General features: G+C 34.9%; 10 protein-coding genes across 14 annotated transcripts; all 10 read right to left on the bottom strand.

The window, feature by feature from the left end:
• Positions 1 to 45,488: 45,488 nt before the first annotated feature.
• On the bottom strand, positions 45,489 to 48,906 carry LOC132916799 (odorant receptor 13a-like). Its single transcript, XM_060977136.1, has 9 exons — positions 48,532 to 48,906; positions 48,182 to 48,298; positions 47,996 to 48,113; positions 47,188 to 47,452; positions 47,005 to 47,124; positions 46,478 to 46,568; positions 46,272 to 46,405; positions 45,802 to 45,934; positions 45,489 to 45,733 (listed from the first exon to the last, which is right to left on the bottom strand). The coding sequence occupies exons 1-9, from the start codon at positions 48,676 to 48,678 to the stop codon at positions 45,686 to 45,688; spliced, it is 1,173 nt and encodes a 390-aa protein (XP_060833119.1). The 5' UTR covers positions 48,679 to 48,906; the 3' UTR covers positions 45,489 to 45,685.
• A 5,125-nt stretch (positions 48,907 to 54,031) lies between these two features.
• LOC132914648 (uncharacterized) lies at positions 54,032 to 58,764 on the bottom strand. Its single transcript, XM_060973948.1, has 10 exons — positions 58,615 to 58,764; positions 58,365 to 58,481; positions 57,697 to 57,814; positions 57,339 to 57,600; positions 56,945 to 57,064; positions 56,623 to 56,713; positions 56,421 to 56,551; positions 54,858 to 54,948; positions 54,652 to 54,785; positions 54,032 to 54,179 (listed from the first exon to the last, which is right to left on the bottom strand). The coding sequence occupies exons 1-10, from the start codon at positions 58,762 to 58,764 to the stop codon at positions 54,032 to 54,034; spliced, it is 1,362 nt and encodes a 453-aa protein (XP_060829931.1).
• A 1,399-nt stretch (positions 58,765 to 60,163) lies between these two features.
• Positions 60,164 to 61,066, bottom strand: LOC132916784 (uncharacterized). Its single transcript, XM_060977110.1, has 3 exons — positions 60,990 to 61,066; positions 60,784 to 60,917; positions 60,164 to 60,339 (listed from the first exon to the last, which is right to left on the bottom strand). The coding sequence occupies exons 1-3, from the start codon at positions 61,035 to 61,037 to the stop codon at positions 60,192 to 60,194; spliced, it is 330 nt and encodes a 109-aa protein (XP_060833093.1). The 5' UTR covers positions 61,038 to 61,066; the 3' UTR covers positions 60,164 to 60,191.
• A 944-nt stretch (positions 61,067 to 62,010) lies between these two features.
• On the bottom strand, positions 62,011 to 63,481 carry LOC132914708 (uncharacterized). Its single transcript, XM_060974046.1, has 3 exons — positions 63,298 to 63,481; positions 62,765 to 62,881; positions 62,011 to 62,696 (listed from the first exon to the last, which is right to left on the bottom strand). Exons 1-3 carry the CDS (start codon positions 63,442 to 63,444, stop codon positions 62,538 to 62,540), a joined length of 423 nt encoding a protein of 140 aa, XP_060830029.1. The 5' UTR covers positions 63,445 to 63,481; the 3' UTR covers positions 62,011 to 62,537.
• Positions 63,482 to 64,363: 882 nt separating this feature from the next.
• LOC132916792 (uncharacterized) lies at positions 64,364 to 97,462 on the bottom strand. Its single transcript, XM_060977123.1, has 10 exons — positions 97,283 to 97,462; positions 69,300 to 69,480; positions 68,744 to 68,860; positions 68,564 to 68,681; positions 67,908 to 68,169; positions 65,709 to 65,831; positions 65,532 to 65,622; positions 64,849 to 64,982; positions 64,556 to 64,688; positions 64,364 to 64,470 (listed from the first exon to the last, which is right to left on the bottom strand). Exons 2-10 carry the CDS (start codon positions 69,447 to 69,449, stop codon positions 64,423 to 64,425), a joined length of 1,176 nt encoding a protein of 391 aa, XP_060833106.1. The 5' UTR covers positions 69,450 to 69,480; positions 97,283 to 97,462; the 3' UTR covers positions 64,364 to 64,422.
• On the bottom strand, positions 77,106 to 78,028 carry LOC132914644 (uncharacterized). The gene is made up of 4 exons (XM_060973934.1): positions 77,873 to 78,028; positions 77,672 to 77,808; positions 77,245 to 77,377; positions 77,106 to 77,153 (listed from the first exon to the last, which is right to left on the bottom strand). Exons 1-4 carry the CDS (start codon positions 78,026 to 78,028, stop codon positions 77,106 to 77,108), a joined length of 474 nt encoding a protein of 157 aa, XP_060829917.1.
• On the bottom strand, positions 82,365 to 83,287 carry LOC132914639 (odorant receptor 46a-like). The gene is made up of 4 exons (XM_060973922.1): positions 83,132 to 83,287; positions 82,931 to 83,067; positions 82,504 to 82,636; positions 82,365 to 82,412 (listed from the first exon to the last, which is right to left on the bottom strand). Exons 1-4 carry the CDS (start codon positions 83,285 to 83,287, stop codon positions 82,365 to 82,367), a joined length of 474 nt encoding a protein of 157 aa, XP_060829905.1.
• Positions 83,021 to 84,315, bottom strand: LOC132916778 (uncharacterized). The gene is made up of 3 exons (XM_060977098.1): positions 84,204 to 84,315; positions 83,867 to 84,128; positions 83,021 to 83,791 (listed from the first exon to the last, which is right to left on the bottom strand). Exons 1-3 carry the CDS (start codon positions 84,313 to 84,315, stop codon positions 83,647 to 83,649), a joined length of 519 nt encoding a protein of 172 aa, XP_060833081.1. The 3' UTR covers positions 83,021 to 83,646.
• LOC132916751 (uncharacterized) lies at positions 87,089 to 90,964 on the bottom strand. Of its 3 annotated transcripts, none has more exons than XM_060977052.1 (7): positions 90,713 to 90,964; positions 90,206 to 90,323; positions 89,869 to 90,130; positions 89,681 to 89,797; positions 88,301 to 88,594; positions 87,936 to 88,068; positions 87,089 to 87,844 (listed from the first exon to the last, which is right to left on the bottom strand). In XM_060977052.1, exons 1-7 carry the CDS (start codon positions 90,800 to 90,802, stop codon positions 87,797 to 87,799), a joined length of 1,062 nt encoding a protein of 353 aa, XP_060833035.1. In that variant the 5' UTR covers positions 90,803 to 90,964; the 3' UTR covers positions 87,089 to 87,796. The 3 variants fall into 3 exon arrangements, with proteins under 3 accessions (XP_060833035.1, XP_060833044.1, XP_060833024.1); XM_060977061.1 differs by lacking the exon at positions 90,713 to 90,964 and having other exon boundaries at positions 88,301 to 88,437; positions 88,504 to 88,594; positions 90,206 to 90,521; XM_060977041.1 differs by lacking the exon at positions 90,713 to 90,964 and having other exon boundaries at positions 90,206 to 90,521.
• On the bottom strand, positions 93,359 to 96,982 carry LOC132916759 (uncharacterized). 3 transcript variants are annotated; one of them, XM_060977075.1, is made up of 6 exons: positions 96,829 to 96,982; positions 96,317 to 96,501; positions 95,751 to 95,867; positions 95,571 to 95,688; positions 95,050 to 95,311; positions 93,359 to 94,872 (listed from the first exon to the last, which is right to left on the bottom strand). In XM_060977075.1, the coding sequence occupies exons 2-6, from the start codon at positions 96,464 to 96,466 to the stop codon at positions 94,734 to 94,736; spliced, it is 786 nt and encodes a 261-aa protein (XP_060833058.1). In that variant the 5' UTR covers positions 96,467 to 96,501; positions 96,829 to 96,982; the 3' UTR covers positions 93,359 to 94,733. The 3 variants fall into 3 exon arrangements, with proteins under 3 accessions (XP_060833058.1, XP_060833070.1, XP_060833066.1); XM_060977087.1 differs by lacking the exon at positions 96,829 to 96,982 and having other exon boundaries at positions 94,712 to 94,971; positions 96,317 to 96,812; XM_060977083.1 differs by lacking the exon at positions 96,829 to 96,982 and having other exon boundaries at positions 94,712 to 94,958; positions 96,317 to 96,808.
• Positions 97,463 to 110,356: the final 12,894 nt, after the last annotated feature.

The raw sequence follows: 110,356 nt of genomic DNA, 5'->3' as shown, positions 1-110,356 counted from the left end.
ATGCCATGGAACGCACCTTTCCGCCGCTGTAAATATAAATCAAACGTATCGCGGGATTTTACAACACACCTCGGTCCGAGTTCGATCCAAGGCACGTTTAATAATTGTCCACAGAATTGCTACATCTCGAATTCGATCGAGTAAATAAATAAATTTTTCGTACGATAGCGCGATTCCACTCTCGCAAACGAGAATCCAGCGATATTTTATCGTTCAATTACGCCGGATATATTAGCCAGAACGATCATTACGTTTTTGGTATGATACAGTGAAACGTGGCACAGAGGTCCCATTTTCAAAATGCGATTACGAAAATCGCGTGTTCGCGTAAAAGTGAGAGTTCGAGTAGTGATATAATCCGACCTTATCGTTTCGTCGTTTCGTCGTTACGAAAAGTCGTTACGTTTACATTGTGAAAAAAAGAAAGAAAAAGAAAAAGAGAAAAAGAGAAGACATAAAACGAACACCTAAGATTACGTGTTTCCTGGCCAACGCAGTGCTCGCGAGTTACGTCTTAATTACGCGCGAGAGAGTTTCGTTGTTAATCGCCGAGGGACCAGCGACAGACGAATGTGTATTTTATCGTCAGAGGGCATCGCACTCCGGCGACAGGAACCTCTTCTGGCTATCCTGCGTGACCTGGGGCTGAGTCGCGCGGTTTCCTCTTGTCTGTCTTCTTCGTTCGCTCTGTATTGTTGGAGGAATCACGTATTTTCACGGTGAAGAAACCCGCGTTATGTCACGCTGAATATTTCTAAAGGCGCATTTAGATCAAGCAAGCGAATGCTCGCTCTTCCCTCACTTTAGTAAAATTGAAGTGTAAGCGAACATTCTTTTGACTTTTGACGATTGCTTGTCGAATCAAAAATCTAATGCTCTAAGAATTCTCTGGAAATGATGCAAAAAGGTTCGATTATTGTAAAAGGTAACGAGTGCACAAACAGATGATCCATTTAAGCGAAAGGGGCACAAGTTTACAATAAACCTCGTATTTCTTTTTTTTTTTTTTTCTTAATGTGAAACCTATATTTTCCCAATAAATAAGATATAGATACAAGGGCCGTCTTCTTACCACTGCAAACTTTGTAACTAAAAAATTTATGAAGATAAGTAACATATATCTTCTGAGACATTGAGTTATCAGGTAGTTATGAACCTGAATTGAATGGAACCTAGAACTTTATAAAAGGTGCCACGTGACCAATTTATCTTCTAAGAAGTCCATATTACTCAGACACCCGACAGTGCTATCGACTCGTGCAAAGATTCTCATGGAAACTCCAAGATGCAAGTACGCTTTCATAAACATCTCATGGTACGAAGCTGAGACAAAAGCAGCGAATATTCCCACAGTCAAACCAGTCTACCAGCAGTCGCGTCTCGATCGTTCCTTACCGAAAGCAGGCAAGTTCGGTTTGAACGGATAGTTGGAAGGTTTGCCAAGCATTCGCTCGTTCTTCCCACCCAGGCTAGGGTCCCTAGGCCGATCTAACGGACGTCGTTGGCACGGTGACAGTGTAGCCGACGGTGAACACACGGGTCACGCCTGCAAGGGCCACGGGATAATGTCAAACGGCCGTAAATTACGGCCGAGGCGAATCCTCACCGCTACATAACGTGGGAGTCAGAACGTAAGTCAGGACATAATCGTGCGAGGGATAACTTGCCCGGACTTTCCCCTCGTTTATTATTTTCTCAGTTAAACGGGCCGTGCTCCGCGAACCGCTGCTGTCACCTGGACGAAAGGTCGACGCTTCTACCTTTATCGATTGGTCGATATCGTTAGCGCGCGATCCTCTGTCATTCTTTGTCGCTTTCGTGATAGTCAGTCGCATATCTTGGTGATTAGCGTTGAATAAAATCGTCGATGATACGTGAATCTTTTATTGTATTTGGAGAGTAAGGAGGAAGAAGGGGAGGAGCCACGTCTTGCACTTTTTACGGAGCAGTTTTTAAATTCGATAGGTTGTCAGTTATAGTAACACGAGTTATGAAAATCCCTGTTATAATTCCAAGAGTCCTGTTATTTCATTTCCTCTACTTTCCTTATAACTAAAAATATCGCTCGGCGAAAGAGAAAAATATCGAAACATTGATATTAGATTAGATATTAAAATATTATTTCTTCTAATTTCATGATCATTCCAGTTTAATTCTTTAGGATAGATCAGAAAACTTGAAACGTCAGAGAAAAGCATAGTACGCTATGAAAAAGAACCACGAATACATCATCCAGTAAACATCGTGAAAGTTCAAAATTTAAAATTTTCCATAGCGTTTGAGATTTCTGTTCCGAGGTTCGAACATATAAGTATTAGGTTGTCCGAAAAGTTTCTTTCGTTTTATCAGGAAATAATAGACGCACAACGTTTTTTGTTTTATACTATTTTGTCAAATTACGTAAGATCCATTTTGTTCTGTTGAGATAAATATTTCATACACTTAGTTTCACGTTTGTATGAAGGTGTATTGTTGTAAAAAACACGTTTGCGAAAGAAAGACACTTTCCGGGCAATCTAATATCAACATGTATGTTCTCGGCTGGCATTTAAATGGTCAATGAAATCAACTGTATGAATGGCCGTTGTGCACATGCCGGACTATGACTTAACCGTAGTTACTGGCTAAAAGTACAGAGAGGAGGCTAAGAAAACGAGATTCTATCTCAATTGCCGCAAAGACGCTGGCAAAGAAATGCCCAACTGTTAGACCCCGATTGACCGATCTACGCGAGCCAACGAGCCGTACGCTATTACATCCGGGCAAAAAGAGCTACCTTACGGAACTTGCAGTCGCTTCGACACCTCGAAGAAACGGCTGCACCGCCGTTGGATTGTGCAAACCAAATTGCGAACCAAGCTGTTTAATTTATAAGCGGATTTCTTCCTTGTTAAATGTTTCACGCGGCAAAAACCATGAAAGATTTTATGCAACTTCTTCTTTATTTCTTCCTTTCTTTTTCTATTTTGACGTGACTTATTGGTTAGCTTCAAGACTCTCTTTTCCTGATGCGAGGTCGCCGCTTTGAAATTCCTCCCGTTTCAGCGAGCTCATTTATTTGCCAGCGGGATTCCGATTGTTATACGTGAGCCGACTGAACGTCAATCGAGACAGCATCGTTATGTATCAGTTAATCGAGATTCCTGTGTACATCATAAGAAGTAGGTACAGCCGCCTGTTAATTCAGATCGGTAGCCGGTACCTGCAGGCGTGTTTTACCGTGGTTCCATTACGATTCCCGCTTTGACAAAAGGGTAATTAGTAGAAAACCTTGGATACTTGAAAAAGTTTAGGTTCAATGGAATTGGTGTCATTTAAATGACTAGCCTATTGTGTAATTAGATTAATATTGTTAGAGGCATTTTACAAGTCACAGGTTGTTAGATCGGTGCATACAAAATGTCGTTTCTCGAACAACTGACTACTTATTAATGGGGTTAACACTACTCATTAAGTGGGCGATATTAAAAGACAAGTTATTTGCTATGAATTACATACATCCAACCTTATACGTTAAAAATATTTATAAATATTTGTATATATAAGAATATGAAAAACTCTTATTATATACATTACAGAAAAAGACATTAATAAAGTTTTAATATCTTCATTTTAGAAATAAAGTAACAATACAGTTATTTCAAGTTATGATCAAACATTTCCCTATTTATACACTCTTTGCTCTATATTTCAATTCCCATCAATGTTCTCAAAAAGAAATCAAAATTTACACTGAAGAAAGCAAGATTCAACGATCGAACTACGTTCTATCGTTTATCTCTTGCCCAGTAAGAAGAAGTAATCGGATAAAAATCTGGAAAGAAGTCCATCGAGCCACCAACGCATCGTTTGATCTCGGAGAAGATTCCAGCGAGCGTGAAACGGCGTGCAAAGAGGAGGGAGATGAGTTCACGGTTTGCAGGTTCGACGTTAGCGTCGACCAGCAGCGAAACTGGAGATCCGCCTGTGTGGAAACGGGCAACCGGGCACGTATGCCATTTCGTATCTGGATGCACGATCTGCGTAGCGGCCGAAGAGCCTGGCGACGGCGGCGCGGCGATGAAGTTACACACGTGTGGGATGCCACGGGGGCCTATACGAGCAGGCATGTACTGTTCGTCGTTCAGAAGAAGGCACTTGCAAGGAATGTTGATCTGATTGGTTATTTCTCATAGGTCCAACGCAATCGTAAAAATAGACACGTGTATTGCTCAAAAGATTCGCATCTACAGCCAATCACACGACCAGCAATGAAGGCAAAGAAAAGACAAATAATTAAATTACCTTCTTGTAGAAATAATCGCCTTAGTGATTAATAAAGTGGGTTATTACAATTTGCACGGGTTCCTCAATTTTATCAGAAGAATAATATTGAAAATTTTGAATAATGTTAATTCGGTGATTAGGAACTATACAAATAAGATCGTATAGCATCGTGTATTATCGTAATGGATGAAGGAGAAAAGTATTCCTCTCGACTCTATGTCATCGACTCAGATACCATCTTCTAAACGAGGAATAGTACTTGTCTGGTGGAAAATATGCTAGAGCATAATCGCAAAACGACATTAGCCAGCGCCGCATTCCACGGAGGGCGACGGGCCCAATTCTTGGTACAACGCCGCTGGTACCTGAAATGCATTCCACCGAGGACGTCGGGTTCCAGCCGCGTATACGTCAGCGGAGAGTCGGAAAAAATACGGGAAGGGCGTGTGCACAGGATCGAGGAACGCGGTCGTGCCAGTGCTCGTGCTTCGTAAAACTATCTATCTCGCATGGAACATCGATCGATAGTATATTTTGAAAAAGAAATCTAGTCAAAAATTTGTGCCTGGAGTTTAGGTTTCTTTGTGGATTTTAAAAACATTTAACAATGTCAGAATTGTCATATCTGTGATTCTTCTTATTTTAACATTTCTTTTTACATCTCTCTATCTTACGTTTAAGGATATTCTGTTATTAAAAAATTGAGGGTCTTGTCGTATCGCACGACGGATTTTTAGTTTTCTATTTGAAATTCTAGGCATCTTAAACTTCGTGGAATTTATCTTACATACGTATCATAGCGAAGGAGTATTGGTATTGAATATTTGTTATTCTTGGAATATCATTCTTGGATACAGTTTCCACGTGACAGAGACTCTTCCGGTTTTCCCCGGAGGACCATGGAATCTCTGCAATGAACAGCTTTCCGCTTTTATTCCATTTCTATTCGTCGTTATAAATTCCATATACGTCAATGCCATTCAATTTCATTTTAATCGTGGCGGTTTTAGAACTCAATCGTGTTGATCGACACTTCTATTTTTAACGTCGTCAGAAAATGGACAATTTGCACGTCGGATACACCGCACGCGTAACGAGCACCGATTTCCCGTAGAAGGAGACAGTTGGTTTAATTATCGTTCTCGTCACGTTGTTACCTGACGTAACACCTGACAATACTTCTTTGTATGCGCCGCTAATGCGATGCAAATTGAGAAATAGTTAGTTGTCGGCTATTAGAAGCAGCACATGATCGTGACGATCAACGAGACTACTAAATGACTGGAAAAAATTCCTCTGTCATTACTTTGTAACAACGTAGGAAATAACCAATAAGATTTAACTTATGTTTCATTCTATAATTCACGATTAACATTTTCGCTGTCACTGGAATATCTGTTGTATCGATTGAATTATTGTACATATTTGTTATATATTAAAAATTATTATACATATTAATATATTAGATCCTAATTTCAAGTGATATTGTTAGCGTATCTGTTGCGTTTTTAAATCTATGAATTTCGATATAAAGATATCAGTAGAGGAACAAGACAGTGAACACTATATTAAAATAACACTGTTGTTTCTTCGATCAGTCGCGGAGAGACGCGATTGCGAGGAAGCGCGTCAACGGAAGTCGTAAATTCCCGTTACGATTAGATAATCGACGCCACGAACTGATCGATCCCCTATTTCGATAGCATAATAGAGGTGGTTTAATTAGTATAACGCTTGATTAACAGTTCAAAGATAGTATATATTTCCAACAACTTTGTAGAAAAGATAGTTACGCTGGTGCGTAACGTATAAGTTAGGTAGGTGAATGATCTAAGCATGTAAAGCCGATAAAGAGATGTTGACTGTTCTGAAGATGATAAACCAGTCTAGAGATGTTGACTGATCTGTAGTCGTAGCATCCAATGAAGTCCGGTGACGATACTGTTGCAAAGGGAAACTCTTACTCGGTGGTAATCGCTTGCGGGTGGGATCCCGGGAAACATGGGAAAACCAACGTTTCCCCAATTTTCACCTGATGGAGCAATAAACATAAGGAATCTCTTGAATCGAAGATGTTTTATGTCACTTACCGGTCTTAACGGTAAATCAAAAAACCTCGTTTTATGACCATTCCTTAGGATTATTGCGACCCGTTTAATTCTATATGCGCAGCTGGTGGACACCTCAAACATAAAGCATCACCGGACGTAACAACTGTTATTTAAAATATTTTTCTGGCTCCAAAAATATGAGCGGTAGCCATATTTTAATAGCAGCGTATGCGTTAAATAAATCTAGACCACCTATTGTACAGATAATCATGATTATTTATCGTTTATGAATTACGAAGGCGAAGGGCGGTTAAGATTGGCAATTTAAGCGACGAGCATAAATTAAGGCAACTCGAACTCGCAGTTAGATTACGCACCTTAAGGGTAGGTTTAATTGCTCCGCGCTCTTCCACTACCTATTCATCTCGATAAAAAAAATCGTTCCTTTTTGTAAACTATCCAATACATTTCCGACGAGAATGGGACGACCGGGTTGAAGGTTTCGCTGAAGTTGTCCCTCGGCGTTGTTCGTGTTCACGCACCGCATTTATTGCAGTCATGCAAGCAATTCCGCTTCGACTTTTACGATGCGCTTCGGGTCATCCGATTTAATTTTCCCAGTAATCAACGGCCGTAATCTTCCCTGTCTTTTATCTTCTTGTTCCTTTTTTTTCTTTATATAACCCTTTCTGTTCGAGATACTAACGTGTTCTCAAAGAAGTTGGCATTTAAAAGTCTCTTGTTTCGTGGCACGAATCTTTTCGAATTTCCCCGCCGATTCCCTAATTCCACTTTCACCAGCAATGCAGGCAAAACGTCTCGTCGGCCTTCGTGTGTTCGCCAATCAAGAGACGAACAATACGAGCCGTTGAACCCCGTAGAAATCCCGGGAGTCGGTTGGCCTAATCGCTCGTCGAACGAGTCGCACGCGAACGATCGCCTCGTGCTAGAGAAGATCGAGACGAGCGTCGCCACCGCTGTTCGCGGGTTCAACGCGACGGAGAAACAGTACTCGACTTCCGTCTTCACGAGTTGAAAAAGCTGGCTTAATTGTACAAAGGTGAAAGCTAATTAGTAAAATCCAATTAGCCGCTGCATCGCTTTCGCGCGATCTCCAATCCTAAATACGTGGTTCGATTTTGGTTCAACCGTTGGTAATTAACGTGACGGGACCTCGTTGACGTTGCAGTTCCGGTTCACCGTGTCATGGTTCTCAAAGATATTTTATTGAGCAAAAATTCACAGGAGTCTGAAATCATTTATGAAACGCGAGAGACTAAGGAACGACAGATACAATGGAAAATCTGATGATAATACAAATATCAAAATTCATCATTGATGAATTTATAATAATAAGAAAAGCAATTTCATTGTATTATTTACAATTAATGGGATTTTTATATTATCACGTACAATATATAGATCTCTTATATTTCAAGATTTCAAATAAAATAATAACTCCAAAGATTTTAATAACCTCCTAATCATTTGTTAGATATATCTTACTTTCGTTAAGTGTTCCAATACATATTAAGAACGAGAAACGTATGTGTATTTACGTCATAATTTGCATTCATTTATCTCTTCCTCTAACAAAAACGAAACGATACTGATAACAAAAATACACGTGTAAACAAGTGAAAATTCGGTGTAAAACGCGTTTTAAGGTAGAAGCAATAGCTGCTTCGATCGTTTTCGTTAACATAGAAGTCTACTTCCGCTTTGTATAGCTGCCGATGGCGCGTATTTCGACGCACGATATCTTCTATGATCTATCGATCGTATCTGATAATTATACGCATGAAAAAAAGCTATCCCCAGCTCAACTTGTCTGTTAACGTAACGGCCAACTTTTTGCCTGTCTCCACCGATCTCTCTCCCAGCCGATGGACGCATCGCGACGATTTTCTTGCGACGCGGCGTGGCGCAATACCTTGACTCCTGGTGTCGTCGTGGAAAAACTGTTCGTACTCAAATTGTTTCTTCTTGTTGCATCGTCTTCGACCGTAATTTATGGACGCTATCCCTCCATAAGCTCGGTCATCGTTTGAGAAATCGTGTCGTTTCTCGAAACTGCTTCTGACGCTTTCTGCGAACGCCGCTTATGAGTTTACGTAAGATTGCTTGGTCCAGCAATGAGAAGTTTATGTATTTATATTTTAGAAATTTGAAGATGAAAAGTGCACGCACTAATATGCGGAAATGTACAGGATATCAATATGTTCTATGGATATAATTAAGAAGTTTGTTATATAAACAAATTTAGTATTAAAAATATTTATTATACAAACGATATTATATAAAAACATTAGGCTGTTTTAAGCTTTATTAAGAAAGTAATAATAAAAATATGATACAGAAGAAACTAGGAAACAATAACAAACTTATGGTATTATTGTTATTATTATTATGACTATAACTCTTTAATAAAGATTTAGACATCCTATATTGATATAATATTTCTTCGTTTGATTACAAAATATACAAAATGTAGCACATACTTGTTATAAAATTTAATGTCTGAAACAAATCTCTACTTAGAATTCATCTCTTTAATTGTATTCACAACGACATAAATTTGCATAAATACAACCTATTTGCACGACATACTTGTCCTTAGTTCCTCCTTCTTCTTCCTTTCCTGGATTGTCGAGTGCGTTTAAGTTATTCAAAGAGTATGCGGATCTATTAAATGATCATAAAGAGTATCCTTGTGCCTGTAATAGAATATTCAAACGTTTCTTACTGTCGATTGTGAGATCGAGCATTTGAATACCCGTCAATCCAGACAGGATCGATTTAGAAATGATTTTCTGTGAAATCATTTTTGTCTGACATAAAACTGCCCTTCATAATCGTCGTGTTGTCGTGTTCCATATTTTTCTCATTGCGTAACGTTATATTTTTCGAGTACAAGGTCTTCGCTCAAGGTTTCTGAATATCTTTGATACATGTTAGTAACTCGTACAACACGTAATCTACGAACCAACAAAATAAAGAATAGTCAGACTAGTCATTCATATTAAAACTTTACCACCAAACTTTCTATACGCACGTTTATACGATTTTATAATTTATAAATTGAAGAGCTTTTTGAAAAGAGAGCTTTGAAAGATAAATATAAGATGTATAAGTGATCAGTGTATTTTCTAATTGGATGGTTGAATTATTTTATGAAATTTTTCTTCATCTTGTAAATATGAAAAGAAAAAATTGATTATCAATTCAAATGTAGCTAACATTAAAAAAAAGTGGCTGTCATAATCGTCGTGTTCCATAATGAACACTAAGCATAAATTACTCGATTCATTATTTTGTTGTATAAACCTATTTATCACAAAGCACTACAGTTGTTTCTGTCAGAATAGAGACGACGATGTTCCCGAATTCCTCTGCGAATGCTTCTTGAATTGAATGCTTCTTGTGAATTTACCGTTTGCTTTTACATTCGCGCGTACTCTATTATCCTGTAAGTCGCGCTTTTACACTTTCTCAACGCGTGAAAAGGCGAACCGAATATTATGGCAATGACCGAGTATGTAAAATGGCACGACCTTCCTGCGTGCCAACGATAATTAGCTGTTTGAACGCGAAAAGAACAGGCACATTAGTCTATTATTCGACCAGACTAATTTGCCTGAATGGTGCCACTTATTGTTAGACGACCACTTTCTCTTTCGTATTGCATATCTATGAGCGTGTGCGTTCGTGACTGCTTTTTGCATCCGTTTCCTTGCACACGAGAATGCGCGACACCTTGAGAAATGGGATACATGGGATACATGAAGGTAAGTTGAATTTAATCATGCAATTCGTATCAGATAATATGGAACGACGCTGGGAAGGTATAACATCTTAATAATTTATAAACTCAGGATTTAATGCGACCTTCTTCTATATAAAATCGAATCAGGATCATTAAAATGGAAGAATTTGTGAAAGTTAATTACTAATTAAGTTTAATAGAGGAGTGATATATTTAAAAGATCGTCGATCTAGAAATAACTATGAAAAGCAATTTGAAAACTGTTTCAGTTCTTTTCTTTAATAGTAGGTTAATTACACTATGTCTCCTTTGTGAAAACATAAAAGATGCATGTTTCTATTATCAATAATTGATAAAATACAATCTACGAAAGATGACAAGCACGATCTAGAAAAGGATGGTCATTTCTCTTAAAAAAAAAAGTAAGAAAACAATGTTCTTTGGAGTTTTCATAAATTCGTCTGCGAAAAGGATAATAATTCATTCCCACTGTCTTTATTGTTATTGTTAAATAATTGGAAAATTTTCCTGTTCAATCAAATAGCTACCCTTTCCATGGCAGCAACTTTCTAAAACTGATCAAACGGTGGCATTCCATCAATATAGTTGTCAAGAAGCGACAGTTAACACTTACACACAATGAAACTAATTTTCCTAATAATTGAATGTCGAAGGCACGACCAACATCAATAGCCGTACAATAACATCGGCGCAACGTGGCATTATTTTCACACAGTCGAGTGGGCTTTCCAAACGATCGACCAACGACTTTCCGTTAATATAATCGCTACGGAGCCAGTGTTTCCTCGCAGTCGGAATCATTTTCTAAACAACGAAACGGCGAAGTTTCACCGTCACGAAACGCCTATATACTGTTCAGACATTTTTCTTAATAACCAGGATGAGAATGATCATGAAAGAAAGAGGGAAAAAGGCAATCGTCTTGCGGTACATTTACGCATTTCCCTTTCGAGAATTTTAAAACAATCGACGTAGTAAAAATCGAGACTTTCTTCTCGTCCGGAGGTATGATTATCGATGAAATATTAGCCTCATCGGCAACATGTGGAGTATAGACAACTGTAGCGTATCTACCTTCACTCGAAGTGAAAAAAAGCACGATAGCAGGAAGAAAGGAAAGAGTCAACGTCAAAGACGCGTTCGAATATCATAAGGATCAGAATAGAGTGAAACGTCAGCGGGAATATATCATTCAGTCATCGTGGATCGCAGACACCAGCGAGGATACGATTAATCATCAACAGCTTCGCTCGCAAAACGTAGTCACAGTTATTTGCAAATATAATCTTATTAACCTTTGAGCCGAACAATTCGAAGCGTTCCGTCAGATTCTGCGCGAATCTGCGTGTATCAATTAATCAGGCCCGAGTTTGAGAAACCATCGAACGAATATATCTCGTTTTTTTTTCTTTCTACAGTGCCCTTATGGATCAACGTTAGTTATATAATGAATCGTGGTGAATATCGTATCTCTGTCAAATAGTACATGGACATGGAACATTAAGTTAATAGTAGATGAATATATTCGATCGGATGGGACAAGTCGCAGGCGAATATAGTTGTGTAGAATGGATAGTCTGAAAGGTGAAATCGTGGTAAGAACAGATGCTCGTGAATGTAACACGATTTGTCATAAACTTGTTGCACTTTCGGTAATTTAATATCGTTACGAATAATTGATTGGACGTCTTTCTAATGAAATTGCGCGTAACATGTTACTCGGTGTATCTGGTATTTCCTTTTTATAACCATCTCTATGCCGTACATTAAAAATACATTTTTTGATAGATCACGAATGATTCTTATAATTCGCCCTCCAGAAATACGTTCTCCAATTTTTAAGGAAATGTTAACTCGTAGAAATTATACAGAGAAATTATCGCTAATAGAATTATCTTGATCGAGTTATACAACACACCATTACTTTCCACATTAACATTGATTCTTTTAACGTTAGAGCCAGTATAGCGCAGTGATCAAAATCAGTAATACGTAATTCACAGAAACTTGAAATCTAATATTAGATCAGAAATATTATAGGTTTATAACGATTTACTTTTTGGAGATTTCAACGACTTTTTATCTTTGTTAAACGTTTTTGTATATCATACATTTTACTATTGCTATTTATTCCTTGATAGTAAGTTTGAATAATATATAATACAAAGGAATAAAAAAGAAGAAATGGTTCAAACAAATTATTCAGTTTGATAAAAGCTATCCGAATAACGAACAATTAATACCCCCTCTCGTTTGAAAAATCTAGAAGGCCCCGCTGTTTCCCTCTAAAAATCCGTCAAGGTGGATTGGAAAAAAGAAAGCAAAAAAGAGATCGATATCTTCGTTAATTTCTAAGAAAACAGCTTGTAATATTTTATTTATGCTACCTTGTATAATATATATACTGCTGTGCTACGATCTATTACGACATCGATCCACGTTCGAAGCTCAAATCTGCGGAAATGAAAGCGAATTCAGACTCGGTACTCGAATTTTTTATTGAACGAAAACAAAGTCGTTCCGTCGAAACGATCACGATCGTTCCCACGCAATTGCGATCGCGTAACGAAAACGTCGGTGGTTGTTGAACGAGACGATCGTCGCGACGATACGAACGAGCCGGTTACCCCATGCAGGAAGTTCAAGGTGGAACTGGAAGTTGTCTCGAACGCGGAGGTCGCTAAAGCACATCGTAAAAGCGGTGCTCGTAAAGTGACTTTGTCAACCGTGCTCCCGGGGCATCGTCCCGTCGTCTCCGCCTTCCTCTTCCGTCCCCATGGAATCTCAGCGGCTGGTCTGGGATCTTTACGCGAGGTTTAACACGCGCTGCGGCGAACGTACGCCTTCGTAACGCTCGAGGAACGCCGGCCACGTAAATGAATGGAACCCGTTCACACAGAAGGAGGAAGAGAGGCCGGAGAACGAGGAGGAAAGATACCAATGCCAAGGTTGCTTGTAATTACGTTCACGCAACTGAAATCACGCGTCTCGAACCCTGATCACCGTGTTTTCCTTATCTTCGGGATCTTCGTTTACGCGAGATGTTGCCTCCGTGGATCGATTGATTGGTGGTTGCGAAGATTGAAACGATATGGAAACCAACGAGATGGAGATTTAGCTTAAAATGTTCTTTTTTGGATTTCCTTGATTTTTTAGCAAGGATACGTGTTTGTATGTTTACAGTTTTTCGTACTTTTTTCTCTGTCTCTTCTTTTTACAATGCAGATATATACGTATGTATTGTTATATACATCTTTTGTTCGTTATTGTACGATACGTGTGTGTATCTTATGTTCATAAGTTTCTGAACGTTTGATTCAGTACGAATAAAGTTATATTAGAATAAAGAATATTAATATAGATTATTGATATATATTAGAATAAAGAATATTGACGAAGTAATAATTGGAGACGGTACTTACTATGAACTAATATACATAGCATTAATACATTGTATATATATTACTAGATACATTTACTCTTGAAATATCATTGCTGGCATTAAAATCAGAATTAAATCAAATTGCATTAAAATCAGAAATTAAATTCTTCTATCTGATCGGTCGGTTAATCTGACTTTATAAGTCAAGAATAAAATAATCTGAAGATGAAGGACTTGTCTAGTAACATAAAACTTCCACGAGGTTCGCCAATTAAAAACGCCAGTTTTATTACTACATATCGATTTTTAAAAATCAATCAAATCGTCCCATGATATCCTGTAATATTATACGTAACTATGACGATTACGAAGAATAAAATCATTGCAATACGAATTTCGTAATTAAACACTCCTTCTCCAAACGACTATTTTAATCAGTATCACTTAAGAGAAGGTGCATTTAAATTTTATAATTATACCCTTTCACTTATACTAGAAAAAGGTGACGTTAGAAAATAGATTCACCGACACCACTTAACATTTTTTCACCTTCAACTAAACACGAGTTCCACTTAGACCTATCCTGTATTTACTGCTAATGGAAACGATGTACCGATGTAAAAAAATCATTAGGAAACATTCTGTACGTTAGGCAATAGACTCTCCCCGAGTTTGATATTCGCTAAAACGAATATCACCTGGAAGAATGTTGAAAAACGATTAATCAGTTCACGATCGCGCTACTAAAGATCGCGGAAGACATATATCTCGCAACACGCAATAAAAGTAATGGAAATATTCACGATAACATCTTAAGGAAAAAAGGAGAGACACCGGAGTTGGCTCGCTCGAGAAATTCCATTTCAGTGGTTCGCCACGGTTTTTAATCGGTAGTAGGTCAGAAATGTACTCTGTGGCAGAAATTAATAATCGTGTGTTTGTCGCGATATATCCGCGTTCCACGCCACTTTCTATGCATCCTTTTATCTAATTGCAAGATAGTTGAAAAGGCCGAGACTGGCGAAGGATTCTTTGGCTTCAGAATCCTTCGTACTGTTTAATAGGACGAAGGTGAATTCTAACTAGGTAGTAAAGCCGATTCCAATTATCGTCTGATAAATCAAGAGCCGCGTTTAGCGTCATTAACGGTTGCTTTTTCACGCTTGATATCATTAGCATACAGTCGTTGAACGGGAAGAGAGAAAGGCGATCAGCTTCGGAAGAGCGGGTTTTTTCTACCAGCTAGCCATAAATCAACATTATTTTCGCAATTACACGTTGCTTGTCAAATTAATTCGTCGTCACCGCTTTCTCTATACCACTGCACCGGAAGCAAGCTCACGTCGCAACCCGAACGACCTTGACTCCAACCGATTACTCGTAGGATAATTAATGGGTTACAGTATTCTGACGGTTTCAACAAACTGATTTTTTCTTTTAACTTTTTGAAATTCCGTAGAGACGAGGAGCGTACGATATCGTATTAAATGGATTTATCAAAATTCTAACCCATGATGAATTCGCGAGAAATTTATTAGAAATTCTTTCACATATTTCTCGAGACTAGTTCCGTCCTCAGGTTCAGCTTCGCAAAATGCATATATTTGCATGATCAATTGAAAAAATATTCTGTACAGTCTGTTCCATAATAGCTTAGGATTTTTCTTATTATTTGATCTGATAGAAATGTTTGAAATTGATCTTTTCAGACAGTGCAGTGTCGGTCTTCTTCTTAATCTTTAATCGAAAATTATAGATAATACCCTGTGTGAGAAATAGACGGGCCAGAAGTTGCGCATTCAACGTACCATGTATTAGGTTGTCCGAAAAGTTTCTTTCATTATATGAGGAAATAATAAACGCACAACGTTTTTTGTTTTATATTATTTTGTCGAATTACGTATGGTCCATTTTGTTCTGTTGAGATAAACACCGCAACATTTCACAGACTTGGTTTCACGTTCGTATAAACGTGCACTGTCGTAAAAAACAAGTTTGCGAAAGAAAGACACTTTCCGGACAACGTAATAGCTTAGGATTTTTCTTATTATTTGATTTGATAGAAATGTGTAATGGTCTTGTGTAGGATGGTTGATCGTGATTTTGATTAGACAATATTGCTCATTGTTGAAACCGTAAAGTATATTTAAAATGTTAAATAAATAAATACAGTTAATGTTCGCAAAGACGCTTGTACTAACGGATTCGCTAAGACAGTATATAAGTCGCAAAATAAGATCGCTAATTAGATCGCTGATAACTCGTAGATACTGTGATATTGATTAGCGCGATTAACTGATAAATGATAGATAACTGAACTCCTTATGATCACGTCCGTTTATTTATACTAGCCGAGGGAGAGCCGAAAAATTCAAATTCGGCTACGTTTGACGGTTGCACGTAACGGCGACATTGTTTTACCCGGAGTTTATTTATTATTACATTATGTGTATCCTAACGATATTGCTACTCCGAGGCAGAACATGATTTGAATTGTCCTCTACTCATGTGCCGCTACAAATGTTTAAAGTTGATCTTTTCAGACAGCGCAGTGTCGGTCTTCTTCTTAATCTTTAATCGCAAATTATGGATAATATTCTGTGTGAGAAATAGACGGGTCGGAAGTTGCGTATTCAACGTACCATGTATTATTACAACCCTTATTACGAAGGAATGACAGCGACTTGTCGTTGCCTTATCCGGTCTCTATGTTCTACAGGTGGTTCGTTTACCTGCTTTCTACGCAAATGCTCAGACTACGGATTACCTAAAACTTTACACCTCCGTCTGTGGCTTCATGCGGAACGTAGTTCATTAATTCGTCGCAGGAAATGGACGGCGAGCCGAAGTTCCGCCCTTGCGAACCGTGAAATCTTCCTCCCTCGCGTTGATGCGTGAAGAGATTAAAAGTTGTTCGAGCTATTCGTTGGCATGGATCTTGGATCTGGAATCCAAGGTGGTTTGAATATTTAGAACAGTGCGAAACTAGTTTTCCCATGGAAAATTAAGTGGAGCGAAGTCGATTGGAAATGAAGCCAGAGGCATGACGAAATAAGCTTCAAATGTCTAAACATTTGAAATCTTCGAACTAAAAGTAAAATGTTAATAATCTGAATTTTCAAGCTTTCAAAATTCCAATTTTCTAATTTTTCAACTTTCAAGTTCACAAATGCCTATGCTTTAATAGTTTCAATTCTTCGAATCTTGAGAATTTGAAATTTACAAATTTTGTATAATTTAAACATGTGAACTTCCAAAGACCTAAATTTTGAAATAAAAGATTGAAATATTCTCAAAATTTTAATTTTCAGATTCTCGATAATTTCAATCCCTGAGGGTTCAAAATTTCAATTTTCCAAACTTTCGAACTTTGAATTCTCATGTTCTCAAATTTAAATAAATTCTCAAAATATTTCTCTGCTTCTAAATTTCTAAATATCCAAATTTTCAAGCATTCGCATTTGCAAACGTTCAAACTTCCGATTCCTAAATCTTAATTGTACCTTTCGATTCGTCTCAAACTGGTGCATGAAACAAAAATAACAACGCTTTGCAGCTGTATATACCAACAGCAAGTACATTTATGTATCGTTTCCTTTAAAGTTTGTGTGATGTGCACGTATCGCGGGACAGGATTCTTGAACGACCCGGTACACGCGTACACGCGCTTGTGAATGTTCTTATCGAGGGAAATCGTGAATGGGGGATGATGGCGAGATTGCCGCAGTCGCACAGTGAGTGGTGCATTCTCCGGCACGTAGATAAATCTGTTCTTTCTCAGACTGAGTCACGAGTTCTTCGTTTAATTCAGAATGTAAGGGGGCATCTTCAAAACAATGTAGCATTCAAGCAGAGTCAGGATACGTTTAATGAAATTCTACTTGTATACGGGACAGGATATACGTACTAGATGCATGCGTTTCTACAGAACGATACAAAAGCAACCTGCTAATCCCAAGGAAGATTGCATCTGCAATTAAGTAAGCAGAAGGAGTTCATTGACGCTTATCTCATCTAAATCACACAGCTAATGCTCAAAGAAAGTATCAGAGGTCTCGCGTATATGTTCTTTATACAAATTTCCGACATAAAAATGAACAATACCAGAACATGTAATTTTTTTTTATTATTTAATATGTACTTTACAACTTGTCTAGCTGGACATTCGGTAATTTTTTCTAGCTTTATTGCTAAATAACACGTAGATGGCTATCCCCAGCGAGATACCATCTTCTAGTTTGTCTATTTTATTTTTTTAGTGAGGTCAGTGGGATGTTTTCTCTTTGGTCTTCTTTTTATGAGAGCTTTTCTCACTTTAGCAGGTTTGGATGTGTTGCCGTTCTTTTTTTTGTACTTTTTTGCGTACCTGCCGATTTCTTCTTTGACCGTTGGTATAGGACATGTGATGAATTCGTCTTTTGATGTTACATTTTTAGGATTATCATGAAAATTCTTGATAGTATTTGAGATGTATGAACATATAAGAAATAGTTATATAAACGTGGCTTATAATTATACCATTTAATGATAGAAACGTGGAACAATGGATTTGTATGTATTTAGTAAAGGAGTTGTTTGTTAGTATACGCATCCGATTTCAGACTTCTTTCATATGATGTAACAGAAATTGTTACAATCCAGTTCAGTTCTTTTCTTTAAGAAACTTTTTTAAATCAAATTGACATATTATATAACTCTGTCTCATTTATTAATTATGTAATACACATAAATATCATGGTCGCTAGTATCATAATGAATACTGGCTTTTAAATAAATACATAAATACATAGGAAAACAATTTTCCAATATCTTTCCAATTCTATACATTCAATAATGGAAGTAGGTAATACAATCCAAGAATCTTTCTTTCCAATAACTTTCTATAGTTTCTTCAAGAAATATCTTAATTTTTAAGACCATCATCGAAGCATTCAATCCACGTTGGCATTACCATTTTCATTAAGAAGTCTTCAATCTCGAAGAAAGCAATGTAAGAGCTCCTTAATATTCATTAGGAACGCTCTGTTCGTTCCAGCTTCGATCTGTTGCTCGTTCTGAAATCCCCACGAAGCTTCGAATCATACAAAATACATTTTTGAATCGGCCTGTAGGTTTCGCCGTACTATAGAACGCGCGACATGAAATTTCCACGGCGGTGTTCCCATGTGGCGCGAGGGTTCATCGGGATGTCACATCAAGAGACGTCCGAGACCGTGAGATTTCGTGTGGCCGAAGAATGGGCCGGATTTCATCGCGAGCCAAGAACCGTGGAAACGGTCGAAACGTCGTTTTGAGTAACGAGACGATACACCGCGAGTGCCGTACAGGCCGCGAAGTAAACGATGCACGTCCGATAAATCCCGCTAATGCCGGCGATTAATCTCGGACGCGACCTGGCCAGCCTGTCTTCCGGAATGGATACCAGTGTCACGAGAGTACGTTTCTTTTTTCATACCTAGGCCAACTGACTTTCCACACTTTGTCTTGTGTAATCCGCGATGTAATCGTTCAGCTATCTTCGCAACTTTAGGCTGCAGATATGTTTATGATGGTTTTATTCAAGATATAAATTTAGAATTTTCATAGAGCTTGGTTTTTCACTGGCTATTAGATGTTACTGTTAAATGATTATCAGATATTAGAAGCGTAAAAAATGCGTAGAATGCATGTAATATACAAAAATACATAAAATGTCCAAAATAAGACACTTGTTACCTTAACGAGCGAAACAAATCTCTATGTTGTCATCCGTGTGATCCGTGGCGCGAAAGTAAAATTGATAAATTCTCCTAAACCGAGGTAATTTAAAACATTTATTCGAAACCGTATTTACAGTATTTGAAGTGAAAGGCAGTTAAAGCCGCTAAAAGCTATATCTTGCGAAAACTCATCTAACTAACTTCTTATATTATGTTCTTATAGCGATATTAGGACAATTTAAATTGTAAACAAAGTCGGCAGTTGAACAAACGTTTCCCAAACATTTTTAAAAGAAAGGCCCCGACGTTTTTTCATCTCCGGCGGATATAAATGTAGCGACTCAGAGAAGTCAGTATCAGAATATTTACCGTTCGGTTATTGAGTAAATTAGTTATCATTTTGTCAACCGAAGAATCATCATTTTGTCAACCGAAGAATCATCATTTTGTCAACCGAAGAATTTCATATCCGTCAGTCAATTGTCAATATCGAAATCGAGTAAGATTTCAATAAATTATTTTATACTGTTAATCTACTTTCGAACAACTTTAATCCTCTCCCGTGCCAGTATTCCCGCACATAGCAGGTTAGCCGAAAGTGGTGCTTATTGCCAGTTGCATTAAACGTCAGCTGACGCTACCTCCTCGTCGGCGACTAATTAGAACGTAACAATATAAATTCTATTTCTTTAGTGTCACTTATAAAAATGTATGAAATTGCATAAACATCCGCAGTCTATTTATGTGAATTATTTCAAAAAGGAGCAAAATTTATTAAATAGATTAATGAATCAAGCTACAACGTTAGACTTCATATTATGTCCATATAGAGTGTATATTCCTGATTAATTTACAATTCTGTCCAGTTGTACAAACTAGATAATTTATTTCGCTGAAGTTAATGATTCAACTAATTTTACGATATCGATGAATCTTGCTCATCCCAAATTGCCACATTGGAAATGAACCACGATTCATAATGAAGCAATTCGCAAGATGTAATAACATTCGAGAACGTTGACTATAACTTTCTGAGGAATTATTCCGGAAGTGACGTTTAGTGGAACTTTCTTAGCAAGAATCGCGCTTCGTATTCAATGAACAGCGTGTTTCTGCTGCGCAGAAAGTCGCGAGTAGATGCTGGTCGATCCTTTCTCGCGATGCTTCGCCATTCCGACAGCGATGAATTAGTATCGTAAGGGCTACTCGAAAGCGACAAAGTGATATAACGACTAAATGGTGAAACGTATTCTCTATGTGAGGTCTAATACGAAAGTCATAACAGACCGAATATCCGCAGATAATATTCGAGAATGCATTCTAAGTCTGACCGTCGATTGATCGATCAATCCATTGACACCTTTAATGGTTAATACAAATCAGTTTTGACTGCTAGATTTTTCGCGTACTCCATATAAATGTATTACAGATGATTGGTAGATTTATGTTGTTGTGGGTGTATCTGCGTGGCTGAAAGTGTTACTTTCTCTTCCAAGAATTGTCCTGTGCTTCTTAGAAATCAACCTGCAACGATTAGCCAATGTAAAGAATCGCTCAAAAGCGAAATATATGATCAAAGGGGTTGGAAATACGAGATCTTTAATCGAAGAAGATTAATCTTTACTTGAACTTTCAAGAGAAAATCCTCAGAAAGTTATTCAAATCTTTATAAAGCATCAGAAATATTGTAGCATTTAAATTTCACATTAAAACAGACATGTTACTTTATTCTGTCAATTAGAGCACAACTTGATGCACACTATTACTCGTACTTAGCTATTCGAGTAAGTATAGGTAGTAATATAATCAAAACAACGTTCGTTCTTCTCATAAAGAACCATACGTATTTAAAATAGTAAGAAATCCCAATTTAAGTATTTAATTTGTATTAGGTTGTCCGGAAAGTGTCTTTCTTTCGCAAACGTGTTTTTTACAACAGTGCACCTTCATACAAACGTGAAACCAAGTCTGTGAAATGTCACGGTGTTTATCTCAACAGAACAAAATGGATCCTACGTAATTCGGCAAAATAATATAAAACAAAAAACGTTGTACGTCTATTTCCTCATAAAACGAAAGAAACTTTTCTGACAACCTAATATTCTAAAAATAAAATAAAATATAAAATATCAAAGGTGTATCATTTGAATAATTACGAGCTGTACTACGTGTAGTACCTTTCTACGAATCTTTACTACAGACTGAACCAAGAGCCTGAATTCATCTCTCCAGACGTTCGACATCTATTAATCGCTACGATGCGAGAATTTCTCAGCGCGGCGAACGAATAACCGTGAAATTCGCAGAAAGCAAACCGCGTGGTCTCTGCCGAGTGTAACTCTTCTACTGTCGAGCGCGAAAGTCGTCGACGAATTATTAACGTCCAGCTCACGCCGATCGGACGCGTTCCACGTTGAGAGCGGCGCTTTCTAAGCTCGAGTCGACTTTAAAATTCGTCTCGTTGCGAAAACTTCCCTTGATCGAGGCTATGTACAATTTCTCTCTCTTTCCCTTCTCTCTTTCTCCCTATGAACGAGCAATTACCACGGCTGTTTGGCTTATCGTGCAACGATGCGACCTTTCCAAGGCGGTGAAACCGGCAACCGCCTGAGACCCAGATAAACGACGCGATGTAACAATTTCATGCGAAAGAGAAAAACGATCGACCATGTGCTCGTACTCGTGCACGCGTCTGCGGTGAAAGGTCTGGCGTTGCTAATAGGGAACTCGCCACGAACTGGAAACAAGGTGAAGTCGGCTGATTTTCCGTCGAAAGCTCTTCGTGTTCATATTGTATTTGCAATACACGGATATATATATCGTTTGGTTTCGTCGATACTCAGTCAGTCGACAATGAATGTAGTTCGGCAAGTCGAGCGAACAAGGCTGACGTTGATTAACACGCATTTTTCGATTTCCGTGGTCGACAGCGAGGCTGCCCCCGCTGTATTTACGTAATTACTTTCACCACGTAGCGTCGTTTGCCTCTGCTTCTTCTAACGAATCGCGTACACTGGTCATTTTCCTTTTGTCGTAAGCTACTCAGATTTTGACCGAGTTTCGTTCAACGAATCGATTATCTTTCCCGATACAAAGTTTTTTTTTAACGATTCATACGATGATATAGCGATAACGGCTATATATGATAAAATATAATAGGTTCCATTATATATAATATAATTGGAATAAAATATACTTAATAAAGTATAGTATATTTCAAATCTGAAGAAATACGTGAAACATAAATTCTTAAAAGGAGATTCATAGTAGACCTGAATGGTGTCATCTCTATAGTGCTTCTAAACGTTATTTTAGAACATACAGAATGTCTTAGCTTTTCTGAAAAACGTTGTGGGTATATAGTATATCATAGATCAAGATAAGAAAAATGCCATATTAACGTCATTGTCATTGGGAGCATTGTTAAGGAGTTGTAACAAAAATTTCGACATACGAAATTGAGAGATAACGAACGTTACTATGGGGTACAAAGTATGAATAGATAAGGAAATTTACATCTAGTAGTAGTCAGAAGGTGTCATAATATTTCTACGACACCAACGATAACTCCATTTCAGAATGTTCAGCACTGCTGTCAAGACAAGAACAATTGAATTTATTACTCTTTGAAGTTCTCGTTTGTTACTTGTTGAAGTTCTCGTTTATTAGTCGTTGAAGTTGGAATGGTAAGTATTATGATACCTTTACTGACTACTACTGGATGCAAATATTCTTGATCTATTCATACCCGCTCATTTGTTATAACCATTTAACAATGCTTCCAATGACATATGTCTATATGACATTTTTTCCTTATCTTGGCCTATAGAATACATCGACAACGTTTGGATGGAAAGAACTGGGACAGCCTGCAACGTCTCAAGTGCTTTTGCAAGAGTTCATAATTATTAACTTGAATAACAAATATTCTGTGGCAAGTGTTTGAATGCTTTTATGGTCCGTCGTACCATTCAAAAGATCAATCCAATTTGAACCACCATAGATCAATCCACAAGTTGATTTCAATCGGTCAGACAGCACCCTATCTCCGTACCATTGGCTTGGTACCATTGGTTTCATCGAAACGCGACGAAACAATGGCTCACGCGTCTCCCACGCGGGAACACGTGTGATCGACGATGGAACGTGAAGTCTCTGGAGAAAAAAGTATGGCCGGTGGAAGGTCACCAGGGAACAGGAGGAAAGTATCGGTAAAGGAATCGCACCAATAAAGCATCGGATACGTCGGTTCTTGCCGTGTTATCGGTGTAATCGGCCGCGCCACTTTCACTAATGCACCGTTTACAACAGACGAGTTACGTTCACGTCGCGTTGTTACCCTGCTTTCGTCTTCTTTGCTTGCGAGCTACGCGTAAAACAGAAAAGATCGACGCTCGACCAGCTTTCCTAATACAAGGATTGCCGGTCATTGTAGAAATCGCGATAAGCCGTGTCCCGCGCTCGCGTAATTTAATCGCGTTGACCATGAATCCACATAAATAAATTTCGGATATTCAGATAGTGGAGCTTTGAAGACAGAAAGCTCTGGTGTATTAGGTTTGGTAAGTGAATTTGTCTTCGTGTCCGAAGGAAATAAATTCGACGTTACAGCGTATAGCGACACAATGATGAGTGTAAAAGTTAAAGCCAAGATTATCGTCTGTCAGTCTTCGATAGCACTAAATTACTATCTATTCTTGGTGTTGTTGGAATAATTAATAGACCTGGCTTCGAATCTGCCGAATGATTTGTCGTTTTCTCTACAAATTGCGCCTTTCAGCCGCCACCTGTTTCAATCTTTTCAGGGATCTTCAAACAGCTGAACGCTGAAAAGCGATTGGTGATGTAATCGAAGGAGTGAATGACTTCTCAAATGAAAGAATCTACTCAGATGCGAAACAAAAATTTTCTTAATAGCTTACCAACCACATCAGTTTCGCGATTTCCTTTTCCTCGTTTAATAAATTGTAGATAAATTTCACCTACTTGATATAATAGCGTGTTAACGATTAGATTCAATGATACTTCATTTCTACCTGTATTTTTCATTGATGAATTTGTCGAGTGATTTAACGTGGTATCATCGTGTACGAGGATAGTATTGCATAAATTTCTCTATCTTACCCGCCGGGACATCTTCCATTATTCTTGTCAAATGATTTAATGAGGCACGCTGGAATGTGTGCAATAAGTTTAGCGATCGGGCGCGAAACCTGTGTAGTAGACACACCTTTCAACTGGCATAGCTAGTCAAGGATAACGCCTACCGTGCTAAAATTAAATATCATTGCACCTGTGGTGAGCTACGCGTAACGCGGTTCAAATATAATTTCATCGTTGAATCACTTGACTGACCTTGAATCGATTATTGAAACGACTACGCGATTAACGACAAAAGAACGATCATTTCCATTTCTAAAAATTATCCGTATACCTTGCCTTAAATTGCACACTGGAAAAGTGATCAAATAATAAATATGTATCACTTTATGACTGTACTTAAACATCATTGATCAATAGGATCCAGCTGTAGCCATCTGAAACAAGATGATAAACTTTTCAGAACTGGCAGATCCAATATCGATTATTCGAAAACTTAGTAGATTCAAGAAATACTGCTTTTGATCCAAGCAACTCGATATGAATATTCTTATGTTCACGATTAGAAGATAGATGTATTTACATTAAGACGTCTCAATTATCAATCTTCAGTAGTGACTTCTTAGCGAATCTCCATGATCTTCATCATCACTCCAACAACCCTGAGATCTCAAGAACGCAGACTTTCCGTTCTATTAATTTCGCATCTTACCGATCTTAAGACTTTGACAATCTTAGAAACTAAGCGATTCACGAAACTAATCTGTCTTTGAATCTCGGTAATTTTAACGCTTTAATAACTCCTAGTGTCTTTAGCAATTTTTCAGTTTACAGTTTCTGACGCCTTGAGAATTTTAGTCGCCTGTCGATTGCAGCGAATTTCTCCACTAATAAATGTTCCAACGCTGCAACTTTAAAATGTAATCTTTATTTGTATATAGCATTTTTTATAGCTGCGAAGGCGGACGAAATTCCAAATAAAAATTCATGTAATTGCGTGTTTATCTGAATCGTAAAAGAATTACCACTGGATTAAGTTATGAAGCAGCGCCTTAAATTTCACAATTTTTCGCTCTGCACGTTTTCTTTAGCTACCCACCTACGGCATTCGTGCTAATTTTACGTAAGGCCAGTCCTGTCTTTATCGAAGTTCGCCGCGAAAAGCGTCATTAATTTTTCTTTGGTTTTTATGTCCTCCGGCAGGGGATATTTCATCTAAGCGGCTGTATGCAAATAAGCGACGTTCGCAATTCTCTTCGTGTAATCGTTTCGTCTCGCGTCGTAATTTTTCGACACGGTTAAGCGTCCCACTTTATTTAACATTTCGACATCATAATACGACGCATTGGTGCTTCAGTCATGAATATCGAAGACGAACTTTACAGCACTATACCGGAGACCTTGCAGTTTTTAGAATAAAATACCTACCGTCCTACTTCGATCCATAAATAGATGTCTGAGAATGTGCGTTAAATTGAACAAAAAAGCTAAACATTTGTTAGACATTTGAAAAAAGTTGAGGATGTTGTTAATGTTTCGCGTTATTTAACATATTGACGGCCACGGTGATTATCGCTAACCCATGTTACTAAATTTTTCAGAATGATTAAAATGAAACAAGTTTCATGGACTAAACATTTCTCAATAATTTGTAGAATTCAGATAATGTGCAAGAATATATAAATTATACAACGTATACTTGTTATAGTATTTATATACTGAAACATACCTCTAGTTAGGTTCTGTTTCTTTAATTATATTCATACGAATCCTAATTTGCATAGATGTTCATAGTTTAATTATAATTAATATACGAAACTCCTCAACATGATTAATATAGAAAATCTATACGAAATGTAAAAAATTAAAAAATACCCGACCCACTGGTTTCAAAAACTGAATCTCCACTCTTTCTCGTTTCATTCTTAGGGTATCGTGTAACGCATCTTCCCGTGAACCAGGTCGACGATGATCCACGCGGCGCGTAACGTGTTAGTAAACAATTTAACGGTGCGGTTAGGTATAACCGTGGAGTTATAAGACGTTCCTTTCCTGAAAAAAGCAACGGGCGAAGAGGCAAGCACCAGGAAACCAATATCGGCACCGTGTAATTGCATTTTGTTATCTGAGAAATCTTCTGGCGAATCAGAGACGAATCGGGCGAGGAAATCGAGCATTCACAATAATCTTTGTCGACCGATTACGTAAAGAACGAGTGCAGAAAAACAAAATTTATATGAAGCTATCAAGAGATAAGCAGGTCCGTATCATGAAAGTTCAATTACCTAATTCATTACCTTCATTACTTATAATTTGCGTTCGTTTAATGGCAGCTCGTATTCTCCAGTTTAAATACCACAAAAAATTTACGAATTAAGAATTTAATTTTATAAATTAAATTGACGAGTAAGAGAAACTGCAATAATACTTAAGGAAATGTTAAACCAAGTGAAAGGAGAATAGAATAACATTAATGCGAAATATTTAAAAAAATTATTCGCAATATGTTGTAATGATTAAAAAATTTAAGAAATGATCAATTACGCCATAGTATTTCTTTTTTTTTACGATGCATCGACGAGCAAGTAGAATTTTCTCGATGGCTTGGTGCGTACACGAGAAAACGCGAGAAGGAGAGAGCGTTATGTCATCGCAAACAGAACGATCAAGGAGGAAGTACGATTGGTATGCAAATATTGCGTGACGGGACGCACCATGGTTGCGTAACGTTACTTAATGTTTTTTGATTTTATATATGGTTATCGTAACACTCGAGATTCGCGCGTTGAAATTTACAATATGGTTGAAAGTTGGCGTCGTCTGATGATATCCTGCGTGTTCAGCAAACTTATATTTGATGTTACTCTGCGCTTAAGGTTGAATTGTCTTTGACACTGCATTTTTGTACATTCGATATTTAAGCCTCGGATTAAATTGTATTTAATACGGATAATTTGTAGAAACTTTTTATGAATTTTATGAGTATATTATATAATTGCTGAAAAAAGTGTTTACGTATATCCTTATTTTCCAATGAAGCATTTTTCTCATTGGGTACCAGAGCAATATATTGAATCTTTGTAGTCATACGCGGGTATTGCGAAATGATATGAAACTCAATACACTTGGACTTATTTAGTTAGTTTAATTAGTTCCTAAACGCTATTATAAATATGATGGTGTACATATATTCTTTGTAACCATTGTATCTCACATTCTTCTCCTGTAATTTTCGAATATGATCATTCACGCAGTTCATGACTGAAGCTACAAAAGTGTATATCTATTTGCCACGAATTGATTCCTCGACATATACTATCCTTTGCCATAATATGTCGGTGTAGAAGTTCTGTTCTAATTACAATGATCGATCGAACAAGCAAAAGTTCGCCGTTGAAAAACTATTCCATCGACAACAACACAATTTCGCGCCTTTCTCTCGTCAGTTTCATGGGAACCGGCCAGATCTCCAGCAGATATGTAATCGAGAGAGTAACCGGAGGTTCTCCTTGAACTTGACTCTCCGTGATAGTCTCTTCTCTCTCTTTCTCTCTCTCTGTTCCTCACGGTTCGTGGCCACGATCTATTCGGGACAGCGTCTACGACGTCCGCAAGTTTCGAGCTCGTATATAAGGTCACGATCGAGAGATCGAGGTGGGCGGACGTCGCGAGAGGAAGAATCGGTCGTTGCGAAAGCAGAAGAGGCTGCGGAGATCCTCTCTGGCAGACCTCGACCAGAATCCCCCACCAGTTTTTATACATCGTCGTGAATTGCAACGTTCTTTTAATGAAACAATACCGGTCTCTCATGCGACGACAACGACAGCGATGCGCGATGACATACAACGTCAGCCCGCGTCCCGTGAATTGTACTCGCCTTTTGCTGTTCACCGCGAAACGGAAATGCAACGACCGCATCTTCGGCGACCCCATTGTGCGGGGGATTGCATGTCCTACTTCACTGTTTTGCCCGAGGTTCGATTATGTTGGACGTATTTGACGTTGGTCGAGTCGCTCCATAGTTGTAGATGACGAATTTAGATGGTGTTTTTCTATTTAATTGCGTTTAATTGTATTTAATTGCATTTAATTGTGTTTAATTGGATTTGGTGAGGTAATTGACCCCTCTATGTCCTTCGAACTGTTTTTAACTCAATCATGGACTTTCTATTGTTAAAAAATTTCTCAGGTTTAGCGAAAAAGGAAACATAGGTGAGAGGTACATACGGTATATACATACACAAGTATACATATACATATTTATACATATATAGCAGCGAATGTCTTAACATGTGTGATTTCTTGTTTCAATTTCGTTACTGTTTTTCTTCGAATATTGAAAGTATTCTTATTTGAGATTGGATCGTGAACATTCGAGATTTTATACAGTTCCTAGTTCCTAGACACGAAGTTAGCATCACACGCAGGAATTTCACATTTATTTCTAGAATATATGCCTCGGAACTTTATTAAAAAGTAATGAAAAATATCGTACATTTGATCGTAACGCGATAGCCTGCGACTTCGTGTTTTACTCCAATATCAGACTTGGAATAATTTGAGTAAAAGTGGTGAAACGTAGTTTAACCTTGTACGTTTATTTATGAATATTACTTCAATTTTCCTTAATTACACTTTGGTACTTACAGATAAGTAAGCTGCTTAATTCAAATATTGAGTTACCCGAACGTTAATGACTTTGAAATGAAACCTAAATTCTTGCTCGTTTTTATTCCACTCCTCCCATCTTTCTCCGTTTCATCCGCCAAAGATCAATGGTCAAGTTATAAATAAGATATTAAAATGTTAATCGGGCGGAAGCGGCCGCGTTAAAGAGCCATCGCTGCGATGCACGTGTTGAAAGCGCTTTTGCAGACGAACGAACACTTCACACAAACGTACCTGTGTAATTACACGCGTGTACGCGATAGCGAGTACATAGAGACAGCAATTTACCAGTATAAATTACACCTGTTGCGGTTAATTTTACCGGTTTAGACGGTTGCCCCGACGCTATTTTCGCTTCGAAGGGCGACCACAACGTGACTGTACCTTCTAATTTCTCGAAATGCCGTTTTTGTACGTTTAACGCTGCTAGAATACCTTTAACATTAACGACGATCCTTAATTGAGAAATAATTTTAATTAGTCGGCCTCTTCTGCTTTTCCCTAACCATAGAAATAGCTATATATCATTTTAAGAAGAAATTTGTTTTATCATCTTCTCTGTTATTGGTGAATAGAAATAGATTATGACAAAGACCTTTTTTATTGCAATCTTCTGTTCTACTAAATGTTTGAATACAATATAATAATAAAAAGAGGGAGAGAAACGTAACTTTGTAATGTCAACGTAATCCTTTACTTTGAAAACTACGTAATTCGTTCTAAAATTTCTTTCTTTCGATGAAATTGTACCAACTATGATAAGAAACAAACTACTATGTACAACTATGATAACAAAATGATAAGAAATTTATAGAAATTTCTAATGCTTGACACAATCTACAAGTAAAGTAATCAATTTACGAAATGCCACAGGGAAGTATACTTTTCTAGTTTCCTGCCAAAACCCGTTTCTTTTAATTGAATCTAATTAAATTTTGTATTTTATTTAATTACATTTTATCGATTTATCGTGAAAAATCATCAGTTTATAACGATCTTTAGCGTTCGAAACGTACCATAGAAATATGAAAGTAATCAAAGTAGGAAATTTAATCGCTTCAATTAAATTTTATTGATTGTAAGAAATCATAAGTTTGCAGTGCTTGAATCATACCACGAAAACGTGAAAGTAATCAAAGTGAAAAGGGCCACAAGGGATCACTTTCAAACGATGCGTAGTCGTCAGAAAAATACGTGGGAATCGAGCGAGGTGCGACAAGAGGCACGCGGTCTTATAACAAAAGGAGCCTCACGATGTCTCGAGTGAAAGTCTGCGGGTCGCGAAAATGATATAGGCTACGACATCCAGGAACAGGGTGGGGCAAGCCATTAATTCTCTCGAGCCCGCGAAAACGAAGAGACTTCTCCAATGATCTGACGTTGGATTCCTGCGAGAAATTATCCGTGTAACGCACGGAAATTATTTAATTGCTGGCATCAGGCGACTGTGTAACCTCGATTTGAAGACTAAGCGATGACGGCAATTACCATGATGAGGGTTCGTTTCCCTCCTCGCTATGAAAATTGCAATCGTCGACAGCATTTCTCAATTTGAATTAGATGTTTGATGAATTTGAAAGTTGATAGAAAATAAGCAGAAAATTAAGTAAATAGCGTTATGCAATAGGTTACGATCGTGTAAAATGCAAGCAACGAAGAAAGTTTGTATATAATTATCCGGGACCCGGGTTTGTCTGATCTTTGTCGTTGATCTTTCCAACCTGTCAATTACTTAAAGCATAAATTAATCGTCAACCTTCAAATACGTCACAAACATTCCGAAATTGCCGATCGTATCGTAGGAAAATAGAATCATTTTTATTTGCGAGAAACAGTCAAGTGGTTACAAGATATAAAGAACATATAAATGGATGATAAATTAATTATTGTGAGAATAAGTTACACTTACTTTGTTGATTATAGATCACAGTCTTTCAAGTATTTTAGCTTAACATTGTGAATATAAAAAAAAAAGCAATAGAAAAAGGAAGAAACCCGAGAAAGAGCAGAAGAGCAGAAAATGTAACATCCCAGCCGCCTAAATCTAAAACGTCGGAGAAGCAGCGTTGTCGTTCCCGTTTCTCACGCTGTGGTCCCCGATCGCAATCCATCCGGAAGGTAAAGGAGAACAGGAGCCCGTTGAAATCACCTTGGTAGCACGTAGAAATCCGAGAAACAGCTTCAAGGTGAGATGCCAGCGCGTGTTCCCCATGCAGATCGACCAACACTTCGACTTTCGTCCATTTATCATCTATGAATTTTATTTTTTTAAGCTTCACACAAAACAGAAGAGACACATAACAGACGTCTATTACGTTTCTTTCGAAAAGAACATCCAACTGGTATTTCATAACCATCTTAACACGAAATCGCGTTTACAATAAACAACATTGGTTAGTCAGAACAAAAATAACTCAAAGAACGCAACAGGATTAACATACTCGTAAGAAATACCACGCATTTGATATAACGGTAGCCTAATATAAACGTTGTTTTACTCATCTGACCGTACCTGTGTCAACGTATCGTTTCATGTGGTGGAACGCGTGGGCTAACACTTGTTGCGTTGCAGGGTATCGTTGTACCAGCAGCCATTATGCCCCGGGGCCACCTTCACCCATTTTAATGCCACCTACATGATATTACGCACCGTGGCACGACGCGTTCGCGTACTCATAAGACTAGCGACACATTCACCGCTGAATTACGCTCGTGGACCTCACTCCTCCCGTGCTAATTCCCGCGATGACTCACACTGTGAACGAGCAACACCCTTTTCGAGTCGCTTCCCGAACATGCCAAGGACCATTTCTGAGCATCGAGTTCGGTGAACCCGGCCATGTCTGGACATCATTCGGTCGACTTGAGCGCCGTGCACAAATACAGAAAAATCCCTGTTTCTTATTTTATTTCATCGAGCTACATGTGCGGAATTGCGAATTATCGGAGTGTTCGCTGTCAATACCTGTGTCTGCTATTATTATCTGCATTGTTAGTATCTTTTCAGAGAGTTACTTGATTATGAAAGAACGAACATCGATATATCCCCGTGGAAAGAATAAATATACGATCACACGTGTCGTTCCGGAAACAGGAACAAATTGCACAATTAATTTCCCCACGTGCTATCTGCAATGTGACATCCGTTGAAAACGGGAGCAGGAGCTGAGACGTTTCAATTATTCGCGCTCATTTTAACCTTAGTCGGTGGCTAACAAGCCCGTAGAATGAAGAAGCTCTTGTACACGCGGTTACCAAGTAAATGGTGAGCGTGCTCGAAGCGGATTAACGCGGAACATCGTGGCACGTTCTTTCCAAAGAGCGTTTAGATAGCGATAAATCCACGCCGCGTCTGGACGTCACGCGGCGCGCCGTATAACGTAGGTAGTGAAATGAATTGCGGTTAACAATCACGCCATTATCTGGTAATGTCCACGCTTGTATTTATTCAACTTGTTCGAGAGAACGAGACAGTTTGGTGGAAGGCATAAGGGAACGCAACGATAGAGAAAAGAAAACGAAAGGAGAAAAGAAAAGATCAACCGGCGATCCCGTGGGCCGCTAGGTAGATAAACGACTGGACGAAAATAGAGTCGCCGAGGAAACACCTGGATTACCATTAGCAGCCAGACGCTCTATAAATATGTTGCTACGTTCTGCTGCGAAGCCGCGTGGCAAGCTAATTTGTCACTTGCCGCGAAATTCCGCGGCCCTCTTTTATCGGACCTCGTTCCCATGTTTTCGTGCATGGTATCGCGACAGCGAAAATAAAGAGTGTCGCCTCGCGGACCCGCCAGACACCGCCGCCATTCTGGCGAACAACTTTTGCGGCTGTGTCTCCTGACCATCGTGTAGCCGACTCGTGCGCGCGACTTTGCTCCGAGAGAGGTTTTGTTGCTGGCGATTTTTGGACAACAACGAAGTTTCTCGGCTTGTCCGCCGAGTAAGCGAGAAATGTTTCTTTAACGTTGTATAACGTGTTTAACGACCAGTGAAATATATATTGTGACAGAGTCGCGGTGAGTTAGTGTTTTTATTGCATGTAGTATCCGGCTTACCTAGCATTTTTCCATTTTTCTAATATATTTTTGCTAAAATATTTGAAGTCTCACTCCCTATTTACAGTGTTTGTTCTTAAATTGTTAGCTATTACACTTCCTGCTGGTGACATTTTACACGCCTCTTTTCAACTATCGTCACGAAATTCCTGTTTCCCTCCAGTTTCCATCGATTTATTTGAACAAATCGCCTGTCCTAACACCGTATACCACCGCCCACTCGAACGCCACGGCTGTCTTAGGTAGCCTCAATGCAAAATCCATATATAAAGTCAGGACAAAGTGCATTTTCACTTCGTTCTGTTCATACCGCAACATTTTATGCAAGAATAAAATATCACCTCTTACGTCAAATTCCTCCATAACTGAAAAGTTTTCTAAAAGGGAGTCTATATATCTGTGGTGAATTTATGTACATACATGTGCCGAGTGTAGTTACTCAATCGGTCGTCGAATAATTGAATTATTATGAAACGTTTCTTCATTTTCTGAATATAAAGAAAATACCGTTCTTTTCGTAGTTCGTTGTTCCAGAAAGCTCCTCGGTCGAAGAGCTGTGGATCATAGCATTGTAGGTCAGTCAGCTGCTATCTTTTATCAAGTAGCACTTTGCGTTTATTTATCATTATATAGAAAATTCCTTATATTTTTCACCGATTAAACTTATAATTTAGATATCTATGAACTTAAAAAAATGATACTTTCAAGAATTAAAATGTGTGATTAAATCCAAATTCTGGAACTCTTGAGTTATGTCATCATGATTTTCACTTCGTCTCTCTCGAATCACCATTTATGCATTCCACTTCTTTTTCTTCGGATGATTTGCTAAACCACAGATCCTCCACGACCACCTACGATCGACTTTCCTTCTCGAAGGAGGAGACGTCCACGCCGCTAACTTATTACTTATGTAAGATGCGTTAAATAATAACACGGCGGGTGGGATGGGGGCGGCGAAGCTGGCGTTCCTTCTTTTCGAGTCGGCGAGACGTCAAAGGGGGCAAGGTTGAACGATGGCGCGTTCTCTTCATGACGACGAGCTGTGGTGCAGAAGTTCACCACGTCGGCATACAAATACATAAGGCTCATACAAATATTCAAACGTTTATCGTAGAAAACATTTACAAATATATTTTGCGTGTCACGTAGAACGTTTAAAAATTTCACTAGCAATATAATAAAACACGATTATCATGATTACGTTGATAAAATTTGAAATCTTAGATCTGAAGATGTATATAAAAGTTGCAAGATATTCCCTGCAACCCTGATATTACCAAGGCATTTGAACTGTCAATTGTTCATTATATTGATAGATATTTAGTCATAATTATACTGGTGAAATTTGAAAATCTATAACAAGCTTACAGAATATTTAACGATATATTCATAAAAGGTATTTAGTGTTCAAATACTTTCGTTATCCTGCATCCACATTTTTGAAATTTGACTATAACTCCTTGAAACACCTTGTATATTCTTAAATGTTTTCTATATTAGATTCAAATAGTTTCTTCAAGTGCTGAATGTCGTACTATCGGCGGCTCGCGCGAACGAATAAGAAAAGATTGCGCGACACGTTGTCCGCATACCAGAGAACCGCAAACAACGCATCTAGCAGGGTCACAGGGAGAACTTTGTAGTTTCGTATTAATATATTCGGGGATTGAAATGTAGCTGGCGCCCCTTCCGGCGAACGCGTGTTTCGCGTTTAAAATGCACTCTTTTCACTTCGTCGAAAGCTTTGTTGAGTCGATTTCAAAACGTTGAGAAAAATATCTCGTATATCGTCGGCTACATATTTTCTATGAGACAATGATTTTCTATACTCTGTGAAAAGTTTCTGCTCGATGGTTGTTTTATTGTATTTACGAAATAATGATGAGTGAAGAATCTTTATAGATCACTGGAATCACAGATCTAGAGATGCTGTCCTTCAACTTGGATACAAGGTCTAGTTTATTCTGAATCCTTTGAGAATGTCTTGTTATTACGTGTTTCTATGATTTCATGGCATTATGTCACTTGGATGGTCTTGAATATCATTATCTAACTCAGATCATGCTGTTCATCTGATTTACAACCTTGTTAGAAAAGAAAAAGTCGTCGCTTGGAAAGCTTATGTTCAATGATTTGTTTTTATCAGTCCTTTTTATGGAAAAATGAGGAAGAATAATATGGAGAGTGAGGACTTTCATTAAAAGAAAAAATGTTAATAAATTGAACGATTTACACTAAAAGTAGCAGCCATTGATGAATCAGCAAAAATTATTATTTTGAGTAACAGGTATAATTATTCCCAAGTTCTTGACTCGTAAAGTCAATTTCGAAATAAGTATATTTTTCTGCATTTTGCTCAAAATAATTACAAATTATTTTTCAGTGACTGCTTTTAAAATATTAAGAGCTATAACAAGATAAAGAAAGTGTAGCGTTAAAAAGCTAACATTTCTTAAGCAATAACGCTATCGAAATATTTCAATTCTTAATTATTAGTACTTTGTTTATTCCAATGTACAAATATAACAAAAAATTAAAATAACTGTAATTTATTTGCTTAAATTATGCCTGAAAGTGGTTGCGCATTAGCAATGTAGTTTGTTAAAGCAAAGTTCGTTACACTTAGTCGAACGCAGGGAGTAAGTCGAGATTCGCCAGTGTGAATCAGTAACCGGCGCCAAATCATGCAAAAAGTCTCCGACAGGACGGCACAGGTTTGGTAAAGTATTTTTAAAACTTGTCTGACTACCCGAGACGCAACCGGCCCATCCTGGAACGCCGATTCGGCGAATACCTCGCTCCATGGATTCTTCGGCGAAGAAAAATCTCAACCTTGAACTTTCTTAAGTCAACAACTAATAGAAAATAAGACAAGTACTTTTCTTTTCCATTTAATTATTTTAATCGCGTTAATTTATATATATTATTCTTCGGTGATTATTCACTGTACCTCAACGTTGTTTAGATTTTTAGAAACTTTTTTTTCAACTGACAAATGTACGTATCGTAGCAGGTAACTTTATTATATTTTAGAATTTTTATGACCCTGATCACGCTACCGATTAGCCCTTGGCATGAAGGAAATAGTTAACGATAAAAAATTTAACAAACGCTTTCGTGCTAAAAACAAATTAATTAACGACTTCAAATGGTGGAAAGACGACTTTAGTTTGAACATAACAATGAAATTTAATATGCATATCGTACTTCGAAAAGAATGATTGCGAGGTAAATACCTAATTTTACTTTGTTCTTCAGTTTTTGTTCATATTAGCCAACATCCTTTTGGAAAATAGGTTCGTAGTAATAAAAAATTTAATTGATACGTTCATTTCAGAATCTTAATAAAGGCATTATTTTGAAACATATAAAAAAGTTTGGATATATTTGAGTTTTAATTAAAAACTCGCATTAAAGTATTACAAAGTATGGCTGAAAGTCAATGAAACTTATAAATTAATTCGTGTTTCAGATTATACGTATATCTGTATTACTTTATTGCTTCGGGATAATAATTTACAATTTTAAGCTAAAAAGAATCTTAGTATAAGTACGACACTTAATCATTACCGAAAATCGATTGTTACCGCTAACCTTTGACAGGACAGACGATTTTACGAGAATTCTTTCGCCCGAACGATCGTCGCGAAATTCTTTTATGAGTCTCGACAAAAATAAAGGCGAAATAAAAATGTTGCACGGCCGAAAACGATTTCAAAGACGACCTGTTCTACGAACTCCAGCATAGGAGTTAGTGTACCATAGGAAAATCCAGCAGAGCATAGGTGACGATTCTTGCGAAGAATTTATGCGAATGACACGTTCTGAGACTTTCAACGAAATCGTCGATTTCGAGTACGAAGCAGCCAAGAAAGGAATGTCACGCGTTGGCCGTCGTAAAGCGCCTTGCCTCGTAAAGAAACTTTTACGAACCAAATAAATATGGCCGCGTAAATATGGTTGCGCACTTGCCCTCGAACATTGCTTAACGAACGGTCGTCTCTTTATCACCCTTTACCGCCCTCGTGACTTCACCACGAATCGAACACGTTACATAAACTCAAACCTTCGTCTGAAAGGAGACAAGCTATTAAGAGACGAAGAGAAGAAATGTTTGAAATGTTCTTGCGGTGTAGATCATCGATTTTGCTTCACGGATTCATCGATTCTTTATCTTTGTGACATGTAGGATGTTTCTAGCTTTTTCGGGCAAGCTACAGAGGTATAATATCGACAAGAAGAGATAAGAAGAAAATGTTGTATGAAGTGTTACTTTATTTATGTTGGTCTTTTAACAAACCGTCGACGATATTTCGTTCCATTTTCTGGTTGAACGTTTCCGTATGAAGCACAAAGATTAAAAGTGTAATGTCATACGAAATAAATGTAAACGAATCATACATTTTAATAGAATGTTTCAATTCTCAAGAGGCTGTCACGTCACCGCGTATTACGATGTCCATATCTCCGACGAGAATCCTTTTCCAAACTCGCCGCCCTACGCTTTCCATTTGCGTATCATTATCATTCTCCGATCAAAAAGATCAACGCACATTGGAAACAAATCGTAACGCGAATATTCGAGCATATTTCGTTCGGATCTTTCTCCATCTTAAACCGAGGTTGATGTCTCAAGAGAAACTCTTCTCATCAACAGTATGAAACGAAGAGAACGTATACGTTTCTTAACTTTGATTCGTACAAGGAATATGACGATATACAGAGGACGTTTCTAATTTTCTCGACAAATTATAAAAGTATAATCTACAAGGGAATATAAACGAGATGTTATATGAATGTTGTTATGAATGATGTTATATGAAAATTTAAATAGCCACATATTGCATGTTTGGAGAAGTTTCATAGCACACCGGTTGAAGATCAAAGCTTTAAATTGAGTCAGCAGTCGGCTAAATGAAATTCACGCGTGCTCGCGAGAGTCGAGGAACCAATCTCAGCGAAGCGTTTCTGCTCGCGTATTGGCTTTCGAAGATTTAACCGAAGATCTCTATCTGAGACACGGGCCCCGATATCAACGGCGATCTAGTTTGTTCGAAGAAGCGCCTAACGCTGTCGCAATGCATCATTCCAAAGGGAGGAGACCACTTCCTCCTACGCAGAGACATCTTAGACGCAGACGTCGAGCCATTCACAGACTCGCCAGGATCAATATGAGAAAGTTCCAGGACCTCGAAATCCTCTACAGTTCCGCGGAACTGTCGACGTGCCTTTCCTATTTGCCCAGCCTCTGGCCACGTTTTTCCTCCCTTTTTTCTTTCGTCGATGGGGCGGCTCGAAGAAGAGAGAGTACGAGGCAAAAGATCGTCGTACACGAGGAGAAATTCTAAAAAGAGACCTCCTGATCTCGAGGCTCAATTTCAATGAGTTACGGTCTTCAAAGAAAAGACACAGAAAAAGCAGAAGAAGAAAACGATCCGAGTTAGAAGGAAAATTGTGGAATTTTGGTTGCATTATATTTGATGGACGAAAAAAAATTAACTTCAAGATACTTAAAATTCGCAGTTTTTATAGGTTCTTAAAGGTTATCGCGTTGATTAACGTTATTTTTACCATATTTATCATACCATTTTTTACCATACCATTTTTTGATATTCAGGAGAATACCAGAAGACGTTTTTCATCCTACAATCAAACGAAAAGAGTCTTTGCATGGAATTGGTTGACAACGTATTGGGTTTTAACCGTTCAAATGGATTTGCAAATTTTCTATTCTTATTATTACTTCCCCGTAATAATCTATCTTCTGTTTCCTTCTAATAGGCAAATAAATTTATGAAAATAAGATTTATTTTCTGGAACACGTGTCGCTGACACGATGGTGGATGTATAGAAGAAAGTTCATCGATACTTGTGTACATGAGTACAAGTAAAATTTGTGTTAAATCTTTCCTGCTCTAAATACTCTTCCATTATAGGACATACAATGTGTACATTCATTTTTCTTGTCGATAAGAATTCAGTCTTGTAGAAGAACTGCGTTTTTCCCGTGCAATTTAAACTGCCATTTTTACTTTTCTTCTGACCGTAACTTCGTGTGTATTAAGTAATCAAAGACGCTCATAAACCAAAGTCCGCCCCTAACGAACCATTGGTTCACGTGAGACACAATTTCATGGAACTCGCAGAATCGCCAGAAGATAAATGCGCATATAAGCGACCGGTCTGTCGCAAGATCGACGAGAAATTCCACGAGGTGGCTCGCGAAACGAGGCAGAAATTAGGCTAAACCGTATATGGCTCGAAACGAACTGCCACGCTTTTCCTTTATTGAACGAACACACCGTCGTTGTCGTCTTCCATGTTCGTTTGTCCGTGAAATTGAGCGGATCAGGGAGCAACAGCTAAGTACACACGGAAGCCATCGTCGTCGTGGAGGACACTTTTCGTTCGATCGTTCGTCATTCGAATTTTTTCACGGCGCGAGAAAGCGGAGTGAAAACCAACGGCAAATTGTATATTTCCAGAACGCGCGGCTCGATCGCGATAGGTTCCGATATTCAGGACAAAGATAGATCCGCGTTTTGCTGCGCGTAAATTATGGTCATACAGATTCGCGTAATTTCGCTTCATGGAACCGGATGCGCCTCGATGCAACCATGGGATTTCAGTGGTAGTGTTTCTTCCACGTAGATGCGGGTAGTAGGTGCACGAGATGCCTTATATTTTACTATTCTACTGGTAGTTGCTGTATAGCAAAGATTGGATCTTGATGAAAAGAATTGTCCGCGATTGAGTATAAACGATGGTTTCGTAATGTAGATTTTTATAAGTATTTATTTTATCTGTTGAGTGAATCGTCTTTTAGCTGAAGACTTACACAGTTTCGCATCTGAAAGTTAATAAAGGGAAATCAATTTCAATGAATGTCAAATTGGATTCAGTTCTTGTACGCATGAATATAACGCAATTTATTTTTGATAGAAATGAAGCAATCTAAATAAAACGATTATATCCAAGAGATTGGCAATTCGAGTGAAGGATTAACTGGTGTTCCCAAGTAAATGGATTAATTTAATGTAGAAACTAACGATGAAACTGCCTAGTTTATAACTAATCGCACATTCTCTTTTGTAATTTGTTGATTAAGTTGCTGTGTACAATAGAAAAATTTATTCATTCTATTGATCGACGCATTTTGTAACTCAAAGTACATTTTTAGATTCATTTAAAATTTTGTCGATGTAATTGTGATAGTCGTACCTCGTTAAAGTTCGAAAGAAATTTACAAATTTGTTATATAACATAGATATGATACAATATACATATACATAAAATTTTTCTATACCAGGTGTTCAAATATTTTTATGAACTACTGTGTTTTTGTAATATTTCTATCTATCAGTAATCTTATCAAGATGACGCAGCTACCCTGTTTGTCACCGGTACTTATCGATTGGAAGACACGTCGCATCGTCCTCAATTTGTCACATCGTACACCCCAATGACCCACCCCATCTGATTCTATGTATAATCTATCACATCGAATGAGTAGGATGCCCCTTTTTTGTTGACGACAGATGCAAAAGATATCGAATTTCGTGTAATCACTTTATAGAACATCAATGAATCGTATTTATAATCGTAAATTTATTAAAACTTCGTACGTATAGAAAAAAAATTATTTTTGTTTTTATAATATAGTTAGAGATTACTATTAGTTGAATAAAAATAACTTTATACCGTCACGATATCACATCATCTAAAGTTCTGTGTACATATTGTTATTTACCTACACATTGAGAATTTCGAATCACAAAAATAGCACAAAGTTTCGAATTTCCGAAACTTTTTCAGTTCATCAATCAAAATGAAAATCAAAGGATTTTTAGATTTTGAGGTTTCGAAGGTTCCAACCCTAATATAATGTAAGTGAACGATATTTTTCGTTCAGATATCAATCAGACATCATTTCGGAGATAACAAGAATAAACACCAGAATATATTTTTGTATTATTATTTAAATTGTACTTTACAAGTACTTTACGTCCAGCTGGACGTTCGGTAAATTTTTCTAGCTTCATTGCTAAATAACATGTAGATGGCTACCCCCAGCGGGATACCATCTTCGAGTTCCAGAATATTAGGTGCTAATTATCCTGAAAGGAATACACGAAAACGATAACATTGAAACGTGATAAAGCGTACTGACAAAAGAGAAATAGCGAAATTGCGTAACTATTCGACGTAACGACTGCAACTTCCAGGAGGAACGATGCAGTGGGTATCGTTGCAAGAGAATAACGGTGGTCGTAAATCGTGAAACCTCTAAATCCGTGAAATAGAAAATATCAGACGCTATTACGACCCGGTTATCGTTCGGTGCTGTTTCTTATTTGCTATCCATCTTGTTTATTACGTTTACTACACCGTAATCTTCCAGCAAACACACTTTCATTGATTTTGCATTGAGCAGATTGTTCAAGTATTTAAATTTCACTGATAATTTATAAAATTCACAATTCTTCGTAGCAAGTTCAAGATACACACCTTTCGGATAGCTGAATCGTATCGTCGGTTTAGGTTTCCCCAGCAACCAATGCGAAACGAGTTTCATTTAGCTTTGCGGTTGAGGAGTCGGGTCATTAGATTTGATGAACTGCGGTTACGTCAGCGAGATATTTCCTGCGTAAAGTACATTCCTTTTAGAGCCGAAGAATTTTCTAGGATTCTGACTTCTGATCAATTTAGTCTTCTATATTATCCTATTACATTTCAATTTTATATATAATATTTACTAAAAGTATTAATCGTTGTGATAGCGAATAAAATTGGTGAAAAGATCCTCCAGAACACATAATAGTTATTTCATAATAATTTTAAATTATAGCATTATAATGTATATATATTCACAATATAGACATAGAAGTTTTCTATGACCAGATCAAATACTTTCGTGAGCCAGTGTATGTGAAAACCTTATACTACAATGTTTTGTATATTACATCCAACGAAGAAACAATGTGGAGTCAGTTACGATTATTTTCAAAGGAAAAATTACTTAAAAGGAACATCTTCCGCGGAATAACGATTGCGAATTTTCAGCGAGCGTTTACCTACACAATTCCATTTTCCAACGCAATCCTATTTTCCAATGAACGTCCCTGAAGCAAGATTACAGGACGTGGAATGCTCGTCAAGTCGCCTATGGACATTCACCGATCGGAACGAATCGAAATTGCACAATTTTCAATCGACGATTCTCGTCGCGTTTCCCGTCGGATTTAACGAAACCACCAGGTTCGTTTACCACGCTCGTTGCCACCTATCCTGCAGCAATTTATTAACACCGTGATCCTTGAAAATTCCCGATGAGACGAGTCGTTAAGACCGATCGTTCCTCCAACGAGTTTGTCGATCACGAGTCACGACTTTTACCTTTAAGCGCTTCTCCTACGTTCGAATCGACGTACGTCGCGAAACCATCCTGCTGGATTTTATCCCACACCAGCCACGAAATCTATCTTTCTATTTTCTTCCTCCTCGTTCTTTCGAAATTTCAAATATCGAAGCTGATCGCATGGATGAATCGGTCCTCGATTTTTCGACGTGATTGTTCGATGATGGGCAATCATGCGATGGGAGAGAGATTCAATTGGCAGTCGGAATACCGCGGGATTGATTGTTTCGTAGAAATAGCCTGGCGCTGAATCAGCTTACGGGCAGGTGAAAACTAGCTGTTGACGTAGAAAGAAGAATTAAAATAGGCGATTATGTTAGGAGAATATGAGGCGTAAGAAGATGGCGTGCGAAATTCCTCTGTCAAATACTTCTCCTGATACGACATATTTCCGAAGGATTTTTCCAAGCAAATTTCTCCAGAATCAATGGGAATCTTTGTCCCAAGACTGGAAACTTGTATTAGGAAAATATGATGCGTAGTAGATGATAATAAATTTGAGAAATGGGGATTCAGCCCACTGAATACTGGGTTTTATCGATATAATAGAACATTGAGTGTTTAAATACTTTTGTGATCTCGACGGAGTATATACGCATTTGTAACTTAATATAAGTATCGTGTAACTTCTATAAAGTTTCAAGATGATTCAACACACATAGGAAGACCATCGTGTCCATCGTGGAAGGCACTCGAAGATGGTGTCTCTCTGGAGGTAGCCATCCACATGTTATTTAGCAATTAAGCTAGAAAAATTTATCGATTGTTCAGCTGGATAAATTGTAAAGTACAAATTAAATGATAAAAAAGAAAAAAAGTCACGAAAGGTATCTACAAGCATTTCGTGGGCCTGCTAATTACATTGTTCAATTATACCAATTGCTCTGAACGCAGGGAGGCTAAAGTAAGATAATTTTAAGCAGAAGGGACTCAACGCTATCGTTCCACAATTACTCATAGAACCGTTATTGTTCCGTAAGCGGGGGGATTAACGACGTCCACGGGCGATAGATATCCGCTGAAAGAAAGAAAAACTCGCTCTCCTTGTCCCGACGTGGCCAATTACTCTAGATTCTTTACTTTCGCGAGAAGCCTCGTGCCTCGAGTCATGAATAGCTCGTGCGCGTATATGCGCGAGATCGCGGCATAATTTTCAACGAATCCAGCAACGTTCGATTAACGTGGAATTGAAATTCATATACGTGACACCTGCGCCGATACCCGGCCTCTTTTTCCGTTTCTGAATCCAACAATGTCATTGAGAAACTAACTAACCATCGTTGTGTGCACTATAGTTTCGCCTTTCGACATCCACATGGATTTATATCCGAATGTAAAAGAAGTCGATACGCGCAAGTCATACGAAGCAAAAACATTTTGCTATGTTAGAAAGCAGTTAACGAATTAACTGTTATGAACAAATGTAGACAATATTGCGTTGCACGATAATAAGAATGGCATTTTAGAATGGTGTTCTAAGAGAATTACGTTTCTCTACGTGACGATGAAATAAAGGAAACGATTAGAACGTGCTTAAAACGAGGGATTTATGTACTTGCCTTCGGTAAATCCTTCAGCGGACGATCTTGCATTGAAACGATTAATTTCTTCAATTTCGATTGTTTAAACACCCTCTAATGTATATCCATGTGCCTAAAACAATATGCATTAGTAATTTACAGATGAACACACGTTATTTATATGATATATTTTAATATTATTATAATGGATCTCTTTAGAATTATTCTTCAAATATCAACCGTTTCCACGATGATTATGATTATCATGGAACAGTGCGTGGTTGCACGTAGAAAAGCTCACCTTTAACAAGATTTCTTTTTTCTTTATTTAATTTGCACTTTACAATTTGTCCAGCTGAATATTCGGTAAATTTTTCTAGCTTTATTGCTGAATATTATGTGAATGGCTACCCCCAGCTGGATACCATCTTCGAGTTTGTCTATTTTATTTCTTTAGTTAGATCAGTGAGTTGTTAAACCAGATTCTATCCCTCGGGCAAGACGGCCAGATGTTTAAGCCCCTTATTGCGGACTCTCAGTAATCTTAAAGACTCATCATAAATTTTAACATTTTCTATAATCAAGGTCCTTAAATCCACGTAAGTATATTTTAAGTTGAAGCATTCCTTTGAGCTGTCCATTCCGAGAAAACACGGGAAAGCGGATTTTTCCCATGTATAATGCCAGCGACGAGCGACCTTCGATTGGGCCAGCATCCATCCTTACCCACCAGCCTTTTTCTTATTCAGTTAGCAACAATGACCGTTGCCCTCACTTTCCTAACTAAAATTGACATCAACGAATCTGCTTGTTCCATGCTTTAGACACAGCCATCACTAGTTCTCCTCCACGACAGCACCACGGAACTACTAGTATAATAATTTTTCAATCTTCAATCAATCAGCCGACAATCACAAAAAAAGTTGAAATAATCGTATACGTCATACGAAAACGTATAAACACACGATACTTTCTGTCTTCGATATAACAATAAGCTAGATAAATGTATATCAAATCTGGCATTTCGTTCTTCGGTAAAATGTCCAAAATAAATGGCGTTAGTGATAGTTATATGTAACCTGTAGCACAGAAAACGTCCATTCCTGTAAATTGATTGCAGCGATATGTGAAATAAATTGTAGAATGAAACAACGTAGTTTTCTTATTATTTATCTCAGCAAGATATATCCGACAAAATGAAGCAGCTTTTTTGGCGTACTCTACCATAACGTCAAATTCATCTTTCAGTCTATTGATTGATTAATCTTTCCACATAACATTGAGCAACATCTCATACTGAAAATTTTTTGGGTCTCGTGAACCAAAAAATGTAGGAAAGATATACGAAACTTATAATATGTCTCGTTTGTTCCGGAATAGCAATTTTATAATCATTTTTCCGTGTGTAAAATTGAACATTACGATTCGAATTGAAAATTCGAAAATAAGGTCTTCGCGTCGATGAAAATGTTTTCCTTATTTTAGATGTTAATAATGTCAAATAAATACAACTAACTTCAAGTCCTGTTATAATCTACTATTACATGAAAAATATAAAAATTACTATTTGCAGTGGTCATAAATCACGTTGTAATAATAATATTAAAAGGTCAATAATGAAACAAAATTCACATAGTGAAAGTGCATCCATGATAGCACTTGAGGGTTAAAATCCAATTTCACAAAAACTAGTTTCAAAAGTTACTATAATTCAGTGTATATCGGTCCGTTTTTTATGTTGATCTCAACACTGTGTAATAGGAAACGCATAGTTTTATCACCTGAAATAGATCAATATTGTCCAGCAAATGTATTGTAATAATCGAAGATAACATTATTGATACATTACTTCTGAGAAGCTTCGCATGTTCAATTCTATTAAACCACCGGCAGTTAAATAGCGTGGAGTTAAACTTCGCCGCAATGCTAATACGTACAACGCTTGCGTCTTTGGATTTGCATTGTACCATGATGCCTCGTATCTACGAATTACATTATAGTCTATAAATCTCATACATTTAAGTCGTACAAACAACCACTCCAATGAGGTGAAAATAGATTAGAAATTTTTGGTTTACACAAGCTTATGGCAAACATAATTACTTTGTATTTAACTTAATTCCAAAACATGCTATACAGAAAAATTTAAAAGAGCATAAATAGATAAAGGTACTACCAAATTACCTAAAACGCTTTATACTATACAGGAATATAGAATCATAATTCTTCGTTCTTCCACATTATTAATAGCCCAAGCGAGTGGTTGATAAGACTACATAAGAAAATAAAATGTTCATAATACACATGTATTATACCCACATTGCATTGTAAATCATATCGGACGAATTTATGATGAACTGTCCCTGCATCGTTAGACAGAACAGATGCAAGAACTGAAGAATCAGAAAGCTGACAAACTTATAGAAATCCAGACATATTTCCATCGTAGTGATCTAATTTCAAACAATCAATAGTTCACTGATGAATCATGGTCAACGACACAAGGACGATTAGAAGAAGCTTACCTGTACCATCGTGATACTAAGACACAAGACTATTATACCCATACACAGAAGAAGGTATATAACATGTGCACTCTCGATTTTTGTCAGAAACCTGGTAGCGAAGTAAAATTAAGAAAACGTTTCTCGGCCGCAACAGAAACCCCGAAAGAGAAGCGTAAAAACATAATTAAAAGTGAGAACATAACAACAAACTCAAAAATAGGAATCAGTTTAAAAACTATGAGAATAATAATTTCTGTTTACGTTGAACACCACGATCGCTAAATATTTAAAAGATTTATCTGACACTGAACTTAAAAAATATTTATCTATTTCAATGTTGACAATAGTTGAAAGTAATTGAAGATTGAAAAAGTAACCAATAGCAACTTTTGACATCGATAATGGTTACCAGTAACCAAAAATAATTCAATCCTTTGTCATGATCACTCGTAAAAATATCATTGAAACTAAAATATGAATTCTTGTACCATATCTTTTTCACTTAAGCATTCAACAATTGTTTATAATCGCTGGTTAATACTGACATTATTGCCCGTTGGTGTCCCTGTATAGAAAAACGTAGTCTTCTATTTATCTCCTTTTCCTCCTTCTCGGGATTCCTCACACTGAAGGAAAGGTCACTGATGGCATTTTTGAAGCGATACCTAGAAATATTGCAATTTATTCAATAACATATGAAGAATGGAAGAAATTTTCGATTTGCTTACCCAGCCACAGTCAACAATCCGCATGCATGCTGCACAAGGACCATGTAACAAGTATCGCAACCGACGAACACAATGACCACGATATATATAGAGAGGCCCAGATACATTTGAATGTAGTAATAATATTTGCGATCATCCTCGACAAAATAATAAGCTGGTATAGCGTACACCATTGGCAGCGATGTATTGTGTGATCCCAGCATGTGCATTAGACGCACTGTCCACGGCAGTTGTAGGAAAAGGAATGCGCATATGCACGCGTTTACTAAAAGTAAATGGTTGTTATCTTAATTATTACATAACGGATATTTATGCAAATACATATTATTGCACATACATGCAAAAAGATGGAACCTAAGTAATGATTTTTCTCACTCACGACATTGTATAACGAATACTATATATCTTGGATATTTATTGTTTTTTGCATATTATGTGTATTTCGTCCATTTTCATACCTCCAAGTTTCCCATAAATGCACAAACATTTGCAGTCTATTAATTATATTACAAAATGTTAAATAATGAACCCTAAGGTGGACAACTGGTCCCCATTTCTAATTCTTTTATTTTCTAGTAAAAAATATCACAGAACCGCATCAGATTTCCATTCATTGTGTACTTTTACGTCACGAATGCAACAGTTTTCGATATTGACGTTTCAAATTTAGTTATGCATTTATTGAGTAATTTAAAATTAATTGTTGTATTTTGATTATCTACGTAAGTGTTAACTAGATCAGTTTATGTTGTGTACTAATGAAATTATCAACCAGAATTGCAACTGGCTTTTCTAGATATTGATTTACCAAGGTAAAACATCGCAAGAGTGGTTCCTCTATATGCGTATGTCGTCATAATGGCAACTTCTTCTTTCAATCGATCGATTGCCCAATCCTCGGACATGTCATTCAAAAGCGATTTAAGCTAGAATATTTAAAAGGTTACCATGAAAATTAAAAGTACCTTGTAATGATTAGCAAATATTTCCTTACCTTCTTTGCGTTCAGAATATAGTTGCCATGTTTTACGACCATGACAATTCCTGTGCCTATTATAGACGACTGCTCTATCACGACTTTCAAAGTGCCTATATGTACAATTCTCGCTACCTGGAATTGAAGATAATAGTCTATCCATAATTATTTAGAAATTTTACGTCTGTTCTTATCATTGAAATCCACAAGCAAAATTCTTTTCTAAATGGGATATTGATATTAAAACGAAATTCGCAAGGTGTGAAATTTTAGTAGCGATATTTAAAAGTTAATCATGTTTCCTTGAATTATCTAATGACTACGAGAATTATTTACATTGACAAGTAGATAAATTGGTAGACTCGTACCTGTACGAAGACAAATGATGCCATAGTAATATGCACCATAGCCCACAAACTAAACTTAACTTTATTTTGATCTGGCCAAATCCCACTCAGTTTCCCGAATATTTTCGTTATCCTTAAGAATCGCTTCTCGAATGTAGCTCTATTCATGGTAAGAAGCCTAATCTCAACAAACTGAACGTTTGACAATTCCGTACGGAAGTGTACGTCATTACTACTTCTGGATCTAGTTCTGTTAATGGAACCGTGAAGTACACATTAAAATTGTATTTACGATAAAGTGCATCAATTTCAAAATTACTGTTAATCATATGTCACTAATGTAACGTATATGCTGCATGCACATGAATATTTAATCATTGCACTTACAGGAGGAACCAATTGTCCTTATTCCGCATAGGTACTACTTTCTTACATTATGAATATGACAGATGTTGGAACCGAGTGATATTTGCAGAAGTATACATTGTCGACGTAGGGTTTTACATATAATGTGAAAAGCAAACTGTTATGATGTAGTAGATTCGCAACAGAACAGCGAAGTTAAGAAAATAAAGAAATAAGAATAAGATAAAGATTTTGAGTGTCTGATTATTTTTATAAAGTTAATAATCGTAATTACATTTCACGTTAAAAATTCGTAATGTAATAAATAAATTCGATAATGAACTCATGAATAACTAGAATTATGTATATTTTATTATTGTAATGTATAATGGATTATGTTTCGTCATGATATACGTTTTCTACAATTACATGTAAGAAATATTTTGATTAACTAACATGCGTATTGACATGATGATAACACATAATATATTGATATGAATCTCACACGAATTATGTAACTTGTTCTATTCCACATTATGTTTATTATACTCCATATTATTAAATACCATTATTAATTATTATAATTTTCACATTATGAACAGTATCACTTTGTTTTCATTACTGTGTAATAAGAAACGGCTGCTTTGATGATCTGGAAACGAAAATTCCGCTCAAAGAAAGTTGTGCGTTTGAAGTGAGTAAAGTGTTCAAAATCAATTTGGATGCAGATTGTTATACTACCTCTGCGAAAGATCGTAAATTTAATACTATTAAACCACCGGCTGTTAACAGAGGAGGAGATAGACAACTTCTTAACGCTAATATATATAACGCTCTAATTTTCGCTGGAAAAGTATACCATGGCGATTCATATCTATAAAGAACGATTTTATTCAATAAAAATATAGAGAATCGGAAGATTTAAAAAAATGGTTCAAAACGTCAAATATTTTCAGTGTATTGAAGAAAATTACAGCCGCGATATGAAGATTTTAGGTAACCTTTTGAGAGAAAATAGTATCGTACCCAAAAATTTCATTATGTTCAACATATTCGAGACAGATGTATTTGGATATGGGTATACAAATATGTATATGTTTATAGAATATTTATAGATTCAATTTTGCACACGTAATAACAGAAGTTGTTTAAAATATCAAACTACAGCGTACATTGTAATATTTGGTAAGTGGAATATATCTCTATTTGGGCTTCATTTTTTTAAGCACATTGATAAAGGTATGAATTTCCACAAACATCCAAGATTTAGTTATAACTTGTATGTATCTATAAATTGACAGTCCGGAAAAATTAAATTTTTTTAAATTTTAGAATAAATTGCTACTTTATGTTTTAGTAATGGGTTACTTATCATGACATATGTCAAAATAAATTCGTTTTACTTTTTTATTAATATTCATTCTTTACTCACATTGAGATAAAAACACCGTCTAGTCCGTTTATTACAAATTGTCCTTGACCAGTAAGAATAAGCGTGTGAAACAATTGAGCAAACAAAAATATATACTGTATTAGCCACGAGTCATTATTCCCACTTGCCACCTAAAGTCGAGAAATTGGTTAATTATTATGGAAAGTGTTTGTAAGATTAATGGTAACAAATGACCTCATACCTGTAACAACGACACACAGATACACATTATCAGCATTCCCACAGAAATGAATAAATAAGTGTGATGATTGGTTTCAATTAGCTTCAGATATCTACGTTAAAGTGTGTAAATTAGTCTGTCAAAAAAATTCATAAAACAATATCATTTTGTTCACTAAATGAGCCATTACAAGAAATGAGTAGTGAATTTTCCTATGATATTTTAAACGAAGCAGATCTAAATGAAAACTTGTAGAATTTTAACTTTAAAAACGCTTTATTGCAAAAGTATTTCTCGTCTCCTTATACGATATACATATTTACAGGTCTCTGAGTGGTGATACTGACCTTAGAACATGTTGATGTGCCTGAATCGATTTACGCACGTTGTTATAATTGAATTTTGATAACTTTGCATCATTTTTATATTGATCTAACACACCTTCGCTTACGTTTCTGAACCGATATCTATATAAATTGTTCATAATTATAATTTTTATTGTATAATTATATACTATTAGCCTAAGGATTAAAAGCAATGAAACATATTTAATCAGTAGTTCATATTATAAGGTACACACATATAATACATAAGAAGGAAGGTATCTATCACAAAATAATTAGAAAATGAAGTCAATGAAGATGGTTTGATTTGTATTTTAAATATGAGCATGTGTCCTAATTCTTATAGCCAACAACGTGCACCGTCACGGAAACAAACTAACTTTGCAAGAGTTTCTTACCTTGTGATGGCCAGCAGTCCACAAGCATGCTGCACTGCGTATACGTAATTCGCATCACATGCGCAGTATACAAAACCAATCATGCACATGACAATGACCATATGTATCGCTACAATGTTGTAGTATTTTTCGTGATCCACGAAATAATAAGCTGGGTATATAAACATGCGTTTTCGGGATTCGTTTAACGGCATAAGGATGTCTAAAATAGGTGGTACAAGGGGCCACGAAATCATCAATATGACAGTAATAAAAGCGTGTACTATAAATGAAAATCGTAAACGTTATCTATTGCAAATAATTATGAGCATCGATACAGGAATTACGAGAAATTTGAGCATTATATTCAAAAACTTACAAGTATAGCTTAGCGTGAGAAGAAGTCCTCTTTGCGAATATGCGATCATAATGTCATTTTCTTCTTTCGATTTTATCGTTGCCCAGTCTGTTAATATGTGGTTCAGCATTGATCTCAACTAAAATTTCCCGATAAAGCTCGAATGTATTGAGAATGAAGTATATGTATCTTTCATGAATCTTAAAACATTCGCGGCTTATAATTTTACGAAAATCCTAAAGTAGAAACCGAGTATTTGCAATTACGACAAGGACATGAGTTTGAAGAGTTCGTTGTCTATAGTCAAAAGTAACTGATTTACTCATCAACGCCTACACGTGAATTCAACACGTATAAGTCTGAAAAAGAGGTACATATATGCTACTTTCTCGAAGGATGATCGTATTTCTGTATTCAGTAAAGCTGGCAATTTGGCATTCAACAAACCAACTCCTCATTAAAAATAAATATACACTGAGCACCATCGAATTTTCGAAATTCAACTGCTAAAGAGCGTTGAAGCAAAGGTTAATTAACATCAATTCTATGTTATCTTAGATTCGTTGATATTACATATACTTCTGCCATGATAAAAGCCTAACATCATCCTGCCTGATCATCAATGTGTTAATATAATGGTAAAACAATTCGAATTTTAAATAGATCGAGTAATTTCGTAAAACACTCTTACCTTCGTTTCGTTTATAAAGTAATTACCCATTTTCACAAACGTCCCAAGCATTAGTATATAATAAGGCATACTAGTCACAATTCCACGTATACTGGGAAAAAATATAAGGTGCGCGGTCTATAATTACAAACAATGCTTATAACGTTTATCCCCTCTTCACTACTAATTTTTCTTTTTAAAATTATTCAATAAAAATTTAACTTTACAAGAATCAAATTGAAACTAACTAAACACCGATACCTGCGTAACGAAAGAAGTAAACAATATTGTAAGAGCAATGATTCCTTGTATTAATCTTGAGAAAGGTTTTTGATATGGCCAAACACTAGTTAGCACTCCAAACATTCTGTTGATTTTTAGAAATCTTTTCTCCATTGCTTCCACGTCCATTGAAATGATATAAAGGATACGCAGAAAGAACGACTTGTCGCAAGACAATATTCTACCTTCAATGATCTTATGACTTTTATTCCGTGCTCCATTGATTAATTTTTTAGACAGATACAAACCACTCTTATAGATTGCCATTGTCCCTATTAAGCGCTATCGATCTAATAGCTCTTCATGACTTATTCACGCATCGCTTAAGAACATTGCTCGAGAACGGCTTTATCACGCGTAATTCAATGCCAAGTAATTTCTTTCCATTTGAAGAACTACATATTTACGAGTTACTGAAAGCAACAGTCGTGCATAAAAGCTTATTGTTGTATTCAGTATTAATCGCTGCTAGAGTAGCTGTTGTTCTCGACATGTACAGAAAATTTACTTTCAATGTTAAAATTTGATTTGTCAAGTGATGTCTGTAATGAGGATGCTTGTATATTACTCTTTCGATCGCATTTTTATTAAATTATTTGCGTGTGAACAAATCTGCATTTTGGTTTCAGTGGAGTATTAGTCGTCTGAAACCTCATCTCCACTGAAGCAACAACATGTTACGTTTCCAACAAATAGCAATTTATAGAAACATACTTTGCACGCTGAAGTAACATTGGAGCAATTTTTTCAAGGGAAAAATGTTCCTTTTTTACTTTTTTACAATTACGTAAATATTTGGATCTTGAAGCAATTACTTGGAAAGATGTTTTAACTTTAATTTGGTAAAATTTATCACACGGGAGAGAAGAGCTGGGAATAGTCTTGTGTCTTATAATAAAAACGGTTTTTGTCGAATTTTTTAATTTTTCAGATAATAGTTCATTCTAGAAGCCAGGAGGAAAATTTACAACATGGTAAAATCGGAATTGTGAAAAATATTCTATGTATCGATTTATTATTGAATGAAATGTAAACGACTTGACAGGCACAAGTTTTATAAGCAACATTCATTTTATAAATGTTTAATAACTTCAGGTGCATTTCTGATGTATTTCTTCATAAGGAATCCATTCATGCTCATACGTGTATTAAATATCTTCTATACATACTTTCAGATTTGCTTCAAACTTTATCAACGCATTCATGACATGCGAGTTCCACTACACAGTCAATTTCACGACACATATAGTATATATTCATTAAAGGGGTTTTGAATCCAATCTGTGTGAGACGTTGTAAGTAAAAACAAAATCATGTATTTTTAAATATTTATTTCTGTAATATCAGTTTATCATTCGTATTGATAATACAATTACTATCAATAACATGTACACTGCGTACTTTATAGTATAGAGAATTATACTTAAAGAAGTTACGATGTTGTCCTCAACACTGTATAATACGAAACGCACAATTTCATCACCTGAAATACACCTGTTCTAGCGAATGTATCATAATTACACAAAATAACACTAGTGATACATTACTTCTGAAAAACTTTGCATGTTAAATTGTATTAAACCGCCGGCAGTTAAACAGGGTGGAGTTAGACTTCGGCGTAATGCTAGCACGCAAAATGTTTGCATTTCTGGATTCGTATTATACCATCGTGCTTCGTTTCTATGAATGTCATTACTATTTATAAATTTCATATACTTATATCGATCAAACAACCACTTGAATGCAGCGGAAATAAATTATCAAATAAATAAATTTTCTATTTACATTCACCAATGGTATACCAAAAGCATACTAGTTTCCCTTTAATCTTATTTCTTTCAAAAGTTAAAAGTTAAAGTTTCTTTCAAAATTCATTTATTGTTCTGGTTATTAATTAAATTTGATAATAAAGTATTCTTTTTACAAAGGACAATTCTAAAATCTACTGTGAGGGTCAAATTAAAGAAATATAAATAAGTGAAGGAACTACCAAACTACATGAAATGTTTTGACCTACGTAAGAATATATAATCATAATGTTTCATTCTCTTGCATTATTATTGCATTCTCATGCAAGTGGTTGATAAAATTACAATATATGGAAGAATGTAATGGAAGAAAATAAAATTTTCATAATGTGTATTGTACTCACATTGCATTGTAAATCTCATCGGACGAATTTATGACTAACTGTCCCTGCATCGTTAGACAGAACAGATGCAACAATTGTATAACCAGAAAGCCAATAAACTTGTAAAAATCCCAACAGTGATCTATCGTAGCGATCTAATCTCAAATAATTGATAGTGGATTGATCAGTCGCGTTCAAGTATATGAAGTTGATTACATGAAACTTACTTCTACCATAGTAATACTAACACACAGGAGTGTTATACCCATACACATAAAAAGGTAAGTAACATGTGTGCTCTCGATATTCCGCAGAAACCTATTTGAATAAAATCAAGGAAAATATTGCTCAGCCAGAACAGAAATCTGCGAAAAAAAAAGCGGAGAAATACATGACTAAATATCAAAATCTTATACCTCAGTCACGGATCAAGAATAACACTCATTTCAAGTATTTCCATCATTTCCATAGGGTTTTACAGATAATGTGAAAAGCAAAATGTTATGATGTAGTAGATTCGCAACAGAACAGCGAAGTTAAGAAAATAAAGAAATAAGAATAAGATAAAGATTTTGAGTGTCTGATTATTTTTATAAAGTTAATAATCGTAATTACATTTCACGTTAAAAATTCGTAATGTAATAAATAAATTCGATAATGAACTCATGAATAACTAGAATTATGTATATTTTATTATTGTAATGTATAATGGATTATGTTTCGTCATGATCTACGTTTTCTACAATTACATGTAACAAATATTTTGATTAACTAACATGCGTATTGACATGATGATAACATATAATATATTGATATGAATCTCACACGAATTACGAAACTTGTTCTATTCCACATTATGTTTATTATACTCCATATTATTAAATACCATTATTAATTATTATAATTTTCACATTATGAACAGTATCACTTTGTTTTCATTACTGTGTAATAAGAAACGGCTGCTTTGATGATCTGGAAACGAAAATTCCGCTCAAATAAAGTTGTGCGTTTGAAGTGAGTAAAGTGTTTAAAATCAATTTGGATGCAGATTGTTATACTACCTCTGCGAAAGATCGTAAATTTAATACTATTAAACCACCGGCTGTTAACAGAGGAGGAGATAGACAGCTTCTTAACGCTAATATATATAACGCTCGAATTTTCGCTGGAAAAGTATACCATGGCGATTCATATCTATAAAGAATGATTTTAATCAATAAAAAGATAGAGAATCGGAAGATTTTAAAAAATGGTTCAAAACGTCAAATATTTTCAGTGTATTGAAGGAAATCATAGCCTCGATATGAAGATCTTAGGTTATGTTTTGAGAGAAAATAGCACCGTTCCCAAAAATTTCATTATGTTCAACATATTCGAGACAGATATATTTGGATATGAGTATTTCCAGTGACCGAATAGTTTTTTGCATTTATAATCAGTATACAAATATGTATATGTTTATAGGATATTTATAGATACAATTTGCACACGTAATAACAGAAGTTATTCAAAATATCAAACTACAGCGTACATTGTAATATTTGGTACGTGAAATATATCTCTACTTAGATTTCATTTTTTTAATCACTTTGATAACGATATGAATTTGCACAAACATCCAAGATTAGTTATAATTTGTATGTATGTATAGATTGATAATCCAGAGAAATTAAATTTTTTTAAATTTTAGAATAGAATGCCATTTTATGTTTTAGGAATACGTTACTTATCATGACATATATCCAAATAAATTCGTTTTACTTTGTTATTAATATTCATTCTTTACTCACATTGAGATAAAAACACCGTCTAGTCCGTTTATTACAAATTGTCCTTGACCAGTAAGAATAAGCGTGTGAAACAATTGAGCAAACAAAAATATATACTGAACTAGCCACGAGTCAGTCTTTTCATTTGCCACCTAAATTCGAGTAATTGGTTAATCAATATGGAAAATATTTGTAAAATTAATGGTAACAAATGACCTCATACCTGTAACAACGACACACAGATACACATTATCAGCATTCCCACCGAAATGAATAAATAAGTGTGATGATTGGTTTCAATTAGCTTCAGATATCTACGTTAAAGTGTGTAAATTAGTCTGTCAAAAGAATTCATAAAACAATATCATTTTTTTCACTAAATAAGCCATTACATGAAATGAGAAGCGAATTTTCCTATGATACTTTAAACGAAACAGATCTAAATGAAAACTTGTAGAATTTTAACTTTATAAACGCTTTATTGCAAAAGTATTTCTCTTCTCCTTATATGATATATTTACAGGTCTCTGAGTGGTGATACTGACCTTAGAGCATGTTGATGTGCCTGAATCGATTTACGCACGTTGTTATAATTGAATTTTGATAACTTTGCATCATTTTTATATTGATCTAACACACCTTCGCTTACGTTTCTGAACCGATATCTATATAAATTGTTCATAATTATAATTTTTATTGTATAATTATATACTATTAGCCTAAGGATTAAAAGCAATGAAACATATTTAATCAGTAGTTCATATTATAAGGTACACACATATAATACATAAGAAGGAAGGTATCTATCACAAAATAATAAGAAAATAAAGTCAACGAAGATGGTTCCATTTGAATTTAAATGTGAGCATGTGTCCTAATTCTTATGGCCAATAACGTGCATCGTCACGGGAACAAACTAAATTTGCAAGAGTTTCTTACCTTGTGATGGCCAGCAGTCCACAAGCATGCTGCACTGCGTATACGTAATTCGCATCACATGCGCAGTATACAAAACCAGTCATGCACATGACAATGACCATATGTATCGCTAAAATGTCGTAGTATTTTTCGTGATCCACAAAATAATGTGCTGGGTATATGAACATGCGTTTTCGGGATTCGTTTAACGGCATAAGGATGTCTAAAATAGGTGGTACAAGGGGCCACGAAATCATCAATATGCCAGTAATCAAAGCGTGTACTATAAATGAAAAACGTAAATGTTATCTATTGCAAATAATGATCAGTATCGATACAGGAATTACTAGAAATTTGAGCATTATATTCAAAAACTTACAAGCATAGCTTAGCGTGAGAAGAAGTCCTCTTTGCGAATATGCGATCATAATGTCATTTTCTTCTTTCGATTTTATCGTTGCCCAGTCTGTGAATATGTGGTTCAGCATTGATCTCAACTAAAATTTCCCGATAAAGCTTGATTGAATTGAGAACGAAGTATATGTATCTTTCACAAATCTTAAAACACTCGCGGCTTATAATTTTACGAATATCCTAAAGTAGGAAATGAGTTTTTGCAATTACGACAAGGACATGAGTTTGAAGAGTTCGTTGTCTGTAGTCAAAAGTGACTGATTTACTGATCAACGCCTACACGTGAATTCAACACGTATAGGGCTGAAAAAGAGGTACATATATGTTTCTTTCTCGAAGGATGGTTGTTTTTCTGTATTCAGTAAAGCTGGCAATTTGCATTCAACAAACAAACTCCTCATTAAAATAAATATACACTGAGCACCATCGAATTTTCGAAATTCTGCTGCTAAATAGCGTTGAAGCAAAGGTTAATTAACATCAATTGTAGATTATCTTAGTTTCATTAATATTACGCAAACTTCTGCCATGATAAAAGCTTAACATCATGCTGTCTGACCATCAATGTGTTAATATAATGTTAAAACAATTCGAATTTTAAATAGATCGAGTAATTTCATAAAACACTCTTACCTTCGTTTCATTTATAAAGTAATTACCCATTTTTACAAACGTCCCAAGCACTAGTATATAATAAGGCATACTAGTCACAATTCCTCGTATACTGGGAAAAAGTATAAGGTACGCGGTCTATAATTACAAACAATGCCTATAACGTTTATCCCATTTTCATAAGTCTTTTTTACTAATTTTTCTTTTTAAAATTATTAAATAACAATTTAAGTTTACAAGAATCAAATTGAAACTAACTGAACACCAATACCTGCGTAACGAAAGAAGTAAACAATATCGTAAGAGCAATGATTCTTTGTATTAATCTTGGGAAAGGTTTTTGATATGGCCAAACACTAGTTAGCACTCCAAACATTCTGTTGATTTTTAGAAATCTTTTCTCCATTGCTTCCACGTCCATTGAAATGATATAAAGGATACGCAAAAAGAACGACTTGTCGCAAGACAATATTCTAGCTTCAATGATCTTATGACTTTTATTCCGTGCTCCATTGATAAATTTCTTAGACAGATACAAACCACTGTTATAGATTGTCATTGTCCTTATTAAGCGCTATCGATCTAATAGCTCTTCATGACAAGTAATTTCTTTCCATTTGGAGAACTACATATTTACGAGTGACTGAAAGCAACGGTCGTACATAAAAGCTTAATGTTTTATTCAGTATTAATCGCTGCTAGAGTAGCTGTCGTTTTCGACATGCACAGAAAATTTACTTTCAATGATAAAATTTGATTTGTCAAGTGATGTCTGTAATGAGGATGCTTGTACATTACTCTTTCGGTCGCGTTTTTATTAAATTATTTGCGTATGAACAAATCTGCATTTTGCTTTCAGTGAAGTGTCAGTCGTGAGAAACCTCATCCCCACTGAAGCAACTACATGTTACACTTCCAAAAAATAGCAACCTTCTTTGCATGCTGAAGTGACATTGGAGCAATTTTTTCAAAGGAAAAATGCTCCTTTTTTACTTTTTTACAATTACGTAAATATTTGGATCTTAAAACAATTACTTGGAATGATGTTTTTACTTTAATTTAGTAAAATTTATCACACGGGAGGGAAGAGCTGGGAATAGTCTTGTGTCTTATATTAAAAACAATCTTTGTCGAATTTTTTAATTCTTTAGATAATAATTCATTCTAGAAGCCAGAAGGGAAATTTACAACATCCTAAAATCGGTATTGTGAAAAATATTCTATGTATCGATTTATTATTGAATGAAATGTAAACGACTTGACAGGCACAAGTTTTATAAGCAACATTCATTTTATAAATATTTAATAACTTCAGGTGCAATCAGTCACGTCAATAGCATGGCCACGAATACAAGCAACTTTCAAATTTAATTTTCCTGAAAATGTTATTCGAAAAAATCTTTATCCTATATTTCTGATGTATTTTTTCATAAGGAATCCATTCATGCTCATGCGTGTATTAAATATCTTCTATACATTCTTTCAGATTTGCTTCAAACTTTATCAACGCATTCATGACATGCGAGTTCCACTACAGAGTCAATTTCACGACACACATAGTATATATTCATTAAAGGGGTCTTAAATCCAATCTGTGTGAAATGCTGTAAGTAAAAATAAAACCATATATTTTTAAATATTTATTTCTGTAATATCAGTTTACCATTCGTATTGATAAAACAATTACTCTCAATAACATGTATACTGCGTACTTTATAGTATAGAAAATTATACTTAAAGAAGTTACGATGTTGTCCTCAACACTGTATAATACGAAACGCACAGTTTCATCACCTGAAATACACCAATATTGTTCTAGTGAATGTGTCATAATTATACAAAATAACACTAGTGATACATTACTTCTGAAAAACTTTGCATGTTCAATTGTATTAAACCGCCGGCAGTTAAACGGGGTGGAGTTAGACATCGCCGTAATGCTAGTACGTAAAATGCTTGCATTTCTGGATTCGTATTATACCATCGTGCTTCGTATCTATGAATGTCATTATAATTTATAAATTTCATATACTTATATCGATCTAACAACCACTTGAATGCAGCGGAAATAAATTATCAAATAAATAAATTTTCTATTTACAAAAGCCAATGGCATATCAAAAGCATACTAATTTCACTTTAATCTTATTTCTTTCAAAAGTTAAAAGTTAAAGTTTCTTTCAAAATTCATTTATTGTTCTGGTTATTAATTAAATTTGATAATAAAGTATTCTTTTTACAAAGGACAATTCTAAAATCTACTGTGAGGGTCAAATTAAAGAAATATAAATAAGTGAAGGAACTACCAAATTATGTTATGTATAATGTTTCATTCTCTTGCATTATTATTGCATTCTCATGCAAGTGGTTGATAAAATTACAATATATGGAAGAATGTAATGGAAAAAAATAAAATTTTCATAATGTGTATTGTACTCACATTGCATCGTAAATGTCATCGGACGAATTTATGACGAACTGTCCCTGCATCGTTAGACAGAACAGATGCAACAATTGTATAATCAGAAAGCCAATAAACTTGTAAAAATCCCAACAGGGATCCATCGTAGCGATCTAATCTCAAATAATTGATAGTGGATTGATCAGTCGCGTTCAACGATATGAAGTTGATTACAAGAAACTTACCTCTACCATAGTAATACTAACACACAGGACTATTATACCCATACACATAAAAAGGTAAGTAACATGTGTGCTCTCGATATTCCGCAGAAACCTATTTGCATAAAATCAAGGAAAATATTGCTCAGCCAGAACAAAAATCTCCAAAAAAAGAAGCGGAGAAATACATGATTAAAAATCAAAATCTAATACTTCTGTCACGCATCAAGAATGACACTCATTTCAAGTATTGTGATAAGGTTAATTTTTTGATTAAATAAAGATAATGACTGGCGATTCAAAAGATTCTTTAAAAAGTACAATTACTTAAAAATATCTAATAAAATTAAAAAATGAAATCATTAAGAATATAACATACAATTTATTAATATAATTATTGAGAGAAGAAATGTTAGTGGAAAATATTACAATGTTGATGGTATTCGAAAGTAATCTAAAACAATTTCCATCATCGATAATGGTTACCACTATCCCAAAACAGTTAAATCCTTTGTTATGGTTACTCGTAAAAAGGATCATTGAAACTACGATATGAATTCTTATACCATAACTCTTTCACTTAAGCATTTAACGATTGTTTATAATCGCTGGTTAATACTGACATTATTGCCCGTTGGTGCCCCTGTATAGAGAAACGTAGGTTTTTATATATCTCCTTTGTCCCCTTTTCGGGATTCGCATTGAAGGAAAGGTCATTGATGGAATTTTTGAAGCGATATCTAGAAATATTACAATTTATTCAATAAAATATGAAGCATGGAGCAAATTTTCGCTTTACTTACCCGGCCACAGTCAGCAATGCGCACGCGTGTTGCACAAGAATCATGTAACAAGTATCACAACCGACGAACACAATGAGAACGACAAATACAGAGAGAGCCAGATACATTTGAATATAATAGTAATATTTGCGTTCATCCTCGACAAAATAGTAAGCTGGTATAGTGTATAATATTGGTGAGGATGTATTGTGTGGTTTCAACATGTGCACTAGGCGCACCGTCCATGGCATTTGTATAAAAAGGACTGTGCAGATGCACGCGTTTACTGAAAGTAAATAATTCCTATCTTAATTGTAATATTACGTATGTTTATGGAAATACACATTGTTGCAAACAAATATAAAAAGTTGGAGAATAAGCAAAGATTTTTTTCACTCGCTACATTGTATAACGAGTGCTATATATCTTGGACATTTATTATTTTTTTGCATATTATGTCTATTCCATCCATTTTCATACCTCTAAGTTTCCCATAAATGCACAAACATTTTCAGTCTATTAATTATATTTAAAAATGTAAGATAATGAACCCTAGTGTGGACAATCGGTCCCCATTTTTAATTATTTTATTTTCTAGTAAAGATATCACAAAATCACACCAGATTTCCAATCATTGTGTACTTTTACGTCACGAATGCAACAGTTTTCCATATTGACGTTTCAAATTTAGTTATGCATTTATTGAGTAATTTAGAATTAATTGTTGTATTTTGATTATCTACGTAAGTGTTAAGATTAGATCAGTCTATATTGTATACTATTGAAATTATCAACCAGAGTTGCAACCTGATTTTCTAGATATTGATTTACCAAAGTAGAACATCGCAAGAGTGGTTCCCCTATATGCGTATGTCGTCATAATGGCAAACTCTTCTTTCAATCGATCGGTTGCCCAATCCTCGGACATGTCATTCAAAAGGGATTTAAGCTATGATATTTATAAGGTTGGTGTGCAAATCAAAAGTATCTTGTCATGATTGGCAAATATTTTCTTACCTTCTTTGCGTTCAGGATATAGTTACCATGTTTTATGATCATGAGTATTATCGCACCTATAAAGGAGGACTGCTCCAGTATGACTTCCAAAGTGCCTATATGTATAATTCTTGCTACCTAAAATTAATATTACGATTCTATCGTTAATTATTTATAATTTTTTTCTTTTATTTTTAACCCTTTAAATCTATTATCAAGGTAATCACGGTAATGTTCCTTACATTTTTTTATTTTGGGAATAATTATTTAAACTTGAAATAAGTGGGATGTTGGTATTAAAGCAAAATTCGCAAGATGTGAAATCTTATTGTAGCATTTACGACTTAATTATGTCTTCCTTAAATTATCCAAGGACCCCTAGAATTTGGTTTTGAAATGGAAATGATTAGGAATATCTATGAATTTTATTTGCATTTTATATTAGTTAAATCGAAACCGAAATTGAATGTGATTTGCGAGTATCGTGGAACGTTCCGTTACGATGTCGTGATTTTTCGTGAAGTATTGGTCGATATAAATTGATAGACACGTACCTGTACGATGACAGATGATACCATAGTAATATGCACCATAGCCCACAAAATGAACTTAATTTTATTTTGACCTGGCCAAATGCCACCCAGTATCGCGAATATTTTCGTTATCTGTAAGAATCGCTTCTCGATTGTAACTTTATTCATGATATGACCCCAATGTTAACCAACCGAACGCTTGACAGTTCCGTACGTTAGTGTACTTTTACTACTTCTGGATCTGGTTCTGTTAATGGAATCGTGAAGTACACATTAAAAATGTATTTACGGTAATGTGCATCAATTTCAAAATTGCTGTTAATCAAACGCAACGTATATGCTGCATGCACATTATAAATATTGAATCATCATACTTGCTGGAGGAATCATATTGTCTGTTCTCATCATGTGTAAGTACACACGTACATATGTATTGTACAAGGCTGCATGGGAACTACATTGCTTTATTCGTGAGCCGTAGTGTTAAGTGTAACATGAAAAAGATGAACTGTACATCTAGTAAGCTAAAAATAAAATACGACAAGACGGGCCAACGAAAAAGATGGTATTGTGAGTACGTAATTATTTTTATATTGTGAGTATATAATCATCGATAAATTCTATAATAAATAGCTTCATAATTATGTTTCATTGGAATTAGAAGTGATGCTTCTATTAATATCTATTATTTTTGTACAATTTCTGGTAATTGACTTTTATATAGTTCAAAATGAAGAATGCTTAAGCCTACATCACTATAGTTCAGATAATAATATTTTATTGCTGAAAAATAAATTTCATTTCCGAATGTTTCAGATATTTTATGAAAGTATAGGAATTAAAATAAGGGCCCCTAATTATAAGACTTATTCGTCACATACATATGTCTGTCATAGCATTAATAACACTTAAGATATTTATGTATTCGTTGTATCAAGAACAGAGGGAAAAAGAAAATGAAAGAAGTAATGAGAAAACATTATATTTTATGTTCAAAGTGAAATGTTAACAGCAAGTAACTAATTCAAGTGAAACGTAAAATATACGCTATACTAAAAATATTGTCAACATTTGAAGAAAGAATGTCACTTGAATACATATACCGATAAATTCGAACCATTCAATTCGCGCTTTTCTTTCTTCAATTTATGAAGATCTAAACACTGTATAATACGAGAAAGATGCTTTTAAAACCTAGAAAGATAATAGTCGTTAATGAATATTCATTTGTTTTTTGAAAACTGTTCTCATTTGTATTTCATTGAAGTGATAAGCTAACCTGTACAAAGCTCTCCAAATTCAAAGAGATCACTCCTCCACCAGTTAGTTTAGGCGGGCTCAAACACTTTCGCAACACCAATAGATATAACGATTGCGCTTTCGACGATCCATTGTACCATTTGGCTTCACATCTATACAATGGATTCTACCGTGAATTTAAGTCGGTCAAATTAAATTAAATAACATTTCAATTTTCTTTCATTTACTTGATAATTTAAACCAATTATAACATCTTGTATGGAAGTAGAAAGTGCCTTAATACTTATAAATGGGAGTTTATATCGATCTTACATTGCCTGGAAGGTCTCATCATTGGAATTTGTCAGGAACTGTCCCATTATCGTCAAAAACAAAAGATGAGTCATTTGGCTAATAGTGAACGCGCAGAATGTGAAGTATCTGACTCCTATTTCCATCGTTGACAACTAATTGCAGAAAATAATATCACACATTAAGTCACGATAGCGTGTCTGTAGTCACAGTGGATGCATATTTTGACAAACTATGTTGTATTAATAAATAGGCGCATCAAGACAATTCAATATATATAATGGCTCACGAAATTATTCAAACATTTACTATAGAACATTTTGATGGATATGTTCGTGTTGTATAAAACATTTTGAAATTTCAAGAGTACTTACTGTAACGAGACATGGCTACCATATCGTGTCAGATTGATTTCAAACTTCCTCAATATAAGTATGATTGTTGAGTCTTAGTGCTAATGAGATTTTAAAATATACATAATACGTTCATAAAAGATGTCTACAAGTGACTGAATACTTTCGTGGCTTTACGATACTTTTGGGTAGATTCTTATAAGACTGGTTACATTGCATGCTTCTCGGTTTTTAAATGTTTCATTCGTCAAAACATTATTTCGTCAGAAAACGCATCCACTGCGACCATAGCCTAAGTTGTGTCTATAAATTAAACGTAAATTAAATGTGTATTGGTGAATTGAAACTTACCCGCACGAACGTGGATGTAAATGTTACGATTATCACACCCAAGATGATGAAGAAGTAGTGCACGTGGCAGGCGTCAATTTTATCCATATATCTGATGTGACAAAAAGTGTATAAGATTTGGCAAACGATTTTACGTGTATATTATATGTATATTGTATAATATGCAATGATACTAACTCAACGGCCTTTTTGTGAGCATCGATGGATCGGCTTATTTTCGCATAGGTTTCATCTAGTAACACGTTCAGGTACTTTTCATTGGTAAAGTTCACATTATCCACTGCGTGCTTGAAACGATACCTGTGCTCATTGTTTCATTGGTTATAGTCAAAGTTTCGCTTATATATTATATAGGGCGTTTAAAAAAAGTGGGTAATATTTATATCGTGTGATTTTAGACATCAAGATAACGAAGAAAGTTCGTGTATACTCACGCACTGATGGCCAATAAGGCGCACCCATGATGTACAAAATGAACCAAATTAACGTCACAAGTAATATAAACGGCTGTGAGCATTGATGCTCCTAACGTCGTACGTGCTAGTATGGGATAGTAATACTGCTATAGTCGATAGGAGGACGAACATAAACGCACAAAAATATATGTTAACTAAATGCAATAGGAATAAAATATGAAATAAAATACTAATTATTTGCAGCAAACATATTTCACCAATTTATGTGACTTCGGAATGTATTGTCCAATAATTTTAGTTTATTTCACATATTCGTAAAGGTATTTTCAGTACTTATATATATATATATATATATATATATATATATATATATATATATAAGAAGATACAAAAATGTATAAAATAACAGGTTAATTTTATCCTATTTATTGTAAGGTTTATTGAAAGCAGATTTCGGCTTTTGGCCAGCTCAATAATCTACTTATATCCATAGTGGATATACATGTATATTGGTTAAACGTATTCTAATAGGTGAAATTATCTATGCTTTGCCCTCTTCACGTTACACCTGGAACTGCATTTATACATTATCATGTAAGTAACTAGCACCATAGACGAGGTACGTTTTATGCCGCACTAGCCAATTGTATTACCTATTACTAACAAGATTGTGTACCTTATATTATACTGTATCGTTCGTAGAAACGGTATTATATTGTAATAAAAGTTGATTTCATCAATATTCCGGCTACCACAGAAAATAAACAGATCTGCTCTATCAGCGTATCCAGGCTGAACGAACGCAGAACATTTCCCATCTACGATTAACAATTGATTAATTTAAGAAAGAGGGATTTTCGAACGAAATTTGTGTGTATTTAGGTTTCTTTATTTGCATTTCATTAAAATATGCAATAAATACGATTAAAGATAAATTATTATTTACGTACCTGGATAATAAGCGATGTATATGTATAATCTTTTGCATGATGAGTTTCAAGAATTTTCTTTGATCAGGCCAAATTCCAACTATCATATCTTCACTACTTTCATATACTCTTCTTCTACTGTGGTTTTGTCCATGGTAAAATGAAAAATGATGTAAAGATTACGCGGCTGTATATAAGTCTTACACGTGAAGGATAGTAGTCAAATCGTTCCAATGGCTAATAATTACATTATATAATTATAATTATGAGTAATAATTATATATTTCTTACTGTTGCTAATTATATCACATTACGTGTATTTTACGTAACTGTAACCAATTAAATAGCTAAAATAAGTTAAGTCATAAATAATATTGCAATTTAAATGGAAAAACATCTTTATGCGTATTTGTAATATACTGTAATGTAATGCGACAAAATTGTCATGATAATAGCAGTAGTATTTGAAACGAATCTAAAAATGTATATAGAAGTTAGAAGACATTTACCGCAAATATATCTGCAATGAGAGATTAATATTCAACCTAAATATGTAACAAGTGTTAAATATGATCCTATTGAATATTGAAGCTTATTAATGCAATGGATAACTGACCATTTAATACTATTGTGATCACCACGAAATATATACTTTCACTAGACATTTGTAACTTTCATACATATTTTCAGGTTCATCCGCTTTCAAACTTCATAAAACTAATCATGGTTGTGTAATTTCACTTCAGTTTATTTAAACAATTCTAATGAATTTTCAAAATATATTCATAAATAGTATGTATAAGCATTTCGATACTTTTCTCAGTCTATGTAAATTCTTAAGAAAGTGATTACGTTGCAAGCATTTTGATGTTCCGATGATGTAATCGTCATTGTGATATTTCGTCAGAAAACGCATAACCCACTGTTGATAACTCGAAAAATATGTCAATTATAAATAATGCCCACTTTTTTACCACCCTGTATAACATAAAAGGCGCGGAATCTGCACATAGGTACCGAAGTATACTCACCCACTAATGGCTAACAAGGCGCAACCATGATGTACAACATGAACCAAATTGATGTCACAGGCTATATAAACGCTTGTGAGTATTACCGCCACGAGTATCATATGCACAAGTATGGGATAGTAATACTGCTGCTCGTCCACGAAATAATAGGATGGGTAGATGAATTCGCGACTTCGTGACTCGTTCAGGGGTGCGATGACGTTCAGGATAGGTGGTATAGTCGGTAGGAGGACGAACATAAACGCACAAAAAGATATGCTAACTAAATGCAATAGGAATAAAATATAAAACAAAATTGTAATTATTTACAGCAGACGCATCTCATCAATTTGATTGAGATATATTGTCAAATAATTTCACATATAATCCCACTCATACTACTATGATTTAAGATAAGCTTGTAGTGGGTTTGGTTTAGGTTTTATTTCAATTAAATTTGTAAAAACGGCATTGACATGTGCCTCCTTATAAGCGATTACTAGTAGTAAAATAGAAAAAGTAAATATATGAACATTGTTCAAAGAATGTATATTTTCATTGAACAATGATGATTGGCGTTAACAATATCAGCTGAATAATTATTGAGGCCTTCGTTATTGACTATCACTGTGGTATTTGATTCTGTAATATAAAAATTTGTACATTCCCTTTGTCACCTTGGTATAAACAGGAGAGAAATGTTGCCTTCTTGGAGTACATGTCCAAAATCTCTAATTCCTTCTTCGGTCGTTCTATTAGCCGGTCGGCCACGATATCGTTTAGAAGTCCTTTCAACTATAATTTTAAAGATATTTATAATTATCAGAGAGATTACTGGATGTTTATTGGTCTTTCACCTTTTTTTCGTTCAGAATGTAATTGTACTGTTTGATTAAAATGACGAATCCTATATCGAGATACGGCATCTGATCCGACAACACCTCCAAGCTATAAAATACTACTACCCGTGATATCTATAATATATAAAAAACGCATTTCTATTATATATTGACATATGAATTCTCTATGATATGGGAAAATACTATATTTGAAAGTTACGAATGAAAAACATGAAATGTCACACTTCCAATATTTTATAATGATTTCGAGATACGTGTTTTAATATTTTCCCCCATATTTTTAGCACAATATTTTTACGAAACCTCAAATAATCATTATATAATATTTTTTGTTCGATTATATTCATTATATCTATTAAATACTCGTACACTGACAAAATTTGATTGTTAAACCCTGGGATACCTTGTATATGTGCAACCTCATGTTTTTATATTAAATTTTTACTAATGGTTATCAGCAATAAAAAAAAGCTCGGTGATATATATTTTGAATCAATGAAAAGCACATAGACTGGATACAAGTCTCATATGCTAACATAACTATAAAAAATACCTGCGCTGTAATTGTGGCAATAATAATAACAAATATGACAAATCGTATAATAATTTTCGTGAATTTTTCTTGATCAGGCCACACACCAACAAGCTGACTGAAAAATTTGTTGGCTTTCAAACACTGATCCTCGATCGTTTGCCAATCCATAGTCGTTCAAACAAGAATCTGCATTATATCGCTGGAGATCGTAAGATATAAAATTCGTTAAATTAATCTAAAGTTTAATTATATGGTTTGATTACTGACTAGAATTAGTAGACTGCGAATGTTTATACATTTATACAAAATTTAAAGTAGAAGTGTAGAAAATGCATAAAAGTATAAATACAATATTTATATATAAGAAGATACATGAATATATATAATAACAGGACTAGAACACTAATTTTTAGTAACACTAATATTTAGTAAATGAAAATGATTAAATATTATTCTTTAGTTATGTTTATAAAAACATAAATTCGCATAAATGTCTACAACTTTAAGAATTACGTTAAATAAATTAAAATGCAATTAATACTCGCGTGACCAACTTCAATAATTCTTTTGATTTGTTTATTTAATCCTGAATAATGGTTTATCAACAGTATTCATGTCCACCACTGTTCAAATTGTAGTGATCGAGTAGGGCAAGTTCAAACCTGTATATCCTCCATAACGTCAATAAAGTAGTAATTTTATTATTATTTTACTCAATCGCACTCGCTTTTACAAGAAATTCTCGGTTTGACTAATTTATACGGAAAATGGAATCGTTTCGTGCCGGGTAATAACAATTTTAAAAACCTCCTCTTTTTCGCTTACTTTGTCCGTGATAAAGCTTCAACGTTTCAATGTGAAAGAGGTTTAGAAAACAACTTAATGTAGTTTAACTCGATATAGTCCTGGGATATTGAAGAGAATAATTTATATGCAATAAGGAGATAAGTGGGACTATATAAGGGATATGAAAAATTAATGGTTGCATGCATTGACTCCCATCGTGCTTCAGAATATGACAAGGTTGGTGCTTCACATAACACACGGACTATTTTTTAGCAACAGCAATCAACAAACGTTTTCTTTTCCAATTTTATGAAGCGTACGTTTCTCGATTAAAATATTTTCGTGTGTGGTGTACAAAAAAAATTCTATAAAATATAAAACCTTGTGTTATATCTCTTATTGAAGCGTATATATGTATAATAGACTTGAAATAATGATATGTTATTCTATAAATTGAGATTAATTAATATAAAGTGATGATAAGTACAAATATATTGATTAAATATATTTCAATGTATGTAATTATGTACGTGTTGCCCTCTTCACATTCCACCTGGAACTACATCTTTGTATTATCATGTAAGTAACCAGAAATATGTAGATAAACTGAAACATTTCCAACATTCTGCGAAAGATTATTAATGAATTAAATTGGTCAAATAATGTATTATTTTGTATTCGTTATATTCTGTGGATGGTTAAAGTGCTTTTAAAACGACCGAGAAGTTTTCTGCGATATTTCACGGCAAATGATGACGAATATCAGGATTAAATTCAATTAAGGATTCAATAATCCTTAATGTTCAATTTCGTGTTAGAGTGGTCCTCAACTATGGGGGTCAAAAATTTCTATGAATGCACTTTAATGTATATGCACAAATTGTCACACTTGGTGGGTTATATATAAGCGGACATGAGGTCATTCCCTATAAAAAAGTAAGAAAAAATATAAAAACAAACTTTTTTGTCCGATGCATAGTTTTTCAGAAAATCAAGTTCAGTATATTTGAACATGGTTAATTTCAAACTGGACAGGACTAAATAACTGCAAGGAAGTAATTCTAGATGCAAAAATGAGTAAAAAATATAGAATAAAATTTTTCCGTTTAAGGTTTCATTTTCAAGAAAATAAAATTTGAATATGTTTAATTATGAGGTGTCTGGTGCACGCGCATAATACATTTTCAAACTTTCCTCGAAAATAAAGCATCTTGTGCAGAAATTTCATTGAGAAAAGAGACGTAGTTTAAACACCTGTCGATTATCTACTTTTGTTTAGTCCAGAATTAATCAACTGAAAGTATACTTGTCAAATCTTCAAAGTCGATTTTCTTGAAAACGAAGCCTCGGAACAAAATAATTTCATTCTATATTTTGTTTTATTTTTTCATAAGAAATCACCTCGTGATCACTTCTACATAAGATTCAGAAACACCAGTTATATTACATATGTATATAAATATATATTATAAATATTATATACTATGTAAATATGTATATATATATGTTTGTGTGTATGTGTATAATATTTAAGTAAATATTACTATACATGTAAAACATTGTACTTGTATTCAAAAATATTCATTAGTATTTTCCAAATAGCGGGCAAGATTACGTTTGAACTTCATGAGAGACCATCAAAATTTGAAAAATTCCACTCAAATGTGACACAGGTTCTCATTGTCCAATCATTCCGAAATTTTGCACATATCACTACTTTCTAAAATTCATTGCCATAATCTAGGAGAATAGAAGCAAAAATAAATTAGTGGTTGAGAAGTAAGCACCATTATATTTCTGTACATATTTTATCATATATTGATCTTCGTTCGCTCTGGAATATTGTTTTCCGTCGTCTCAGTCAGGAGTACTTTACGATTCACGTAGATTTCAATACGGTAAAGTATGAAACAGATGCCTTTATAATCTGGAACGTATCACATTACATAGATTTATTTAAAAAGATATTCTTAAAACTTGCCTCTGCAAAATTTTTCAAATTCAGGTCTAAAAGTCCCCCAGCTGACAGAATTGGAGGACTCAAGCAGCTTCTGATGGATAACACGAACAATAATTGCGTTCTTTTATTAGCATTATACCACGATGCGTCGTATCTGTGAATTTGAATTTATTAACAAAATAGTCCATACGTTAATGATAATGAATGACTTAATTCCGTTCTTATAATATTTCATTAAGAACACAAAGACAAATAAATAAACCTTATAAGTTTGACACATCGATATCTCATTCGTTTTAATTTAGCGATTTAAGAGAAAAGTGTACTAACACAAGAAATGAATATAAAATTGAAAGTAGCTTGCGCTATGTGTATTAAACAATGTTTATGCATCACTTACATCGATTCGATAATTTCATCGTTCGAGTTCAGTACGAATTGTCCTTGCACAGTTAAAAGAAGTATATGTATCAATTGGGACAAAAGAAAAACACAATCCTTGATGAGCATTCCAGAAATTTCTGACTGTGATGCAACCTGTTTTGAAACACGGTAATTTCGACTGTTGGGAATCAGTACGAGATTAGACCGAAAAGCTTACCTTTACCAATGAGACTGAGAAAGATGCCATTGACATACCGATGCATATGCAAAGATAGACGGAATGACTGGTTTGAATAGCATTCAGGTAACTACTTTGATGGCATCGAAACAGGATCAACAGGCCGTTGTCCATAAAAAGTTCAATAGTATACATACATATGTGATACACGGAAGTAAACGCATTAAAGTCTCACAAAATTATTTAGACTATTCTTTATACTGCTTGAGAATATTCGAGAACACGTGTTAGCTAATTGTTATACTATAGTGCAGTAAGAATCCAATTAATGATAAGAAATCAATGTATCATTACTTATCATCAACTAAGGTGATACATCACACCATGGTGTTTGAATTAAATATTTTTGTGAAACAAACAAAACTATTTATTCCAAACAACATTAACATCAAATAATGGGACACGCTCTTTTTTAAAAACATAGTGTTTGCTAACATTTTTGGAGAAAAAGAAATAGGCTAACAAGAAAATGGTGGCAACTTTTTCCTAATTCAGTACTGACTTTGTAGCATATTGGTGTTCTCGAATCGAATGAATCACTCTCTCATAACTCTTATCCTGCATGCCACTCTTTTCATTGTCGATAGTTAAATCTGAAAGCGCACTCTTGAAACGATGTCTGTAAAGAAATTTATACTTGTTGCAGTTTCAAGCTAAACGAAAATTATTTAATTCAACTGATAGTTCATTTTATTACCCAGCCACTGCTAACTGTCCACAGGCGTGTTGCACCATATATATATAACTCGTATCACAGCCGACATACACAAAAAATGTTGATATAACCGTATATATCATATGAAAACTTATAAACATACTGTACTTCCGGTCATCGATATAATAATAAGCTGGATAAATGTATATTAAATCCCGCGTTTCGTTATTCGGTGAAATTATGTCTAAAATATATGGTGATACAGACAGTTGAATAAAACTCATGGAACACAAAACGCCAAGTCCTGTAATTCGATGGCAACAGTGTATAAAATAAATCATGAAGGAATATACGAGTTTCCAATATCATTTATCCTACCGCAGTACAACCGAGAAAAAAACGCTCCCCTTCTGGCGTACTCGATCATAATTTCAAATTCATCAATCTGTCTATCGGTTGACCAATCCTTCCAAATAGCGGTAAGTAGCATTTTGTACTGCAATTTGATCAGTATCGTGCAAAAGATATATATAGAAATACATGAAGAATACGATAAGTCGTACTTATCGTCTTTTCTAATTCTGCTATTTTATATTTTAAAACTATTGTCAAGGGAGAGGGATGTTAAGGAAGTTCATTCTTGCTGACATATCTGCATTCTAGATCCATTTTTCACTTGGTAATTAATTATGTTATGCCAGTGCAATTATAAGTTAGACAAGCATAGAGCAATTACTGTTTGCAGTGATCATAAATAATGGAGCAAAATTAATAATACGGAGCGAATATTAAAACAACATTGAAATAGATGGAACTTTGTGTTTCAAAATACAGTTTCTAATGATACTCAATTTTAAATATGACTTTTGTTATAGTCTTGACTATTTAAAAAATATATTAGCAATATTAGTTATGTAGACTTATTTTAATTACATCAAACTATCTGTTCTTCGAGTCAATTTTACCAGTCGGCAAAGCACGTACAAGTACCCCACGAAGCAGGATACCCCGATCGCAAGCCAATGCTGGGCATAAACGCTATCTTAAAAACCGAACAAATATTATTCGTTTCTTACGAAATATTGCAGATTTATCTCCATTACTATGAAAAGGCATATAATTTCGAAACTGTCAGCTTTATCGTATCGAACATAAGAGTCACAAAATCAAAAATATCGACTTATCATATCGTTCATTGTAGGTTTTATATAATGTGTACCACAAAAATAATAGAAAATGGAAAGTAATACGAGAAATTCCTTTACCTCCGTCATGTTCACAATATAATTCCCTTGCTTTATCAATACCGTAGCCACAGCATTAAAAAAACAGACCTGCTCTACTACGGTCTGTAGACTGTAGAAACACACAACATTTGCCATCTACAATCAATAATAGAATAGTATAATAAAAAATAAATTATCACATTAGTTCATAATGCCATAATTGCATCAGGCATTAAAAAGATTTGGAGTTTTGTCAGATAGTGGAAGAATATCACAATGCTTGTGTGTGATTACTAATATATAGACTAAGGCGGTAATCATAACACAATCGGGGAGGCGGCGATTCTGTGAAAAATGAAATCAAAAATCAGATATAACATTACTTCCCCTGAATCTTTGTTTTCAAGAAAATCGACTTTAAAAATTTGACAAGTGCACTTTATCTTGGCTGATCAAGAGCAAATAACACAAAGTTGTTAAACTCTTATTTGAAAACAAATGAAAAATATACAATAATATTTTTTCATAAATTGTTTTATTTCTTAAAACAATGAATTTAAATAAATATGATGCACGTGTCGCAGACCAGTTCGTAATTAAACACATTTGAACCTCATTTTCTTGAAAAGGATACCCTCAACGACAAAATGTTTTATAACATTTTCAATTTATTTTCAAATGTATGACAATCTCCTGTTGATTACTTACCTATATCTAGTCTGCTATTAGTGAAGTAAAAGTATGTTTCAAAAATTTTCGACTTCGGCATTCCCAACGACGAAGCGTCAAATGAAAAAATTTCATTTTATATGCGGATTTTTTCACGCGGAATCACCACTTACGCGATTGTGATACGATAACCAAGTTGCCTATAAATTAATGCTCTTGTACCTGCGTAACAAGCGATAGTATAACGACGATGTATATAATTGTTCGCATAACGAGTTTCGAAAATTTACTCTGATCAGGCCAAATCCCACCCATCATAGTACATATTTTCACTACTTTCATGTACTCGTTTACTACTGTGGCTTTGTCCATGGTGAGGAGAAGACTGATGTTAAGAGTGCAGTATATACGACTGACAATTGATGAGTGACAGTAAAAGTTGTTGAGTGTCTGGGATTGGCCATTATGCTTCTACTTTATGTCGATCATGTAATATTTACACGAAGAGTGCAGCTAAGTAATGCGTACCTGCCCGGCATTTCGATCGTCATAAACCAAAGTGATGATTTAATAATTAATTCGCCCATGTTAATTTTATATCCTTAAAGTACCCTTGATAAAGGTGCGCAAGTAACTCAATCGAAGTATCAGCTCGTCGTTATCGTGTGTTCTTCACGTTGTGACCACTACCCCGCGGAGAACCCTGTGGAAAAATCAAATATCCACTCGAAAGAATCGAATGATTGACAAATTGCTAGTAACGAATAATTCAAGTCATATCTGCTTTGGAGACCTTGAATAAATTTGATATCAGAGAGCCTGATATACAACAGTTGGGTGAAAAAGACAGTTCCTATCCGAAACAACTAAGCGAAGTAGAAAGATAAATGATTGTTGCAGATCGGACTGATCTGTACGGACTTTTATCTGGTTATAATTCTCTTAAAACTGTGAATAATCAAAATATATTTTGTGTCTGTGTAAGAAAGTGTAGGGTGTTTCGTGCGTGATTAAGCTGACTTGCTTCGCCAGTCGTGGTCGCAAGTTAATTTTTTGATATGTATTAATAGTTCAACTTCTTCTCATGATATACAGTTATGTACTCTTTTCTATTACTAATATCACATTACTTGGTGTTGTTGAAAAATCCATAATTGACGTGAATTGTTTAAGTAGGGCAAATGAAAGGTAATGTTATGATTTAAACTTATATGTGAGGTAAATAATTTTGCATGCATTGTACGTTATGTAAAACGTTTTAAAATTCCGTTATGCTGTTACAACTGTTGTCAAACTTCATGCGGCACTGAAAATTTTGTACATGAAACTATACTGTATATTTTTTTAGGTGAATGTATATTCTATCCTAAAACAACTTGCGTTTTCTTTATCACATAATCATAGGTGCAGTTATACTTTTCATGCACTGTAAATCAGCACGTAGGGATCTTGCTTTTACAGATCAGGAAGCTAACTCAGACGCCGAGTTATATCCCAGGCGTAATGTTAAACAAAACTAAAGAATTTTACATATGTATATTTTTGGAAGTAAAACGTACGTGTTATTAATATAAGTCTAAGACATTGCATGTTGATTTAAAATTATTCACCGATATTTTCAAAATGTCGAAACATTATCATGCTCGTAACAGATGTGAAATTATAGATAATTTGAAAATTTATACTCAAATGCGGCACGAGTTCTCGTTGTCTAATCGTTCAGAAATTCTGTACGTATCACTTCTTCGTCTCATTCATTGCCATGACCTAGGAAAATGAAACCAAAAAGAAATTAGCGGTTGAGAAGCAAGCACTATTCCATTTCCGTACATATTTTATTATATATTGATATTCGTTCGTTTCGGAGTATTGTTCTTCATCGCTTTAATCACGAGTAGATTACAGTTTAAGTAGTTTTCAATACGGTAAAATATGAAACAGATGCTTTTATAATCTGGAAGACATGATATTACGTGGATTTATTTAAAAGGATATTCTTAAAACTTGCACAATAATTGTGGGTTTAAGGAGGAATAGATACTTGCCTCTGCAAAATTTTTCAAATTCAGGTCTAAAAGTCCACCAGCTGACAGAATTGGAGGACTCAAGCAGCTTCTAATGGATAACACGAACAATAATTGCGTTCTTTTATTAGCATTATACCACGATGCGTCGTATCTGTGAATTTGAATTTATTAACAAAATAGTCCATACGTTAATGATAATGAATGACTTAATTCCGTTCTTATAATATTTCATTAAGAACACAAAGACAAATAAATAAACTTTATCATTTTGACACATCGACACCTCATTCGTTTGATACTGTAATAAAAATTCAATTCCGGACAATCTTATTATCATTCTGTTAATTTAGCACTTTAACAGAAAAGTGTACTAACACAAGAAATGAATGTAAAAATGAAGGTACTTTGCGCTACGTGTATTAAACAATATTTATGCATCACTTACATCGATTCGATAATTTCATCGTTCGAGTTCAGCACGAATTGTCCTTGCACAGTTAAAAGAAGCATATGTATCAATTGAGACAAAAGAAAAACACTGTCCTTGATAAGCATTCCAGAAATTTCCGACTGTGACGCAACCTGTTTTGAAGTACGGTAATTTCGACTGTTGGGAATCAGTACGAGATTAGACCGAAAAGCTTACCTTTACCAATGAGACTGTGAAAGATGCCATTGACATACCGATGACAATGCACAGATAAACGGAATGACTAGTTTGAATAGTCTTCAGGTAACTGATTTGATGGCATCGAAACAGGATCAACAGGCCGTTGTCCATAAAAAGTTCAATAGTATACATACATATGTGATACACGGAAGTAAACGCATTAAAATCTCACAAAATTATTTAGACTATTCTTTATACTGTTTGAGAATATTCAAGAACACGTGTCAGCTAATTATTATACTATAGTGCAGTAAGAATCCAATTAATGATAAGAAATCAATGTATCATTACTTATCATCAACTAAGGTGATACATCACACCATGGTATTCGAATTAAGTATTTTTGTGAAAGAAACAAAATTATTTATTCCCAACAACATTAACATCAAATTAGGACACCCCCTTGTATGGAATACATAGTTGTTTTTAATGTCTTTGTAGTCAATTCAGCTAAATAAATGAAATAAGCTAACAAGAGAATGATGGAAACTAATGTTTTTCTAATTTCAGTACTGACTTTGTAGCATATTGGTGTTCTCGAATCGAATGAATCACTCTCTCATAACTCTCATCCTGCATGCCACTCTTTTCATTGTTGATAGTCAAATCTGAAAGCGCACTCTTGAAACGATGTCTGTAAAGATATTTATACTTGTTGCAGTTTAAGCTAAACGAAAATTATTTGATCCAACTGATATTTCATTTTATTACCCTGCCACCGCTAACTGTCCACAGGCGTGTTGCACCATATATATATAACTTGTATCACAGCCGACATACACAAAAAATGTTGAAATAATCGTATATGACATATGAAAACTTATAAACATACGGTACTTCCGGTCATCTATATAATAATAAGCTGGATAAATGTATATTAAATCTCGCGTTTCGTTATTCGGTGAAATTACGTCTAAAATATATGGTGATACAGACAGTTGAATAAAACTCATGGAACACAAAATGCCAAGTCCTGTAATTCGATGGCAAAAGTGTGCAAAATAAATCATGAAGGAAAATACGAGTTTTCAATATCATTTATCCTACCGCAGTACAACCGAGAAAAAAACGCTCCCCTTCTGGCGTACTCGATCATAATTTCTAATTCATCAATCTGTCTAACGGTTGACCAATCCTTCCAAATAGCGGTAAGTAGCATTTTGTACTGCAATTTGATCAGTATCGTGCAAAAGATATATATAGAAATACATGAAGAATACGATAAGTCGTACTTATCGTCTTTTCTAATTCTACTATTTTATATTTTAAAACTATTGTCAAGGGAGAGGGATGTTAAGGAAGTTCATTCTTGCTGACATATCTGCATTCTAGATCCTTTTTTCACTTGGTAATTAATTATGTTATGCCAGTGCAATTATAAGTTAGACAAGCATAGAGCAATTACTGTTTGCAGTGATCATAAATAATGCAGCAAAATTAATAATACGGAGCGAATATTAAAGCAACATTGAAATAGATGGAACTTTGTGTTTCAAAATACAGTTTCTAATGATTCTCAATTTTAAATATGCCTTTTGTTATAGTCTAGACCATTTAAAAAATATATTAGTAATATTAGTTATACAGGCTTATTTTAATTACATCAAACTGTCTGTTCTTCGAGTCAATTTTATCAGTCGGCAAAGCACGTGCAAGTACCCCATGAAGCAGAATACCCCGATCGCAAATCAATACTGGGCATAAACACTGTCATAAAAACCGAACAAATATTATTCGTTTCTTACGAAATATTGCAGATTTATCTCCATTACTATGAAAAGGCATATAATTTCGAAACTGTCAGCTTTATCGTATCGAACATAAGAGTCACAAAATCAAAAATATCGACTTATCATATCGTTCATTGTAGGTTTTATATAATGTGCACCACAAAAATAATAGAAAATGGAAAGTAATACGAGAAATTCCTTTACCTTCGCCATGTTCACAATATAATTCCCTTGCTTTATCAATACCGTAGCCATTGCATTAAAAAAACAGACCTGCTCTACTACGGTCTGTAGACTGTAGAAACACACAACATTTGCCATCTACAATCAACGATAGAATAGTATAATAAAAAATAAATTATCACATTAGTTCATAATGCCATAATTGCATCAAGCATTAAAAAGATTTGGAGTTTTGTGAAATCTTCGACGAATATCACAATGATTGTGTTAGACTGAGGCGGTAATCATAACACAATCGGGCAGGCGGCGGTTCTGTGAAAAATGAAATCAAAAATCAGATATAACATTACTTCCCCTGAATCATTGTTTCAAGAAAATCAACTTTAAAAATTTGACAAGTGCATTTTATCTTGGCTGAACAAGAGCAAATAGCACAAAGTTGTTAAACTCTTATTTGAAAACAAATGAAAAATATACAATAATATTTTTTCATAAATTGTTTTATTTCTTAAAACAATGAATTTAAATAAATATGATGCACGTGTCGCAGACCAGTTCGTAATTAAACACATTTGAACCTCATTTTCTTGAAAAGGATACCCTCAACGAAAAAATGTTTTGTAACATTTTCAATTTATTTTCAAATGTATGACAATCTCCTGTTGATTACTTACCTATATCTAGTCTGCTATTAGTGAAGTAAAAGTATGTTTCAAAAATTTTCGACTTCGGCATTCCCAACGACGAAGCGTCAAATGAAAAAATTTCATTTTATATGCGGATTTTTTCACGTGGAATCACCACTTACGCGATTGTGATACAATAACCAAGTTGCTTATATATTAATGTTCTTGTACCTGCGTAACAAGCGATAGCACAATGACGATGTAAATAATTGTTCGCATAACGAGTTTCGAAAATTTACTCTGATCCGGCCAAATCCCACCCATCATAGTACATATTTTCACTACTTTCATGTACTCGTTTACTACTGTGGCTTTGTCCATGGTGAGGACAAGACTGATTTTAAGAGTGCAGTATATACGACTGACAATTGATGGGTGACAGTAAAAGTTGTTGAGTGTCTGGGATTGGCCATTATGCTTCTAGTTTATGTCGATCATGTAATATTTACACGCATAACGCTGCACGAAGAGTGCAACTAAGTAATGCGTACCTGCCCGCCATTTCGATCGTCATAAATCAAAGTGATGATTTAATAATTAATTCGCCCATGTTAATTTTATATCCTTAAAGTACCCTTGATAAAGGTGCGCAAGTAACTCAATCGAAGTATCAGCTCGTCGTTATCGTGTGTTCTTCACGTTGTGACCACTACCCCGCGGAGAACCCTGTGGAAAAATCAAATATCCACTCGAAAGAATCGAATGATTGACAAATTGCTAGTAACGAATAATTCAAGTCATATCTGCTTTGGAGACCTTGAATAAATTTGATATCAGAGAGCCTGATATACAACAGTTGGGTGAAAAAGACAGTTCCTATCCGAAACAACTAAGCGAAGTAGAAAGATAAATGATTGTTGCAGATCGGACTGATCTGTACGGACTTTTATCTGGTTATAATTCTCTTAAAACTGTGAATAATCAAAATATATTTTGTGTCTGTGTAAGAAAGTGTAGGGTGTTTCGTGCGTGATTAAGCTGACTTGCTTCGCCAGTCGTGGTCGCAAGTTAATTTTTTTATATGTATTAATAGGTCAACTTCTTCTCATGATATACAGTTATGTATTTTTTTCTATTACTAATATCACATTACTTGGTGTTGTTGAAAAATCCATAATTGACGTGAATTGTTTAAGTAGGGCAAATGAAACGTAATGTTATGATTTAAACTTATATGTGAGGTAAATAATTTTGCATGCATTGTACGTTATGTAAAACGTTTTAAAATTCCGTTATGCTATTACAACTGTTGTCAAACTTCATGCGGCACTGAAAATTTTGTACATGAAACTATACTGTATATTTTTTTAGGTGAATGTATATTCTATCCTAAAACAACTTGCGTTTTCTTTATCACATAATCATAGGTGCAGTTATACTTTTCATGCACTGTGAATCAGCACGTAGGGATCTTGCTTTTACAGATCAGGAAGCTAACTCAGACGCCGAGTTATATCCCAGGCGTAATGTTAAACAAAACTAAAGAATTTTACATATGTATATTTTTGGAAGTAAAACGTACGTGTTATCAATATAAGTCTAAGACATTGCATGTTGATTTAAAACTATTCACCGATATTTTCAAAATGTCGAAACATTATCATGCTCGTAACAGATGTGAAATTATAGATAATTTGAAAATTTATACTCAAATGCGGCACGAGTTCTCGTTGTCTAATCGTTCAGAAATTCTGTACGTATCACTTCTTCGTCTCATTCATTGCCATGACCTAGGAAAATGAAACCAAAAAGAAATTAGCGGTTGAGAAGCAAGCACTATTCCATTTCCGTACATATTTTATTATATATTGATATTCGTTCGTTTCGGAGTATTGTTCTTCATCGCTTTAATCACGAGTAGATTACAGTTTAAGTAGTTTTCAATACGGTAAAATATGAAACAGATGCTTTTATAATCTGGAAGACATGATATTACGTCGATTTATTTAAAGCGATATTCTTAAAACTTGCACAATAATTGTGGGTTTAAGGAGGAATAGATACTTGCCTCTGCAAAATTTTTCAAATTCAGGTCTAAAAGTCCACCAGCTGACAGAATTGGAGGACTCAAGCAGCTTCTGATGGATAACACGAACAATAATTGCGTTCTTTTATTAGCATTATACCACGATGCGTCGTATCTGTGAATTTGAATTTATTAGAAAAATAGTCCATACGTTAATGATAATGAATAACTTAATTCAGTTCTTATAATATTCCATTAAGAACACAAAGACAAATAAATAAACCTTATAATTTTGACACATCGACACCTCGTTCGTATGATACTGTAATAAAAATTCAATTCCGGACAATCTTATTATCATTCTGTTAATTTAGCGCTTTAAGAGAAAAGTGTACTAACACAAGAAATGAATATAAAAATGAAAGTACTTTGCGCTACGTACATTAAACAATATTTATGCATCACTTACATCGATCCGATAATTTCATCGTTCGAGTTCAGCACGAATTGTCCTTGCACAGTTAAAAGAAGTATATGTATCAATTGGGACAAAAGAAAAACACAGTCCTTGATGAGCATTCCAGAAATTTCCGACTGTGACGCAACCTGTTTTGAAGCACGGTAATTTCGACTGTTGGGAATCAGTACGAGATTAGACCGAAAAGCTTACCTTTACCAATGAGACTGTGAAAGATGCCATTGACATACCGATGACAATGCACAGATAAACGGAATGACTAGTTTGAATAGTCTTCAGGTAACTGATTTGATGGCATCGAAACAGGATCAACAGGCCGTTGTCCATAAAAAGTTCAATAGTATACATACATATGTGATACACGGAAGTAAACGTATTAAAGTCTCACAAAATTATTTAGACTATTCTTTATACTGTTTGAGAATATTCAAGAACACGTGTTAGCTAATTGTTATACTATAGTGCAGTAAGAATCCAATTAATGATAGAAAGTCAATGTATCATTACTTATCATCAACTAAGGTGATACATCACACCATGGTGTTCGAATTAAATATTTTTGTGAAACAAGCAAAATTATATATTCCAAACAACATTAACATCAAACGATAGGACACCCCCTTGTATGAAATACATAGTTGTTGTTAATGTCTTTGTAGACAAATAAGCTAAATAATTGAAATAAGCTAACAAGAGAATGATGGAAACTAATGTTTTTCTAATTTCAGTACTGACTTTGTAGCATATTGGTGTTCTCGAATCGAATGAAGCACTCTCTCATAACTCTTATCTTGCATGCCACTCTTTTCATTGTCGATAGTCAAATCTGAAATCGCATTCTTGAAACGATGTCTGTGAAAATGTATACTTGTATAGTTTAAAACTAAACGAAAATTATTTGATTCAACTGATATTTCATTTTATTACCCAGCCACCGCTAACTGCCCACAGGCGTGTTGCACCATATATATGTAACTCGTATCACAGCCGACAAACAGAAAAAATGTTGAAATAATCGTATATGTCATATGAAAACTTATAAACATACGGTACTTCCGGTCATCGATATAATAATAAGCTGGATAAATGTATATTAAATCTCGCGTTTCGTTATTCGGTGAAATTATGTCTAAAATATATGGTGATACAGATAGTTGAATAAAACATATGGTACAGAAAACGCCAAGTCCTGTAATTCGATGGCAACGGTGTGTAAAATGAATCATGGAAGGAAAATACGAATTTTGAATATAATTTATCCTACCGAAGTATAACCGAGAAAAAAACGCTCCCTTTTTGGCGTACTCGACCATAATGTCTGATTCGTCATTCAGTCTATCGGTTGACCAATCCTTCCAAATAGCGGTAAGTAGCATTTTGTACTGCAATTTGATCAGTATCGTGCAAAAGATATATATAGAAATACATGAAGAATACGATAAGTCGTACTTATCGTCTTTTCTAATTCTGCTATTTTATATTTTAAAATTATTGTCAAGGGAAAGGGATGTTAAGGAAGTTCATTATTGTTGACATATTTGCATTGTAGATATTTTTTTGACTTGGAAATTAATTATGTTATGCCAGTGCAATTGTAAGTTAGACAAGAATAGAGTAATTACTGTTTGCAGTGATCATAAATAATGGAGCGAAATTAATAATAAGGAGCGAATATTAAAACAAAATTGAAATGGATGGAACTTTGTGTTTCAAAATGTAGTTCCAAATGATAATCAATTTTAAATATGCCTTTTATTATAGTCATGACCATTTAAAAAATATATTAGCAATATTAGTTATGTAGACTTATTTTAATTACATCAAACTATCTGTTCTTCGAGACAATTTTATCAGTCGGCAAAGCACGTGCAAGTACCCCACGAAGCAGAATACCCCAATCGCAAGTCAACGCTGGGCATAAGCGCTACCTTAAAAACCGAACAAATATTATTCGTTCCTTACGAAACATCGCAGATTTATTACATGCCAGAATATTTCTTCATAACATCCAGTAACATAAGAATCAGAAGATCGAAAATATCGATTTATCATATCTTCCAGTGTAGTTTTTATAGAATGTATAACACAAAAATAAAGAAAATGAAATGTGATACGAGAAATTCCGTTACCTCCGCCGCGTTCACAATATAATTCCCTTGCTTTAGCAATGCCCCAGCCATTGCATTAAAAAAACAGATCTGCTCTACTACGGTCTGTAGACTGTAAAAACACACGACGTTTGCCATCTGCAATGAACGATCGAGTAATTTAATAAAAAAGGAATCCTCGCATTAGTACATAATGCCATAATTATATCCAGCATTAAAAAGATTTGGAATTCTGTGAAATATTCGACAAAGATCACAATGTTCGTGTGTGATTTCAAATATATATATGCTGAAGCGGTAAACATAGTACAACCGGCCAGACAGCGATTCTATGTGAAGAATGAAAACAAAAATCAGATATAACATTACTTCTCCTGAATCTTTGTTTTCAAGAAAATCGACTTTAAAAATTTGACAAGTGCACTTTATCTTGGCTGATCAAGAGCAAATAACACAAAGTTGTTAAACTCTTATTTGAAAACAAATGAAAAATATACAATAACATTTTTTTCATAAATTGTTTTATTTCCTAAAACAATGAATTTGAATATATATGATGCACGAGTCTCAGACCAGTTCGTAATTAAACACTTTTGAACATTTCATTTTCTTGAAAAGGATACCCTCAACGAAAAAATGTTTTGTAACATTTTCAACTTATTTTCAAATGTATGACAATCTCCTGTTGATTATTTACCTATATCTAATCTGTTACTAGTCAAGTTGAAGTATGTTTCACAAATTTTCAAATTCGGCTTTCTCAGAGACGTAAGCGTGAAATGGAACAATTTTTTTTTATATGCAGATTTTTTCACATGGAATCACCACTTGCGCGGTTGTGATACGATTACCAGGTTGCCAATAAATTACTGTTCTTGCACCTGCGTAACAAGCGATAGCACAATGATGATGTATATAATCGTTCGCATTATGAGTTTCGAAAATTTACTCTGATCAGGCCAAATACCGCCTATCATAGTACATATCTTCACTACTTTCATGTACTCGTTTACTACTGTGGCCTTGTCCATAGTAAGGAGAAAACTGATATTAAGCGTGCACGGTAGTATCTACGACTGACACTTGATGAGTGACAGTGAAATTTGTTGAGTGTCTGGGATTGGCCATTATACTTCTACTTTATGTCGATCATGTAATATTTACACGAAGAGCGCAGCTAAGTAATGCGTACCTGCCCGGCATTTCGATCGTCGTAAACCAAAGTGGTCATTTAATTATTTATTCGCCCTTGTTAATTTTATACCCATAAGGTACATTTGATAACGATGTGCAAGTAACTGAATCGAAGTATTAGTTCGTCGTTATCGTGTATTCTTTACGTTGTGACCATTTCTCCGCGGAGAATCGTCTTGAAACATCAAATATCCACTCGAAAGAATCGATTGATTGACAAATTGCTAGTAACGAATAATTCAAGTCATATCTGCTTTGGATACTTTGAATAAATTTGATATCAGAGAGCCTGATATACAACAGTTGGGTGAAAAAGACAGTTCCTATCCGAAACAACTAAGCGAAGTAGAAAGATTAATGATTGTTGAAGATCGGACTGATCTGTACGGACTTTTATCTGGTTATAATTCTCTTAAAACTGTGAATAATCAAAATATATTTTGTGTCTGTGTAAAAAAGTGTAGGGTGTTTCGTGCATGATTAAGCTGACTTGCTTCGCCAATCGTGGTCGCAAGTTAATTTTTTGATATGTATTAATAGTTCAACTTCTTCTCATGATAAACAGTTATGTATTCTTTTCTATTACTAATATCACATTAGTGTTGTTGAAAAATCTATAATTGACGTGATTTGTTTAAGTAGGGCACATCAAACGTAATGTTATCATTTAAACTTATATGTGAGGTAAATACTTTGCATACATTGTATATTATGTAAAATATTTTTAAATTCCTTTATGCTATTACAACTGTTGCCAATTTTCATACGGCACTGATAATTCTGTACAAGAAACAATATTGTATATTTTTTTAGGTGAATATATCAATATACTTGATTCGAGGGACAATTTTACTTTCCATACACTGTAAAACAGCACACGCTAAATGTATCATTAGTAAAAATATTTGATTAAATAATTTTAGTATCATCATGTCCCAGAAAGTGCACTACATCAAAGTTTCTTATTTCTATCTTTCTGTATTCGATCTCTCTTTGAATACAGTTCAGGCATATAAACACATCGAAATCTCAACTAAAAATGAAAACAGACGCTTGCTGTTACTAGGAAGATACAAATAACGGTTAGTTTTATTACAATACTTGTGACAGAAGGGAATTCATATGTAAAAGTCTGTAAGATTCGCTAAATAAATAGCTGGCTTTTGCAGATTAAGAAGGTGATTCAAATCAAACATTTTCATATGTATCTTTCGAAGTAATATATACGCATTGCTAGTATAGATCTTAGACATTGTGCTTTTATTTTAAAATATTCCTTAATATTTCCAAAACAACGAAACACAATTATGCTCACAACCAATGCGAAAACATTAAAACTTGAAAACTTCAACTTATATGTGCTAATAATTCCTGTTGTCTAATCACTCTGAAATTTAGCATAAATCATTTTCTTACCAAGCATCACCAAGTGGGAGTAAAACCAAAAAATAGTAATTTAGATATAAGAACCATTGTAATTATTTTAATATTTTATCCACTAATCTTTGTTCCGGTGTATTGTCTTCCATTGCCTTTGTCGGGAGCATTTTACGGTTTACGTAGATTTCAATACGGTAAAGTATGAAACAGATGTTTTTATAATCTGAAAAACATACTATAGTGTACATTTATTTTAAAAAAATATTCTTGAAATGTTTCCACATTAATTTGTGGTTAAATAAAAAATTACTTACCTCTGAGAAGCTCTTCATATTCAGGATAATTAATCCACCAGCTGATAGAGTGGGAGGATTTAAGCAATTTCTTAGTGCTAATACAAACAACAGTTTCGTTTTATTATTAGAATTATACCATAACGCGTCATATCTGTAAACGGTGTTAATTTAGTAAAAAAGGTTTCATATAAGGTAATGATAATAAATGATTTACATCAGTTCATAATTTTAACATCAATCACACAACAGAAATAAAGGAACCTTACAGGTTTAATGGATCTACCTGTTATGTTATGTATGTTACTGTAATAAAATTTGATTTCCGGACGAAAACCAAAGTACTTTGAGCAAAGTATATTTCTCAGTATTTATAAGTTACTTACATCGATTCGGTAACTTCATCGTTCGCATTCTGTACGAATTGTCCTTGTACCGTTAATAGAAATATGTGTGTCAATTGAGATGAGAGAAATACAAGATTCTTGATAGACTCCACAGAAATTTCCGATTGTGCTGCAACCTGTTTTAAAGCACAGTGATTACAATTACTGTCAAACTGTGTGAATTTGCACGTTAAAAAGCTCACCTTTACTAACGTGACGCTGAATGTTGCCATTACCAGTCCGATGCAAATACAAAGATAAGTAGAATGAATGCTTTGAATAGTTTTCAGGTAACTGTTTTAGAACCATTAAAACAGAATTAAGAGGTTATAGTCGATAAAAGATTCAGTAGTGCACATACAGAGTGACAAATTTTATTCTATACATTCAAATTGCTAATATACTATGAATTGTATGAAAAAGTAGTTCGGATATAAAGTGAATTTTTTTGAGGGGGTAACAAATGAGGTGGGTAAGAATATTTTTGTAGACAGGCGCGTAGAGGACATATGATGATGACAAATTTTTTTAAGTGAAATTGCATATTTTATAATGCACTGATCGATGCAGCTCGTCATTCTCTACAAAATTGTATGAAGTTATTTATATCGAAAAGTCACATTAGTTTAGAAGATATTTTAAATTTAATTTGTCGCATTTAGAGTATGAAAGACAAAGACAACGTAAACGCAAAAATATCTAATCGCGTCTTTAATTGTCTTTCATATATTAAATTTAATAAATTAAAGTTAAAACATTTGCAAATCCCTATGCTTTTTCAGTATAACTATGTTAATACAATCGTCTAGAAAATAATAGGCTGCGTCGTTTAATGCATTAAAGAATATACAATCCTATTTAACAAAACGGTTGTTATCTTTATATGAAGTCTATGTGTTCGACTACAAAATATTCTTACACCAGATTTTAACCTCCCTAAAATATATTTACTTCTTATCTGAACAATTTTTTTATACAACACAATGTACAAGTAATGTGCATTAGTAGATTAAGTCCGGTCACCTTGTACATGATACATGCAAGTACATGCATTAAATTACTTTAAAAGTATTTAGGGTATTCTTGACATTGCTTGAAAATTTTCAAGAATACATTAGCTAATTGTTATGCTACAGTATAGTAAAGTTCAATTAATGAAAAGAAATCACTGTTACTGCTTATTAACAGTTTAGAAGAAGTATATGGTGTTTGAGTTACATACTTTTGTAAAAAAAAACTTTTTACGCCTTACAAAATTATCTTTAAACGGTGATGAATCTTATTTTGTTAAAAAATAAAATTATTGAAAATACATTTGAAAAATAAAAAATAAGTTTAAAAATACTGGAAAAGGAATGTTTTGTCAGTTTCAATACTGACTCTATAGCATGTTGGTGTTGTCGAATCGAACGAAGCACTCTTTCATGAATCTCATCCTGTATGGCACTCGTTTCATTGACAATAGACAAATCAAAAATTGCATTCTTGAAACGATGTCTGCAAAAAGTTTATGTTTCTTGCAGTTACCAGCTAAAATTATTTCGTCCAAGTAATATTTCTTTTTTTACCCAGCCACTGCTAATTGTCCACAGGCGTGTTGCACAACGCACATGTAACTTGTATCGCAACCAATATACACAATAATTCCTAAAATATATGTATACACCATATGTAAATTTATAATTGTACGATACTTCCGGTCATCAATATAATAATAAGCTGGATAAATGTATAGAATATCCCGCGTTTCGTTCATTGGTGAAATTATGTCCAAAGCTAATGGCGTTAAAGATAATTGTGAGAAAACTAAGATACAGACAACACCAATTCCTGTAAATTAATTACAGCGACACGTGAAATGAATTATAAAATGAAAGCACATCATTTCAATATAACTTATCCTACCACAATCTAACCAAGAAAGGAGTGCTCCCTTTTTAGCATACTCGGCCATAATGTGAAATTCGTTACTGTGACTATCGGTTGACCAATCCTTCCAAATAGCGGTAAGTAGCATCTTGTACTGCAATTTAATTAGTCTCGTGTAACCGAAAGATATGTACAGAGGTATGAAAACACGATAAATCGTATTTCTCATCTTTTCTGGTACAGAAATATTTGTGGTAGCACACATTAACGATATGCAGAGTTATTAATTGTGTCCAAATTGTGTTATTCGTTTTTTACAGAATATTTTGAATTCATCACCATCATTTTCAAAAGGCTTAAAGGCTATTGAGCTATTCATTTTTACAAATATTTTATACCAGAATAGTTCTTTGTAGCTTCCCAATGACGTAAGAGTCAGTATCTCAATAAAAGTGGACTTATCAAATTTTTCCATGTGATTTTTGCACAGAATGTGATAGAAATATAATAGAAAATGAAAAATGAAACAAGAAATTTCTTTACCTCCGCAGCTTTGATAGTGTACAGTCCTTCTTTCAACAATACCCCGCTTAGCGCAGTGAGAAAACAAATCTGGTTTAGTAGGACGCTCATGTTAAAGAAATGCACGACGTTTGCGATCTACAATCAACATTCGTTTAATTCAACATATAAAGAATTTCGAACCAATATATAACGCTATTAAAAAGTTTAAAATGCTGTGACTTTATGATATAGCGAAGTGTCGTATATATTTACTTCGCTATTGCATAAAATTTTGCCAGTAAAAATTCGTTGATTAAAGGTCGGTCATTTTTCGTTTCTAGTAAAGTTATATTCCAAAGAGTTTTTAGATGAAGAGCGAATTCAGATGCTCAACACCTAACGTAATATTGTTCTCAAATAATCAATAATATAGTCATGACATCTCAAGATTCTCAACAAAAATGTAGTTTGTAATTATAACTTTGATGCTTTTAATTGAGAATCATTAAATATTGATAATATGTATTGATAGTCTCAGGGTACTCTAACAGTTCTCTGTACTTCGTAATGCCCATGTTGAGCTGGTGGGACTACCCTAATAGTTGCTATCCACCAATGATCAGATTCTTTACCCCGCTCATGGGCATATCACGCTACGGACGAACCCGGAGGGTGCGACTAAAGGTTGATCGTCTACATAGGCGAAGCGGCGATCGCAGTATACTTTACTCTATCGAGTACAAGAAAATATTGTGTTTCTACTAATAGTATAGCAGTCGCGCTTTAACAATCGTATTGCAAAGATGTGCTACACGAAGAGATTCCAATGGCTGTGTGTTGTGAGTGCGTGTGTATTAGAGTCAGTGGCTAATATAAGCCAGGTTGAGTAGGCTTGTCACTTGGCAAGTGTATTGCCGAAGTGACATAAACTGAGAACCTTCAACTCAGAATTACTTGAAGTGCAAACAAATGCAAGTATGTAAACAGCAAGAAGGCAAAGATAGTTAATACTCAGTGAACCTAATGGAAATTGATGAACCGTCAGCTAATGGTTCTTAATCAACATTAAGCACAAAACGTAAAATTTCACTATTTATAAAAGGAATTACAAATGCCTCAAATGCAATAACAGATGAAGATAAATGGTTACCAGAAATACTAAAATTCTTTCAGTTTACTTCCAAAAATTACAAACGAACCTTTTGATAAAGCTGCAACAAAAATTATTCAACCAAAACCTCCACTAATCTACATAGATGCCAATTATTATTAAGTCCCTATTAGATCTTCTAGAATCAATTGCTCAAGACAACTATACGTTAAAGCAGTTAAAAAACACGCAAGTTAAAGCGCAAACCAATGCTACTGATTGTTATAGCAAAATAATCTTAGTCAAATGTCTCCTAAGACACATGGTAAAAATTATTGAAGATAAAAATGATGATAGTATAGAGATAGATAAACAAAAGGCACCTAGTCTGTCGGAACACAACCTACCCCTGTGTATATATATGGTTAAATACAAAAACTCCCGCTTTTATGGTCTTATACCTGCATCACCGAGTATAAGAAATTTAATCATGTTTTATTATTGAGTTCGATTATTATTAGCAAAATATCTCGACTAACAAATTGACTTGTTACACGCAGTTACCTACGTCATCGATTACAGGGTCATAATAGATATACAAATTATAATATAATTCCTACTTTATGGATAGAAAGGTATACCGGACTTCTATCTGTCGCAAATACGCGACAAGCTAATTTTCAATGTCCAATCCACGCGATCAGATGCTTTCCTACATATTTTCATAAGCAGGCTGAGTCATCTAAGAGTGGAATATCTAAAATATCTCCAAAACTGTTAATTATATCGAGAAATGTTTCAAATAAAAGTTGAATGGTTCCGAGGGAGACATTAATTGATGTAATTAGTATTTTTGTAGGTGACATTTGAAGGTCTGTCTCGAATTTTTGAATATGCGCCGTTCGGTCTATTAGGAATGAGTTAGTATGCTAATTATCCATCTCGAGTAGTTACTCGTCGATCGTTAGCTGTCTGTCTTCTTTCGATCATCACTCGTCTGACACTCTTAGTCATTCGTCTTTCGTTAGTTAGCTTTCATCGTTATGTACCATTAGTCAACAGTATAATCTATTTGTTTGTTGAAATACATAGTTTTAATCTCCAACACGGAGTTATGCTTTGAGCTAATTTTATTGGTCGGCACAGCAGATGCAAACGCCAACCAATTGCGTAAGATCCACACAGGTCAATCATGAGGAATAAACAATCACAAAACAATAAAAATATGATTACTAATACAATACGAATATTATATTAATTAGCAGACAAAATATTGGTAAACCAAGACGGTTAGTATAGATTGTAGTTGGCTATAAATTGTTTTACGTACCTGCGTAACAAACGATAGTATACTAATGATGTATATAATCGTTTGCATGATGAGCTTCGAAAATTTACTCTGGTCAGGCCAAATTCCGATAATCATAGTGCATATCTTCACTACTTTCATATACTTGTCTATTACCGTGGCTTTGTTCATTGTAAGGAGAAAACTGATGCCGTTAAGAGTACACGCTAGTATATAGGACTGATATTTAATGAATGAAAGTGAAATTTGTTAAGCGTCTAGGATCGGTCACTATGTTTCTACTTCATTTAAGCTATGTAATATTTACAAGAAGAATGCGACTAAGTACTCCATATCTACTGCCATTGCGACCGTTATAAACCAAAGTGGTGGTTTAATCATTCATCCATCCCTGCTAAGTTTGTATCCTTAAAATACCTTTCATGACGATGTATAAGTAAGCTGTTGATCAAAGTATTAGCTCATTATTAATGTGCGTTCTTGTCGCTGTGTCTTTCCTCTGAAAAAACCATGTCGAATCATTAGCAAGTATGATTAATTTAAGATATAGCTTTAGATATTTCGACTAAAAATGGCTTAGAAAAGGTAACTTGGAAAAGGGTGGTTGGGTGTATAGACAGGCCTGTATAAAAGGATAAAGAATAGTTAAATATTAATTAACTCCTTCGCTGCCACGCGTCTCACATATGTGACGCTCTATTGCTTTCTACAGCCCCAGGCGTCACGCATATGTATGTGACGCATTCTAAGTGCAGTATATATTGTCTGGTTACCATTTTCTATTATTATATACAAAAAATATATATCATATTACGCAACATGTTGAAAATTTGGAACTTGGGCTGTGAACAGTAATTTTTTCCTTAAACAATGGTAACAAAAAGGTTAAAAAGATCTATACGGATCTTGATCTCGTTATTTTCTTCATTAAGGTATGATTAAACGAAAGATATTTTGTCCCCGTCTATCTTCTCCTTGAGAAAATAGCCTGAGTTTCGTAAACGTTTAAACTACCACGGATCAGATTCCAGGTTGAAATTTCGCATTAAATTAATGGACGTTCGATAATATGCACGTGAATAGTTCATCTTCCTGTCATGATTAATAATTATATACCTTTTACTGCTACTAGTGATATCACATTACTTACACTTTAAAAAACAACTATAACTTATTGAATTGTTCAGATAAGTTAAGTCATAAATAATATCACAATTTACATTGAAATAGATCTCTGTGTATGTATTGTACGCGTTACGTAAAACATCTTGAAATTTCATTAGTATCGCAATGAGATACGATTGTCATGACAATATTGGTATTTGAAATGAATTTGAAAATTTATATAGGAGTCATAAGACATTTAGTGCAAATATACATTTAATATATATTTAATAAGAGATTGGTATGCAGAGTGAATAACGTATCTTAAACGTATAACAAATGTTAAATATGTCGTCACTGAACGTTAGGGCTTACTGATAATATAATGGATAATAGTTCACATATTTTTCTTACCTGTGCGAAATATACACTTGTACTAGACATCTTGTAATTTCTAAACATATTTTGAAATTCATGAGATTTCAAACTTCACACATATAATCACAATTGTGAAATCTTATTAACAATGCTAATGAATTTTCCATATACGAGTATATTCATAAGAAATGTCTACAAATGTTTGGGCGCTTTCTTTGCGAACTTATAGAAATTCTTAAGAGAGTGATTACATTGCATGCATTTTGATCTTCAGATGTTTCATTCATCACTATGGTATTCCCTGAGAATACGTATCCACTGTAACCAATCATATACATGTATAGCTTGAAAAATAAACCGGAAACGACATTTTTCTGCATAAACTTTCTTCATTGTGCTGATGTCTAAAATCACACGCTATAAATATTGGCCACAGTTTTTAATATAAAAGGCGAAGAATGTGCAATGTGCGCTCAAAAACTAAGGTATACTCACCCACTGATAGTCAGCAGGGCACAAGCATGCTGTACGAAGTGAATTAAACTGGTGTCACAGGCAATATAAACAGCTACGAGTATTGACACCGATGCTACCATATGCACTAGTATGACATAGTAATATCGTTCTTCGTCCACGAAGTAATAAGCTGGATAGATAAATTCACGGCTCCGCGACTCGTTCAAGGGTGCGACGATGTTCAGAATAGGTGATATAACCGGTATGAGGGCGAACATAATGGCGGTGACAAATGTGCTGACTAAATGCAAAAGGAATAAAATAAAAAATAAAATAGCAATTATTTACGGCAGACACACCTCACCAATTTATGTAAACTTGGGATGTGTTATCAAGTAATTGCACTTCATTTCATATATTCGCATAAATATTTTTAGTGCTACGCGAGTATATCATACTCTTATGGTTTGAAATGAATTTAGAGTAGGTTTGAATTAGTTCTTCTTTTTTTTTTAATTAAGTTTAGTGTAATGTAAAAATTGCTTAATTTTCTTCGTCACCTCTGTATAGAAAGGACAAGATCATTGCCTTCTGAGAGTACATGTCCAAAATCTCTAACTCCTCCTTTGGTCGTTCTATCAGACGTTCAGCGACGATATCGCTTAAAAGTTCTTTCAACTACAATTTTAAAGATGCTTATAATCATCAAAGAGATTACAGAATGTCGATCTATCTTTCACCTTCTTCTCGTTCAGAATGTAATTGTACTGCTTGAGAATAATTATTAATGTTACATCCAAATGCGGCATCTGTTCTAACAGTATGTCCAAGCTATAAAACACTACTACTCGTGATATCTACAATATACAGAAAAAATATTTACATTACATATTTACATATATAATCTCTATATCCTATCATATTGAAAGATTCTATTATATAAAAGCGATGTGTGAAAAACATGATATCATATTTCCCGTCTTTTGTAAAAGTTTAAATGAGAACTTTAAAATTCAACATGCTGTCAACCAATATCGCACCAAAATTATTTTCCTATCTGAAAACCATTTTGCATATAGCTTTGTGATCTATGTATATATATTATATGTATTAAATACGCTGACACAGTCTAATTCTCAACCTCTGAAATACGTTTTACAGATACTGTGTCTCTAACTACTATAACACATTTTTATATTAATTTACCATTAATGATTATAAGCAAAATGATTATGGCAAATAAAACTCGATTATTAGATATTTTTTATAAATGAGAATCATATAGGCCAATTAATGAAAACAATACCTGAGTTGCAAAACAGAAAATAGTCACAACGAATGTGACAAATCGCATTGTAATTTTCAGAAATTTTTCCTGATAAGGCCACACACCAACAAGCTGCCCAAAAAGTTTGATGGTTTTAAGATATTGAAACTCGATTGTTTGCCAATCCATAATCGTTCAACCAATAATCAGTACTGCATAGGTCGCTAGAGATCGTGAGATATAAAATTCGTTAGATTGGACTAAAGTTGAATTATACAACTTGATTACTGACTAGAATTAGTAGCCTAAGCGATGTTTATGCATTTATAGGAAATTTCAATCAAAAATCTGTAGAATGTATAAGAGAATGTACATATAAGAAGATACTAGAATATATAAGATAATGAGAGTAAATACTCGTTATAATGTTTTATAAATGGAATAAAATTGATTAAATACTGTTCACCAGTATCATGTTTAGGAAAATGTAGATTCAAATGAATCTTTACAGTTTAAGAGTTACATTAAATGAACAGAAATGCAACTAATACCTTCCACTATCCAAACTGCAGTAATCGAGTAGGCCAAGTTCAAACGTGTATATCCTCGATTACATCAATAACAATAGCAATTTTGTGATCGTTTTAAGAAATTGTACTCGCTTTTAGCGATCTGATTAATTTACACGGGAAATGAAATTATCTTAGTAGCGAAAAAGATCTGCATTTTCCCATTCACTTTGTCCATGCTATCGCTAATACTTCTATGTGAAGAAGGTTTATTAATTTAAAGGTAATTTAATTTAAGATAGTACTAGTGTACATAGTAAGTACATAAACGTTGAAGAGAATAATTTATATGTTGGTAAGTGCGCCTATATAGGGATATGAAAAATTAATGGTGGAGGGGCAGCTACATTCCTTTTGGTATCGGCACCATATTGTAAGGTGGTATACCACAGGTGATATTTCACATAACGAATGAATCGTTTAATACAAGCAATACCTATCAATAAATGTTTCCTTTTCCAATTTCACGAGGCATAAATCATTTGATTACAAATTTTTCACATGTGAGGTATAGAAAAATATCCTATAGAACAAACAAGTTGATTTTCATTTAAGTTTATGATATGTACTATATTCTGTTCAACGAGAAAAGTCAGCAGAGTTAAACAGAACGATCATGTACTAAGCATCTAACAGATGCAAGAGACGCCAGTTATTGGCTGACGGATGTTCGATTTCTCAGGATGGTGGCACTAGCGATGGCAGTGCCAAGTAAATACATTACGAAGTATGGACATGAACCTACGTTTGTTTTTAACATTCAAAAAAAAGATCGTACTTTGAACAAGGTATGTTCATTGATTTATCAAATAGAATTTCGCAATCGATATGTCGAGTAATCCTAGATAAATGCTCTATTATTTTCGTACAAAAGGAACTTTCCATCGGGGTAATATTTTGAGTAACTTTTTTCTTTGCATGTTACTGCCGCTCCATTTTAGTTTCCGAGATTATTCTAAGCGACCGTTCGTTCCTCTGCTTTTCTATTGATCTATAAAGAATATAAGAATTAATTGAACATATCTCTAAATTACAAAAAATACCTTCTTCATCGCTATCTTCATCGCTGCTCTTTCCTCCTCTCTATCGTCAAATGTTTTATGACAGTTGTTTTGAGTGTTCTTCGAACTGTTATGGAGTTTATTTCCGTGTTACTTTCGTTTCTTACTATTTCACCCATTTCCGAGGATGTAATTTTGGGTTCTTTGTTCATTATATTGACTATCTTTTTTTTCTTAGCCTGTAAGGTCCTGAGGATATCCGTTTCGCGTGGCATTTGTCAGATCTTTTTTACCATGTAATCATTCAATCACACCTCTCACAATAAAACGACAGAAGTCGTTTTATTTACTAATTATTATGTAATAATAATTATTATGTAGTAAGTGCGAATACACGCACTTTTTTGAGTTTTACTTAACAATTTCTGACATTTCATTTTAAACGATTAAATTAAGCAAACGAACAACGTAACGTACGAACGTAATTTTGTAATAATCGCAATCACCTAATTGCTAACCCAACAGATCGATGCCGACTGTAAGTACGACTTAGTTATAATTTCTATCGTTCCAGTAGCGCTGCTATCTTATTCTATACTGAACCGATAATGTCGGATGTGGCACCTAAATGATGTGGCGGGATACGTTAGTTTCCGCACCGTAGAACACTATTGTATTGCATGCAAAACCTATCTTATTCTTAGTCAATGATATTACGAAGATTTATGATGGAGATTTAGTAAAAAGAAAATCTACAAGTATAGCTCTGTAATCACGTGTAATGTGTAACTAGAGAGGTATTTTTGTCACAGATTTTTACTCCTGTCTTTACGACACTCGTCTGTAGCTTTACCAACTATATTAGTTGGATTGAATTAATTGAGACACTCACCGCTGTAAATCGCAGAGGGCATAAGAAACATCGAGTTTTTGCACGGTTAGTATTTCAGAACATGCAACACGAAGTCCATAAAATGTAAGGTTTGTTCTGTATATTTATCTGTGATAGAATATATATAAATCGATTCCGATTGTAATTATATTGATCATTGATTCAAGTATAACTTATACCATTCCAATAATGCAAATATTTAATTTTACCATAAGCCGATAATGTCGCATTAGACATTAAAATAGTATTATATGAAGGTATACAGAAGGCTACATAGCCTCCAAGCTATGCGACGCTTATTTACATTGCAGGAAATATCAATGTTATTCTTAGTCACTACGAAATCACAGACGAGATATTCTCGTCCGTGATCAGAGATATCGTTCTTAGTACAATTACATGAACAGGTTTTGATATTCGTATGTCAAAGTATAGGGAAAACCATCCGAAAATTGAATCATGAAAAATCAATATGGAAGACAAGAAGGTTGTCGTTCTATGCATGCGTGACATGCTATGAATGTATCAAATAGAGACAGAGACACTCCGCTCATTTGTGCCTGTCTCGCAGAACGAGAACCTTCTTGGCCCCCATGTTGATTTTCCACCACTCAATTTTCGACCGATTGTCCCTAGTAAGTGTTGTGTTTTGTTTATACGATCGTGAACCTTAGTCAATGCCAGATCATATTTTTAAAATAATGTATTATTTTATTTGTCATTTTCTGCATTTAGGCAAAAAGCTTTTAAAGAAAGCATAGAGACAGATTTGCGATACCTCACTACAGATGGCAGTACATACATACAGCGCTAAATTCAAAAATAAAATCCTAAATTGTGTCGTATCTTTGTTTTTCCAATTTCCAAATGTTTAAATATCATTTCAATAGTAGCGCAGAATAAAAAAAAAGACGATCTATTATATATAGATCAGAGTCATGTCTGCCGTGATGAATACAGACACCAGAGGCACTACAGATAAGCTTGAAAATATGTAGCGTGATAATAATCGTCTTTATCGTTTGTTTTATTAGTTCTTGTACAATACCTTCTTGCTAACTCAAATAACCCTGCCATTTGAATCGTTTCCTCGTTTTTGATATTTTTTTTTTTGCTGTATCTCGTAAAATATACGATATTTTGTGTTCTTTCGTTTTTATATTAAATACTAATTATGTCTCTCATAATATACAAGTTTGATTGTTCTGATTGTTCTTTGACTGTTCTGAAATTCAAGATTGAACTTTAAAATATTCAAACTTAACTGTTTCAGCTATGTGCCCGTACCTTATTATATGTATATAGATTCTTATGAAACATCTATTTCGAACTCCAAATATTTCATTTGCCCACTGTATAACCATATTCTTAATACAAATACGACTGCCTATTTTCTATAGGCTCTAAACATTAATTCATTCGATCGAACGACCACATTCGTTTTAACGAGTATTCCCAGCTATAGAGTCCTCTCTTTTTCTAACAAGTATCTCCTCTTTCTTTTTTTTCAGTGGAAGGAACGTTCGCTCGCAAAGATATTGCGAGTGCGTAGCCATGATCGTTGTCGTACGTGTTAGCCTTGCTACAATAGAGTGGAAGATACGTACTAATTGGATGCAGCCTTTTAGGCCGCTGCCACGGAGCAACGGGGGTTGGTTTAGATTGGAAGAGTAACGGCATAGACTGTAGCTGCTGCTACTGACTACTACGACAGATCAAGTTACACAAAGGCAGCTTTTTTAATTGGATAACGTCATATCGGCGCGTTCGCGCGCGTATCCTAACTTTTTTTCCCATCGATTTGCTCGGTTCGCCAGCGGCCACCTATGGAACGACTATGTCCTCCCCATAGAAAATCGAACGAATTTCTCTGGCTGCGCTGTCAAGCCGAGGGAAACGTCGGACCCGTTGTTGGCCTGCCACCGATACACACATCGTGTGTGAACTCGTTAGCCATTTCGACATAGAGTTTCAGTGACTGAAGAAAAAAAAGAAACACGAGATATGCCCTCTCTTTGGCCTGTGTCGCGCGTCGAGCTGCGCGAGAGACCACTTATCAAATAACGCGATTGTACTTTCAATTTTCAATTAGTCGTGATGCCTAGCGAGTCTGTCAACGGCTAACTTCCCGCTTGTCGTCACCGGTCACTATTAAACACTTTGACTATTTTTGGTTTCCTGCTGGTAGTAATAACAGGCGCTAAGCAACAGCTGAAGAACGCTTTACATCTTTGTTTCTCGTTTTCATACTTATTTCAAATATAGACGCCACCTGTTATCTTGCGTATTTTAGAATTTTCGATACTTTCGTTCGTATGCATGATTTGCAGTAATGAGCAAAAATGAACGCACACTCTGTACGACAGAACAACTTTTTTTTAGATACAACCAAACGACAAGTTTTTTTTTTCTTTTTTTGAGAAGTTAGAAGAATTAGTTTACTGGATGATGTGTAAAGAAAATGTTGAGGCATTTACAATTTGTCGGATTCGCGAACAAGGAAGTAAAGGTCACCTTTTACCATTCTTTTATCTGAGCTTGTAATGAAAACTTAAATAACACATTTTCTAGAGTTGTGTCAGTTATATATGTACGTACTGAAAATTTAATCGAAATCGGTTGATACGGAAACAAGCGACAGACATCGAAAGATGTAAGAATCTGTACATGTTAGCTCGAATGTCTTCGATTTTTACTACTTTTAATCATTTGTCGTTAATAGTAACGTTCATCGATTTCGAGGAAAATTTCAGCATGTATGGGACGCATAGGAAATAAGTGTAAAAACCACCGCAACATAATGCTAAACCCCATTGAGCATGATTTTCATTGCAACGTATTATATTCATTAGGAAGAACGAAAGTCTCGGAAAAACCATGGATCGCAAATACCCTGAAAAAAATTTTTAAATTTTAATAATTCTTAAACTGGTTTTATTCACAATGTGTTTATATTTATGATTAACTTTCATGAAAAAGTAGCGTGCTATTTTACGAAGCAACAGGATATTAAATATTGCCTCGTGAGATATATGAGAACACAGGAATAATGGCAGATCTCTGCGTGCAGAAGACATTCCGTGACAATGCGATTATCAAACGGTCGTATTAACAATTTGGCGATCAAGAATTAATATCGCGACATCTGAATGCACGTTCGAGTTCGTATCAATTAGCGTGAAGAAGAACAGGTTAATTATCACCTTTGCTCGTGCTGATCCACTATTGGATTTACATAAAACAATTCTCACCAAGCGAGAATCAATCAGATGACAGTGCGATGAATAATTCGAGAAGAACGCTTACTACTGTATAAAATTTCTTTTACTTTTTCACTTTTCCAAGCGTGTATTATTTACGGATGAAAGCAGTTTCTCAAGTTGTAGTATCCTCAATCGACGAAATGTCAGGATTTAAGCTTGTAGGAATTCACATGTAACGGTTGAAAGATCTAATCAAGGAAAATCGTATTATTGGTTTTATCCTCCTGGCTATATCGATAACAAGTGCAACATATTTGCGATTCGACTTTTATGCTCACGTCTCTTAAGCGAATTACGTGAATTATACCACGCCAGGGTAGTCACTTCGTCTATTTTATGCACGATGGTGCTCCATCTGACCATAGCCAACTTGTTCGCCAATTTTTAAACGAAAATTTTGGGTTACCGTGAATAGCACGTGGACCTGCTCCTCACATTTCTTCTTCCACTTTTCTTCCACATTCAATCTCCTTGTTTATGAGATTCGTCGGCGGTGGATCCTTTTGAGGGGAGAAGAAATTATTTGTAGTTCGAGTGAATAGATTACATGCGATTGCATGTGGCTTTTTTCATATAAAATCAATACATAATCTTGGGGAGAACTTAGGAGAAACTGCGGAAATGCAGGAATGCGAGCTCAGGGCTATTTAAATAGACGGAAAGAAAAAAGAAAAGAAGAAAGATAAAAAGGTAAAAAAGAAATAGGATATGGGATATACAATGGTGGATCTGAGGCATCTCAACAGCAAGAGCTATTTTCCCCGCATCTGTCTGCAGAATGTAAACACATTACATAAAACCAGTTTAGGAATTATTAAAACTTTAACATCTCTTCCGAGAGCGGTCACGTGCGACCAGTGGTCCCTTTGAGATTTTTGTTCCTCGTGACGAATAGAATACGCTGGAATAAAAAAATGTTGACCCTGAAAATCATGCTCGAGGTCGCTTTTTATACCTTTTTTTACACTTTCTTTTTGTACGCCCTGTACACATATAACCGACATAAATCTACAAAATGTATCGTATAAATTTTCATTATGAACTTAAGTAAACAAGTTGGAGAAAGTGATCTTTTGCTTTATTCCTCGTTATTTCGAGTAATTGCACTTAGAAAACTAATTTGCACCTAGTGAACTAATCCAAAGAATATCAAACAGTTTGGTCCAATTTTGGAAAAGTATTTCTGTTACAAAGGCTGTCCGAATGTTAAAGCCGACCACTGTATATTGCTATGTGTATGATTGTTACAATCGTGAACATAAAAATGACACATGAAATTAACAAACAAAAGATTGAAAAAGAATGAGAAAAAAGACTATGGGATAGAACAGCTTTCAAAGAACATTTCTTCGATTAAACAAATTTGAAAATTGTTGAAAGCTACTGATTGTACGAGTATCTGGAATATAAATAAACCATTTCATTTTTAATAAATAAATGAAGACCGAAGGATCCATTTTTAGTACTTTGCCATTTTACCAGGCACCTTAAATCTAAGCCATGCCACAACTAATTGTATGTTTCCCAATACGTAATATTTCACCAACAGCCTCATAACGTGCTAATAAATTTCAAAATGTTTCGTATAATGCGCATAACGTATTCGTAAAAGGTGTCTGCAAGTATTCGAATAGCTTTTTGAGCCAGTACATGTACGTGTATGACATACTGTAGTTATAAAAGTGACAATTCTGCGCATAGTTCTATTTCGATGATGAAGAGCTGTAAAATCGTATATCTCATAGGTCGAACAAAATCAGCTGATTTACAAAATCAGTCGAATCACGAGTAGGTAGTTACGTTTGAAGAAACGGTTGTCGTTTCCAATAATGGTGGGCACCGGCTAATTTACTAATGTAAAGCCATCCGTCTTCACGCTCTCCCCTCAAACTTCGCCGTTTATCTCCCTTCTGATTGCACCCTGTTTCATCCCAACTATGTCTCTCACAAGCATCAATTTCGTTTTCCTTCGCCTTTCTTTCTCCTTCGTGGCCTTCATGCGATCCTGCGATCATCTGCCTTTGCCAACGCGTTATCTATCCTCTTGAACCAAGCTATTACGCGATTGTATCTTAAATAAAATATCACCAGCGTTCCGACGCCAGCCACTCGAAATAATAATTGTCATCTGGATGTCAGCTTTCGCTCTTGCGTTCCTTTTACCCTCGTCTCTGGGCCCATGTCCCTTTCCTGTCCATCTTCTCGTTCCCCTTTTCGCGTTTACGTTTCGAGAAAATGTAAAGATATGATCGCTACAGTCCGGGAGAAGTCAAGTGAAAATTTTTCGATTTTCACAAAGTATTTCTTTTATTTTTGATTCGTATATATCATAGAAGTTACTTTTATCGGTATAGCAAATTGTGCCCGGACGAAATTAGTTGGTTTAAAATGAATAATATTGATTTTAAGATTTTCTTCCTTTGAAGCTATTTTTGTCCAGTTTTCAATGTCACGAACATTTTTTTATTCTTTACAAAAGACATTGCAATATTTTTGTAAGATATATCGTTCTAGTGGCGACGAAAATAGTATACATAATGATCCAGCAATCTATATGGAAGTTATCTTGAGACGTATCATTCTGTTTCTAATCTTGAAACATTAAAACGCATTAGCATAGATAATCATAAGGATATAACAATTTTTACGAAAATCCTTTTTAGTCTTTTTTTAGTCTAGTTAGTAAGAAATCTTTTCTAGTTAAACGCATATAATAAATATATACAGTTAAACGTATATAATAAATATTGTTTCTTGCATTTATTTAGTTACTGTTAAAAATTATGTTCATTTATATTACTGATATAGGAATTACGCTTTATTTTAACTAACGTGACTTCAAAGAAGGAACAACAAATCTATCCTCGCCTCAGCAATCGAATGGCATAGCTTAGAGAATTAATTAAATTTCAGCTTAATACGGGAATAAAACGAACAATTTAATAACATCAGCAATTAATATCTACGTTGTATTTTTCCTTTTTTTTTTTTTTTTTTGCGTCGAAAAGTATTCATCAACCATTTCAATTAAATATGTGAAAATAAATTCCTTTGTGAATTCCCCTGGACCAGAAAACTTGTTCCCTTCCTCCCTGTGCTTCAATTTTTTTCCTTTTTCCTTCTCTCTCTCTGTCTCTCTCTTTCTCTGTTTCTCTATTTCGCGACACAATATTGTACTTTTAATTATTTCGAACGCCGTGATCCTGCGAGCGTTATTAAAGCAATTGCAACAGGTATCGTCGCTTGATTCCGGAACGGACACTGGGAACGCTGCGAATATCGAGTGTAAAAGTTTTAGCAATGGAGGATTTCCATTCGAACATTTCTGCCAGAGGTGTAAAAGTTAACAAGATTTTTCCTCTGCGACGTTTATTAAAATCCTCAAGTATGGAGACTCATTCGATTGATTAGAAGAAATTATGTTCGTTTATCAGATACATAAATGAGTTTGGCGTAATGCTTAATTCATTCGTCCCAATGGTATACTTTCTTCTTTGTTATCTTGTTCACGAGGTACTTAATGAAGAAATATCGAATATAAAATTATGATAGAGAAAGGATTTCTTTAATATATACATAATATATCTCTAATGTTCTACATAATGTAAATAATATATAATATATAGTACATAAAATTGTATAATAGATTAAAATTCAAACATACATTACCTGAATATTTTAAATAAGCTACTCAGATCATAGTAATTCATTTGTTTCTTCTTTCTTTTTATCATTTCAGATCACCTTTTCACAGACTAACAGCCAACTTTTAATATCTTCAACTCAAACATACCAATGGATCCACGCCTCATCATATACGCACCATATTTTGAAAGGAATTGGAAACCAACTAAGCAAAAGTCCAATAAATTTTTAATATCTTCAAGTGAAACACACGAATGGAGCCAGGTCTCGCGTAACGTATCTTAAAAGGAATCTGAAGAACACACGGAGCGTTTCGATCACTAAACCAACCGACCAAAATTGCAAGAAAGTCTTAACATCTTCAGCCGAGACACACCGATATAACCCAGCGTATATGCATCATATTTTACGAGCATTTCGATCGGCTAACCTTTGCAGGCGGATATCGTTTCGAAGGTGAAATAATTATTGTACCGAAGGCAACGAGCGTGCAGCGTGCACGATAAAATCCTTTCCGTAGATGGCGAACAACACATATTCATTCGCACGAACATGCATACAATCTCCCTTTCTCACGCATGTGTACTTGTGTATGTATATGCGAAACATACATACATACTTAGTTGAAGCAAGAAAGAGAGTCGAGGAGCTTATTTACTTAGCCTGCACACCACCCCCAGACGCAGGGAAAACAGTTATACGTAGCTAACTACGTAGCTACGCTAATTAGAACCACTCCGGCGGAATAATTAGAAATTAGACCGAACGGACTGCCGGCGAACTGGGCAGAGAACGCCGTCGGAGACACTCTTAATATATGCCTTTTATTTTTCCGCTCTCCCTCGTTTCACAGGATTGCACGCAACGGAAAACGAGTGTCGTTGGAAGGAGGATAAAAAGGAGCGGAGCGTGCGGTTACACCACTTCCAAGACGTCCGCACGATCGAACGCCCAGTCGCTTGTAATCTCGTTTGCTCCTCCTTTTAATAGATCGTTAATTAGCGAACGGATTAACTAGCTTTCCATTTCTGGTATAACCTTCGATCGGTAAATTTTTCTTCTCGACAGATGAGGTACAGTGATTCGCGAAAATTATTCGGACGCGTATTATAGTTCGTAACGTATCATGCGTTATATGAAATATCGTGAGATTTTTTAACGTTGTAATGGAATACGATTATCATAATTATATTGGAAAGAAACCAATTTGAAAATGAACATATGTAGAAATTGCAAGACGCTTGTTGCAAAAATATATTTAGTAAAAAATTAATATATAGCATGAATAGACATTTAATATATAAAATATAAAAAAAAGTGTAAAATATGATATGTAATATATAGTATATATCTAATAAGAGTTTTATTAATATAATAATTGACTGTCTCCAGATATTCTTGATTCTGCGAAATATACATACTTATACTAAGTATCTTGTAGTTTCTGTATCAGATTTTCAGATTTGTTTCACATTTTATCGATATAATCATGATAATCAAGTTTTCTAACAGTGCTAATAAAAGTTCAAAATGTTTCCTTTGATACGCGTAATATTCATATAAGATTTGCATAAAGTGTTCCAGAGAAGTTATTCGAAGCTATTTAAATGCGATTAACTTGAAGCTAAATGATTCGACCATTAAGAATGATCGTAAACGAGGAACGGATGCTCGTGAACAGATAACTAAATTAAACAAGACTTTATAAAACTATCAATCTGACAACTATCGATCTTATCGCTAATTCATAAAAGACGCAAATCATCGCACGCAATAAAAGAATCGTAGCTCGACCTCGAATTAACCTGTTACTAACAGCCGGTTGTCTCGAAACAATCGAGCCAGGTAAAAGCGGGTTAAACGGATCGCGAACTCGTTTCTACCTTAATTATAATGCTGTTTCTCTGTTTCTCCTATATCAGAGAGAAAGAGTGGGGAAAGTTTGATTTTTCGCGTGACAAAGGCAAAAGTTTATCGGTTCGACGACGCGTAATTATCGTTGTTTCGATGGAAGGAATAGTCAACGACAGAGTCTTTCAGAGTACACGGGGCCAATTCCGATGGGGCAGCCCCCGGTTTCTACAACTTTAGCGGTAATTAACAATCGGTCGCGCATAACAAACTGAATTTAATTAATTGCATAACTGCACGGAGGTCCGTGCTTCTAATCGAACCGGGTACATATTGTTGCAGCCACCCTTCTACCCCTCATCAGCCACCGGCAATTAATTATAGCATTCCGGGTTAGCCGGGGAATTAATTACGTCCAGAAGTTGGACGTAGCCGGGGGATCGTTAGAAATCGTCCTTCGTTAGAGTTAAGCGAGCACCGGTTCCGCTGGTTATTGATGGTTTCTGGTTCCTCATCGGCCTGTTACTGACAGGGCCGAGTGCCCGTCCCGGCAATTCTGCATCCGTCTGCAATCAGACGCACTTTGCATTTTAATAAGAACCAATAATGTTATAGGATTCCTCTCTTTGCTCGACCCTATCTTTATTTTCCCATGTTTTCTTCTTCCTTCAAGTTAGTAAACTTTATCTTTTTTTGTCGTTTTTTTATTTCTTCTTGACAATGATCGTTATTTCTGTTTCTATTCTTGTCAATCTTCTCGCGTTTGATATGCGATGTTATATTCCAAAAAATTATTAATCCAACGATACATTTATTTTTCGTAAAACCAGTCTTTATTTTAATTTTGCTTCCTTGCGAAAATTTACCAAAGATGAGTTATTAATAGGTTAAGTCCATTTTAAAGTAATTATTCGAATTTAATATTCCAAGAAAACCGTAGCTCTCTAGGTAAGTAAGTTACTCCGCCAGCGATAAGTTCCAGGATCTTCATCGTTCGCACTGGATGTTCTCCAGTTTGATCTCTAGATGATCTACTACAAATCAACCATCTCTCTCGAATCATCGTATCATTCGATACGAAAAAAGAGAAATTTATATGTTAACGATCCAATTCATGACGGCTGTCCACCGTCGGAATTTCTAAATTGAAACACGCGTCCGAGATACATCGGAAGAAATAACGGCTTCTTGATCGACACAGGGCAAACGAGCCAGGACCGCGGTTTTTGGCCTGGGATTATATTTAGAGGCATCCGGGGCGTCCGCCAAACATTCGTCGTAATTAAAGACGGTTCGGTAACGAGTTAGCGACAGTCAATTAAGAAAAATTCCGACAGTGTATTATTAGAAATCCGCGGTCATTAAGGGGAATGAGACAAAACGGATCCGTTGGTCGGTCAGATGGGGTGGGTGACGTTTCTAACGAGCGAAACACGTCGTGGTGTCTCGACGCTTTTTGCGAGGGTTACACCTCGCGAACACACGCCTATTTATACGACCACTTTTATTTAAAGTGGCATAAACTTACGGATATAATAGGTGCACGTCGGAGGTCGCAGGGTCCTCGTACACTGAGACCGACAGAGTGAGGGAGAATCTGGCATTCTCCGTCCTGAGGAGGAGGCATTTAACAGACGTGCACGTGTTCGACCATATTGCATTTGTGTCGTTCGATAAATAGGTAGGTAAGCAACTCCAACGGAAACCCGTGTTAATTAACGTTGAGTTTCAGGACTGATTTACGTGGCGTCTAATTAGCGGGCCTGCCGGCGACGTAGTAGGCATTTTGATTGGCCACTCCGCGAATAGAGCATGGGCCGATTGGCCTTGCTTTCCTGTTCCGACAGTATCGATTGTTTTCGTTTCTTCTCCCTGCCCTGCTGCCTCCTCCGCTCCTCTCCTTCTCCAACCCCTTTCCCTCCTACCTCAACCGTCACCCATTGCAACCACCCCGTCCCAGCCCTTGTGGTTGCTCTTTTTACGATCTCCTCTTGGAACAAAGCGCAGATAGCTGGAGCAGTTGCGCGTCCTCAAAGGGATTCCGTCGCAAGAAGAGTGTCGGCTCGAAAATAATGTATTACGGCCGTCTGGTCGGCCATTAAACCGTACGCTTTTTACGCTATTATTAAAGTTTTATTTCGGCCCACCGGTTCCCCCGCAGGATCACATGCATTGTTCTTCTTTTACATACTTGCGATCCTCCATCTTGTCCACCGCGTGCTTGTCCACCAAGTGATTCATGCACCCTGCGCCGGTAGGGTTATTAACGATTCCTTAATTAAATAAATTCTTCCGTTTCCCTTTTTATTCGGCAAACTGTCAGCCCATATTTTCCTTCCTGCGCAAGGAAATGCGTAGGGCAAGAAAGAGTTAGTCGAATTAGTGGAATACTTGGATCCAGTTACGCGATTCATTTTGCGATATATCAAATTCGATTAAGAATAACTCTTTTCAACGATTGGTCTATGAAAGTAGATTTCTTGACTCGTTCCTAGTGATATGAGAAAATCTTATTGACAGTTTGACGGTCATAGTTTTCTATGAGAATATAACTTCCACTCATCGAAAGAAAAGTTTGTTCAACTAATATTAATATTCTCGGTTGTAATTATGATAATTCAGTAGCGTGCGCATACTACTTTATTTCTGAAGGTTATTTGATTGTTTATTTTATAACTTCCTGTATAATAAATACCTCCTCCTATTTTAGATAATCCTATTAAATGATTATCCAAATTATTTTCTCGTTTTTAGTATTTTCTCTTGCTCCACCTATAGTACACGATATTTTTTATTTTTTCATTGTCATATTATAAACTAATGACGTCTCATAATATAAAACAAATCTGCTTATTTTG

The sequence above is a fragment of the Bombus pascuorum genome, chromosome 1 (assembly GCF_905332965.1).
Source record: "Bombus pascuorum chromosome 1, iyBomPasc1.1, whole genome shotgun sequence".
NCBI lineage: Eukaryota > Metazoa > Arthropoda > Insecta > Hymenoptera > Apidae > Bombus > Bombus pascuorum.
Note: the sequence above shows the minus strand (reverse complement) of the source record. Positions and strands in the feature narration are given on the sequence as shown.

Bases quoted from the DNA above. Each gene is read 5' to 3' on its own strand.
- LOC132916799 (XM_060977136.1), bottom strand. From the start codon at position 48,678: ATGAATAGAGCTACATTCGAGAAGCGATTCTTAAGGATAACGAAAATA. The intron at 48,299-48,531 runs GTACGAGTCTAC...CTTCAATTCCAG, and splicing joins CATCATTTGTCTTCGTACAG to GTAGCGAGAATTGTACATAT. The intron at 46,569-47,004 runs GTCAGTATTAAC...CTTCGCTACCAG, and splicing joins GGACACCAACGGGCAATAAT to GTTTCTGACAAAAATCGAGA.
- LOC132914648 (XM_060973948.1), bottom strand. From the start codon at position 58,764: ATGGACGTGGAAGCAATGGAGAAAAGATTTCTAAAAATCAACAGAATG. The intron at 57,065-57,338 runs GTAAGAAACTCT...CAATTTATATAG, and splicing joins GGACTGCTGGCCATCACAAG to ATATCGGTTCAGAAACGTAA. The intron at 56,714-56,944 runs GTCAGTATCACC...ACTTTAACGTAG, and splicing joins GCACATCAACATGCTCTAAG to ATATCTGAAGCTAATTGAAA.
- LOC132916784 (XM_060977110.1), bottom strand. From the start codon at position 61,037: ATGTGTATGGGTATAATAGTCCTGTGTGTTAGTATTACTATGGTAGAG. The intron at 60,918-60,989 runs GTAAGTTTCTTG...ATTTGAGATTAG, and splicing joins TTAGTATTACTATGGTAGAG to ATCGCTACGATGGATCCCTG. The intron at 60,340-60,783 runs GTGAGTACAATA...TGACATTCATAG, and splicing joins GATGACATTTACGATGCAAT to ATACGAAGCACGATGGTATA.
- LOC132914708 (XM_060974046.1), bottom strand. From the start codon at position 63,444: ATGAATAAAGTTACAATCGAGAAGCGATTCTTACAGATAACGAAAATA. The intron at 62,882-63,297 runs GTACGTGTCTAT...TATTAATTTTAG, and splicing joins TATCATCTGTCATCGTACAG to GTAGCAAGAATTATACATAT. The intron at 62,697-62,764 runs GTAAGAAAATAT...TAAATATCATAG, and splicing joins ATATCCTGAACGCAAAGAAG to CTTAAATCCCTTTTGAATGA.
- LOC132916792 (XM_060977123.1), bottom strand. From the start codon at position 69,449: ATGGATTGGCAAACGATCGAGGATCAGTGTTTGAAAGCCAACAAATTT. The intron at 68,861-69,299 runs GTATTTTTTATA...TATATATTATAG, and splicing joins TTGCCACAATTACAGCGCAG to ATATCACGGGTAGTAGTATT. The intron at 68,682-68,743 runs GTGAAAGACCAA...TTAAAATTATAG, and splicing joins ACATTCTGAACGAAAAAAAG to TTGAAAGGACTTCTAAACGA.
- LOC132914644 (XM_060973934.1), bottom strand. From the start codon at position 78,028: ATGTATACTATTGAACTTTTTATGGACAACGGCCTGTTGATCCTGTTT. The intron at 77,809-77,872 runs GTAAGCTTTTCG...ACTTCAAAACAG, and splicing joins TCACAGTCTCATTGGTAAAG to GTTGCGTCACAGTCGGAAAT. The intron at 77,154-77,244 runs GCAAGTATCTAT...CATGTCTTCCAG, and splicing joins ATTTGAAAAATTTTGCAGAG to ATTATAAAAGCATCTGTTTC.
- LOC132914639 (XM_060973922.1), bottom strand. From the start codon at position 83,287: ATGTATACTATTGAACTTTTTATGGACAACGGCCTGTTGATCCTGTTT. The intron at 83,068-83,131 runs GTAAGCTTTTCG...GCTTCAAAACAG, and splicing joins TCACAGTCTCATTGGTAAAG to GTTGCGTCACAGTCGGAAAT. The intron at 82,637-82,930 runs GTAAGTGATGCA...TCAAATTCACAG, and splicing joins GATGAAATTATCGGATCGAT to ATACGACGCATCGTGGTATA.
- LOC132916778 (XM_060977098.1), bottom strand. From the start codon at position 84,315: ATGCTACTTACCGCTATTTGGAAGGATTGGTCAACCGATAGACTGAAT. The intron at 84,129-84,203 runs GTAGGATAAATT...ATCGAATTACAG, and splicing joins TTTTTCTCGGTTATACTTCG to GACTTGGCGTTTTCTGTACC. The intron at 83,792-83,866 runs GTAATAAAATGA...ACATTTTCACAG, and splicing joins GGGCAGTTAGCGGTGGCTGG to ACATCGTTTCAAGAATGCGA.
- LOC132916751 (XM_060977041.1), bottom strand. From the start codon at position 90,434: ATGTGTGCTACCACAAATATTTCTGTACCAGAAAAGATGAGAAATACG. The intron at 89,798-89,868 runs GTAAAAAAAGAA...AACTTTTTGCAG, and splicing joins GGACAATTAGCAGTGGCTGG to ACATCGTTTCAAGAATGCAA. The intron at 88,069-88,300 runs GTAAGTAACTTA...CACCGTTTACAG, and splicing joins GATGAAGTTACCGAATCGAT to ATATGACGCGTTATGGTATA.
- LOC132916759 (XM_060977075.1), bottom strand. From the start codon at position 96,466: ATGGATTGGCAAACAATCGAGTTTCAATATCTTAAAACCATCAAACTT. The intron at 95,312-95,570 runs GTGACGAAGAAA...TTTTGCATTTAG, and splicing joins CTTGTCCTTTCTATACAGAG to TCAGCACATTTGTCACCGCC. The intron at 94,873-95,049 runs GTGAGTATACCT...GATTGGTTACAG, and splicing joins GCCCTGCTGACTATCAGTGG to TGGATACGTATTCTCAGGGA.